Source organism: Stegodyphus dumicola, chromosome 7 (genome assembly GCF_044657685.1).
Source record: "Stegodyphus dumicola isolate Sdum_Otavi_A_Nest chromosome 7, ASM4465768v1".
Classification (NCBI taxonomy): Eukaryota; Metazoa; Arthropoda; class Arachnida; order Araneae; family Eresidae; genus Stegodyphus; species Stegodyphus dumicola.
Genome location: NC_140774.1, coordinates 52,166,997 through 52,302,930, shown reverse-complemented (window position 1 = coordinate 52,302,930; position 135,934 = coordinate 52,166,997). Strand labels below are relative to the sequence as shown.

The window sequence follows — 135,934 nt, the reverse complement described above, 5'->3', positions numbered from 1 at the left end:
GTTTTTGTTGGATAGTTTGAATTTGAAATGAAATTAAAGTGAATTGAAAAAACATTTAATGACAAACTGAGTTATTGTTTTTATTTATAGATTACATATACATTAATAAATTTTATTTTCTGTTTTATTGACATATTAATAAATAAATGTAAGGGAGGAGGATGGCTATTATATTTGCCGTTATTTATTGAACTGATTCATTTAGTTACTTCTTCAGCTCATTGATGGCATTATTGTAGCATAATTCACAACAAGAAAAAGGAGCCCATGGCTGCAAAATGCATGTTGATTCGTTGTGCAGTCCACACCTTTCAGCTTGCTATTAGAGATGGGTTGAGGGAATCTCATGCTATAAATCGCATTGGTAAATTTAAGCAAGCAGAATAGCAACAATAACTCTAAAAATTGATACCATTTTTAGGAGGCGAGCAGGAAAAGGAGCAACTATTGATCAAGTAAAGCGATGGGTACATATTTGATGATAACATAAGTCCGTATTTGATGATAAAGAGGTTGTCGGAATTAAGAATGTTTTTAGAAGTAGATAACCTTAAGCAGTTCACTAACAGAAAGACTGTGGAATGATCTTGCCAGAAATGGAAACTCTTCTTTTTGCGCCGTACGTAGCCACAAAAAAGTGACAAACTGAAGAATTAACAGAAGACTTGTTTCTGCGAGAATAGAAGAATGTGATCTTTATTCCTCCTAAAATGGGAGGGTTTAATGCAGAAGGAATTATTTTCTCAATGAAGAAGAGAGAAACTAGTATGATAGACAATGAGATCTTGCTGGGTTCAATAGATGTAGATCCAAAACACCGAATTTTGTTGGATGACGAGCAAACTAAAAAGGCAAAGAAAGCCATCTATGAACTTTCACTACAAATGAAATTGTTCTCATTATATATAAATTATAGTATTCAAATCAGGACAGTCAGATTGCAGACGTTGCAACTGAGTCTATATCATCAACTTCCAAAGATGAATTAGATTATATACCACTATAAATGTTGGTTCGCTTTTCAAATTGTTCCCACTAAACATTAGATTTAAAGAAATTAAATAATGAAGAATCTGCATAACTGTATGTATGTTTCTTGCATTGTGATAAAACAACGGTACCAAGAGCCATCAAATTTTGAATAACGTACGTTTTCACTCCGGTATGGGCATCTGGAAGCCCAGATTTGGAATTTGTTTTATTATCTATTTCATATTTTGTAAAACTTTAACGAATTTTTGATTAACAAACTCAACGATTTCAAAGCAGTGAATGGCAACACTGTACGGGGGGAAAAAATCTCCAGCGCGTGAGACTGTGTATCGGAAATTCTAAAGATATGCTCATTTTAAAATTATTTTGCGATACTGCAGTTGAACTGAATTTATGGTTTCAGTGCGAGCAACATGATTTTTAATAAATAAAGATAACATACAAAAAGTTAAAAGAGTCCCTTTGGGCGTAACGTAAAATATGAAAGCTTTCAAAAAAATTTTTATTTTAATCCCGATGCTAAAGGCTTTTCCAGATGGTGCAAGAAGTAAAATTTGAAATTTTTGGTTTGTTCGTTAAACAAAGATATGTGCAAAATTTTTTTTCACCCTTGAATTTAAAAATCTAAGTGAAATCGAATTTTTTATTCAATTTTAAACTGAATTTTTTAAAAAATCGATATCTTATCAGGAAGTAGTTTAAAAATTAGCTATTTGACCATAGCGACATATAGCATGGATAAGCTAAAAAGGCTTATCTATATATATAAAGAATGTCTGTTTGTGTTTGTTCGTTCGTGATTAACTCATTCACTACTATAGCTATCGTCATCAAACTTTCTACAACTCTTTTCTAGGTCCTAGATAAGGTCGACGTCCGCTATTTTCACACCCTCCACAAAAAAAAAAAAAAAAAAAAAAAAAAAGCTAAAATCAGAGATATTAGTTAAAAACTCTGAAACCCTAATTTTCGCACTCATTTTCCCGAGTGGGAACAAACAGCCTCGCGAGTTGTAAATAAAATTGCTTTATTTCGAAAAGTGTTGCTACTGCTTGCTTTGAGATCGTAGAGTTTGTTAATCAAAAGTTTTTAAGTTGCACAAAATCTTTCTCAATATATATGTATAAAGAAGAATATCTATTTGTGTGTTTGTTCGCATTATTGATTCCTGATCAATTCTGATAAATTTTTGCCATATTTAATCGACTAAAATTAGTAATCGACTAGTGGAAATTTCCTGAATGGAAGTTGAGCTTTTAAGACCATTTGATTAGAAAGACGAAAATCATTAAAAACTACGTGCCATTGTTGCTGATATAATGAGAGAGAATTATTTCTCTACCAAAATTTTTTATGTGTGTTCCATATCGCATTAGACTGAAAAATGTATGACTATGAATCGTATTTTTTGCATCGTTGTTAGAGGATTACAGCGGTATCGTTCTCTCTGTTGTTAGATACATTCGCTCTGAATCTAACTTAATTGGCGTCGGGTACTTCCGCTAGTAATAATAGAAACATCATATAAATATTTGGATTTTCTTCTTAAACGGTATCTTCTATCTCCAGTTTTTAAAACTAAATCTGTACTTTTGAAAAATATTATAACTTCAGTCAAGAAAGAACTTGAGTTTTTAAAAGCTCCGACTTTTGCTTCTGCATTTTGTTTTAGCATATAAAATTTTTATAAACAGACAAATATCAAAATATTAAAAAAAGGGATGCAGCTTTTTGTAATTTTCTTTAAAAAAAGCAGAGAAAACTGCTTACGATCTGTACCTTATCTTCACCACTTAGGTTTGTTCTGGATGTTAACAAAATTGTGCACAAAAAGTATAGTTAAAAAATTTTCAAGCAATCTGTACATATAACAGAATGCTAGAAGCTTATTATATTGATGATACTCATGGCATAAAATAGATTCGTTATAAAAATGTTGTAAAGAGGTGCAGGTAAAATGTATTTTTAAATGATCAATTTCGTTTCACTGATGGAAATAACACGCTATAATAATACTGGAAAAAAATAAAAATAAAATAAAATAAAAACCGGGAGAGAGATCATATGTACGATCGATTGTTTAAAACATCTCTTTAATAACGCAGAGTATTTTATGGCCGTTTGAAAACAATAACAAAAAAATCATCTGAACTCGATGGGGAGATAGATTCAAGTTCGAGGACGCATGCATAATTTTTCACTTCCGCTGTTACGCAAAGATGACGCAATATCCGAACCCGCTTGGCGAACGTTTGATATCCTTGACGGGGGAATTGTATAGAAGGGATTGTTTCACATTGTCGCAAGTTAAAATTAGCAGCTGTCGCTTGTAACTGCGAAATACCGAATAAGAAATCCAGTGTTTATGCTTTGGCTACGGAGAGAGTTTTAAAATAGCTACGTGTGCACACATTTTGCTGATGTGTGTGTGTGCGCGCTCCACAATCAGGCTCCTGCATGTATTAAACACATATTAACAAAAACATTTTGTTGACGCACAAGAAAAAATAATTAGAAACTTCTAATGCACTGCAAGTTTAAAATAAAAGTACATTCACCTTTGTAGTCACAGCGCTACCAAACATTAATCTGCACTAAAAACATTCTTAGCGTACTTTATCTAAAATATCTGGAGGACGCTATCGTTCTGTTACCCACCTACGAACTTTGGCATTTCGCTTTAGCACTAAACACTGCATTGTCTATGCAGGTATGTTTCAATCCATAGATCATTTGTAAATAGTGATCTGAGGGTCACTGGCGCTCTTAATTTTTTTTTTTAAATTTATTTTATTTTAGAAGTACGCTTAGCAGAGTCTTCCGAAAATTTTTCATAAATTCGGGCAATTTCGGCAACATTACGCTACACATTAAAATGCATATAATAATTCGCCTCGATTTCGCAACAGCTGTACTTTCGCGAAACTTAAGATTTTAAATTTAGTTTTCACGTGGCCTGGCAAATAGTCAGTTCCGAGTCTGTTGCCGTTTGGCAAAATGGAACAACTTTAATTTTTCTATTTTAATCAGTCTGTATTTGCTTAACAAACCGAACCATTTAAACGCAGTAAACTTACTTTACACTACACCGTTGACCTCTCCTGCCCATTAAAAATTTTTAGACTACATTACATTATACCACAGTGGTAGAAAGCGCACAGTTCCGTGGTAGGAGGCGTACAGAAAATTAGCCCTTAGAAACTCGCAGGTCCAATTATAGAGCCAGCTAGATAAGGGTAGGATACGGCAAGTAAGATAAGCGATTTGGACACTGAGATAAGAGACTCTAGAATGGCTGGTAGATAACGTCAGAGTTGATTTTTAGAGATTAGGTGTAAGGAAAACTTTTAGTCATTTTTGGACTTAATTTTCTTAAACACTATCTTAATTAATTTTAAATTCTTTACTATTACTTTACCCAGATTTTATTCAATAGCATTTAAAACTATTTATCACCCTTTTTTTTTAACCTATAATATGAATCAAATTCCTAGTTAGTTGTCTCGCTTCCTTATTTATAAGTAAAGTAAGTTAATTATAAGTTAATACGAATTTCGAAAGGGCGAATGTAACACTTGATGATTCGAATACGAAAGCTACCCTAATTTCGACGATTAGACATCGGAGATTATTTGATTTTGATTTGGTAAATAAAATTGACGAATACGTTGTTCTTTATGTATTTTAATGAAAAATACCAACAAGATACATCACAGTAACACAACTTCAAAGCAATGGTGCACCAAATGTTACATAACGTACGACTGAAATGCTCAAAGAGAGTAAAAATGGAAAGAAATTAAAATAAGTTGTTAGCTAAATTAAAACTAAATTGCTGCAAAGTTATGTTGTACGGATCCAAACTAATTCTTAGAATCATAGAAACTGTCAGACGATTTATCATCTCGACTTAAACTTCTAAGTAAAATCAATTCAGAAGAAAGTTTAACATAAATCTTTTCGCTGAATCGTCAATCTGATGGTTACACAATCTGTGTAATAACAGATAATCAATTTATACAGCTAGGGAGGAACTCAGAAATAAATGCTGAAATTAAGACTATTAAATTACAATGTAAAGCACGCTTAAGAGTGCTCTCAAACTTCCAGGAGCAATTGTAGCTAACAAATCTATAGTCGGTTTAAGTAATCCTCTTATAGGGAAAATATTAGCAGTTAGCGATAGCTTCCAAAAGCTGTCTCTCGAACTCAAGAACTCTGTACTCATTGTACTTATATATATTAACTAATTTGTAACCTGGTGGAAGTCGACGAAAAAAGAAACAAAAGTGTAGTCAAAATAATAAAATGACTTTTTTTATTAACATACAATTCTTCAAAGTGATAATATCCTTAACTACGAAACTAACGATGAAATAACTGCATTTCGCGACTTTAGCTGCTTAGGTTCATAAATATACAAGAAAACGTTAATTAACAAATATTATAAGTGTAAGATGCAATCTGAGAATTCGCTGAATTTTCTCTGCACTGTCGCCTTTGAGCCTATGATGTCGCGTGGCCCCAACTTGTCAGCAACAGTAGTAGTGACTGCTATGAACTGTAAAGTACACAAACCCGTAAGAAGGGTTTAAATCCCTTTTTATTCCACTTTCGAAATCACAGTTGCGTTCACTTGACGCTCACAAACTACGCCGACCCGGCGGTTAAACAAAATAGAAAAGTACAACTAAAAATAAATGAGAGGATGAATAAATAACGAAGTCACTATCTACAAGGCTCTATAATCGTAACTAACTTAACCGCGTTCTAAGATATAGCTGAGATTCAGCAAACTTACTGATTAAGAAGTTGAAAGATTCAACGAACTGCCGAGAAAGGCACACAGGCCGAAACGCGCGGTTCTTAAATTTCTACCAAGCAACCTTCACGCTCGCGATTCAACACTTACAATCTCGATTCCTTTCTATTTAAACTCAACTTACTTCTGCTAAAATTTGAATACTCTGCGCGTTCTACTAAAATTTACATACTCTGGAGTTAAAATAAATATAAACCCTACAAGCCTCAGGCTCTACAAAAGATTTAATAAGAAACATTTTTAATAAAGGAACATTACACATCCGATATTCTGAAATAAAGCGGCTTTTATTTTCAGCTTATAATTCTATCAAGCAAATCAAGAGAATCTTGTATTCTAATGCATACATTTTTTAAGAATGTTCTCTTTTAAAATAACAATAAAACTGAAATTATGTATTGCTGCCACTCACAAATTATATTAACAACATAGCGTTTATATTTATGTAAAGTTAATACGCGTATATTAAAAGAAATGAATATTTACCAGACAGAAGATAAGAATAAGTGATGATGTTTAAGATTTAAAGTCAGTATTCACAATGAATACATCATATTTACATCGAGCAAAATAATATCATCATTGAGCCACGTATATATATTTTTAAGATTAACCGTTTGTTGAAATCCATAATTTTTACTGAATAACTATCTGCTTAAAATATCTGCTTAATAGATATAATATATATGCTTAATATATATAATATAATAATTATATATGCTTAATATAATATAATATATATATATATATATATAATAACAATCTGCTTCTGGCTGAATAACTATCTGCTTAAAATGTACATATCTGACGATATTTAACTACAAAACTTAACTTATATTTAATAATATTTTTTTCCAAAATCCAGTTTGAACTGTTTTCAATAAGCTCTCAACAAATCGTTTTTATTTTTTCGGAAGCTTCATCAATCCTTTTATCTAAACTGTAGCCTATAAGTAACAGTTTCCATTATATTACTTTTTTCAATAAAACAGGGCTTCTTTTTTTACTAATATCTTTCATACTTTTCGTAGTTACCGCGCTTTTCATATTTACCGTGATACTAGACATAATAGGTATTAATTTTAGCCTATTGTCTCTAGTATCACGGTTCATTTTAGCACTTAAAACTGCATACCATTTCAGATACCGTAATGTAGCTATGTTACAAATCAACTTCGCTGCATGTTATTGTCACAAGTACCCAAAAGACACATATAAGTCTTCTTCATTCTTTGGGATTAAAGAAAATTGACTCAGCTGAGAACGAACGTATCCTTGAGATTTGCGATTTTCGGAGACTTTCACGTGGTGCCTGAGTCAGCATTTTTATTGTTTTTCAAAGCTTTGTGTCAATCCGTTGTGCAATTTGATACTGACGTAAAATATCACTTCTTGTTTTAAACGTTCGTGAACACTAGGTACAAATTCTAAGACGAAAAACTTCAGGTTCTTTTAAATGAAGCTATTTGAACTACTAGCTCATTTAAAAGCAATTTAACGCATTATCTCCAGTAAAATATAATTTGAAAATCATGAAAATATGTATTTTTATGTAACTTTAAATAGCTTTTAAATATTCAGTTCTCAGTTCAGAAGTTCTGAGTTCAAACACAGTTTTTTGTGCAAACACAAGTTCTGACTCGAGATAGTTGTTGACGTTTTAAATTATCAGGTTCATTACATTTCTTAGGACATGTAGTACACTTAAAAGTAATTTTGAGATTTCTTACATGTCTCTATGTCAATATGTGTTTACATTCTCTTTATTTGAAGAAAACTTCCAGACTTTCAGTGCAACTTTTGAGTTAGAAGCATCAGGTCGTTTTAAATCATCAGCTTCATTAAATTCATTTAGTATATGTGTAGAGACATTACGATATTTTGGAAGCAGGAGACATGAAATATGAGCAATGCCTTAGTCAGAACTCGAACCTCAGACATCTCGAATACGCTCTGAGTGTGCTAACTACTATATCACGAAGACATGTTATAAAGGTAGGAGAAATACCATATATACTCCCGCTTTTAAAGGGCAACTAGGGATTAGGGTACACAGTCGCCAAGTTCTGGTGGTGGAGAATCATCATCCACCACTTTTTCTTTAGTTCGGGTGCCACTCTAGAGACATTAGGCTGTTTCGAAGGAAAGAACATGAGAAATGTCGTCGTTCGGACATGAATTGTTACATCAGCTTTTAGATTACAAACTTGAGTGAGTCTCGTCGAACATGAAATGCTGTGGAAAGATGCATTTTCCTATGATTCTTATATCTCCGCTTAAGTTACGTTTTTGAATAAATTATTTCTTGCTGTACATCCAATGAAATCACATTCTCCAGAATATATCATCAGATTTAAAATTAGGCATAAAAATGCAGTCGTAATTTGGCATAGATTTTGAATAAATCTTTGTTGATTTCGTGGGCGATCGGGCTAGGTTCTTCTTCTTTAGAAGCTGAATAAAACTCGAAAGAGATTTTTCGAAAATACTGGTTGATAGCAAAAAATCAAAATGTAAGCCAATGTAAAAGTTAAAACTATGCAAAAAGATATCTTATTTTGGCACAGATTTGGAATATAACTCTTCTGATTTCGAAGGCGATCAGATAGAAGTCCCTTTTCTTCAGGAGGAGTAACTGTAAGAAGTTTATCGAAAATGTCGGTTAGTAACAAAAACTCAAATTGGAAAACCATGTCGAGTTAAGTTTTGTTTTAAGGTGAAGTTTCTACCGCTTGCGGGAAATGAAAAACGTAACTTACTAGTATGATTAAAAATATATTGTAAGGATCTTAAGTTTTACTAACGTTTATTTTATTTTAAATCTTTACTATCACTTCTTATTTTCTACTTCCGGCCAGAATTATAAGCGTTAATGTATTTATGCAAAGTTTGTCTGGCGAACGCCAAGTATTTAAGTTGTGGCTTTTTGCCAAGCGAGAGAGAGGAAGCAGTGAGTCGAAGCAGGCCGCTTACCTTAGAAGTTTTACTCAGTTGCTGGTTGCCGTCCAGGCCAGAGGTTTTAATCCTCTTGATAATTTTTAAACGTATTGTAGTGTTCACAGTTCTCTGTACTACATACGGCTTCCTGTTAATATAAGGCCAATCTTCCACGTTTATTATTTTAAAGTTAAATTAGAGTTTAGTTTTATTTTTATATTTTTACGTTTAGACCACAAGTGGTGGGTCATTGTATTCCGAAGTACGGAAATTATTGTAAATAGGGAAAAATAAAGGGTTTTGTATATCCTTCTTGTGTATCCTGTCTACTTCCCACAGTTTTGAACATAGCTTTAGTAAGCTCTCTGTTCCGAGTCAGGTCCTTGCATGTTCCCGAAGAAGGTTAGACGGAACATTGAACCTGATAATATGAACTTAACTTATGTGACTTATAACCACACGTTCACGTGCCGAAAATAGTGATTAGTAAAATATTGATAATACGTACACAGCTGTTACTTGTTTGCTGTAATATTTATGTAATTCGATATAAATTGTCTGCATTAATAATTTCGCATTTTCAAGTTAAACTGTTCTTCACAGATATATTTTACACTAGTATGCCTAAAGCAATAAGGCATAATGTAACAACAAAAACAACAACATAAACATTAATATGATACTAGAAAAAAGTACTTAAGAAAACATTTTGTGAAATAAAGTAAGACCTATTTTCTTAGGTACAAATACAGAAAAAAAACCGAAGTATTCGTTTTGAATATAAAATAACGAGAAAACATGCAGCGCAGAACTGTGAAATTAGTCTAGAAGATGTAATGAGTAGGTAAAAATGAATTTATATATGTTGCACTGTAGATCAAGAAATCACTTAAAAACGTATTAGATAATAAACATCTCCGATTAATTTACAAATACACTTTTTTATGACACGTCAATCATCAGATGACGTTAAGCCTGTAATCAGCGAGATGATACAAATATCGTCATGTGACCTTCACCCTTATTTGAATTAGATATGTGAATAGAGATTAAACAGACGTGGTACAATGACACCTTGGTTTACGAATTTAATTCACTTTCTAAAGGCTGTTGTATAAATTAGTGTAATATTCATTCATTCATTCTTGAATTAAATGTTTCAACAGTGCTTTGTGTACAAGTTCATAACAATAAGAAAAGGTGAAGAGGGAGAAATCAGTAAAGCCAAAAAAGATAAACGCAGTGCTAAACAGGTAAAACAGACGAAAGCTTTTATTTAATTTTACTACATCTGGACGATGAAGAATGAACAGAATAAGTGGAAAGTGATGAAGAAGAGCAATCGAAAAGATAGTATTGCTTGGCTAAAGAGTTCATTTCCACAAAACCGTTAGGTAATTGTCTTTTGTCTTTCTGAGGCATCGTCTTTCATCTTTCCTCTGTGTCTTAGGGTCACTCATTTCTGCTTGAGACTTACTGAGCCTCTGCTTAATTAAGAAATCTTTCATTAAAAATTTGTTGTTGTCTACGTTTTTAAAATGATTCTAAAGTGAGACATGGCATTATGATTGAAAATGCATAAGCTATAGCTTTCTACTGCTTTATTACGGCAATACGGATGCAGAAAAGCTTTGCGTCTTACCATTTTGTTCAAATTTCATCGGTTAGCGGACTAGCATATATTTTTTTTTCTTTAATATAGTAAAAGTAACGTAGAAAAGTAATGTAGGCATCTGTAACAATAAATGATGGAAAATTCACGAAAAGCTAAGTTATGTTTTCTTTCATAAAATTTTTTAATTCTTCTACATTTCACAGTTCTATTTTACTTTATCGTAGTTTTATTCTGGAACAAAGTTTGTATACCTATGTTAAATATTTTAAGGAGCATGAAAAACCAGAATTTGCAAGATTTTATAATTAAGGAAAGGATATTAAGCTTTAAATAATTTTACATGAAAGAAAATACTATTTATTAATTCAAAAGATATTTAAAAAGATTTGAGGTCAAGTAAAATGCCTCATCTACTATTTCAAATAAGAAAGAACTGACGAACAAACATTGAATGCATGAAAGAACTAAGAATTTTTTTTTCCTTTCTGTTATTTAGATAATACAATTTAGCATTTGGACACTGTGTTACGCGTATTTTTTCTATATATTTCATGATATGAGTATAATTTTCAGACATACTTTGTTTTAAAACTAAGCAAAGAAAAGAAATATAAATGCAAGAGAAGCACATTAATTTTCCCTTTTTTCATCCTAAGGTTGCATATTTTGAAAGAAAAGCCGCATGTATTTCAGAGTATCTGACAGAAGTTTCGCTTTTTACTGTAAAAAAATTCTGAAACAATATTTTTGAACTTTGAAGAATTTTGAGAAACAATATTTTAGTGCTTTGAAGAAGAGAGACTTATGCTGATTGCTCACAAAAAGTATAGAGGGTTTATTTCAAATTAACATCAAACTGTTTAAATTTTGATTGATTTAAAAATTCAAATAGTTACGTTTCGCTTCCATCTACATTCTTTTCGTTTACTAAAAACTATTGAATTCAGCACATTTTAATACAGTAAGTCGTATTAAAAATAAAGTATCTGCAACCTTTATTTGTATAACCTTTGACATTTCACATGCAATAGACAAATTTTACATGCATAATTGCTTGTGGTAATATTATAAGCAATTGTAATGCTTATATATGTATAATTTAATTTTTCATGTAGGAAAAATATGTTATTTACGCATAATTATTTTCAGGAAACTTAGAAACAAAGTATCTGTAGCATTTACAAATATACAGGGTGACTGCTAATTCATGGTACAGACTTTAAGGGCTTGTACAGGACACTGTAACAATCACATTTTATAAATTTATTTTAATTAATTTTTTTAATTTTAAATTAATTTACACTTGTAAACGAGGTTATGAGAAGAAAACACTTTCCCTGTCGTTTGTTCTTACCCGTGTTTGTGCTTTGACGCTTCACTTTTGACCGTACATTCCTATACGAAATGTGATTGCTACAGTGTCCTGTACCAGCCCTCAAAGTTTGTACCATGAATTAGCAGTCCCCCTGTATATTTTGAATTTTACATTCGAAAAGTATGTTCTGCTTACATAATTACTACTTAACACACAAATCATCCGTATCCTTTACATTCTTTGGTATTCCAATCGCCATGGTAATATTGCAGGCAAAATATATATAACCATTACAAGTGCAATTCCTACAAGGAAGAGCCTCTTACACCTCCAAGAATGCGCCTCTTACAGTTACTTTAAATAGTCCTTGGTATCACCAGTTGACATAAGTTTGTTTAGTAGTCTTAAATATTTTTTTTTATATAGCGTGAAATAATATCAGTTAGTATGGGATTAGGTGAATTTTTAAATACGACATAGATACTTTTTTCCCTCAACATTTTTGTTTCTCTCCTTGAATATTTCAAGCATTTCGTACGTCAGCAGATCAAGGAGAAGTATGCTGTAAACAGAAATCGTTTGATTATCTAACCTTATTCTAAAAAGATCGCGAGTTAAGAATTGCATATTAAATCGTTGTCTCGATAAAACAGAGCATAAAAAATGATCAAAATAGATGCAATTCAAAATAAAGAATTCCCTAATTAAACATGATTTTAAGAGATCTGAAATTAAAATTAATTTTTCATCTTATACATATAAGTAATGTTAATTTTGTGTGGTGTGAACATGTAATGTTGCGCGGCCCCAACCTGCACGCAACAATAGTGGTGACTGCTATGAACTGGAAAGTACACAAAGTCTTGAGAAGGGTTTAAATCCCTTTTTATTCAACTTTAGAAATTACAGATGCGTGCTCTTGACGCTCACAAACTACGCCGACCCGGCGGTAAAATAAAAATAAGAAACTAAAAATGAATAATAACAAGTTACTACCTACGAGGCTCTCTAAACGTAACTAACCTAACCGCGTTCTAAGATACCGCTGATATTTCAGCAAACTTCTGAATATTAAGTTGAAAGATTCAATTATCTGCCGAGGCAAGCACACAAGCCGAAACGCGTGGTTCTTCAATTCTACCTAGCCACCTCCACGCTCGTAAAGCAAGAAAGCACACTATCGAACTCGTTTCCCTTCTATTTAACTCAAATTACTTCCGCTGACAATTTGAATACTTTGCGCGTTCTACTAAAATTTACATACTCTGGCATTGGCAATTCCAGGGGAAAGTAAGGCTTGACAGGAAAGATAGTTTAAACTTAAAATAAATGTTAGTTAAAATAAATATAAACCCTACAAACATAATGGCGGAAATGGTTCGTAAAAATACAATGGCAGTCATGAGTGGCTATACACTTCTTTATCTTCAATAAAACATTCTTATATTAAAAATACGCGGATCGATTGACGCAAAAAGTTCGCTTATGTTTCAATGCGTGTTTTTTACGCATTGAAACGCATGTCACATGCGTTTTTTTTACGTATCTGGTAACAATATGTGAAATAAGAAACAGAAGCAGGAACTATGTTAGAAACTCAGATTACAATGGATGTTAGTGATGAATACTACTTTACTAATCCAGAAGTCAAACAACAAAAATCAGTGTTATATTTTCAAAATATTCGCAGGACTAGTTTCGATGGTTTTACCGAACCACCATCCTCAGCTGCAAAAACGCAAAAAGCAGCTGAGGATGGTGGTTTCGGTAAAACAATCGAAACTAGTCCTGCGAATATTTTGAAAATATAACGCTGATTTTTGTTGTTTGACTTCTGGATTAGTATTTATTCGGCGTGTTATTGTGTCTGAATACTACTTTATTTCTATTGGTTACTTGAGATTTTGGTTTACAAAATTCAACATTATTATTCGATAAAAGAACTTTTGCCGTTTTGTAGCATAAGCATTGCATGAGAATAGTGGTAAAGAGACTAATTTTGAAATCACGCACTAAATAAAGATTTATTCTAAGTATGTCGTTATTTTTTAGACAGAAAACGAAAATAACTAAATTAAAAAGGTAGTAACAAATTAAAGTTAGAACTATATTTTTTCCTACTCCTTATTTTACTATTATTTTCTATTCCTTGTTTACTTAAATGTTATCTCTTTATTTATTGTACTCTATTATTTAAAGTACAGCTTTCAGTCTTTTAGCAAATACGGTCAATTTTACTTCACACAGCCACAACAGAGTTTTTCACTTATTTCCTTTCTTTAAATTTTAAAATGCATTATTTTTGTTATTCCATTCTTGATATCTCTAACAATCCTTTATTATTTTATTTTGATATTATTTTTGTATAACTTATCTTTTTACTCATTATCTAGTCATCTCTCTTCTGCTATTTAAAAAAGACGATTTTTCTCTTGTTTTCCATCTCCAAATATCAACCGTCTGCCACGTTATCAGCTAAAATGACTAATACGACTGTTTCGCAATAACTGTGCACTATGTTATCAATGTTTACCCCTAATTCTTCAGAATCGTGTTTGAAAATCGCGAACATGAATAATAGCATGTAAAATATTCTAATCTTCTACATCTTCGTAAGATTTACAGATCTTATACACAGATTTTAGGTACCAGAATATAATTTTTATCTAGCTCTATTCGTATATTAATAGAAAACACTCTTAGAGAGGGTAAACAAAAGCTCTTACATCCTGTTCGATTAACCTCTCCAGAAGAATTTTGAAGCGACAAGATTCATTGCTCCTGCTTCGCATAGATGTTATAGATACAAATAACCACACCCACGAAAGTTTCAAAAATTTGCTTTTCGCCACGTAAGTAGAATTTTGTTTTCATATAATTCATAAAATTATTCATTGAATACGCCGAAGAAATAAAAAGGGTAATTATATATTGTATAGTGTTCCAACTACGGTTTCCTGACCTCAGTGATATTAAAACCCAGTTAATTTTTTTTGCCATTTTAATGTTTAACTGCTTTGAAATGCCCTAATAGACCCTGCATGATACTTTCTAGGTTCCTAACGGTAGTTCACAGTTTCAAAAAAATTATGGGGCATAGAACTCCACAAATAAACAGAAGTATTCTCTAGCTAATAATGTTTCCTGCTGCTTACTCTTAAGTTTTATCGTATTCGTTGGTGTAGAATTTATGTATTGTACAGCCTACATGTATCGTAGATCTGCTCAATAACATTGAGATTTCGAGTGTTAAAGAACCATGCAAGAGTTAGTTTAATTGATTAAGGCAAAGCAACTCGAGGGCTGGCTGCTTATGGGCAAGGATGTCTCAGTGGAGAAGCTTGTCTCGTTTACATGTTACACACGAGGAACTCCCATCCATCCAGCCCATTCACCAGGATTCGAACGTGGATGGAACCGCCCAATGTTCAGTTAAACGCTCTGCTGGTGGGTCAAGAGAGCCATGGGAAGACTCCAAATTTTGTTGTCGTTTCTCAAACCACGATTTGGCGCCTCTAGGCTTCTCGACCGCGAATTGTCCCGTTAGATAAGAGTTAAATTAGAGTACTGCTAAGTTTTCAAAACTTTGAAGTTACATTTTGAAAAGCTACTGCTTTTCAAAATGTAACTTCAAAGTTTAATTTAACTCTAATTTAACTTTACTGATATACACACTGAAAAATAAAAAAAATAAAAAAAAATTTAAAAAAAAATAAAAAGAAAAAAGGGGGTTTCAATTCTGTATCTCTCGTTCTACTGGGCCGATTGGCGAAGTTCAAATTGTATTTTTCATGTCTTGAAAGCGCGACTTAGGATATTTATTAAATTTATATATAGCATTGTTCTAGCATAAGTATTTTGACACAAAATCAGACTTTTCTGAAGTAACATATCAATTTTTTCCCACATTTCGATTCTACGACTCAAATTATGTCTAGATATTAAATTTTGTAAAATTTGGTGCGAAATTTAAGGAGAAATTAAAAAATTTATCTTCGCGCAATTTTTTCAGTTCAACCTATTTTCCTTTCCCTTCCATTGTGCAGGAGTGGAAAAAAATTCACTCGTTCCTACCTTTTTACATTGTGCATGGACGAAAAAAAAGTCACATCGTTCCTACTTCCAAATAATTTTAACAAAGTCCTAAACCACATTTGATACTATTATCGCTTTTAATAAATATGCCAAATTTCAAAACGCGCCAATATATGTGAATTAAAGTATATCTTCGGAAAATTTGAATAAAAAAGTGTAAATTTTACAGGTATGCTTAGAAATACATCTAGTTTAAGATTATGGTAAAACTTTTATAGATTATAACTAAAATCTTTTTTCAAAAAATTTATAAATATTATTTAAAAATACAAATTTTAAAAATAAATCATAAAAATGGGCAAATGTTATTTGGAATGAACCTAAATTTCGAAATGGGAAAAGAAGAATCAAATGCATTTAATTAAAAAAAGAGATATTTATAAATATATACCAAACTCAATTAACATTGAGGAGCTAAAATTTTGAGGGCTAATTTTTTAAAAATTACTCGTGCGATTTTTACAAAACTTTGCAATTTGGCGCAATTTGAGTCGTAGAATTGAAATGTGGAAAAAAATTAGCATGTCGTTTCAGAAAAAGTTCAATTTTGTGTCAAAATACCTATGTTAGAACAATGCCATATATAAATCTAATACATATCCTAAGTCACGTTTTCGAGACATGAAAAAAGCAAGTCGAATTTTGTCAAGTCAGCCCAGTAGAACGGGAGATATCGAACTGTCCACTTTTTTTTCGCAGTGTATATTGCTGTACGAAATGTTAATTTACATTGTTCATGAACTTAATACATTATTTTCACCTAACACTGCCAGCGGAAATTTCATTCGCAGTAAGAAAATATTGTCGAACACATGGGCGGTTAAAGCGGAGCCGGAAAAGGACTTTACAGCGTTTGGTGCAAAATGAGCATCTCATCTCTACAGTACCAATATTTCTTTTCTTCAAGCAAAAGAAAGAACTTTGAACAATGGAATTAAGATCATCACATTGTAACGAAATATCTTTATCGTCCCAACTGATCCGCTCGTGCTGAAAGTATTTCTTTCGAGTATATTCTTTGAATGTCAACAATGTCTGATTGCTGTTGCTGCCCTCTTTTCCGCTACCCACTATCAGATAATAGACGAGATACAGGAACAGGAAATGATAGTGAGTATAGCGCTTTAGTGTTTCAATTCATGGCAAGTTCCAGTAAATGTCAAAAAATGATAATTCTGTTTGGGAAACGAATTTTAGGACTAGCATTAAGATTAATATCTAAAATCAGAAATGCCGGGGCCCTACGGTCAGAAAGAAGGGGAAAATATAAATAAAATAACTGATAATCAAAATAACAATAATTAAATTAAAATTAAAATTCAATAAAATATAAAGATATAAATAAAAATATAATAAGTTCCTGATAAATAGTTAAATAAAATTAAATGTGTTAGTTAAATGCAGTCGTGGCTTTCTGTCTGTCTACAGGACATGATTGCCTTGCCACCCACCTGCGCCGCATAAGCATTTCAACCGATCCTATTTGCCCACTTTGTAATTCTGGAGAAGAAATGGACAGAGACCACCTCTGCTTCGATGTAGGGATCGTCGTGGTCTTGCAGAAGAGTCGAGATGCTGGGAGGCAAGAGCGCTCCTTAGACAATGACTTTGGTCTTTTTGTTGTAAGTTCTATTGTTTGTTCCTCTGTTTGTAAGATTTTAGTTCTTTGTAATTTTTTGACTAGATATTGGAAATAAAAAAAAGTTTAATAAAAGAAATAAAATATCGGACCTTGTCTTATTTGGGGCTCCGGCTGAACTTAAAATTTCACTTAAAAATTAAGAAAAGCTCGTTCACTCTTTTAAAGAATGAGAGAAACAAAAATCATTCTTTTTTCATCACACCAATGACATGCGAATTTTTTTCCAAATGGAAAACGGAAAAATGGAAAACGATTAGAGCGTTACCAATGAGAATAGAGAGAATGATAGAAACAATGAGAGTATGGAAAGAAATTTGAATGAAGAAGGTGTAGCTTCGGAAATAAAAAGAGAAGAATCCAACGATTTCTGACTGCGATGCCCTGCCGATATAATTCTAGCCTTCAAGCGGAATGAGACTGATTAAAGACATTTCCCACGAATTAACAACATGAGAACAATTCGATAACAACATGAGAACAATTCGATAACAACATGAGAACAACGGTAATGTCTGCACAAGTGACAATGCTTCTCCTCCGTATTTCGTTACATAGTTCAAGTCTGCAGGTGCTGCAGTGAGAGGTCACTAGCGTTCGACGTACATGGCTAAGGTAATTTTGTTTAGTAATTTCGGAACAAAACATTTTCACCGTTGTCATAAATCCATTGCACTGCCTGGAAGTAAGTCTTTGACATTTGACTGACGCTAATTGCAAACAAGAGTGCCTGTTTGAACTAATTAAAAACAAGAGTACCCATCAGCATTAAAATCCCAACAACTGGTATACAAAATAAATCAGGAAATAGTACAGCATAGATATTGAATACATATGAGCAACGTCAGTAGATAAAATAAGCTATTACTCTTCAGAGAAAAATTGTTTGTATTTTTAAAATACCGAATTTGGCACATACTTTGAACTATATTCCTTGCTACAGTTAACTTTGCTACCTTTTCCAAGTTAGAAATGTCTTTATTAGAGTGTTTCTAAACTTTTTGACTTTGCGTTATGTTACGCTACACAACTATATTTCTAAACATCGCATTTTACTAAATGGAGTCACTACGCGAAACGTAAGCTCTTTGCCTTCCACGCGCCCTCACACATAGCAAGTTTTCAGGGTACTGAGTTTTGTCAAAAGTACATAATGTTTAATTTATCTTTCATATTTAATTAAACTCTAACTGTTTAAAAATCTAGTCAGTATACTTCTTAAATCTTTGTTTTATTTTTTTAATTATATATCTAATTAATGTAAATTAAAATACATTTAATTTACAATGTATGCAATAGATCATTATAAATGTTTCCAACATTATTTATATTTGTAATTTATACAATATGTTTCTAATACCTAATATTATACACGGAGGCTCAGAATTCTCTTCATTTTTTAAACTTGTCTTTACAGAGTCCCATATGCGCAATGCATTATTTAAAAGATGAAAATTATCGATTTTATATAGTATGCACACACTTCAGAAATAGTTGGCTATTGTAGAAAGTTCATGAATGGCAAAAAATTCTGAAAATAATAAATGTTTTATATTTAAAGAAATACTCCGCAGATTGGAGAGTTCAATAGGAGTAAAAATACATTATGATTCTTTCTGCTATTTTTCTATTTTTCTAAACACTAAAATAGAGTATGTAGAAAAAACTCTTATAACAGCAGCCTCTGACTTGTGTGTTTGAGAATATAAATACGCATCGGTATTGAGACCACCGCTCTATAACAACTTGTTTCAGAAAAGCTCACAATTATCTGAAATACTATAATCATTTAGAGTTTTAATATATTGTCAAAATTTTCCTGCAAGTTACTGCATTTGGAGCAGGGATTGCACGTTATGTTGGTAGTCCTACCTGCTTCCTTTGCTGAAGCTGTGCAGTAATGAACGCTTGGGCATCTCGTCTGCTCAGTGCTCTCTAAGAACAGAAACCCAGTATAGGTTTTCCACATACTGGGGAGGCTAAAGACCTACTAAACAGATTGCAGACTTGATCTTGTTTTTACTTTTATATATAACTTTTATCCAATACATTTTTCTTTTTGTGTAATTCATTTTTGCACTTCACACTTCTTTGTGTAAATTATTGTATTGTGCATTCTATTGTATTATTATTGTATTTTTTGCAGTTTGGGGATCTCTGTATGGCATAAGGATATTTGTCTCCGTATTGCCAGCTGCATTAAAAGTAATAAAAAACCCTCATCTTTCAAGTTCATACTTACACCTGAGGCTACCATATGTAAACCGTTTCAAATCTTGAAAGTTATTTTTATATTATTACCACTGGCCAACAATACTGATGAACAGTGGCGCTCTTTATTTTAATTTTATTGTAAAAGTCTGCATAAATTTACACCACTACTTCTACAATCTTGTATTTTAAATTGACGGCTAGTGACCTTTGTCCTTGAAAAATCGGTCTTCACTACTAAATTGATCATTGATGGAACAATTCAGATTAATTTCATTTTAAAATCTATCTAAAGCCAGTAACTGTCAGTCTTAAGTTCTGTGGTCTGGTGACAATTATTAGTTTGGTGACCAACTGCTTCCATGGGCACCAGTGGCCTTCGATCAAATTTTATTTTAAATTGCCTAAAGTTAGTGCGCCATTTCACAGCAGTGAGCGTAAATCTGTGGATCACTGGCGGCCAATGACCTTTGACGGTCACGTTTCGCTTAGTTTTATTTTAATTATTATCTTATTTATGTAATTTTAAGTACATTGGTTTACTATATTATGTCATACAGATAACTGCTTTTCACACTCGCAGCATTATTGTAATCCATAAATAATGTTTCTAGAGCCCTATGTTGCGTACATAGAACAGAAACATTTCTTCCCCCGTGCTTCTAAACCCCCTTTAAAAACTTAAAAGTGAAATCATTTTAAACACAGTACAGTTTTTTTTTTTTTACTGTACCAATAAAGTAATTTCTTTCTTATTTGTATTATTAACGTTTGTCCGTTCCTGTAAGAAATTTCCAAAGGCCATAACCTTGAATGAGTTGTTCTTTTGCAGAATAAACCGTGCTAGTAAAGTTTTCCTGGCCAGAACGAGAAAAATAGTGGTAATTTACAGAAGGAGAGACGATTTGCAAACAATAGGTAGCAAATAACGTACATGATAAAATTACTGTGATAAAAATACCCCAGAGCTGAAAGAGGTTTACGCGTGAAATCAACTCGTTCCCCGTTACCCCTTCTTCATTCTCCATGACTGAAATAACTGTATCATGTGACATAGCAATGAGCAGTCCATGTTGCATCACCATATTTATGTAAGTGAGTGTGTTTGATAGAAAACGCCAAACAGCTTTTCGCATTTCGTAGGATTTACAGTCTTTCGTTTTTTTTTTAGGTTATTTTGGTCTGCAGTTCAGTTATCGCATTAACTGAGTCTTTTCCTTTTTGAAGCATTTTGTTACATACTTTTATATGCATTTAATTTATAACAGCTCAAATGAAAATTCTTATAAATATTTGCATTATCATAGTCCATTACTTTAGAATAGGCATTTCAGAGTCATTTTTCCTTCTGATTTGCTTCGTAGCCACGGTAAAGATAGATGCGGCAGACCGCTAATTGGTTATTTCCCACTTCATTTCCGTTCAGTGTGTTTCCATTTATGAAAAGCGCACGCATCAAGGCTGACTCGAACTAGAGTCTCATATTAAGCGGAGAAAATATGTGCTGTGCAGTGATTTTCAGAATTGGGCACTGTTACAATTGGGAAAAGATCGAAAAGGCATTGACGTGTCCATTTTAAATTAATATAGTAAGAAAGTTTGCAATGCCATGTATTACGACGCAGAATCTTCTTTCTTTAAAAAGAAGATTGAAGACGGTGTATTGTTTTAACAGTCTTGTTCTGGCAAAATGAAATCTGTAGCTAGGCTTATGCTTTACAAACTGACGAAAGAAAAAAAATGGAAAAATACAGAAGCAGTGCTTGACAAATATTGCCGCTAAGCTCAATATATCTATCATTTATCTTTGACGTGGTTTGCTCAGCAGCGGATTTTAAGTGTTGCCGTTTGGCAAAACATAAGTTACTTAATTTGTCTTTAAAACGTAACCACTCTGTTTTTCAGTAATAAACTAAGCGATTTAAAAGCAATAAATGCATTTTTATCAGCATAAAAAGTGATGTTATTTGTCAAACTTCTTTGTTCAGATTTGATAACTCAGTTATTTCTTAACAAGTTTGAAATTTCAAAGTAATGAATACACAATAATTTAAACCTCTATTTTACTTTTTTAATAATGCATTGATTCATTTAAATTAAAGTATGATTAATTTATTATTTATCCAATTGATCACTTTTATAAAGATTTGCTGCCTCATTGTCATTACTTTAAAGATGTTTCTAATACCATAAATTATCTAACGTACCAAATCTTTTACTTTTAAAATTTTTACGATATGTTTAATTTTTTTTTTTAAATTTTTAGAAATGTTTTAATGTAGCGGAATCTCTTACTATCGTTTTACAAGGAGAGGAAATGAGAAACAAAATCTGTGAATCCTTGAAAACGATTAATCTAAGAAATTGTTTTCACTGGAAATAAAATAATATATTGTAAATAAATAATATTTATTATTTCTAGTTTGAATAAACTATAATGACAAGCTATTTAAAAAAAAAAGGTTATATATTGTCTATTGTTCTTAGGTCAAATTTTGCCTCAAATAAAAAATGTGACTTTTGAAGACTGACCATGTTTTCATGTTCCCCGTTGCCTCTATTCTGTGCACTCAAAAACGCTTTTTTCCCCTAAAGCTTATTAAGTCTCACTGAAATTCGGCACTATCTTTAGTCAATTTTTATCTTCTTCCCCCATGTTACTTCAATACCCAACGAAAAATTACCTTTAAAACTCCCGAAAGTCAACATGAATAAACTAATTAACATTTAATGGAAATAAATTTGTTGTAACTTTAAACGAAATAACGTTTGGAAATGACACTGATAACGCAGACGCTGAAGATCATGTGCTCAAGCAATAGCTTGGAGAAGTACCTCAGGCCCATACACGCAGGTGTTTAAAGGCATTCTTGTGCAAGAGTTGTCCGCAAATGCTGCACTGCGAAGGTGGTTGGTTCACAAACGATTAAAGCAGCAGAATGAAAATTTGAGAAACGATAAATGGAAGAATAATTTTAATGTTATTTAATAATATGCAGCTTCATTCGGGGCCAAAAGTGGAGGGCAATATACGCGGGAAATGATTGTTGCGAGTCAAGTTCTACAATATTTCGAAATTTTTAAAACCCTTCCCCGAAGTATTAGATTGAAATCATAAGTCTTCATACTGCAATTTTCTTTTTTTTTTAATAGTTCTACTGTATCTTTTTAATAAAGTATGTATTTATAACATACTTAATTTACTAAATGTAAATTCATCGACTTGTGTAGCCACACATAACTGGCCATTATATAAAAGTGCTTAAGGAAGTTGTCTAATATTAATGTTCAATTGATATAGAGTTCTGATCAGGAAGTCCGGGCACCATGCCATTCTACTGCAATCAGTGCTTCTGAAAATTTTTCTTTTCCGTTAACTCCACTCTAATTACAACCACTGAAAGGTTAAGAAAGCGGAAAGTTCTGGCAGGTTTGCAGGATACACTTTTTTTTTATCAAGATCTGTAAATCTTCTGAACTGTTTAACTTAATCAATGTTTCACTTAATGATGTAAGCTCCTCAAAGTGCGTTCACCTCGTCGAGTTAAACCTGGCCGGGTATTTTTTGGCCAAGAAACAAAATGTCTTTTTAAACCAGGATGAGAAATTCATACGTGTGAATTAGAAGTTGCAATCTGAAAACTCCAATTATAGTCTTGCACCTGAAAGAAAAATTCTCAATTAAAACGTTTGAAAATGAAAAAGAATATAAAAAATATATAAATATGAATAACCCTCTAAATATTTGTTTCAATAAAATATAATATTTATTGCTGCATTACTGCTGCAAACTTGTGCTATTGAATAAAATTAAAACTCAAAAAGAATTTTGATTGCTTAAACTTCTTGCGTTTCTGCATTTCTTTTCTGAGCTTAAAATCACATAAATAAGAAATTATCAAAATGTTATAAAGTATATTATTTTACATATAGACGATTGCAATCCTACAGGTGACGGAGGACGGGAGCACCTGGCGTTTACCAGAGGTAAGCAGGTGGATGATCTTCGTCCTCCACTATCCAGCGCTTATTGAAGAATTTAAGAATTTAGGCAAGAATGGCCATGTATCTTATCTACAGCCAGGGCTAGGTGGCTGTACAATGGCTGTAGATTTAAGAGACATAGACGATTGCAATATACATTAGTACAAAATTTTATCATTAATATTCAGTTTTATTTTAAACACTTCCAGTACTTTGCCCTATTTTATAACGTTCTGGTAGCAATTGCATCAACAGGCGGGTTTCCCTGTGACAACTAAAAAGTTAATTTAGAAGTCAAAAATCAATGTTGATTTTTGTTGTTTGACTTCTAAATTAATATTTTTTTCGGCATGTTATTGTATCTTAACTATAAAGTTGTTATCAGACCTCTTAGGTAAAAATGCAACTCCCCCTAAAAACATGCTTTCTTAGAACCAGTTGGAAGCATACTCTCTGTAGAGATTTTTTAAAGTTTATAACAGTTATTTTAATTTTTCAACATGCTTTATTGTCTGTTCTTATTTCCCACCTACTATTCGCTATCAGAATATGTTTTCAGTATCGCGTTACATGTAAATGAGGTAGAAAGAGTATTTAAAGGAAGGTTTCTCTTACTTCAGCAAAAAAGCTTAGGCTTCCTTAGTGGCGCATGTTTGCCGCCAGGCTGCTTCGTTGTTTAAAGCTAACTACGCTCGGCCGTATCGTACGTGGTAGCTGATATTAGAGCCAGTTAATTTAATTAAGGGCCGACCACGTCAGACAGTTTTGTACAGCTTCGGCTCAGTTTCGTTTAGCATTAGATTAGTTTCTTATTTTCTTATCTTGAGTTGAAGCCCGAGTAGGCGTTTTTGTAAGCCCGAGAAAGGGCCCATCTGTATTCTTAGTTTGAGATGATAAAGGGTGAGTTTAATCCTTCACTGGACTTTTCATTCACAGACTTGAACTCAGCGATAAGTCGTAATCATCAACAAAGTAGTTAGAAACATTACAAGTCCAACATGTATGAGGACAAACTCAGGATATTAGATCGACATTTTCTCAGCTTTTTATCTCAGTTTCTCTTGCCAGTACTCAGGCCTGATTTCTTGAAATAAATCAGCCAGTCTATTCGGAAAATTTAAAACATTGAAAAAAAAATGAAAAATGAAAAAACAAACGATTCGGTGAAACATCTGTTAATACTTAAAATAAAGGTTCAAATGTTCATAAACTATGTGGAATGAGGAATACATTTCATCTTGTAATGCTGAAGTCACCAAAAAGTTCCTTCCTTCTATTTACCATAGACTGAATTCCGAGTCTTTCCTCTCGTTAAATTTTAAAGTGTCTCAGTTTTTATCTGGTCACGGTAAATTTGCAAGTTATCTGTTTCGTTTTAATCTACGATCAAACAATTTATGTGAATGTTCAAAAAGAGTTCCTCAGGATGTGGAACATTTGATTTTCTCGTGCCCTATATTTGATGGCCCTAGATTATGCTTACAGAACGATTTGAAAATGTTCGGAGTGACTTGGCCAGTGAACTTATCTGTTTTCGTGAAGTCCAGACTGCCGTTCTCTGCTTTTGTTCGCTTTATTTATGCATGTAATTTTTAATGTTTATTTATACATGTAACCTTTAATGTTCTAGTTAACTTAATTCTGTAAGCCCCGTGTTGTACATATGTGGTGTACGGGGAATCTGTATGTTCTCAAAGGAAAAAAAAAAAAAAAAAAAAAAAATTCATAAAAATTATCAGTTTGGTAAGGTGTTGCAATTTTTGTAAATATTTTTATTTTTATGTACATATTTTAGTTTCATTGTTTTTTTAAAATTGTTATTGTTTTTTAACATTGTTTAAATCACACATTTTCTTAATGCGTTTTTCTATGCTTATTTTATCATTTATTGCGCATTTAATTTGGTCTGTGGCTACTTGTCACGCTTGCATGTGCAATTAATGTACGATTTTGCAGAACTTTTAATTTTGAGCCAGTTGACGTTGAAATTATAAGAAACTAGATTATATGGGTAGAAGCATAACGTGAAGTTTTTCTCGATTAAAAATATTCCATGGGTGAATTAAATAATAGCACTGGAGCGACAGTAATCAGATAAGTTAGCGAAGATCCTATAACATCAAAGAAGCAATTAAACCCTGTGCAAATAAAATCTGAAAAAAAGGCTCAAATGGAAGACCTTGATTCGAAGCTATGAAGAGTTAATGGAATAAACGAACAACGACTCCAGTTGGCAAGAAATGACAGCGAAGACCAAATCTTCAATCTGACAGCGAAAAGGTACTGGTGTTCTGCTGGATTTATTTTCATCTGCGAGATGTGCTGTAATGCAGACAGGACGCCGAAGATGGAAAGCGTTTTAGATGGTAACTCTTATCAATAAGAGCTTAAGTCCTTAGTATTCTGTCAGGATTTCACACTAGCTGTACTGGAAAACAGTTTGGTATATAGGTTTCACAGTAGCTGTACAGGAAAACCATTTTGCTAAGGGACATTTCGTAAAAAGAGTTTTACTCAGGAATAGAGTCAGTGTAGGCGTGGAAAATGTACAAACTCTTAGACGTTTGTATGCCAACTTAAAAGCCCTCTACTACGAACTCGAGGTAGATTACACTACCACTATGTAAAAGTATCATTTTGAGGGGAATGCTTTGGAGTTTCGCTTATTTAAGATAACTGAAGGTAATATGAATAGTCATGGAAACCGGAACGTGGCCGGAAACTTATGCCATTCCATACCAATAACTTTTAACCGTCGCAAGATGGATTACTCTTCTAGTACTTGATTGATTCTTATTTGAGAGTACCTGTTCGTATTCGCTTATACTAAGAATTTAATCTCATTTCTGTTGTATTCAAAGGACTGTATAAGATTTTCTACATGAAAAGGACTCAGACGACTGCTTGACATCTAAGGTTGGACGACAAGTAGAAAGATTTGATAGAATAATATTAAATTTACTTTTCGAATCTAAGGTCTCTTACTTTTGGAATGTAAGGTCAGCAAGAATAAGACCAAAAAATGCCTTAATTTCTGTTAGTGTACAGGCATGGAACTCGTGAAAGCACAGAAGTTTTGTTATCATAAATGAAGAATGTTATTAAAATGTATAGCTTAAATAGTTTTTTTAATGACTCAGTTTGTTATGCTGATGAACAACGATTTTGAAGTATTTAAGATAAATGAGACATCTTAGGTCTCGTAGATTGACATAAATTTCCTTCTAGGTTTCTGATTTTTATTTATAACTGATCAACTATTATTTGATAAGTGAAACTCAAATGTCAATCAGAAATTTAATAAAAGAAAAATGAAGACTAGTTGGAGGAGAGATGATGTATTACGTTCTCGTGCTGAAGTTTTATGAATAAAAGAAGAAGGAAGCGAAGGTAGCTAATTTTCAGGTGTGCTCTTAATAACATTTTCAGTTTAATCAAAACAAAGGTTAAGTGAAGAAAGTGATTGGTCCATGGCCATTATGCATCAGAGAGTAAGGAAACCAATACCCTTGTCCCAAATCGGGAGGGCCATGACCACATCAAGGCCAGCTTCTCCATTTATAACTTTAAGTAATATTAATAAGAATGACCTAACTAACCTTAACCGATTTTGTTTGAAGTGTTGGCTGACGTGTCAACCGAGGCAAAGCTATTCATAAAGATTTTAAGATGTTGTCTGTGATGAGCACTACGATGTATAATTATTTCAATGGAGTTTGTGAATTTGTATTTTTTTATGAGGCGTTCAGAAATATTAAAACGTTTTTGGAAAATTCCCTTTGTAAATCTTAAAAGGAGTGTTATAAATTTTTGCGGATAAGTTTTAATATATTGTTGCGAAATTGTCAAGATTCACAGAAAGAAAATGAGGAATATACTTCAGGAAATGCCTGCATTACTTACTTTTTTATACAGACATACATGTGTACACACAAATATGTGTATTTTTATTAATTACATTACGCCCAGAAACTATTGAAACCTATATAAAGAAAATATAGTCAGAAATTTAATATTTAGTATAAAGAAGCTACAGACAGAAATTTAATATTACGCCCAAAGCAGCGTTTTTTTTTTTTTTTTTTTTTTTTTTTTTTTTTGTTTTGTTTTGTTACCTTTATTTATTAAATGTCATGTTCTTCGAACTTGAACCATAAAAATTCAATTCAACAGCAATATCACAAAATAATTTTAAAAGAGCATATCTTTAGAATTTCCGATACACAGTCTCGCGCGCTGGAGATAAAAATCTTTCTCTCGTACAGTGTTGCCATTGCTCGTTTTGAAATCGTCGAGTTTATTAATAAAAAATTCGTTAAAGTTTTACAAAATATGAAATAGATAATACAACAAATTTCAAATTTGGGCTACCAGATGCTCATATTCGAGTGAAGCACTACGGTATTCAGAATTGGATGTCTCTAGGTACCGTTGTTTTTTCATAGTAAGAGAAATATACTTACCTTCATGTATATTCTTCATTATTTAATTTATTTAAATGTAATGCAAGGCTCTAATATTTGGTGGCAACAGTTTGAAGAGTGAAACGCCGTTTGTAGTGAACCAACGCAAAATGCCAAAACGAAATTAATAGCCCTTCTGGGTCTGGGCAAATGACTCCAAATTAAAATTTGGATTAATAAAACAGAAAAGAATGCTCAGAGTAATATATAGACTGTAAATGAAATGCCAGTCAAAAGTGAAAATTGTGCTTGGTTGAAACAGAAAGTTTTTAATTAAAAAAAAAAAAAAAATTCTTCGCTAGCAAGCTCCAAACGAAGCTAAATTTTATATTCTCAACTATTTCTTAAAATTTCTACAGCTCAGTTTTATCGATTTCATTCTAGCAATCGGCGTACCTTATGTTATAAGCTTTGAAGTGTTTGTTTTGTCGAAAATCTAGTCGTTTTATCTTTTGTTTTCTTTGATATAGATAAACCCACTATCGACGAAATCATTTCGCAATTACCCTTTCGTTTACTCTGGATTTATTCAAATAACTATTTTTTATGTCATAAACCCCGCACACAAAATTAACATTATTTTGAGTCTAGCATGGCCAAAGACTGCTAATGAAGAAAATTTTTAAAAAATAAATAAAAAAAAAATAATTATTACCCTCAGGTTTTACTTTTGATACGTATAATTTATATTCTATACATTTTGAGCATATTTATTTCTCTCATTTTTGTTTAGATTCTTATCTGTATTTTCTTCATTTTTGTAGATTTTAGTAGCCTCTGTGAATAATGCAATTAATACATCAAGATTATTTTTTTGCTTTGCTGTTTCTAGCATAATTTTTGAAAATTATTTTTACCATTATATCCGTAACACTACAATATATTAATAAGACATTAATTTTGAATTGCTGCATTTAACTTGACAAAATGAGCCTTCCAAAACTTATATGAATAAAGAAAGAAGATGCTGTTGAAAAAACCAAAGAATGTTTTTGATTCTACTAGAGTTTTGCGCATGAATGAAAATTCACAACTATTGGAAGAAAAAAAGAAACTTTCCAATCTGAAAACTTTAGATTATAATTTACACAGTCGATATCGAAAAGGAAAGAATTTTTAATCAACAATTTAATTTCTAAGATCATATTACCAACACGGCTCTATCTGACCAATCCAGACATTTTTAATATCTGGAAGCAAGAACTGTTGTTTTTGTTATGCAAAGAAATTTCGTTGTTTAAAAAAGGGATGTGATGGTCGAATGACTAAAGGCATTGAACACTAAGTAACTTATTCCGGCAAAAGAGCTGATCACATCGAGTTTTCGTAATTCAACTTATTTGGAATTCTAATATGAAAGGAGCTTCTCTTAAAAATCTTTGACGGAAATGCCTCTTCTTCGGAAGTTACTGTTCCCATCATTTTCCCTTGCATAAATCAACAAACGCAGCTCTTGTCGGTATAGTAGTTAGCAATGCTAGCTGCCATAAGAATGGGCCCAGGCTCGAATCCCCCAAAAAGCTTAGATATTTATAAGCGTATAGTGTCTTTGCGGTCAGGGCACTCTAAACATTCCCGAGAGCCGAGAGTCCCGAGAGTCTACTGGCTTGGTAGGGAAGAGATGTGAAACACGATTGGGCTATCGCCTAAGTTTATCGCCCTAATTTCTCCTTCAAAACTAGGACGGAACCGTGTACAGTCGTACTAACACCTTTAAGGTGTCCCAGGTTCATGCTACAGCGCTTGACGTAATCTTACTCTCGCAACTACGATAAAATTCGTGGAATCGTACTAATATTTTTATCGGGCAAGTGAGATAAGCCGCAACGACAACAAATCAACCAACAACCAAAATAGGATGTGTTTTTAGAACTAATTAAATACTAAGAATAATACAACAGTTACATTAAAAATTTGAAAATACGTCAAATTCACCAGAAAAATTTTGATATTCATAAAGTTTAAGACTTATGTTTTATGTCGTTCTTATGTTCCGCTTAAGGTTTTATGTCTTTAGTTAATCTGATGCAATAGTTGTAGAGTTATCAACAATTTAAAAGTTATTTAAGTGGTACTAAGCCTAACGAACTCGCCGTTTGTTTACATTTGAAACTATTAGCAGAATAGTGAATTAAGTCTTCTCTACCAACTTCAGTGTCTTTTTGCCGGGTGAGACCAAAAGTAGATTTTCAGTTTTGTGCACCGAAAAATCTGTTTTCCTTTCCTTTGGCCGATTTGCTTGTTTTTGCGTAGAAACTCTAATTTTAATTGTAAAAATTGTTTTTTACAATTTTTTTACAATTAAAATTAGAGTTGATTTTGAACTATATTTGGCGTTTTATTTTTTACTATATTTTTCTAGATATGCTTTGAAAATTTGTGTATTTACCTTGCCGCGAAGTGAGAACTCAACTGATCGAATGGGAAATATATCACTAATGAAATTCGAGGATATAAGTTTAAATGAAGTGTAGTAAAAAATGTGCAAAATTTTATAGGCCGTACGAGGAAGTCATGTGGTGTACATAATCAGACACTTTTAACGAACCATTTGTTGAACATCAATAAAATTAATATTTTCAATTAAAACCTTTTACGGTTATTCACAGTAGGATTCGAAAGCTTCGAGTGACAAAAAATGCGCCTAGATTCGAGTTTTTGTATTTTCAGATATGTTTCAAAATTTGTGGGAATAGAGGATTCGTATATCTTATCCCTAATCACTAATAAAAACGTTTATCGCAGCAATTCTTAAACAGCTAACATGGAATGGAATTTAGTACGTTTCGTCACCTCGTGATTAAATGAAAAGAATAATGGCTAAAGGCGCTGAGTTTCATATTTTGTGTTAACGAACTGCGTATTCTTTTTGTGTACAGTTTTCGAAACGTGATAAGAAATCATGAAACACCACTCCTGCGCCACAACTGTATCAACATTTCATAACAATTTCTCGTACACATTTCCGTTATTAGTAAGAAATTCCTAATCCGTGCGTCTTCTGTGAACACAAGGTTACTGAGCTACGCAATGAGACTTTATACGCATATATATCTTATCTTACTTAAGTGCTAAGCTAAGACTCCTCAAGTTTAGCATGCTTAGCAAATACATTACAGGACATTCACTTTATTCAAGTTGGTAGTCGATATTTGTACTACCCCATTAGGAGAACTTGAGCGTTCGTTCGCCTACAAGCGCTGTCTTACTCAAATGTAAAGAAAAGCTAGATCGTTAAACATTTAATATTTTTTATTTATATTGTTTAATTTTTTTGCTAATGTTGTTTAATGTAGCATTAAGCAGTTATTACAATGAATTCTTTCATTTTGACACTTCTGAAAGTGACCAGTAATTCATCTTTCTGAGATGTCCGTCTCAGAAGACCAAAATCCTTTCGAATAGCGGATGATCGTCTTTAAGAGAGTTTCTGTATTTGAATGTTATAAAGAAATATTAAGTGAAGCTTCCCAAGCCGGGTACGACTGAAAGTGACCAGGATTTATGAGTTAAAATCAGAAATCCTTTAGTCATGTTTTCCAGTGTGAATTAGCTTCAGAAAGTCTAAAATCGTCTCGAGCCATTAATATTCATCTCAGATAGCTTCACTGCATAATACAAGTAATGTGTGAAAAGGATACCTAAATCTTTCTCTAGTGGTGTCAGATATTCCGGTATCGGCCCGGTTTGTATGCATACATATCCGAGCTTCCAGACGGTGCTACGTATGCCAGCGATTCTCCGCGGATCCCTTTTATTGTGACAATCAAAGGTCAGCGAGTGATTTTTCGAGCTAGAATTCGATTTTGTATTTATCTCATCAGGAACGACTTAATTGCCGAGAAATTCATGAAATCAAAACCTCGACATCTTCAGAACAGGACTGAAAATTATACGAGAATGTAAATGCAGTAGTTCAGGGAAACTTGATTTCAAGCCGAACAGCTTTCTTGAATTTCGATTGTGAAAGAGGAATCTAAAAGAAAAAGGCTAAGCAAATAAATTCTTCACTTCTGCGCAGTATATTTAAGCCTCGGTTACATATGAAGCAACTATTAAGTCGTTTGGATGTCGAACCAGATTTAACCATACACGAGTCAAATATTAATACTGCGCATTTAATACCCTCCTTCCCTTCAGGAACAAATTTAAATATCATTACATTCTAAGAATTCATCAAGATTCTATTAAATCTCTAAGCCAGAAGAAAAAAGAAGATTCTTTTTTCTTCTGGCTTAGAGAAGTTTTACAAATGATCGATTCTTAAACAGCTCAACGAGAAAGAGATATATCGACACATATCGTAAAATATGAATAAAGTATAAAATCTCTAACAGAGAAAACCTAAAATTACGTTCAAGTAATAAACTCAACTGCACATCAGTCGAAGCAGATTCTCAACTGGCAGATCTTCTTCTTATTATACCGATACGAAAAAGGGGATAACACTACGAAAACGTTCAGAAAAATTGTCCTGAAACTTCCAAAACATGTTTTCTGGAAACTTCAAAATATTACTATACTGCCAGCAGAATACAAAATTTATTCCGTAAATTTGGTAAAAGAGCAGCTCCAATTCTCCTACGGCTATTTTCTCGATTCCTGTATCAGTTGGCACAGTATTAAAAGTTCTGCGGAGTAATAAAAGAATGTAGAATAAGTGGCCATAAATTTAAAATTGAAAGCATAACGCAATACGCATCCCAATAAATAAACATATAACTGCTATAAAATATACTAAATAGCTAAGCAAATAAAAATATATGAATATATGATATTCATATATTCATATATTATATTCATATATCCGTAAAATATATGAATATATTAAGTAAAAAATAAATTAATATACAAACAAACATCACTAATACTTGCATAAAAATTTGCAATATATTTTATTTTTGTTAAGAAATGTCACATATTCAGTTTTTTTTTTTTTTTTTTTTTTTTTTTTTTTTAAATTTTTAAGGCAAGTAATGTTGAGAATCTGTGGGATGAACATATAATAATTTTGCATAGAAGACGCAGCTCGATTTATCCCAAAACCAAGAAGTTGCTTCAGATTTAAAAATATTCTCAAAAAAGCTTCTTTTGCTGATTGGCGTGATACCAGAGATATGTTTGTTAATTGTATTTTATATCGTGCAACTTTTATATTCTCTTTCTAACTACCGTAATTATAGTACATTTTTTTTTCGTAACCCGAACAAATATGTTCTAATAAATGAACTTAAGTTAACAAATCAAGATTTGGTAAACTATAAGAAGAATTTTTATTGATTTTGTGGAATAAACTAAGGAAACCTTATAATGAAATTGTGATAGTGTCATGCACTCAGGATTTTAGATCTCGAAATGTGTATTTTCAAACTTTCAGAAATTTAATTATAAATAGTTTTATTACATGATTATAAGATGTGATGTAGATTATAAGATTTTTTTTCTTTCTCTAGACGCATGTTTTAAGAATTTAATTTAACTGGAGGTTTAGGAAAGGTTTACAGAATGCTAAATCATGTATAAAGAGAATTGCATAATCCATGCTCAGTCAAAATTGTAAATAAAATTACAAGAAGTCTATGAAAAAATAGAATTGTATATAAATTAAAATATTTCAAACCAGACTTCGAGAATTCTATTCCTTAGATACAGAAAGTGAGGAATAACCTATTTTGTTAAACTTTACTAAATTAGACACATTTTAAAAAAAAAATAATTACTCTTGCCAAATAGAAGCATTAAGTATGAGAAATCATCTCTGTCCCATTTCTTTTCGGTATTTACGTTCAATATTTCAAGACCAAATTTTTTATGGATGCTACCAATTTTTTTTTTCGTTTGGTGTTCGCTGTACTGATGAATCATACCTTCCCATTTTCTGATTGTGGAGAAGCTGTTTCAACAAATTATCAATTATGATCAGTGTTCTAGTCATTCAGGTCACTTCTGAGTCTCTAATTTGTGCATTCTGTGAAATTCTTATGAAATGAAATAAGTTTAACTTCCACCCTATTTTAATATATATATATGTATCAGCTTTTGTCCGGAATAAATAGATTGGTGAAGAATCATAGATGCAGTCGTAGGTTAAATTATCAGACGATAAGTTTAAAAAACAGGATCCATTTATTATTGGTCAGGAGAAATAGCAGTTACAAAAAATAATATTTCCGGAGTAAATAAAAAAGAATTACTAATAACTTTTTGTATGAAGTTTACTGCATCGTTACATTAAAGAAAAGACCCCCTATATTCCTTTGCAAGTCCTTTTATAGCCTCTGGAAAGGCGGAGCTTCCAAGAAATGACGTCAGCCTCGTCAGCCATTCCAGTTCGCTTTAAATATCTCTAGAACATTCTATAACTGTACGCGTAGAAAAGGTGGGAAAAACAACTTGACTACGGGGCTGTGGATTTAATTCCACGTACTTTCAAATAAGAGACCGTCGTTATTAAAAATGAAAAGAACATACAGTTAGAATTTTAACTAATTCCATAGCCATTTTTGACTATGGAATTTTATTATTACAAAATATTATATATATATATATATATATATAGTATTTTATCTATTTGTCTTACTTCGTCTGATAAAACTTGACGAAACAGCAAAGCAACGATTTTCTTCTGCTGACATGTTCCCTTAAACATGTTATGCTTATTCATCGCAAAATGTTTTTAATCGAACTTACTTGTCAGGAGTTGCTCTTGACATAAGATGTTTTGCCTACTATTGTCAAAGTCTTCGGAAAATTTTCCTATCATTCTAAATAACGTTATGCTCTTAAAAACAGTTCAAATAATTTTACTGTCCTTACTTTCGTATTACTTTTAGTTATTTCACATTACTTTAGTTAAAAAAAGTGCTCCAAACCTCTACAGATTCAACTTTAAAAAGAAGCAGCAAAGCGGTAAGACTGGTAGTTCAATCAACGTTCAGATCCTGTCGGATTGGAATTTTTGAGGTTTTCTCTATTTGAAATGCGAATATAATCCAGCTGTTTTTAAAAAATCCTTCACGAAGGCATTTCCCCCTTAAACCAGTGGTTCTCAACCTTATCTTTCCATGCACTACTTTTACAATTGCCAGACGATCAATTCCCCCTCCTTTCCAAAACTCAAAAAATACATATGCATTTAATAAGATTATTTTTTAATATTTTTCGTAAATAAAGAAAAAATATAGAGAATATGGATAAATACCAAAACTTAAATAAATATAGTTTTTATTTTCATAAACTAAAACTAAAACGGGTAAATAAAAGGCTGACAGCAATCCCCCCAGGGGGGATTCATGGTTTAGATAAATAGCCATAATTAGTTGCTTTACCGTACGCTTTTCTGAATTATGAAGAACTTTAAAATGCAAATTTTAGGTACATATTTTTGTGAGAAATTTTGGTTTCATTTTATATGAACTGAAAACAAATAATATTCTTATGAAATGCCCAGCCGCGGTGCGATAGCTTCCCTGCAAAGCAGTTTGCCAGAAAATGACAAGGAGAGGCAGGATTGCCAGATTTGTCACGAAATCGCCCGTTTGGCGACAAAATTGGCGATATGCCATAAACGGAGCGAGAACGAATTCTTACCGCTTTACCCCAGAAACCCTGTTTGCACGCAGGGTTAACGGTGTATCGACGAGTGTAGCTTGAGTTTTATCGGGAAGAGTGTTTTGAGTGCGTCGAGCTCCGAGAGCTATCAACCGAGTCGAAAGCTGTACTTTAGTGCTTTGCCGAGAAGCTGTCTTTACCGTTATAGCCTGATAGCCTGAAGAGTGTGTTGCTGATTATTTGAGCGTGTTGTTGCTGATTGTTTGAACGTGTTTATCGTAGTTTTTCGAATGCTGTAAACGTGTTTTTGGAACTCTTCTGTGTAATACTGACGAATAAATTGTGTTTTGATTTTTCATCAAGTGTTGTCATCAATCACTCCAAATCCACGAACTCGTAGAAAGCACCAATATAAAATTTGATTATCTATTGCAGCAAAATGCAGAATATTGCACAAAAAATTATCTCAGTCAGAATAATACTAACTATACAATTGTATGTAATGTGAAAATAAAACTATTGTAATTTATAGGTCAGTTATTGCTTGCTATGGTAGTTCTAGGTTGAAAAACGCGGTAATTCTAGTGTTAATCTACAATAGTTTAAAATTTCACATTAAAGAACTTCTTTTAAAAAGGGAGATATAAATAATTTTCTCAAGTCTAATAACTGTTAATATTTTAGTCATTTCTTTTAACTTTTGTACCAAGGATGTAATCTAATAAACTTCTTCAGCTGGTAAATTAGACCGCTTGATGTTTTTCGCACTCTTTCAAAATCTGCCACCATTAATAATAATTTTAATTCTAATTTCAAAAATATTCCTTGCTAAAAATATTTAAAATCTTTGTTTCATTGTCGTTTTATTGATTTTCTCAGTAACTGTATAAGGTATTTATCCCGCCTTCTTGGCATGCCTTCGTAGGGTGGTGGTCTGCACGCTGGACACGTATTCCAGAGGTCCGTGGTTAGATTCCCGGAGAAGGCCTTGCTAATTTTTCATTCTTCTTGTTTTAAAAAGAAATACCTAATATCTCTGCAGTGGAGCCCGAACTAATAGGATGATGGATGATGATTCTCCACACCCAGGATTCGGCGTTTGAGTCCCCTAAAACCCCAGTCTCCCTTTAAAAAGGGGGAGTATATAAGGTATTTCTCCCGCCTTCTTGGCATGCCTTCGTAGTGTGGTGATCTGCACGCCCATTTTTCAAGTCTCCTGCTTTCCCCCCCCCCGAAAAAAAACTAATGTCTCTACAACTGGCCTCATGTATGCTGCTTATTGTATTATTAATTCTTCTTTTTTATTTCACTTATTTAACTCATAAGATTTCCAAAAATCGGGATAGAATTATTTGCTGTTTAAAAAAGACAGTATGCGACATTCTGCATGTGACGTTGCCAGGAAATACATCAATAAAACTAAACTAAAGCAATAGAGTTTAGTCTTTGATCTGCTATAGATCAGCCTGTATTTGGAAATGTTTTTTTCATGTTGTAAGGCAATACTTTCGCTAAAGTCATTTAAAAACTCATCAAAATAAATAAAAAATAACTGCTTAAATTTTTATTTAATATCTAAAGAACATTTCTGAGAGTTATATATATAAGCATAAAATAAAGTTGACTATTTTCAAGCTTGAGATTGGATAAGGATATCTGTGAGAACGAAAATGGTGGAAGTTTTTTTCTTGTAATGAGAAGGCACTCTGCATTTTTAACGCAATAATTATTGTATTACTTCCTTTTTTCTTTCTCTTCATCTTAAATAATGCAGGAAAGATAATTTTATAATTAATTTAAATTTGACGAGGTATTTAATAGATATCTTACATAATACATCAATTACAAAAAACTAAACCGTCTTTCAAAAGCAACATTGTCGTAATATTTTATCGAAAGTTTTCATCTGTCGAAAAATGTCGATAAAAAGAGGGTAATCTTATTTTAATAATACAGCCAAAGTTAAAACAATTTTATTGTTCTAGGTTGGTACAAAAAGTACAAAAAGTCAGCAACGCTAACAAAATTTCGTTATCCTTTGCCCAAAGTGGGAAATAGTAGAATAATCGCTTAGTCGCACTAACTCGTTATCGTGCACATCGAATTTGCGCTAAGCGAAATTAATTTTATCGTGAAAGAATCTTATTTTTTTTCTGCTGAATTAGACTGAAATATTACGGTTGTTACGTTGCCTGAGACTAGCAGAAATTCTTTTATTTCTGCAATGTTTTCTCACGTTTATTGCTGAAAACGTTTTCTTTTAACGTGTTCTGTAATTCATACGAGTATTTTGTGATTAGTAGCCGCTGTAATTTTGTTTGCTTACTTATCCTTTACACATAAGCGCCTATTCTAGTCAGTTTCATTATGTACATGAGATGTTTGTCAAATTATCAAAAGTGAAATTTTCCTTCCAAACCTTTCACTCCAAGGATAGCTCAAAATTTTAATTGAATTTATTCTACATATGTAGAGCTATAGCATTTACGTGAAAGTAATTTTTGATAAACTTAACATTAAACCATTTAACTAAACAACACTTAGACTTGCACTAATAAATTTGTGATATGAACTAAAACACTTATATTGATTAATTTAGAGAAAGAAAGTATGGATTTGTAATAATAAGTTTTATGATGAACTGGCATACGCTTATTAGCTAGTTTAGAAAAAGAACGTGTGAATTTGCGCTAATGAGCTCTCAATACATTTAGGAAAAACAGTACGTAGATCAAATTAATAAAGCGTTTTCCGTATTATTTGCGTAATAAACTCTTAATAAACAAATATATCTGACTTGCGTCGATTTATTTAATAATAAAATACCTAAACATCCATCCTTTCTTTTAGAGCAAACAAAACAATTCATAATAATGCATTTGCTGCGTCAATAAACTTGCATTTCTTGTACATGATAAATTAATATACTTCTATTGGTTCATTCGAAAAAAAAACGCATAGATTTCCACGAGTCAGGTAGAGGAGGGAATCTGGATAAACTCGTAATTTTTTTTTTCTGTGTGTGTGTGTGTGTAATAAACACATATAATTGCATTAGTTCATTTAAAAATTGTTATATTATTTTAATGTGATAAATATAGATATTTTTATACATTTTGTGCGCGAAATATGATAAAAATGTCTTGAATATTTAATTAACTTATTTTACGTTTACAAGGTTGTTAGAGTGGCCCAACAGAGGCCGAGCGGTAAAGTCGCTGAACACTGGTAGTTCGGTCCGAGGTTCGAATCCTGCCAACGGGCTGGCTGCATGGGCGTTTTCGTGGTTTTCCCCATGTGTAACGTTTATACGAGCCAGTTTCCCTTAGAAAAAGTCCTCCACGAAGGCATCCCTTCCCTTAGGCAGATAGCCCTCGAGGCTTTGCCATAATCACACACACACGAGGTTGTTAGATTAGAACATAATATAATTATGAAATTTAAGACTATAGAATAACGTATTATGTTATTAACGTTTATTGATGTATGTGTAATGTGCGTTTAATATGTGTAAAATATGTGCATTTGCACTGATAAATAATCATCATTTGCTCCTACTTCCAAAATAAAAAAGTAATAATAATAATATGACCTATTTAGAGAGAAAACAAGAATAACTGCATTGTTTGTATCATAAACTTATTCCATTTCATTTAAAGAAAGAATACATGGACAATAATTCACACTACGCGTTTTGCTTAACTATTATGGCTTTCCTGCCTTTTTTTTTTTTCCAACTTGGAATTTTCTTAGAATGCGTAGTCATTTTTTAAACGATTTTGCTATAAACATTTTAAGCCAAGTAACCGTCATAAAATTACCTCGCTTACTACCAAGGCTAAATGTAGGCTAATCCACGAATTATTTCGAAGATTAAACTAAACATTATGTGGTTATCATGAGCAAATTAATTATGCATGATGTAATAGCATATAACTGAAGAAATTCAATGTAATATTTAGTGAACGTAAGCTAAAATTTCATTCCTGACTGCAGGTTTATCGGAACTTAGTTCATCTTTGGTGTAATTCACGCCCACTGAAGCAGGAATAATATTATTGTGATGAAAATAACTTTATTCAGCTTAATAAGAAACAAATGTAAATTCTCAATGTAGAAATTAGCTCAGATACATATGCCTTTTATTTTTGATTGCAGTTTCCTAGGAACTTAAATCTAACAACTCAGTCTATAATTACTTACAAACTAACCTTCAAAGTGTATCCAGTTTTTCAGATACTATAGCATAATAGCTTCTAATCTGTAATATAGTACCCGCCGCTTATTAAACCCATTGGCTAATAAATCGCAGCTTATTACGTTCAAATTTCCAGGAACCAAACCAAATGCTTATCAATCAATAGAAAAACCAATCTACCGAACTCGTTTCCTTCGCTTATTAAACCCAGATTGGCAAAAGATTGATTTATCAATGCCAGAACATCCGATTTGTATGTATCAAACAGTTTGTAATTCATCAGTTAAACTTATTGTGGGCTTTGTTCAGGTATGTAGCACTTCAAAAGTTTTCACCGAAATTTTTCTACTTTCCGGTTCCTAATGCCTGTACCTACGATACATTGTTTTTCGAGCCCTTAGTGAGTACTGAAGATCGGAGAGGCAGAATTTCCTGACTGGTTAACAGAAGCAATCCTCTAGAATCTCCTATCATGAAGCGGTGTTCAACCTTTTGACTAAGGCGTACCACCTGAGCAAAAACTGAAAAACCTTAGTACCACCACTATATTTTACGAGTACAATGATTATTTTTCATTTTCTCAAAAACAAAAATATATTCTGCCATATGCACAACGTATGGCTATTTGTATTAAAGGTGCACACATAAAACGTACTAGATTAAAAATTGGTTATTATTTTAATTATCAAAATTTAAGTTATAATACTTTAATTCTAAAATTTAGTGTGAAATTTGGGCCTGTTTAACCGAGATCACTTTCATATGTTATTTCACTTAGTTTTAATCGTTAATTAGGACCCATTTTTAACTTTTTCTGTTTTTATTTTTAAAGTATAACATGGAAGGAAAACCTTGTTCGCACAAATAGGTTGTGCAAAAAGGCAATAAAAATTTAATAGCTTTATTTGAAATGCCTTTAAATGCTTTTTCTCGATTCAGCCAAATTTTTAACAAGTGTGTTATTTTTGAAATCTTCCGTTAGAGTTCGATACCAGGAAAGTTCTATCAATTGTTCTTTTTCTTCACGAGACAAAATTTCAGGTACATTTGAACAAAATGGATTTCTAATCCAAATTTCCTTTTCATAATCCTTGGACAATACATGCTAAAATTATTTACCAATTAAAAACAATGATTTTTAATGTTGGATGCTAATACTTTTATTTTCAAATTATTTTCGTTTATGAAACTTTCTAAAAGTGGTAAAAAGCTTAAAATGTTATTTTCCAATTCCTTGATTATTAGCTCGAGTTTTTTTATTATTGCATTTATTTTATCTCTAATGCTAAACAAATTAACATTTTGTCCTTGTAATCCTAAATTTAATTCATTTAACTTTCCAAAAATATCAACTAAATATGCTAAATGTGCCAACCTTAATTAACTAATTAAACATTTTTCGCAATTCAAACTTTGAATAACAGTGAAAAATTTCAATTTCTCATTAAATTGAAAGTTTAAAAGGACTTTGATTGAAAGTTTAAATGAAGTTTAAAATGTCGATTTAAAACTTTGCCTCCGGATACCCACGTTACTTCGGAATATAACAAAAGCGTTTCATATTCGCTGCCCATCTCTTGGCATAAAATCATAACTAATCTTGAATTTAAAGCTCGGCGTTTAATAAAATTAACATTTCTCACAACTTGATTCAAAACGATTTTCAGGTTTTCGGGGAGTGTTTTGGCTACTAAAGCTTCACGATAAATGAAGCAGTGAGTAACTATAGTTTCAGGTGAGACTTTCTTTATTTCAGAAATAACACCGGAATGTTTTCCTGTTAAAGCACTAGCTCTGTCACTTCATACGGTAATGCACTTATTCCAAAGACCATCATTCGCAGACATAAAATTGTCAATTACTTTGAAAATTTCATTTGCAAATGCTGTCTCATGAAGAGGTTTACAAAATAAATACTCTTCAATTCGTTTGTCTTCTTTGAAACGTATGTAAACTAGTAATTGAAGAAAGTTCATCATCAAAACTTTCATCTAACAGCAATGTGAAATACTCAGTGTGTTTTATTTTTTGAATGTCTCTTTTATGGAATTTATCATTTCATGAATTCGTCGACTTACTGCATCATTTGATAACGAAATATGTTAAGTTCATTAGCTGCTTTTACGTTGAATAATGTTAAAACGATCTATTTAGCGTCTGGTAATACAAGGTTTTCTTCAACAGTGTGAGCCTTCTCAGATAGATGATAGTTGCCCTTAAGTTGGAAAGAGATGAATGAACATTGTTCATCGAAAACTACAGGGTGAGAGAGATCATTATACGGCTGATATCTGGATAAAAGACATTTTTTCCTAGCTGGCTAAATGACTACAAACTACACAAAATTTATTATAATACAAAAAAAGTGGATTGTATTATAAAATATTACCAACATACACATAAATATTTAAAAGTAAAATAGCAAGTGGTTTAAGAAAGTAACGAGTTGTTGCATTACTAGCGTGCAGTAGGGACCTAAAAATTAAGATAAGAGCAATGATTTTTGTTAACAACAGAAAACCTCGATGTTTGAAAGAAGTCTATTTATTTCTAACTTACCATAACAACAAGAACACATGGATGAAAATTAGTATATTTACCGATTTTCTTTTGAAATGAAAAATGAAAAAAAAAAAAAAAAAAAGGCTTTACTAATTAGATAACTATGAAGTGCACATACCTCTGATCTCCTTCTGAAAAACGTTAATGCCTCTTTCTGTAAATACAAATTCTCACATTCAGGCTTTAAACTAAAGTATTTCTAAAAGTTTTAAGATGTTAGTATTAGAAAAAAAAATTTCAGGAAGCAATAAGCAGAACTGAATTTTATGAAAATGTAAGAACTTTGAAGGAAATAAGTAAGTCGATATCTCTCCTGGTATCTCTGAATATTCAATTTATAATTAGTAAACGATAATTAAAAACTGTTTTCCGAAGATAGTTAAAAGAACAGTTTCGAAGACAATTGGATATTGTTTTTAAAAATGTCGATTTTACATAGAAGAAGTCTCAGAGGAACTACATGTTGCAGCTCATGTTTCAAACATCAGTGAGGGAAGTTATGAAGATTCATTTTTGTAATATGTGTGAAACGATACTATTGAGATAAAGTGAATAAAATTTTACTGCAATATTCTGAAAAATATTAGAATTGCACAAACGGACAGTGAAAGATAGTGACAAAAAAAGGTGATAATATGCTATCACTAATCGAATCTAAAAGACGCTGATCAGTAAAGCTACCAGAGTTTTATGATATTGAGAGCACAGCTGAAAAACTGTTAATGAATAGAAAAAAATACGGAAAAACAGTATTGTTTCTAAAATTTCATTAAGTACATAATTATAAAAATACTTTTATAAAAAATTAAAAAATAAATTTCAAGTTACGTAAAACATTTAATTTTAATTATTATCTTAGAATACATTTTTTAATTAGTTGTTTCTTATTATTTTACTAGATAAGTTTAAAACTGATATCATAATTTGCAATACACAAAGTTTCCGTTTATTAAACTCAGCCACTTGATAAACTCAAATACCTTTGGAACAGAAGTGATTTCAATAAGTGGCGGACATTGTATTAACTTAGTAAATGGGTTTTTATGATGAATAATGTCTAGTCGTTAATTTAAAAAACACGAATTACATATTTTTATTATTTTCCAGAAAAGATTATTATCATCTCCCTCATCTATATCAGATTATTATCATTTATATCTTATTCTACATCAGTTTTGTTGAAACTTACTTAGATTAAGTTTCAATGTCATTCTTATTCGCACTGATTTTTACACTGATTTTTTTTTTTTTTTTTTTTTTTTGTTTGGTAACAATCTTATATGTTTATACATTCAATCAAACCTTCAGGCTCCTTTCTAGCTTTCTCCGTTTTCGATTGCCTTTTGTTGCAATGTTGAATAAATTTGAATGTAAGGTTAAAATATAACACATTGTTGTTTTGACATTGGTGATCTCATTTCTCAATCTTATTTACTAAAACAAGTTTTCATTACTGAATATTTCGAAACTCCATCATAATCGCGATCAAGAAAACAACTCATTAAAACATGACAACCAAACAGAACCTGTCATCAATGCCCCAGTTTTGCGCCAAGTCATCATAGAAAATTATATTCATCTTCCCACTTCTGTGGTATTTCATCATCCGTTTTTGCGTAAGATCTCGATTCTTCCTTGCAAATGAAATGCTACACGATTAATATTCATTTTCTTAACCCTGGGTGGGAATGGAGAAGTATAATCGACCAGGGTCAGAATTCAGGGGCACCATATTCTGGAAGGTAAAGTGAAGAAACAACAGATTGAACAACTTATTTTGACCTTCTAGCGACTATAGTTGGGTCTGTATTTCAGCGGTGGTTATATGTGAGCAAGAAAGGACTTATTGCAAAAGTCATGTTACCTAAGATAAGTAACAAGGATAGATGTTTCCGTGTTTTGATACGGTAACCTTAAGTTGATGACCTTCGTGAATTAATCCAGAGGTGAGGAGGCTGAACTTTGTATCACGAGTTATTTAGCATAAAGAAGTTCAAGTAAATAATGTGCCCACTCTCGCTCAACATGAGCTTAAGAATGCAAGTACTTGATATTTGTGACTAGAGTAGTAACCGGATGTGCTGGATTTCAGTGCGATGTCCCGCTTTAGGATTTGTCCTAAAAATGCCCCAGTTTCACTAAAATTCCCTTTATTTTTGCAGTTATCCCACATACAGCTTTCCTAGGGGTCATTTTAACGTAGTCATAAATATACTGCTTGGAATCAGAATATGAATATATTCATCAGCAACATCCTCACAATTCTTAGATATACGTTTCAAGAAAATTCGTGTGGTATTTGAAAAGAAGGGTTTCTGAAAGAATTTTAAATTTTTTCCCAGTCTATCGTACTTTCATAAATAAACAGCAGAATTTTAAGTGGGTCACTTTAAAAAAATATTGTAGAATAAAGTGTACAGAAAAGCTTAATTTCAGAAAATATAGTTAACCGAGGTAGAGTTATCTGATAATATAAACTATTGAATGAAATATTGCATTGATAACAGCAATAGCGAAACTACAAAAAAAAAAAAAAAAAAAAAAAAAATGAAAGCAGCATAGCAGTATACTTTTAGAATTCCCGATGTATCGTTAAGTGTTGGTGCACTTTTTTCTCTTTTGTTTCAGTCTTTTTCTCAGTTCATCATATCAATGTTCACTTTTGTTACTTAATGGCTTTACAAAATTTTGTTTTTTGTCTTTTTATTATTAACGTTTTGTGTGTTTACTTCATTTATTAAATTAATAAATTTATTCACTTTATTTATTAAATAAAGTAACGTTCTTGGCGCTTACGCCGCATAAAATATGATTAAACACCAAAATCCCAAAATATGTAAGAAGAGGCATGTCTTTGTAATTTCCAGTTGACAGACTCGGTGTGCTGTTTGCTTTGAAATCCTTGAGTTTGTTAATCAAAATTTCGTTAAAGTTTTACAAAATATGACATAGATAATAAAACAAATTCGAAATTCAAAATTTGGGCTTCTTCTTCCATTATCTGGTAGAGGACTAGGTTATTCAAAATTGGATGTCTCTAGGTACCGTTGCTTTTTCACAATGCCAGAAACATACATACATTCTTGCAGATTCTTCATTATTTAATTTCTCTAAATATAACACAGGAAGATAATATTTGGTGACAACAATTTGAAAAATGATACAACGTATTTAAAGTGTTTCGAAGGAAAATGCCGCTTCGAGACTAGTATCCCATTCGGGAGTACCATCCCTTGTGGGGTAAAAACTGGCTTTTTTAAAAAAGGAGCATGTCTGTCTTAATTTACATTTTTATCTTAATTTACAAGCGTCTAGTACTTAAAAACTAAACATGTTATATATTTTTGGAATCAGAAAAGTTAATTCTGTCTTTTAAAATTAAATTCAAAAAATATATTTTTTTAAGCCAAAAAGGAGGTTTTATTTTCCTTAACCAAAAATGATCCAAAATGAAATCCCCAATAAGGAAATAAATTCATTTATAGGAAGCGCATTGATTGCTTTTAAATCGCCCAGTTCGACAAGCAACTTACAGACTGATTGAAACACAAGTTAAAGATTAATTCTGAGAACTGGCTATTCGCGAGAAAGATAATTTAAAGGTATCATGTTTCATGCTTTGGCAATACCTACCAGCTTGCATGGGAAAGAAATACATGGTAACATAATTAACCGTAACATAACGACTTAAAAGATATAAGCCATGTCTTTCATGCAAAGCCTTGTAAATGTACTTTAATGTAAAGCCAAACGAGGGATAGCGGTGATATTCAAAATCGGTGGTCATCTGTGTAACACAAAGAAGTAAATCATACAAATAATAATAATAAAAACAAAAATTTTAAAAAAGTCTGAAAGCTTTCAGATTTTATATTACGCCCAAAGGTTTTTTTTTTTTTAAACGTTTTGTGTGTTACCTTTATTTATTAAATATCATATTCTTCGGTCTTAAACCATAGAATTCAGTTCAACAGCAATATCCCAAAATAGTTTTAAAATGAGCATATCTTTAGAATTTCCGACACAGTCTCACGCGCTGGAAATAAAAATGTTTTTTTTTTTTTTTTTTTTTTTTTTTTCTGTACAACGTTGCCATTCTCGCTTTGAAATCCTTGAGCTTGTTAATCAGAAATTCGTTAAAGTTTTACAAAATATGAAATTAATAGTAAAACAAATTCCAAATTTCAAATTTGGGCTTCCACATGCCATATTCGGTGGAGGATTGCGTTATTCAAAATTGGATGACTCTAGGTACCGTTGTTTTATCACAATGCGAGAAACATACATACATTTATACTGATTCTTCAATATTAATTTCTTTAAACAGGGTTCTAATATTTCGTGGCAACAATTTAAAAAGTGAACTGACATTTATAGTGAATCAACGCAAAATACCAAAACGAAATTAATAGTTCTTCTGAGCAAATTGCCCCTTTGGACGAATAAAGATTTTATGCTTTGCTAAATGACAACGCTTTGAGTACTAGCATTTGCGAAGCCGCATGAAAAATGAACCAAAGTTCTTGTTTCACGTAATTGCAACAGATGTCAAGTCGTGCGAATGATCAGTAAATATTAATTAATGCAGTATTATGATAACGTAATAATAAAGAAATTACAAAATTCTGCCTTGGTACCTATTTTACGTTCAAAAAGGAAGAAGAACGAAAAAAAGGGGGAGAATATGTAAAAGAATAATCTGTGCAAATACCTCCTCCACATGTCAGCCAGAAGTTAGTCAGTTAGAAAAAACGATTTCATTTATGTTACCCGCGTAATATATTGTTTGTGATTGTTTACCAAATGTGGAAAGAAATCTTGTGTTTGTAAACATCTACAAAGATTTAAAAAAAAAAAAGTCGTAACAGAAGCATTCCCCCCCCCCTCCAGTACGGCAACCGTTGAACTAGAAATGCAGGCCTTTTTGCTAAATGTAGACACAACAAAAGACAATAATTTACTCTTAAAATAAAATAGAAAATGTGCCTTAGAGCGAAGAAATAAAACAGATAAAACACAAAAATGGTTTAGCTCACCAGTACGTATTCGACAGGTTAATTTGGTGGTTCCTTCAGGTCAGCCTATTCCCGGCGTTCGGTAGAAGGGGAAAAAGAAAAGAATTCGGAACTTTTTTTCGTCAGCAAACCGTTTAGTTTTTTATTTTTAGGTGATTCTTTTTTGATTTTTTATATTTACGATCTGAGGAAATGTAGAAAGGAACCAAGCTGACCTTGAAGAAACGGGTTTTAAGAATATGTTTCCAACTTGTTGGCTGATTATTGTTATTATTATTTCTCATAAAGTTGTGAAAATTTTTAGATTTTAGACGATTTTTAAAAATTTGTTTGAACCATGTAGCTTAGATACGAGATTATGAATCAATACAATGTATAGCATAACTCCGAAATCAAACGATTGTGCCTTGAAGCATGTGATTACACGACTGTAGATGCATAGAAGATAATGAAAATGAAACCCTACATGGATACAAACCGAATTTCAAATCAGCATATGCTTTTCTAGTTGGAAACTCTAAATGATTGCAGATTTATCAAGTAAAGTTTGGATACGAGAGGTACTGGCTTCAGACATTGGCTGCATAAGATATAAATGATATGTCGGAATTTTAAAAAGGGCAAATTGTTGGTATTCGTTTCGCTGATGTATCTGTTATCAAGACAGCAAGTTTTAGGGGACATGGTATTCAGGATCACGTTTTGTGCATCTAATACCTGCCTCAAGAGTTCTTGTCAAAGTTTTGACATGCTCAGTAAAGTGGTTTTATCAGTTGCCTTTGTTTGGATTTACTCCTGATGTATTTACGCGATTAGAATCAATAAATGCATCATAACTGCACGTGCGAAAGAATTTAAAAACACTGCAACTTCAATTCCTTCAATGTGATAAGGAATATCCATAATAATAATAAAGTAAGAGCCAATAATTTAATTTGTCAAAATTTTTCGAGTAATGAAATCAGTACCCTCTTCCAGGTATTAAATTTCAAATCGAGAAAAAATTGGGAAAATATCATGAATGTGAGAAATATATAGTTTGAATAATCCCTAATCATCATAAAACATTTACAAATCCAACCTTAATTTATAAAATTTTGAAATGGTGCGAAGGTCACCTTTTGCATGAAACTGTGGGCAACATAAAATGATTAGGACTTTGTTTCTGGAATTTTTATGCTGGAACACAGGACTCATTTAGCTGACGAATCAGTAGATCGTTTGTGTGTCACGAAAAGCTACTGGCTGTAATAAAACAAATACTATTATAAATTTAAAAGCTTAAATAATAAATAAAAAAACAAATATAATAGTCGCGTTTTTGTTAAAAGGCACCTTTTTTTTAACTAAACTTCTTCTTTCTCCCGTATTACGGGCATTTTAAAGCACAGTCTCGGATTTTAAGTAATAAATAATTATTAATTCCAACATTCCCGAAGCTCAAAAAAGCGAAAAATTTGAGGAAATGGAGTCACTGTTTTGCATGCGCATCGTATAAGCGAAAATTGAAAGAAAAGGTGAGATTATGTGACGTCGTACAGTTTGAAAATGAGAACTAATTGTATGATTTATAATGGAAATGACTGCTTATTTAAATACATTGAGAATACTTTTGAAAGCGAAAAGTAACTCATAAATGCAATTGGAAACATTTGAAATCAAACTGAAATTATGGTATTATGATAATAAGAACAAGAACTCAATTCTCTGTGGAACTCTATCTGACCAAAGTCAAGGAGACAGAAAAATAAATAAATAAAAATACGGCATTTGTTGCCATTTTATCAGAAATTTTAGAGAATCGATTTAATATATCAACTATGTATTTAACAATAAAGTTACCTGCCAACTTACAGATGGAAAGTGCAATCGGTGCTACAGTATAAAAGAAACTGATTTTTAAGTAAGCTTTACGTAATTTGCAGAATGCTTTCCAGCATTTAGTGAACATTTCCTGTACATAATATCTTTTATGGCAAGTATCTATACTTGCAAACAATTTCTTTCCCTTACACGAAGCATGTAGACTTCAGACAATAGTCTAACACTTAAAAGGAGAGTTCACTGCTAAAAATTTCAAAAATAATTAAATAAATAAAATAAAATATATTAAAAGCCTTAAAATATCCTAAAAAATTAAAAATCAAATAATCTATACTAGTTATATAGCGTATAGTGTGTGTTAGAAACATCTTTTATGACTTACCCAAAACCTGCAAATGTTCATAAAAATCATCAATCGGCTGTATTATAAATTAAATGTATATTAATTATTGCCGATTGGATATATGAATAACAACTTATTAAAAATTACTGTGATTACTTTTAAACTACTCGATTTATTAATCCTAAAAGACTAAATAAATTCGAGAATACAGGTGGAGATCTTATGCTTCGACGAATGGCAGGATTTTGAGAATCTTCTATGCGCGAGGGCGACTGAATTAGGTTTTATAACACCCCCCTACTTCTAGATTCTTTCAGTTTTCTTCGTCCGTCATTTTCTCAGGCATGATCACGCCTACAGGTTTTATTTTAGAAGGATAGGGTTTTATAAAGTGAATGAAAATAATACGTTTCCTTCCAAGTGCAAAAAGGCCCACCAGCGGCCGAGCGGTAAAGTCACTGAACACTGGTAGTTCGGTCCGAGGTTCGAATCCCGCGAACGGGCTGGCTGCATTGGCGTTTTCGTGGTTTTCCCCATGTGTAACGTGTATACGAGCCAGTTTCCCTTAGAAAGTCCTCCACGAAGGCATCCCTCCCTTTAGGCAGATAGCCCTCGTGTGCTTTGCCATAATTAAATACACCACACCAAGTGCAAAAATGTCAGTAAAATTTCTTAAATTTCTCATTCGCTTTGATGTCTATGAAAATAAGCAACAATTCAATAGTATTAAGAAAACTGGATCAATGTTCAATTAAAAACGCCATGTTTAAATATATTTCTTAATAAATATAATTTGGTTTGCAAATCAAATGTAATTTCACCCAAAGCCATAACAATATGTTGGTTATATTGTGGCCGTTAATAGCTATTTTCTATATGTTGCCCTTGGTATATTTTTGTTGAGTAGCGGGCATTTCGGCAAAATTTTATGGGGTCAACACGGCCCAAGAAGTTCATAAAGTGGGGCACCCACAGTCTGTACCAAATTAGCAATCAATAGTTCTTTTAACAATTTTATATTATCTTCACTGACGGCCGTTCAAAATGCAAAATTTTGATTATTGTCAAAGAAGGCGAATTTCAAGTTGGCAACGGAGGCGGATTGGCATTTTTTTTTTTTTTTTTTTTTTTATGAAATGAGACCTCGGGGTGTACTCCAACTGCGCGAATGAAATACCCCCGGGTCCTGCTATAGTCTAACTGCGCGAATCAAAATTTCTTTCCCTTGTTACCTATAGGGTTACAATTTAACTTTTCGAAGGCAATTGTAGCCAAGAGGAAAATAAAAATAAAGAAATAAAATTACATATCACAAGAACAAGTAAAAAATATCTAACAAGCAGGCTAATTACTTGAATAACAGTAATAAATGCGAGAGCTAACAAAGAAAATGAAAGGTATTAAACGTCAAACAACAAATATCAGCGTTATATTTTCAAATTTGCTGTGAAATTTGAAAATGTAACGCTGATTTCTGTTGTTCGACTTCTAAATTAATATTTGTTCGGCATGTTATTGTACCTTAAAATAAAAGGTATTGGTAAACATACATATTAGCATTACAAACATCTCTCATTCATTATAATAATATCATAAATTAAATAATTGTAAAGCATACCAATTATATTTTTATAAATTACATCAATAATAGTCAAGATGTCTGAACTAGACTGGAAAATTTAATAGAGTTCACTAGCGTTCAAAAGATTATTCCATATCAAAGTGTGATAAAGTGTGCTAAAAATATTTTTTGTTAGTTAAAGTAATCATGTAAATGTTTACAGAAATTAATAGTTAAATTTAAAAAAAGCTTAGCATGAAATCTATTATAACAACATTACTATGCGTTTGGAACACTGACGTATAAATTGTAAATAAATTAAAATTATTATGCTAAGAAGTTTCTTTTCTAAAATTTATCTAGAAGAAAAGAATTAGATAAACAGTACTGCAAATTAATATAATCAATAACGCCTCTCAAAGTTTATTTTTTTAAACAAAAATTAAAAATTGGGATGCAAAAGTTTGTGTAGTATACTTGGAAATATCTGAACATATAATTAATTAGAAACGTATAATTAAATTAATAACAAGCTAATTAACAGTAACATTAAGCTTAATTTCATTCAATCTAAAACAAGCAATCGGTCAGGAGCTCCGCATAACTGAAGTTTTACTTCTATTTTACGTAGGTTTGCGTATAAAATAAATATTTGCACTTGTGAAACAAGTGAACAATGCACTGATAATCAACAGGAATTAAAATACAGTTGTTTAAAATATAACTGCTTGTCAGAAGGTATGCAAAGTTGACGTGGCTACAGAAATTGAATGATTATAGAAAACTCATAAAGTTAAGCGCTACAGTGTGAAAAGAAAATTCCGGAATAAACATGTTAAGAAAATTAGATGGAGAAATAATCTTTAATTTATTGATATCCATATAAACTCTACGCTTTTGGAAAAGGTTACATATAATTTGAACCGAGATATCAATTATCAAATCCGAGTTAATTTCTTTCTTTATTTTTCTTATTAGAGGGATTTGTAAAAAAATATGCTAAGGTAATGGTGAAAATTTTTGCAATATTTTTAAAGAATAAATTTAAAAAATACTTTTACTTCATGAACTGAAATTTTTACGATGCATTTTTAGACAGTAAATAAGTACAAAAAAAAAAAAAAAAAAAAAGCTGGGAGATTTCTGGAATTAGAAACTCGGGTCGAACTACTAATGTTTAGTGACTTTTCCGCTTGATCATAAGACCTTTTGAAATTATATATTAAGGAAAATAGAAGAAACAGCACAGATAAGAACAAAAGTGGGCTGAAACTAGAAATTTACATGTTTGGTGAATGAGTTAAACTTATCTGTATGCCATTATGAAATATTAGGAATGTAGCATAAAAGCATCAGTGAAGAAGGCAATGGCAATCTAAATCATTGTAATCTAAATGTATAACATTATCAGTTTCTGCTATTAATTTCAATACTGCTGAAAAAATTATGAATGAATTATATTATAAATGAATTATATTATAAATGAATTATATTATAAATCACATGAACTCATTACATTATAAATTACAACAGTTAGAAATATAGCATGATTTAGTGACCATCTTTGTTAACAAATAATTTCAAATAATTAATTCTACAAATAATTGAGCCTTAAACTAGGTTAGAAAATAAGCTGCATGCTGAAGATCAAGCTTTACCAAGGTGTTAGAAATATCTTCTCTTAACTAGAGTTATGATCCAAGAATTTGTAAAAATTATCATTTAAATATAAAATGGTATAAATACAATACAAAATATATAAATTCTACATACATAAAAACTTGAATACAGTGCAACAATATGTAAAAAAGGAATAGATAAAAAGGGAACTCAAAATCCCAAGATATGAATATAAGGGAGTTCGAATTATTTTTGTTAAATATGAAAATTCTGCAGATGCTCATAATTATCAGTTTATTAGTTAAATGTGTATTGTAACTTAACTGTATGCCAAAGTACATCAGGTAGAGTAACTGGTGAACAGAATAAATATTTGAACGTTTCTAGTATTAAAATATGGAATTTGTAATAAAATAACCCTAAAACAACTTCAATGACTAAAAATGGAAATCTTAATACGGCATATATTGCAATAATATTAGTGTGAATTTAGAAACACTTAAGAAATCCAATTTTTAGGTTTAATAAAGAGAATTTTTTTTAATTAAATTAGAACTGTTTACCTAAAATGATAAATTTGAAAGTTAAAACCATTCTGCTATCTAAGAAGATTTTTTAATATTTATCTATACAAAAAAGAACTTATTTAAGTTGCTGTACAAATCCGATATTTGTCAGATTGATTATGAATCCGTTTTATGTATGTCATTAATCTATCAATTTTATTATTCAGAACTGATATATATATATATAACAGCAGCTAAAATCTACAGAATTCTTACAGAGAATAAAAAAAAAGATCTGGCTCATTATTCTTTTAAGCATCATAAAACTTTAAGGCCCACCAGCGCCCGAGCGGTAAAGTCGCTGAACACTGGTAGTTCGGTCCGAGGTTCGAATCCCGCGAACGGGCTGGCTGCATGGGCGTTTTTATGGTTTTCCCAATGTGTAACGTGTATACGAGCCAGTTTCCCTTAGAAAGTCCTCCACGAAGGCATCCCTCCCTTTAGGCAGATAGCCCTCGTGTGCTTTGCCATAATTAAATAAACCACACCACACCACATAAAACTTTAAAATGCGTGTAAAAGAAATTCATTTTTGCTTTAGCACACGCCAGATTTTAAATTAGTACAGTACAAAGTCCGTAATTTGGATGTCCATTATCAGGAATGATCTATAATCCAGACCTCAAAGCCACAAACTTACGCATGCGCGTTTGGTGCGCGCGTCCGCTGAGCATGCGCGTAAAGCGTTTACACATGCTCGCTTTCGATAGTGAAGAAAGTGACATATATGTTATTGAAAACGAAAAAATTTCGATTGGCAAGTTAGTCGGTATTCTCGATACAGCAATTACAGGATTTGAACAGTGGAACTTTGTAACTGAACAAGAAATTAGGTCTGTTTATAGAAGAGAGAATTAAAGAGAAAGGATTAGCATAAAAAACGAAGCAACTTAAACAACTTACATTGAAAGAAATGTTTAATAAAGTAAGCAAATAAATATTAAGCTTTTTTTTTTTTTTTTCTTTTTTGTAAATTTTGATACCCTTTAGATCATAACTGCTCTTTATTTCATAAATTACGGTTTTATATTTTTAATTGTATAATTTCTGCAGGCCATCTTACCAGATTTAAATTGATGATCTATAATCCGGAAAAAACCCTAATTCGGAATAGCCGAAGTCCTGACGAGTCCGGATTACGGACTTTGTATTGTATTTGTTTTGTATACACAATTTTTACAATATTGATAAACGAAAATAGAGGCTTGCAGTCTCAATAAAATGTCCCATTAATGTCGATAAATGACGTTTTGTAGCACCCATCTTCTTGGGAATTCTAGTTCTTAGAAAGAGGGGAGAAGAAAAAGTCGCGCAGTTCGTACCCTACCGGACCTCGAGTAACAAAACAAAGAAACTTATTTCAAAGTATGTTAAATTTTGAATACTTTCCTTTGTTTCACTGTCTCAGACCGATGATAAATGGATAAAATAAATTATCAAAGTATGTCGATTTTAGTTTTAGTAAGATGTCGTACGCGTAATGTTTCAAAGATTAATGTGAAATGCTCTTGTGAAACTTTTGTTTAATTAAACTTTTACGAAGAGAACTAATTTTCTTCATAGAGGATAAATTAACAATCATAAATAAAGAGTTAATTAAATTAATTAATCATAAATAAAGATTAAATTAATTAATCATATATAAAGATTAATTAATTAACTCTTTATTTAAATTTAAAGGATTTTCTATGATTTATGACAAAATTTTTGATTAACAAACTCAGCGATTTTAAAGCGAACAGTGGCAACATTGTACAGAATAAAACGTTTTAATCTCCAACATACGAGACTCTGAGTCAGAAATTCTAAAGATATACATTGCAATGAAAGTTACTTTGCTTTGTAGACTGAAGGGACTTTTCAGGCGGAGTAGTGTGGCATTATTTGTAATATTTTTCCCTTTTTCATATGTCTAATTATTTTTTTTCCCAAAGCCTCTGAATGAGAGATGTAACAACGATTAAATATTCAGGACAGAGCGAAAATTGCAGCATGATATGAGGTGTGGCAATTTGTAACCCTGGTTCAACGGTGGTGGAGGGGTGAACATGGGAAACATGCTGTTTTCGGATGCAAAGACAATTATGTAAAATAGACAATCTCTGAAATAAAAGGAAAGAAAAGAAAAAAATATTAGATATATGAAAAAGGAAAAAATATTACAAATAATGCCCCACTAGAGTGTACAAAACAAGTTAAATTTCATTGCAATCTACACATAACCTAATAGCTATTCTAAATTCAAACTAAGGAGTTACTTTCCGCTCACCCTGTAGAAATACTGAAGAAAATCAACGTACGTATAATTTAATTCTTAAAACCATCGTCCTCTTAAATGGAAATCTTGACCGCAATAACAGCAGTGATAATATTGCCAGAACATGACTAGTTTATAAAAACAAATTCTAATTAGAAAAATATATGATGCTATGTTTTAATTAGTTACGTAGTAGTTGATTTGTGTAACTGCTTCGTCTCTTATACCTTTTTTTTTTTTTTTTTTTTTTTTTTTTTTTGTGTGTGTGTGAAGGGAATGTTAGAGCAAATTTTAAGCCACGAAAGTTTTTATAAAGTTGTTAATGTAAATTCTAGGCAGCAAAAATTTCATAAAATTTCTTTTATTTATTCTGTAACCTCCTCTTAAATTTTGCTTCTTTTCTGCATTAAAATTCCTACTCTAGTCTTAAGTAACTGACCTTGTTTATTTGGAACCAGTTTGCCAAATACCGAAAGCTGTTGAAGACATTATCCTCGAATGATCAGGATCTGGGATTTCTTGGGATTTATCTGAACCTCTTATTCATTGCATGATTCTTTAAAATGAATTCTTTGTCTCAACAACTTAGAAAAGAATTTATGTTAGTTCAACGGTGTAAAGTATTATGAAGTAGATTTCCTGTATCTATACAGGAAATTAATTTATCAGCTCTAACCAATCCCATATCCTCGAACCCAAAAAACTATATCAGGAAACCTTTGGTTGTGCTCTAAATTTGTTTTTCGTATTCTGACGTCGAAAGCTTATGATAACAATGCGATTTCTGAGAACAACTGGAAATCTCAAAATATGGGTTGGAACATTCTTCGGATGTACTCCAGAAAAACAAAAGCATCCATTGCACCGTTAATATATAATCGAACTTCGTACCAACCATTCCTTACAAAAAGCTAGTTTATCTCTTGAAGCTTCCAAGAGTTACGAATCGAAGAACGCTGTGAATTCGTGACGTTGTTCCTTTTGTTTTTATTTCCGTATAAATTTACAGTATGTTTTCGAAATGCATTTTCCGTGAATTTTTAGTATCTCCAGAATCACTGCGATCGCGGAGGAAAAATTGCTTTTGCGCTGTCTTTATTATTAGTCGATGGCAAAATGTCAACACTGATATCCGAAAAACAAAGCATTTTGAGTTGCTTGCGTCATTTGTTTGTCACTCTTAATGTATTTCTGGAGCCGTACCCTTTTTTGTCTTGGGGAAAGATAAAGAGGCAGTGACTGATTTTATCATCATTCGAAGCTGTTTATGAATCTTTAAAAAAGCAAATCTTAGCAGTAGAGTTCTGAAGATAAAATTTAACAATCGTATGGTCGCCTCCCCCTTTTTTGTGTTTATTTTTCGAAATAGTAACACAAAGTTTCCTAATCAAAACATTTGTACTTAAATGCTTGTTAAGAACCGTCTGAAACAGAAATTTTTTCTAAAATTTTAACCGTGGCTTTGATTAAGATTCGATGCTTACAAACCGAAAGCCAACAAATTCCCTTTATTTTTTTTTCCATTTGAAATTCATTTCCCATTCACTTACAGTTAGAATTCTGCTTTTTTAACATTATGAAGAAAGTGGTGTTATTATTTTACTTTCGAAACATCTCGTCCAACATAGACAGATGCTGTTGCCAGTCAAAGATGTATAAGATCTTTCATCAGTTTTTTTACTATGAAAGTACATTCTTCAGTACAGCTTTAAGTCAATCATTTAAAAAGTCATTTACCATACATTTCTGAACATGATCTTGCAACAGCTTTTATTTTACTATACGAATATCATAAATAAAATCGGTTTCTAACATCCCATGGTAAATTCAGTACAAAATTTCCAACTCGTTGTGTACTCTATCATCTACATTAAAAAAAAAATCAAACCGTTATGAAGTCTTGTAATAAAAATGGACTAGAAGCTGCTTAATACTTCCCCCCCCCTTGGACGCTAGAAACGCCTTAATGGAGTCCATTTCAGAGTCAAATTATGCCAAAAAAGCACTTGTCATGTACTGTTTCGGGATCTGTTACCACTGCAACAATATTATACTGCTATATACTAGTGATTAAAAACCTAACAGATCACCAATAACCTATGGCTTTAATAGTCATTGGTTTAATAATCACCAGTGATCTTGAGCTAGCTTTAACTGTATTCTTTGGTTTCATTGTCTACCAATAACTGAGCAGTAAAATCGTTGAATATTGGCGGTTCAATCCGGATTCAACCTCTTTAGCTGCATTGAAAACTTTTATGGTATTCTATGCATAACATAAATACGAGTCAGTTTCCTTTAAATAACGTTCCTCGTAGAATCGCTGAACTGTTCGTTCGTTTCGTTCCACAGCCCTGTATTCCAGATGCATCTCGGTGATCAATTTCATGTTTATGTAATTACCTATCGTACTAACTCTGTATCCGTGTGCGAAATGAGAATTTCGTATGAGAGTCCTCCTAAAAAATGAGAATACGGACCAATGCCATCTAACGCGTCAGAAAAGCATCTCCGACCTTCTATTGCACTGTAGATCCGAATCTTCTGCGGACTACAACAATGGCCGAGTGGTTAAGACCGCTGAATACTGGTAGTTCAATCTGCTTTGGGTTCGAACCCAGGCAAACGTGCTGATTGATTTTTATAGTTTCCTAATGCGGAGCGTGAATACGAGCCAGATTTCCCCAGAAAGTGCTTCATGTAGGCATTCTTCTTCTTAGATAGATATCACTCGTGGCTTTGCCATAATGGAGTAAATCAAACCTATTAAACAGTTATCCATGAAGGCATATTTTCTTGCGGCAAAATACACAAGCGCTTATTTGTCTAAGATAATTCTTATGTATTCTGTTGTAATTAAAGCAATCCAATTCCAATCCACCGGTTTCATTTTATTTTTAACATTTTATTTCAATTAATTACGTCGCCCCGCTCCACTAATATTATGGGTTGGCCACCAGTAAGTATAAGTCACAGGTTATAAATCCGTACGCTACTGGCGACCAACTGCGTTGGCGGGATTTGCGTCCTTCAGTTGTACCGAAGGCTTCCAGGAAAAGTAAACAGAAGCTACTCACAGAATTTGTGCCCAGGCTTCGTAATGTGGAATCCAGCTCTGCTTCCCAAATCATCACCGATAACGCTGATGAAAGTATGCGGAAGAATTTTTCATTTATTAGTTTATTTATTTTTATGATTTAGGCCAAATTCCTGAAACGAGTTTGAAGAACTGGCCAAAGCTAGACCTAGGAGACTTATGAACAATACACAAAGTCTAAAAAAAATTACTACATAGTAGATCCAAAATTTTCCTGCCTCATTTATATATAAATAATATATATATATAAAATCACTAGCAATATATTCCTCTTGCAGACATGCAGTGACAATACGAAATGAATAAATTCGAAATTTTTTTAAGAGAAATCATAACTTTTCCTTTTTTTATTGTTTACTGAATGAAGTAATTTTATAATTTGTTTTGAAATGTCTAAAATTGAATATCGTTTTCCGATTAAATTTTTAACAAGACGATCTTAACCTCAAAGAAGTAAAACAACGTTTGGATCACGTATACCGTGATTAGTTTTTTTCCCTATTCTACAGTCAAAAAAGTTGTAAACAGTTTCGCATGGATCGAGAACTCGTACAAGAAGGTTATCGTGAAAACTGGAGGGATCGATATCATAAAATATTACCCGCCTTCGAGAGGATATATTGAATGATAATAGATTAAGTCAAGAAGACAGCAAACAGACTGGATTTGACTAAAGCAATTGCTTTGCGCATTCTACATAAACATTGCGATGTGAGATGGAGTACATCTTCAAAATGGAGTATCCAGATTTCTTTCAGCAAGTCAAAAACAGAAACGTATCAGTGCGCTTTAAAAACAGGCTAGGTTAGGTTAGGTTAATTGATCAAGGCATAGCAACTCGAGGGCTATCTGTGCACGGAAAGGGATACCCTTGTGGAGGACTTTTTACAGGAAACTGGCTAGTATACACGTCATGCTTAAGTAAAACCACAAAAGCCAAACACACAGCCAGCCCGTTTGCCGGGATTCGATGCCAAGTCCAACCTCCAATGTTCAGCGACGTTACCGCTCCGTTGCTGGTGGGTTCACTCTAAAAATATATATATATATGGATTTAAATAACTCAGTTCCCTCTTTTAGCCCAGGTTTAGCTTAAAGTGATTTTTAAAGGTTCTTCAAACTGAAATCTGACCTTCGTGGAAAGACATTTAATAATGGCAACGGCGTGAAAAGAGCAGTTATGGAACATTTGAGGATAAACTTTCAGATTACTTTTTAAGAGGCATAGAGCTCCTTATTAAACGATATGAAAAGTGTATTGAGGTATAAGGAGATCATATGGAAAAATAAACTATAATCCTTTTTCTCTGTTTAATTTTAGAAAATAGTATATTTGGCCATATACTTTTGGATTTACCTGTGAATATCGGATAACAAAATCCTAGGTTATGTTTATCAGATACAACTAGGGTTGCCACTTCTCCCGGATCCCGGAATTGAGCCCTGAAAATTAAAATCTCCCGGCTCGCGGAAGGAATTTAAAATAAATATTACTCTCCCGGAATATTAAGTTTCCTGAAAATAACGATACAATGCGCACGGACGAAATGGTTGACAGCATCGAAAATCACACGACCGTGCACAATAGCCAAAGAATGTCTATACATATTTTCTTTGCAGGAGCGATCTACGATGAGCGGTAAGCGCCTTGCTGATGAGTGTGGAGCCGGCGTGTCGTGTGCACGCCCCCTCCACTCTCTCATTTTTAATCCATTCTTTCATTTAGTCTGCAGTTAGCTCGCTATCTACGAACAAGTGCGTATTTTTGAATTATTTAAATGTTTTCGTAATAATGTCTAGTGACAAAAACGATTCTGATTCATGAAGTGAACAAGTGCCACAAAAAAAGACAAAGTATTCGACGTCGTTTTAAGACAAGTGGTTAACTCAATTTAATTGACTTATGAAGAAAGACAACTTTAATGGAGAATGTCAAGTACGTCGTGAAACGGTTAATATTAAGTACGAGGGTGTTAGAGCAATAACTGTACATTCCCAAAGCAAGAAACACCAATCGTTAATATTGAATAGGGATTCTTCGCAATCGGTTTCGAACTTTTCGTGAAGAAATCTTCAAAAGAAGAAGACAATATATCAGCAGTTGAAATTATTTCAGTCTATCATGGGATTAAGCACTATCATAGTTTTAATAGCCAGGATTGCACAAGCAAATTTTTATAGCACTCTATTTCCAGATTCTTCTTTGGCAAAAAAAGATTTCTTGCGGTAGAACAAAATGTACAAGTATTTGCGAGAGTGTGCTTGCTCCTGCAGCTGAAGAAATACTTTTAAACGAGATTAAAGAAGCAGAGTTTTTTCAGTCGCAACAGATGCGTCGAGCAACGTTAAAATGTTTCCAGTAGTCGTGCAATATTTTCATAAGGTGGTGGTGTGGTGTATTTTAATTATGGCAAAGCACACGAGGGCTATCTGCCTAAGGGGAGGGATGCCTTCGTGGAGGACTTTCTAAGGGAAACTGGCTCGTATGCACGTTACACATGGGGAAAACCACGAAAACACCCATGCAGCCAGCCCGTTCGCGGGATTCGAACCTCGGACCGAACTACCAGTGTTCAGCGACTTTACCGCTCGACCGCTGGTGGGCTATTTTCATAAGGAAAGTGGGATAAAACACGGACTGCTTGATTTTTACCGCGATCCCCAAGAAAAAAGTGGTGAGATTAAAAACCAGATTTGTCGAGTTCTCGTCGAAAATAATTTAGATATAATGAATGTAACTTCGTTTGCTGCTGATAACGCTGCTGTCAATTATGGCATAAATAATTTTTTGTATCAAAAACTTAAGATTGACAGTGAAAACATTTTAAAAGCAAACTGTAAATGCCACATATTACAGAACTGCACAAAATTTGCATTAAAAGGCACAAAATTCGACGTTGAAACCTTAGTCTTGAAAGTTTATAGTAAATTTTCAGCATATGCTAAACGAATAGAGACTTTGAAAGATTTTCGCGCATTTTTAAATATTGAGTATCGCGACATTTTGCGCCATGTGCCAACCAGATGGCTATCTTTATTGCCAGCGATAGAGCGTTTGCTTTGTAATTGGCCAGCTTTACGGGCGTATTTTATTGAACAAGGAGAAGAAGAATGTAGTACAATTATTTTGCAAGAATTTAAAGACGAAAACTCGCTGCCTTTCTGCTACTGTTACTTTTTGCGCAATGTTATGCAAATTTTCGATAATTAAATTAAAATAATCGAAAATGATTTTTTTACTTGCACAGAATTGCACGATGTTATGCTTGAAATCCGCCGAAAAATAACAAATTGAAAAAATGACAAATTTTTTGGTAGTTCAGTAAGAGATTTTTTAAACAAATTAAATGAAACGGATAAAGTTACGTTTTATAAAGATGCAGACATTTTCTTTGAGAGATGTTTAGATTACCTGAAAAATGGTATGATTTCGAAAACTCAGAGTATAGTAAATTGAGCATACTTTCAATGAAAAAACCGATTATGTGGGATGCTTTGAGAGACTTGGCCATTGATCTAAAGATTACTTTGGATGAAAATAAATATGAAGATTTCTGCATTTTGAGGGAGGTTCAAGACAGCATTGTTAAATCAAATGCAAGAGTTGATCTGATGTGGACAAAATTTTTCTCAATGGTCGAAAATAGAGTAGGAGATATGTTGAAGAAAGTAGTTTCATTCGTTTTGTCTATACCTGTATCAAACGCTGCCTGCGAGCGTGTTTTCAGTATAGCATTCGATATATGGACTAAGGAAAGAAACCGTTTAAATGAAGAACATGTCAAGGCAGAAATCCTAACGTTCTTTAATTTTAAAATAGACTGCAAAGAGCTTTTTAAATTTGTTAGCTCCAGACCAGATATTTTGAAATCTGTACGATCAAATGCAAAATATAAGTTCAAAATAAAATAAAAAGTTATGAAAATGGATATTTTTTTTCCTCTGCCGGATTTTGACAGCCAAGAGGTGGCAACCCTAGACACAACCACAGAATCTGTCATACTTTATGCTGCCATTTCACCAGAACTCTAAAGATAGCGTCTCAATTTAAAGATCAATGTTTCATTGCTCAATCTTCGTTTCTTCGCTGTTCTAAGTACAAGAAATCAAGGCTAAAAATTTTGGCCAATTTTATGTTGAAAAGAACTAATCTCACACGCAGTGTCTTCTGCAACATACTGCATGTATTGTGTACAGTAGTTGCCAAGCTCATTATTCTATATGTTGCTTCTGCTTGGTACAATCTAATTGGTAAACTGGAATAAACTTCTGTTGAGAATGTGGAAAGCATTTAGAAGCTCACTGACTGCTACATTCTAAGTGTTCTCTGGTCTCTGCTCGGAGCTTTAGCTTTTAGGATCATAAGACTTGCCTGTTATATCATGTTATTTAGTAATATATAATTTTACTGATTACAACATTACGCTGCTCACTTCCTCCATGTTATCGTGCCAATAATGAAATACATGTAACAACAAAAAGTACTCAGTTTGACACCAAGAAAATGGCAGTGTATATTGAGGGTCCTAAAGGACAATAATGTGACAATGCGTTCTTGATACTGTAGACTGGACAGTGACAATTCCATCTTTCAGACAGGTTTGATTTCAATCAGCATCTGCCATAGGAAAACTGTCACCCATATAAAAACACTTTCATCGCCTGAATTCATCTTCTCCAAATTAGGTTCTTCCAGACAGCTATTTCAGACAGCCGAAGCAAAATCAAATTTGTTTGGTACATGCAAAAACAACATCTTGTTTTTCTAATCTCATTAGAGTGTTCTTCTTATGGGTTCCCTTTCCCATAGGAATAGCTAGAAGAGAAACCACGAATGAGACAGATGACAGATGGTAGAAGATGGGGATACCTGATATCTAACTGGTAGTTATTCCACGTCTTCCACTGTATGGAGATAACAGTACCTCTCGTAAGGTTCCTAAGGAAGCGCTTTCGGGGTTATATTAACGATAAATTCATATATAAGAATGGAGCTGGCAGATATTTTGCTGTATGCAATAATTGTTTCTTTCTTCAGAGTAATATTTAACAGTAAACGTATGGCAATAAGATATATGTATATGGTGTATAGTTCATAAAATAAATATATATGAAAATACAATACATTTCAAACAAAAGTTAATAAACATAATAATATGACTAAATAAAACACTTAAACCATAATGAAGTTTAAACACAGAAGGTTTTTGTATCACTAAAAAGAAACAGAGGCAGATCGACACTTAGTAGCCTTCGAAATATGATGTATGATGAAATCTGGTTATGAAAAAAAATGAAAAAAATTAAAAGAACAGTAAAATAGGAATAAAAAAGCCCTTTAATGACAGATATCTTCTGTCATGCACATTCTAATTGGAGGAGGGAGAGGTTAGTCACGATAAAATCAACCATTATCAGTCATATTCTGAGTCTTCAGTGTCAACCTTGCGTAATTTAAGAAAAAAACTTTTTTTTCTATTTTACATTGATTTTATTTCTTACATTTTTCAGTTCCCTAAATATTATCATTTGTTTCATATTCTGACGATTATTTTACTGCAATCTACAAATGTTTGTTTCCGACTACATAAAAATCTCATATAGTGTTGTAGAGACATTAGGTATTTTATTTTGGGAAGCAGGCAAGATGAAAAATGAGCAAACGCCTTCGCCGGAAATCGAACCACGGACCTCTGGAAATACCGGCCCAGCGTGCAGAACCATTACACCACAAAGTCACGCTAGGAAGGCGGGAGAAATACTTTATATACTCCCCCTTTTAAAGGGCAAATGGAGTTTTTAGGGGATCCAATCTCCAAATCCTGGGTGTGGAGTAGCCTCATTCAACACCCTTTTAGTTCGGGCGCTACTGTAGAGACATTAGTATTTTTTGGAAGCAAGAGAGATTGAAAATTTAGCAACGCTTTCGCCGGGAATCGAACCACGGCCCTCTGAAATACCAGCTCAGCATGCAGAACCACTACACCACGAAGGCAAGCTAGGAAGGCGGGAGAAATACCTTATATAGTGTAAACATTTTACAATCTTTTACGTAACATTTAAGTCATTTTTGCTCTACGTTGAAGTATTCTAACGCAACAGTCAATTCCTAGATGCTATTTACAACATTGTTCAAAACTATATTACTTTAACATGCCAGGATCAAGTTTAAATATCATGAAATTGTCTTTGGTCTGCGGGGAGAATCAAATGATTCAAGCGGCGGGAATCAAAAGATTTCTTCGGCTTGAATGACTCTCAAATTAGTATTCGCAGACCAGAGAGCATTCGATAATATTTAAACTTGATACTCTTCTCCGCTTAAATGAATTTTTCGATTTAACCTTATTTTCTTAAACTAACTAAAATTTACGCTTTTACTGGTTTACGCCGGTGCCAACAGCTTTTACTACTTGAGCCCTCGCGTGCTTTATCTTTTCATTTTAATGTAAATTTAATAGAAATTTTTCCACTGCAACCATATTCTCTAATAGTCACTCTCGAATGTCTTGCTATATTCGACTTGCTGTATTCGATAAGGGAAAAAAACTGATATGGACGCATTGTTAGCTGCATTTGATTTAAACTTATTTCCTCGAGTTATTCTAACTTAATTAACCGATTCCTCAAGGCAAGTTGATATTGACATAAAAAATTGCAAATTTTGAAGTTGACTATCCCAGACAATTTTGGTCGTACTGGAATGAAACTTCTTCTAATTTTATTTTTTTATAACGACTATACATATTGTGCATAACATAACGACTATACATATATACATATTGTGCATAACGACTGTAAAACTTTCCTAAATATTAGTACAGAAACCGGAAGACCACATTAAAAGATAGATTTCGTTATTTATCGAAAATTAAATTTTTAAAAAATTTGACATAGCCAAACATGAATATTTTCGTCATTTAAAGTACTTATGTAATTGGAAGTATATAATTACGAATACAAAAATACGATTACAAAAATAAAGGCCGAGCAAGGACGTATAAGCCGGACGTATAAGAGGGGTTGGTGTACATATACGTTCGGTACTTCCGATTGCAGTAAAAAAGCGAGGTGCACTAGATGTTATAGCAGTCCTATATGCAAAATTTCAACGTTCTATAAATAATCATTTTTTAGCTATGCGACATACATACATACATAAGTATGTTCGTATAGACGTCACTATAAAAATCCCTTTTGATTCCATTTTAAATCCCTTTTACAGTCTGTTTAGGAAAAAGAATCCTTTATTTTGTTCGTATGTACGATGCACTAGAAGGTTGTAAAGATTATGTTAAATTTATTAACAGTTAAATTTCGAGTTAAACTTCCTTTCCTATCGCTTCTTAATTTCAACTTACCACTTCCGGCCAGAACGTAGTTTTAGAATCACGTCTGAATGCTAATGAGGAAGAGCGGTATTTAACCGTGAAGTTCTACTTTCTTTCTTTCTTTCCACCGACAGCGAGGCAGCCGGTCCACTGGGTAGTTAGCATATCGGCCAGAAAGCCCCGGCTGACGGAAATAACTTGATCAAAATAACACACTTATATATACATATTGTGCTCAAGAAAACTGCTGGGGGCAGTACAAACAAATGCTGGACGAAGACTATAGTGCAGTGATGGAAGAAGGGTGCATTGCGGGTGAGAAGAACAATTTCAGTTACATATTTACAGAGCTATGGATAGGTGGTTACAAAAGACATCCAGAACGTGAGCAATAAATGCGTATAGTGCAATATATGAGCAATTAACAAAGTGACTGATAAAACAGTAAGAATAATATCTAAAATAGGGCTAAATACTAAATAGCAATACTAAAAGTAATAAGAAGTAAAATACTAAAAAGTGAAATAATACATAAACTAAAAAAAGGCAAAACAGTGAAAACAATATATAAAATAAGGCAAAATACATAATTCAAGGTTTACAGTTCAAGGAGATAAATATATACAGGGAATAAGAAAAGCCGAATAAGCTAACTTAAGATAAAATTAGTTCATTACAGGTACAGAGCATACATGGGCTGTGCTGGTGACGAGGATAGTAGCTGAGAATTACTCCAGCCTGTCTGAGATTTTGCGTGCAATATTTATGCAATCGCATATGCGTTTCAATTTGGCGGTCTCTCTGCAAGCGAACAGATAGTGGTCCGGATCTCCTACCATCCCGCATGAGCAATGCTCGTTTTCCCGTCGTCTGAAGCGATGCAGGTAAGTCATGAAAGGAGCATGTCCTGTTAGATACTGAGTGAAGTGAGACGAGTCACTTTTTAGAAGCCGGCAGACTTTTGGAAAAAATCTGTAAACTCTTCTGCTGGTGGTCTCTGTCTCCCACAGATGTTGCCAACGTTTGAGTAATTCTCTCTCGAGCTCAGCTTTTACGAACGGACCCGAGAGAGGCCCGTCAAGTGTGCGAACATGGGGGTCAGTTGCTGCTCTTTTGGCTATTGCATCTGCAATTTCATTACCGTTGTGGGCAGGTACCCACTGGAGCTCAGGCCTATAGTATTTAGGTGTTCTTAGTAAGAGTTTTGTATGGCCCTGACGAGTGGATTTTTACTACATATGCCTTGGATTGCCTGGAGGCTAGAGGCTGAGTCTGAATATATACTGGAATAGTTATTTTCCAGTGCGTAGACAAGTGCAGCTTTTAATGCAATCAGTTCAGCCTGAAAAACTGAGTTGTGGTGCTTAAGCTTTCTTTCCCAGGTCTTTAAGATCTGGTTCCCATGTAGAACACAGTATCCGCTACCGGTGCCACATTCTCCTTTGGAACCATCGGTGTAGATTGCAGTGGCATTGAACCACGCTGGTGACCTGCAGTTAATCGAGATGTTGAATTCGGCCGGGTGGCAAGGTGGCTCGGGAATGCTTTGCTCAGAGTCAGTATAAACATAAATCCTGTCCCATAAACTTATTGTCTCTTTGAATCGGAGCACTCGAACTATTGCACTCTCGGGCTGAGCTAAGAGATGCAGAGGCGGTAGTTCTGAAATCACGTTTAGAGCATTAGTAGGCGAGGTTTTATATCCTCGGGTAAGTTCTACTGTTTTAAAGAGAAAGATACCAGATATTCTGGCTGAACGCGTAATAATTTTTCATCGTGAAAGTCTAGGTACAACTATTATGCGGGGAAATTTACTACACAGTATTGTACAGTTTCGACAAATTTTTCTGTTTTGACTAGGGCGCGACTATTATGCGGGGGCGAACTCAGTAACACCTCTTTAAATCGCTATAATTTTCATGTTCAATAAAAAATGGCTTCGATCGTTAATAGATACTGTCGTCCAACACCATTTTAACGAGCTGTCGATGGGTGACATCTTTCATTCATGTCATAAAAGTGCATTGCCGAATACAGTGTTGAGTTAATTCTTTAAAATATAACTTCGTTTGGATTTCTTTGAAACATTCTGGAATAAGTGTTATTTTATACCCTGAATATCATCAATAAATTGGATTTCGAACAATTTGTAATTAATCGATTGCAAAATTTGTAATTTTACTTCTTTTATACGTTATATTTTGTATTTAAAAAATAAATCTAATAGTTATGACGGAGTTTTATTGTAACACACAGACTACAAGTTTGTTTTTTTATCTCTTCTAAATTTATTATTATTATTATTATTATTATTTTCATTTTATATTTTCTACATTTAAATAAAACCTAATAATTCTAAACGCTTCAATTCGATATTTGCAATTCTCGTAAAGAAATTAAATAGGGTCACAATAAATAAAATTTCGCAATTTTGCATCCTAATGAGAAAGAACACTCCGCATAAAACTCAAATAACTCTAATACGTGCACTGTGAAGTTCGCTGTTTCACTAAGAGCATTTGTCATGGAAATGGAACTGTTTGTGATCTGATGTTAGCAGTGACTTGGTGAGTTCTGTGTTATCGGCTAGGAAATATGTCAAAGTAGTGTTTTGATGATATTAAAATCCATCCGTCGATTTGAGTCGATCAATAAGGTACAGAAGCAGTTTGCTAGCTGTCTCAAATAGCTGGACTTGTTTTGTCCATTAAAATGAAGTACAAGATGCAGTACTGGCAAATATTTAATAATTCGATAATTAGTTGCTTTGTAAATTCTTACTTCCTATGATGAGGATAACTTGCTGTGCCACTATATGAAACTAACAATTTCCATTTTGTGAAGTTCACCAGCCTAGAGAGAAAGAGAAATTATTTTACAGAGAAAGAGAAATTATTTAAGAATACAAATTTTTCACAGAAGATTTGAATTTCAGAAGCACTTAAAGGACTACTCTCAGGAAAAAGAACAACACAAGGTTCTTCTTGAAAACAGAGCCTTCTTTCGTCCTTCATGTAGACAATGCGTGTAAACGTGGCATGTAAACAAAACCCTTCGTTGTAAGCTGAAATTAAACATCTTTATAAATCATTTCGACCTTTTGTTTCGCTGAATTAAGTACGTAAGTGTAATCTGGGATAAAATGTTGTGTGGGATTCTCCATGATCGCTTAAACAAAGGAGTAAAACATACAAGGTGTGACAGTTTAATTGTCGGAATACTCCTTTGGAAAACACGCGAATGGAACTGTACGCTAAAAAAATATGTCGGCTTAAAAATATACCCTTTGTGTGCCTAGATTCTGATTTAGGTGGTACACCCATTTGAAGAAATTTATTTAGGCAAATAAACAGGATAATGTACTTGGTAATTAGATATTTGGCTATAATGAGTCTCATTGTTACTTTATGCGTGTGACGCAAACTTCGTTGAAATCTTTCTCATGTTTAATGTCATTTCAGTTAAAATTAGCGTTCAACTATTTATCTCAAACTTAATAACATGCTTTTTTTAATAACAATATCAGTGACTGATATTTTTGAATACCTGGTTCATAAGTCATCCGTCAAAATCTTCTCACTCATCTTTGAATTTCTGATATATGTACTCGACATCTTTCAAGATATCTTCAACGCAAGCCCTTTTCAACAGTTCAGTATTGCGTTTTCCGACTTTTGCTCCAAATTTGTTAATGTGGTGCTCTTATAACTATGCCTGGTTTTAAGTACATCTGCAGAAATCTGATTCTTTTTTACTAGCTGCTCCTATCAGATTAAAATTTTCGCACATATTAGTTCAGATATGTTCAGACACAAATACTCCTGTTATTTTAGTACATTTAATCTCACGGCCGATATTATGAAACCATTTCGAAAACTAAATTGTCACGAAATGTGTGTAACTAAATTTCGTGCTGCCGTTTTTATTTTTGGATAAAATATTTATTAAGGATATCTACGCTAATTTTGCACAAGAAAGTTTGCACCACAAACTTTCTTGTTTTTAACTAATGAAAACAAAATGAATACTCATTAGAACACTTACAGATGTCACATTTTAGAATGTCATCTGTAAAGTCCCTCTGATTTTTTGAGCAGTTTTATCACGTTACGTGACAATGACATTGAATCTCCAAATTACCTTCCAAGTACTGCCATTCCTCAGGTTAATCTTCCGAATTGTAGAATGTATGTATGCACGTGAGTAGTAACCCGGGGTACTCAGGAGCTCAAAGGATGCCACCATGGCGTAATAGAACAATAGATTACGTAAGAAAACAATAGATTACGGTACAGGGGGTGTGTCTCTGATGTGCCGCCCCCGCCATCTTGGATCACGTGACAACCGAAAGTGACGATATCAGCGCCATCTTGGATTTCTCCGAAAGGGACACATTGGAATGACGTCATAATAGTCCCGTTGTTAATGGAATACATGCAGGTTATGCAGACATAAGGTAAAAATCTGGAAGTAAAAGAAATTCTTCAGATCTAGGCAATTCAGTAGAATGTGCAAATAGTCATCCTATTCGAAGCTTATTTTTGGAATTACATAGCATATAAAGTGTAAATTTAATAAAAAGAGATATAATTAAAATCAAGTACACTGCAAAATCTGAACGATAATTATACAAAACTAGTTATATGGCGGTTTTCCACAAAAAGCGGTTCCAGCGAAAGAAATATGCAGACAATCTCCTGAAACTCTAAGTGAGCACCTGATCTTTGCTCTTACAAAAGTTAAGTAGAATTGTAAATTCTACGTAAGAGCGAAGATCAAACGCCCACTTAGAGTTTCAGGAGATTGCTGGCATGTTTACTTCGTTGAAACCACTTTTTATGGAAAACTGCCTTATAACTAATTTCGTATAATTATCGTTCAGATTTTGCGGTGTACTTGATTTTCATTATATCTCTTTTTATTAAATTTACACTTTATATGCTATGTAATTCCAAAAATAAGCTTCGAATAGGATGACTACTTGCACATTCTACTGAATTGCCTAGATATGAAGAATTTCTTTTACTTCCAGATTTTTACCTTATGTCTGCATAACCTGCATGTATTCCATTCGTCTTCCTACTACCGATAGGAAAAATTACAGTTACGTGAGAGATTTGGAATACTGAAGTTCATATGAATGTTGAATACTGGGAACAAATCCGGCATTCTGTCATAATTGAGTAATACTCTGAATAATAAAATTTTAAGAAAACATCAGTTTCATTCACGTGAATAAAATAAGTACATTTTCCATAAACACATCCAGGAAATCTATCACAAATATATTTTTAAGTATTTAAATAACTCATAAGTTGAAGATAAACCAAGAGAAAAAGTATATTCATTGGCATATATCAACAGCAAAGATAAAATAGTTTCCAATAGCAAATAGAAAACAGTTTCAAAATGTCTAAAAGACTACCGAGAGCGCACTCTCAAAACTTTTGCGAAAAAAAGATGACATCACAAATACAAAAATTTTACGGAACATAACATTAGTTAAAAATTTTCGTTCGAAATTTTAGTTCTGATATAGGAAAATACACATTAAATAAATAAATGTGGGTATTCGTGTAAATGTTTGTAAAAAAACAAATATATAAATTTTTAGGAAAATTTTGCATGTTTTCTATTTTGGTAATGATACTGGTAAGTTAGGAAAATTTTATGTACTGAACATATGTGTATACGAAATTCTTTGGAAAAAGCGGAAAGTAAATAATCATTTCGATACTTCACTAGAAATCAAGTGTTATAGTTGAACAACGGTTTAAAAATTAACCAAGAGCACAACGAAGTACATATATAAATTACTTTGCTAATCGGTTATGAACTTTTAAGTAGGATATATCCAGAATCTTCAAAATTAGTAATGAAACGTTCAATTTAACACGTGAGATTTTACTAAAGAAGTCTCTGTAATAGTAAAATGTTGGTTAAAATTGTGCCAACAGAAGGAAAAAATATGCTTTTTTTAAAATATTCGCATGATATGTAATAAAAATGAAAGCATGGCCCCGGTTCAGCAATGCAATAATACAAGGTTTTAAGTAAAAGAGTTTCTAAACTGAATTTTGTTTTGTCACGTACGAAAATTAGCAATATATTAGCAGTGTACTAGGAAAAACTTTTTCAGAGATAATACTGTGGTATGAAAATTAATCAAAAAGTATAACATTTTTCTTCGCAATAAGTTATGAATGTTTTCGTTTCAGTAGAATGAAGTCAGAAAGTACAAATTTGGTAAAGAAACAAGCGCTGATTTTCTTATGAATGTGAGATATTTTCTTAGATATGTTTCTAATGAAATTAGTATATAAACTTCTTTTAAGAAAGAAATAGACTTTATGAGAAAAATCTATGACAATGCAATTTTTGGTGACTTAGAGAAAATATTCAAAGTCTGTACGATCTGTGTTAAAAGTCTCCATTATCTACTACATTCGAATACATCAGTGCTGGAGAAAATTAATCTATTCCTGTAGTATACTAAGATAAAAAATTCCATTTCTTTTCTTAATTTCTGATTCGGTGTGGTAGTGTTGTTGAAGTTAAATCCTCCAAACGTGTAAAAAGTTATTAAATCATACCATATAACTATTTAATAAAAATTTGTTTCCAAATCTTTACAAGGACTTGTAAAAGATAAATAAGAAAAATATCTGAAAAATTAAATGATTTGCAGTGGCCGTAATATTCAAAGTTTCAAAAGGTACTTCACAAAAAACGGTTTATGAAAACACGAACACATCACAACCACCCACAAATAACTTCCGTCACAACTGAAAATTTTATACTCAAAATTTACATTGAATGCAGGAAAAGAAACATTAGGGGTTTCAAAATGAAAATTTTCATGTAAACTTTTCGGAATGAAATGTACAGTATTTCAGGAAATATTCATTTAACTTCCAACTTGTTTGCAATTTTGTTAAATCATATGTAATGAGCGTATGCGAGACACGAAATGCATTCGTATGTGAAAAAATAACAAGCATTTAACTATCTGACAATGAATCAAATTTCATCGGAAATGTAATGGCATGAAAAGTGGTACAATATATCTGTATGGAAAATCTTGATGATAATTTCTTGTGTGTTTTCTTCGAATAAAAATCGGTAAAGGCTCCTAGGTTAGTAATGAACTACTAAATTCGGTCAATTTTCATCAAAAACGCCGTAAGAAGTTTTCCGTACTGGTAAAATATTACTTAAATTCTCTAGCTTTGAGACTTCCCTCAGACATTGGCAAGACCAACGGCTGTCTGTTCAATACAGAATAACTGTGTTTAATATGTTACTTCAAAGCTATGAAAGAAATAACAGTTGGGTAAAAAATATGGACATTTTCAATAAACAAATGTTCTCTTATGTCCTTTTGGTATTATATTTATAAGCAAAATGCAAAAATTTAGTAAATACGTAGATAAATCTCAGGAAAAAGGGTAAATTAACACGAAATGTTTACTTAAAGTCTATGTAAAGTTGGAAAACAGTAATCGTAATACATTTGAAAAATATTCATATACAGTGCATTAAAAGTTTGCACCCGATCTATGAATTCATGAAAATCAGCCCAAAAGGTCATTGATCACGTTCGCTTGCTTGCAGTATATTCTCTTGCCGTTTTAATCTTTTTGATTTTGAGTTGTATTATTTCTGAAATTGTAATATTTCTGAATCTGAAGCTTTAAAGCACAAAATAACTCTGATTTATCAACTTAGGTCTAAATGTAAAGTACAGTCAACCAAATGGAAGATTTTAGCATAAGTAAATGTACTGCAGACAAAATAAAATTAAAAAATTCATCATTATTTTTCATGCTCTGTTCATGAAACTATTCCTGACTTAAACCATTCGGAATATTTTCAGAAAAAATATCCGTTTCTTGTTCATGTTTTTGCATACTCAGATACTAATTTTGTTGGAAATAGGACATTTTCTTACCTTAATCTGAAATGCAAAATGTAACCCATGTACAAAAATAGAGCAAGTTTATCTTAAAAAGTTCTCCACGAATACATCTTTTTCTCGGTCCTTACATGCTTTTCTGTATTTATCACTCAAGTTCATTGTGTACCTCAATTTTATCTAATTTGTGAAGTATTCCTGTTTGAATACTAACATTTGAATTTGTTTAGCTGATTTTAAAGTACATGTATATTTTGGTCAATGCGTGGGGAAATGAGGAACTGTGGCACTGAGTGTTCTAAGCATTCCATACTGCATTTTTCTTAAGAGTACAGTCAGTTAAAAGAGAAATGTATTTCGTACTTTGTGAAAATTTTATTTACTTATTATGTGTCATGCTCATGATAAATAAAAATTTTATACATGTGCGCAGGACTGTGTGGTTCCAATGTTTAATTAAAATAATGCTTTTCAAAAAAAGGGTGGTCTTTCTTATGACATATTAAAAAATGCGTTAAAATTTTTTAAGTTGGTGACTATAGTAGATCATTATATGGACTTTCTGATCATTATATGGACAGAAAGCACCTCATTCTCTTCAGAAGTTAACCTTCTTGTGCTTTGCTTTATTCAGTTAAAAAATATTAATAAACAATGATATTGAACATCAGCATTAATCACGTTTTTTAAGGTGGCACCACTTCATTAGGAGACAAACATCGTTTTGAACCGTGGCGTTCATTTTTGACAGATTTTTCACTGTAATATGGGGGCTTCTCCAGCTGAACGTTTTAATTGTTCAAAATGTTAAGTTAGGCTTGAATTTCTTCCCCTCCCCTAACTTGCCAAAATAATCTTGTCTCCGATTGCTTTTGGAGAAATTTGAATATTTTAGTCTTAGGATAATATTTCGGTAATCGTTTGCTGAAATTTTAATTGTTATTGACTTTATTAAAAAATAATAAGAAAAACTGCGCATGTAATTTATTGCAGAAAAACAACACTAGATACGTGCGCTGAAGTTTATTTTTAAAATGATTAAAACTTCAGCTGCCGCTATAAAACTTATCTGATAATTGACAGATGTTTTGGAGATGAAGAAAGGCGGATTCTGCATAAACAGTTTCTTGTTATTGCTTGTTGCTTCTAGTTACGTAGTTCCCTTATTTACAACATAAGGAATCCTGAATGCTGGTTGTAAAACAAAGACCAACAACTCTGGTGATGCAGGTAAGCAGTTCATCCACCCGATTTGAGTATGCGCACCCACCCTCTGTGTAAAGGCGATAAACGTGACCGAAGACTCCGACGACCGACCAAGACATAAACATCACCTGCTTTGGGTGACTTTGTCAGCCTTCATGGAAAGTTGCATCACCTGCTATTATTATTAATGTAAACTTCACATTACAAAATATAGCTCAAAATTCTTTTCATATGCAACAAATAGGTTCTGTAAGTGATTCATTCTCGTTCAGTTTTGTCTTTTTAGGTAATTTACTGTTCTAACTTTCTCCTATTCTTACTGTTTACCATAGAGAACAAATACAAATAAGCAGACATGTGCCAATCAATAATACGTAAAGTTCTTAATGGCCATTCTTTCTGTCGTGCTTATATCCCACATTTGCGTACTTTCGCTTTCGCAAATGATAAATTGATAGGGTGCCCACCAGCGGTTGAGCGGTAAAGTAGTCGCTGAACACTGGTAGTTCTGTCCAAGGTTCGAAGCCCGTGAACGGGCTGGCTACAGGGGTGTTTTCCTGGTTTTCCCCCATGTGTAAACGTTTATACGAGCCAATTTGTCATAGAAAGTCCTCCACGAAGGCATTCCTCCTTTTAAGCAGAGGGCCCACCAGCGGCCGAGCGGTAAAGTCGCTGAACACTGGTAGTTCGGTCCGAGGTTCGAATCCCGCGAACGGGCTGGCTGCACGGGTGTTTTCGTGGTTTTCCCCATATGTAACGTGTACACGAGCCAGTTTTCCTTAGAAAGACCTCCACGAAGGCATTCCTCCCCTTAGGCAGATAGCCCTAGTGTGCTTTGCCATAATTAAATACACTAACATCAACACCTTTTAAGCAGATAGCCTTCGAGGCTTTGCGGTAATCACACAAACCAACTAAATCGATAGGGCAATCAGTGGAGGCTGTTCTACGCCAAAGCTCCTAAGTTCGAATCTCGCGTAAAGCACTCTCCCATATAAGGATTTTGTTCATGTAAAAAGAAGGTTTGGTTTGGTTTATTAGATTACGGCAAAGCGCTCGAGGGCTTTCTGCCTTAAGGGAGGGATGCCTTCGTGGAGGACTTTTTAAGGAAAACTGGCTCGTATATACGTTACACACGGGGAAAACCACGAAAACACCCATGCATCCAGCCCGTTCGCGGGATTCGAACCACGGACCGAACTACCAGTGTTCAGCGACGTTACCGCTCGGCCGCTGGTGGGCCGTCGTATGTAAAAAGAAGTTTCTGCCAAATACGAAGCTTAAGATCATTCATTTATCTCCTGTGTTATATAAATGAAGAGTATATTAAAACTTTGCTTCCAATGGCGAACTCTAGTCGTTTATAGACGACTGCTGAGGCCAGAAGCGGTGATCTCTTTATTATAGATGCACTTAAATAGGTGGGCCACTGTTGCCTCCTATGAGGAAACACAAATTACGTCCATGCTTTCTTCGGGATTCTAACCTGGGGCCTTCAGTATGTGAATCTAGTCAGTAACCACTTTGCCGTCTGGGCGTCGTTATATTGGAATATTCAAGAGTATCATTTACAGTGTTATTTACCTGTGCTTCTTGATAATATTGGCCCACGAGCGGCCGAGCGGAAATGTCGCGAAACACTGGTAGTTCAGTTGAAGGTTCAAATCCCGCAAACGGCTTGCTGCATAGGCGCTTCCGTGATTTTCTCTGTGTGCAAAGTGTATACGAACCATTTTCCCATTCCCAGTCCCCAGTCCTCCAAGAAGAATTTCTACCCTTACACAGATAGCCTTTAAGTGCTTTGCCGTAATAAAAAAAACCCGAACAATCTTAATGATATTTTTCAAGGTGTTATTTTATGCCATAAAGATGATAAATTCAATGCATTTCTAAGATCTTATAATAGATTCACGAAATAAATTCTGTTTCTACTTCTTCAACCACTTTCGTTTGTATTTGGAATGAAACTTAATAGTAAAGATTAAATTTTGTAAGAATAATCCTTTCTGTGTATGTTTATTTTCTTTCTTTTTGTAAAATTTTATTTAAACCGTCGTTTTTGCAAATGGACATAAATATACCAATTCTTTAATAGTTTCCTTTTCGGTTTTACATTTTGAAATGTAATGCAGAAACACACGCCAGGGCTTTCAAATTTGTTATCTTGTTTTGTTTTGTTTTTCAATTAGAATTTTAAATTAAATTAAATTAAAGGGTAACGTATTTTTTAAATACTTTGATAGTTTTCCTTTTGTATTACTCTTATTTTATACTTCAAAAATTAAATGAAAATAAACTCAGAAAATTTTCAAGATTGAAATAATTTAGCACTGAATTTTTAACATTGAATATTTATTTAATATTAAAGATTTAGTTTTATGCGTTGCCAACAGCAGATATATTTATATTTAAAAACAGATTCGCAGTAGGTACTTACATATTATCGTAACCGCATTAGTAAAATATCGTCAAACTCTGGCAACCATGTGCATGACAATTCTTCAGTTTTTAACAAATAACACTGCTATTTCTTAAGTGTTCTTTTTGCTCTATTTCAAGTTCTGACGGCTTTTAGGCAGTGGTGATATTTTTTCTCTTGAACTCAGTTTTAAACTCATTAAAATACGAGGGCTATCCAGAAAGTAGATTACGTTTTGGAATAAAAAAATAAACAAAGTATAGGAAACAAATTTTATTATATACAGATGAAAGCCACACTCAAATACTACTTTTCTACATAGTCACCATACAAATTAAGGCATTTATCGTAGCGATGTACGAGCTTGGAAATTCCTTCGTCGAAAAATTCGGCCGCCTGCGCCTTCAACCACTTCGTTACCTCTTCTTGCAGCTGTGCGTCGTCATCAAAACGCTGCATAGCCAGCCACTTCTTCATTGCTGGGAATAGGTGGAAGTCGCTCGGTGCCAGGTCGGGACTGTACGGCGGATGAGGAAACAACTCCCACTTAAAAGATTCAAGAACTTTACGAGTGACATTTGCCGTGTGGGGCCGGGCGTTGTCGTGAATCAACAAGATCTTAGAGCTCAACATTCCTCTGCGCTTGTTTTGAATTGCTCTTCTGAGTTTTTGGAGAGTTTGGCAATACCTTTGAGAGTTTATTGTAGTGCCTCTTTCCAGGAAGTCCACCAAAATTACACCTTTTCTGTCCCAAAAAACAGTCGCCATCATCTTCCTTGCCGACATTGTTTGCATGCATTTCTTGGGTTTTTGGGGAGAACTTGTGTGCCCCCACTGCATTGATTGCAATTTCGTTTCACAGTTCACATGTTTCACCCATGTTTCGTCACCAGTAACGATGCGATCGAGTAAAGAGTCACCATCCTTATGGTAAGCGTCCAAAAAGTTCAACGCTGCAGCCATTCGCTGATTTTTGTGGTCCTCTGTCAAGATTTTTGGAATCCATCTTGCACAAAACTTGTGGTAACCAAGCTTTTCGCTGATGATTTCGTGCAACAAACTTCGCGAAATTTCTGGAAAACTCAAAGAAAGTTCCGTTATTGTGAAATTTCGATTTTCACGGACTTTAGCATCGACTTTTTCGAGAAGTTCGGCGGTCACTATGCTGGGTCTCCCACTTCGATCTTCGTCGTGAACATTGGTTCGGCCATTTTGAAATCTTATGACCCACTGACGCACTCCACCTTCAGTGATAATGTTGTCCCCATACACTTCACGAAGCTGCCGATAGATTTCTATCGGTTTACAGTTTTTTGCAGTCAGAAACCTTATTACTGAGCGCACCTCGCAGGATTTTCAATTAACGCAGACATTTCAAACCGTCACAGTATCTGAACGGAGCACAGCACGAACCTCTCACTAGCACGGCTAGATGCAGACTGAGCTGCGCAACGCTCTGACCCCAAGATGGCCGCGCTAGCCCCGCCCCTAGCGGATACAGACGGAAACGTAATCTACTTCCTGGATGGCCCTCGTATGAACTTGTGAGATTTTCTTGCAGAGTGGAAGGAACTACAGTGAAACTTCTACAGGATCGCAGTAATTCGCAGCAAAATCAATTAAAAGGAAAATGTAATTGAATCTATAATAGGATCGCCGACAAACTTCCATAAGAGCAAAAGAAACAAAAACTCGCTAGGAAGTTGGTTTATTGATTGATTTCTCAAGATAAATACATAATTAAAGCTTAAAAATATATGCTATAGCACGTATGTATGAATAAAATAAATACTATTTCGCAATAGTACATTCTTTTTTCCGTGAAAGCTCACCAAACGGCGCCATGGAGGTTGCTCTAAAACATAAGTCCCGAGCAATATTTGTATGATTTTTTTATAGTTTTAAATTTTTTTATCCTTTTTTTCAAATTTATAATTGTGAACTTTTCTTCAAGGTTTCATACCATAACCAAAAATTTTCATTTTGCAAATTTTTTTAACTTTTCGAGCTTTAAAACATACTTCTGCAGATCTTGTCGTACACATTAAAATGAACATAATGATTGATTTTACACTTAATTAATTGACGTGAATAGCCTATTATTGTATAGGCTGTATCGGTTATCAGTGGTTCTCAACCATTGCCATGGTTGCCAACAAATGGTTGTTAACCTATTTTACCCCATCCCATGTATCCCTTTCACCGTTGCTAGACGATTATTCTCTCCTTTTTTTACAAAACTCAAAAACATTTATTTAAATTTAGATTATTTTTCAATGTGTTTTATAAATTAAACAAGAAAAAGTATAGGAAATATTGATAAATACCAAAACGTGAATAAAAGCAGTTCTTTATATTCAAAAACTAAGACTAAATACTTTTTTTTTCAATGACAGATTGTGAACAATTTCAAATGTAACTCAGTCCATTAATCTGTACAAGGCCGGATGTGGTGGTCTCTTTGTTACGGAGGCACCTAATAGGTGGGCCACCATAGTCTTTCCTATGAAGGGACGGACTGTTACAACCATGCCTTCTCCGGGATTCGAACCCAGGCCCTTCGGCATCGCAGTCAGCTTTCCTGACCACTATACCGACTGAACGGCAAACTAAATTCTTATCAAGCAAATAAAAGGCTGACCGCATTCCTCCTCCCTGAAACTATGTTATTCCCCCCCCCTTAAGGAGGAAATTCCTGGTTGAGAATGTCTGATCTTGACTCTTGACATTTATCACATTATGATTTAGTTCAAGAAAAGGAAAAACTATGTGGAGCTGTGGAGCATCTTAAATTATCAAAACTTTAACATTCGTATTTATTGAATTAAATACTACTACCGTTTTCAAAACAGTTATTACCTTACCAGAGTAGTTTGACAAACGACAAAACGAGACGCATTAATTACAAATAACCGATTAAATAGTCTGTAACAAAGATCGTTCCGAAGAAAAGCACTACAAACGACAGCTGCAGACGCTAGCCTTGAACCTTTGTCCTCATTTCGCGCGCACTTTTTCCCGCCAAAAGTTGTGGTTGGATAATTTCGTAGGCGACTAACTGGAAAGAAAAATAATTTCGCAGCCAATCGTAATAATAATAAAAATGTAGCAGCATTGCGCAAAGTTTACTTTTTTTGCAGGAGAGTTGATAACTTCTCAGCACCAGGCAAAATGGAACGAATAATAAGAAAAAGATTTTTGAAAACAAAGGTGAAGCAGAAGGATTGCAAAATACTGAATGAGTCAGTGGATAGTGATTAAAGACTGGCGTGGGTTTTGCTGGAATATTCTTTTTACGTTTCCTTCATTTTTGGTCTTATTACGAAAACTATCTCTCAGTGTAAGGTATGAATTACGCAGCGTTCTGAATTTGGACAAATTAATGAAATTTTTAAAAGGGTGTGCAATTTATTTGCAAATATACTCAACAACACTTTAAAAAAATTTCGGCATATAAGTATGGGAGAATTCGAAATTTTCGAACTATTCGGATCACACCCTTATCCGGATAGTCGAACAATTGAGTTAAATGAATATCATCTTTCTTCCTCTCTCTATCACCCCCCGTGCTGACCAGATGCTTATTTATTGTAGCGCAACTAAGGAAACTTTATTTATTTTGAACAAATATTGTATAATCGTACCGCCGTACCCGCTGATTCGGTGTCCGCGGTTTTACTTAGTCGCATTTACGCAAAAATTTTTTTCCCACTTTCCTTAGGAGAAAGAAACAAAGACACTTGCGGATTCAAAACTTTAATCTAAAGTTTAATCAATTTGGCGAAAATTTTACCATAAAAAATTTTAACATTTAAAATATATAAAAAGTTAAAAAGGTACAAATATTTCGTTTCTGTTATTAAATAGAACGTTGCCAACGCTATTGCTGCCAACTCTTGAAATTAAATCTTTACGTGCTGTTGAATAAAATTACAGCTAAACTCAAAACAAGTTTAAATTTTAAATATCCTTTTTTGTTTTTACATTATTTCTGGAACTTAAAACATATCAAGATATTATAAATGTTTATCGACGTTTGAACAAAATTAAAAAAACATAAATATATAAAGAGATTTTAGGAAAAAATGTCATCATCAATATTTTAGTTAATTGTCGATGCAAACGAAGCAGAAAAACTACAATTAGAAAGCAAAGAAGTATAAATTTTGCAACCCATAAAAATTTAGATTTAGAAATTTGTAAAATAGTATAAATTGCCGCTTATTGTAAAATATTCATAAGGAGTTCAAAATTATTTTTAAGTGATAATCACTTAAAAATGTAATGCTGTAATGGTTCACATCCTCACATAACATTGAAGACAAATATCTTACACATTATCTTTTGGAAATAGCGTTAATTAATCGCAGAGACTATGTCAGATTGCAAAAACGAGTATGGTGAAAGTAAATTTGAGAATTCATCCCTATCTAACACTTTTAAGAACAGTTTGCTGAAAAAGTTCCCAAAAATAAAAAAAATAAAAAAATAAAAAAAATTTAATATATTTAAAAATGTAAAACACCATTAAAAAAGATTTTGAACCAGTATACAACGTATGATACTACAAACATCTTTCAATAATTTTTACAACAAAGCCGCAAATGTTCGTTAAAATTCTCAGTTAACTAAATATTAATTAAATGAACATTCATTTAATGTACTTTCATTGCTACATTATTAAACTGTGTGTACACCACATGACTTCCTTGTACGGAATATTAAATTATACGCATTTTTCCTGCATTTCATTTAAACTTAATTGGATTGAATTAAATCTACTTCGTCGATAGCGCATTAACCACAATAAAATAAATGCACTCTTTAAAGTTCACTACATTTATTTCCCATAGCGACACTCTCGCGCTAGGTTCACTTAACAGTGTTACATCTCATTCATTTTATAACTTAGAATACACAAAAATTATAGCATCTGAAGAACTATCTAGTCGTTACCGCATGATCTATTCAAATACTAAAATAAATCTAAAGTATGTATAAAAGAAATTAAACATAAAAAAGAAACAGTTTTTTCGAGACGATTTAGCACCGCTTATCTAATGCGCATGCGGTACTCGTAAACATTTTATTCTGTCCGAGACAAACTGGCAACAATATTTTCTGCTAATACGAAACATTTATTTCCTCGAATTCTATTAGAGATATATTTCTCATTCAATTAATTCAGTTCTCACTTCGTGCGAAGGCAAAAATACATAAAACCTCAAAATATCTTCATTAAATATAGAAAAATATAGAAAAAATAAAGCACCAAATACAGTTAAAACAATAAAAAAGTCAATTTTTTACAATTAAAATTAGAGTTTCTACGCAAAAACAAGCAATTCGCCCAGCAGGCAACAAGGCAAATTTTTCGATGCACAAAAATGGAAGTTTAATTTTGGTCCCACTCGGCAAAAAGACACTGAAGGTGCAGAAACTGAATTCACTATTCTGCTAAGTTTCAAATGTAAACAAATATGGCTGCTATAGTAAGCATAAATTAGGCTTAGCCTCAGTTAAACAACTTTTAAATTGTTAATAATTCTACAAGTATTGCGTGCAGATTAACTACAGGTATAAAACCTTAACCGGAAGATAAGAACAACATAATTCAATCATTTTCAAAGCAAAACTGTGCAATTTACAAACATAAAAGAATAGAAGATAATGAGCTCAGAGAGCCGGATAACAGAGTGGGTGTATATATATATATATATATATATTGCGTAAGTATTAGAATAACTTGTTTTCGAACTAAATGAATTTAAGATCATACAACATTATAGTATATATATATATATAAACTTAAAGTATCTTAATTTATTATTAAATTGAAATGAAAATAAGGCAATACATAATATCAAAACAAATCCAATTTAAAGAAATAATTCATAGTAACAAACTTGAAAAATAAAAATGCAAAAGGGAAAAATAACAAAGGTATACAAATAAAAATTAATCTCTTTTTATTGAAACTCCACTTCAGAACTCACAAGGAAAAAATGAATTAAAACTTCATAAAAGTCGATTAATATGTTTCGTTCTCCTGGATCATTTAAGATAAAAAAACTATAAAAAGATTTCATAAAATTTTTATTTAAGACTTTAAAATCTATATAAAACCCAAAACTCGAATCTCAAATGTACCAGAATTTCCCCTGCAGTTTTCGAAACACTTGGAAAAATAGAATATAACATAACATTGTGCCAAATTGACAATTAAAAAAACCATAGATACATTGATTTAAAAAAAAATTGGTCTAAAACCAATATATGCTAATCGGAAATTCAAAAGCAAGTATAAATAAAGAGCAAAACTAATTACCATTCAAACAAAACTTAAAAATTGGAAGGTCCCCAATTAAGATAAACTAATAATACCAAGGAAACGAAAATCTTTACATAAAGATTTCTATAAATAAATAAATAAAATAAATTATAAATAAATAAATAAATAAATTTAAAAAAAATAAAAATAATAATTTAAAAAAAAAAAAAAAAAAAAAAAAAACAACCACTGAAACAGCTAAAAACTGAAAATTTATTTGAAACAATATATATATATATATACTTTTGGTGTTGCCGATTGCAGCCTAAAAGAACTACATATTATAGCAGTCCTATATACAAAATTCCAACGTTCTGAGGCTACTTGTTTTTGAGTTATGCGAGATAAATACATGCATACGTACGTATGTGCGTACGTACAGACGCCACGAAAAAAACCTCTCCTGAATCCATTTTAAATATGTTTTATAATTCGTTAGGGGAAAAAGAGACCTTTATTCTGTCCTTACGTTCATATGTCACGCCAAAACATCGTTAAATTGCATTCGATAGCGGTCAAAATGGATATTTTCTTTGAAATATGATACCGAGAATTTTTCGTGATTACAATAGTTCCTTTACTTCGTACAAAGAAGTAAAAAGTAACTCAAAATTGTAAGGTATTGAGAAGTGTGTTTGCTACTTTTTAATTACTCAGTCTGTTGATTAGTTTAGTTTGTTTCTACAGAACTGATTAAATTTGAAAAATGAATTAAAAATTATATTTTTTTCAGAATGGCAACACACGAAGATCCAGGTATGTGTTAAGAGCAAACAATACTTCTCCCTGGAGGTATAAAAAATATCCCTTTTTTAAAATTCCCTTCCCGTTCGTGTGACAATGAGCCGTAACATAATAAAGTACTGAAACACAGCAGCCTTCTTCTTCTCATAGTAATCAGACTATAAGCACCTGTATACTCCTTTCTCAACAGTTAACCAAATGAGGCATGAAAATGATCTTTTCAGAACTTTACACATGTCCGAGCTTATGTACAATGCTTCATGTTTAGATATTTTGTAGATGATCTCCCTGCTAGATGATTATAAATACATTAGCAATTATTGCGATTCTGAGTGGTTAGAGAGTATATGACGCGTCCTTTTTTTTTAACACTTCTAAGATTTACTTCCACTCTGCTTCTAGCGTTCTCCCGATCCTGACTTCTGGCGCGTTAACTGCATTAAAATTGCATTTTGGGGAAAAGAAACGATATTTATTTTTTTTTCACACTTTGAAACAGTGTTGTTCACTAGAGAAACTACATTTCTTCATTTCTCGGTTTTTGTAGATTAGAGTGAAATATAAAAATTCCTTATTTTTATACGTACAGTTACAGTTACACTGCAAAAGAGGACTGCTATAATTAGCCTTACAGTATCCTCTCTGCAGTTGCCATCTATTACTGTTGCGCCGCCACCGCAGGAGGCTCCATAGAAAAAACAGCACTGAGGCTATGAAAAAGAAGAAAAAAAGAGCAAGGACATAAAAGTAACGTCATTACTAATGTAATCACCGTCTTGTGCACACTACAAATTCTAAATGTGAAATCGAAGTTAAAAAGGTAATTAAAAACAAAGGAAGAGAAATGTACAAATGGCTTAAAACAAAAAGAAAGAAAAAAAAGAGAGAGAGGCGAGATTGCTGACAGTCGCTGGATACTAAGTCAATTTTGCACAATGTGGCCTGGCTATAGCTACATGCCCTATGGTGTAATGAGCCATGCAGATATTATTCCATAAGACTAAGTGCCCAGTACACAATGGTAGATATACATTTCAAATAGATACAGATAGCTTACATTTCAAAATATTTGACATATTAAGTACATAAAATTATCCTACCCACATGCAAAACTTTTTTGCGTAGAACAGAGAGATAGAACATAACATAGTGCTGTTTATAGGACAGATTCGTTATTTACTTAGTTGTATAGTATGCAACGTATCCACTAACTGTGGTCGTATTCATGCATGTTACATGAATATTTTGTTACGCGCTACACATAATAGCGTTATTGGATAGAAGTATTAGGCTCGCTACGTATACACAATGAAACAAATATCAATCAACTTATTCATTGGATGAAATAGAAGGTTTTCATTCCAAATCGAAAGCAATTATCCATGACATTTTCCTGCGGTTTTCAGCTTAAATTTTTAGAATGACATAAATTAAATTATGACTATTTTCATTGATTAACTAATAGCAGTTTTTTTTGGTAATCCGAGGACAACTAGTGCATGGTATAAAAAGAATGCATTGTGGTACAGAACACCAAAGCCTCATTTACAAAGTACGAACTTTTTTGAAATATGGATGTAACTTAAATAAACAGCTTAAAAATATTTATAGCTTTAAACAAATAGGCTGTACAAGTATTTAGTTTATTGGCTGTGTCTTTTTCAGCTGGTTGGCAAATATAACTCTTCTCCCAAACGAGTACACATAAAATGGTGCAAACAGGAAGTGATGCATTAAAAGAGCGGTAGCAGAAGATGTGAGAAATCCCGTTCTTTTAAGCATCCTTTAAAAGATCTCGAAGCCTCGAGTCAAGGAGCAAGAGTTAACATCGCGCTAAAGAGAAATGAATTGCAAAGAGGACGTAATTTTAAAACGTCGATGTTTCACATATGTTCAATGAAAACCGTTTGCCTTTTTATGTACTTAATGAGTTAAAATTTAAATTTAAAACTCCTTTTATCCCAATAACTGTACATCAAATATTTTTTTTGCCACATGTGATTAATGGCGATAGTACTGGGCAACACAAACAATGGGTTTATATAATATTTGCTATTATTATACGAATTCACATATCGTTTTTCAAGTATTTTAAGTCTTGTAAGTACTTTTAAGTCATTACGTTTTTCAATGCAGGAAACATGAAACATCTGCGGTGCAAGCATCGGGACCTTCCGACCTTCCGACTGCCAACCGGACGTGCTTACCAATTACACCAAAGACAAGAGGTAAGAAAAGAAAGAATTCCTTACACATGTTGTATTTTAATCCCTTGATTCCCAGTTTAATAATAGAAAGGCGTTTTTTATATTTAATTGAATGACAGTTCGACTAAGATAAAAACACACTTGTAATTTGCGTAGGAGAAAAAAAAGTATGTATATAAAACTCGCGTTTGTGCACTTTGTTTATGTAAGCCAATGCAGCTATTGGCTTTTCTCCAGCGATTACATTTTCCTTTTCTGCAAACATCGCATCGTCCTCCACAGAACCGTAGAAAACGCACGCAAAGCTGTTTTTCCTACTTCTGTAAAGAAATAGGTCACAAAAATGTGTGTCTAAATATACGAGGAAACGAGAAGCACCCAAACAAATCTCTTTTTAGTCATTTCGTTGCACCGATTGAAGGAGTTGCGGAGAACATTTGCACTTAAATTTGTCCTCGTTTCTATCGCAGCATAGCAACTTTTTTTAATTTTCTTTTTCTTCTTTCCTCCTCTCTTGCTGGGGCAACGATTATTTTGTGTTAATTTCGAACATCAGATATGTGAAATCGTAATAGAAGTTTCATTTTCCAAACGATACTAAAATGTCCTTTTAAAGCAGTAGTTAACTTTTTTAATTAACGTGGAATGACCGGTGGTGGGATTCGAGTAGTTTCCCAACCAGCCAGTGTAACGTAAACTATCGGTGCACAAAAAGGATGACTGCAGTTTTTAAGAATCTCGAAGAAAGATACTCTGATAATTTTTTTTTTTGTATGTGGTTACTAAAATAACTTTTAACATTTTATCTCCATTACTGATACATAAAGATGCGAAAATTTACAAATGGAACAGTCTGAGAGACGGAATCACCGCTCTTAAAACATGACAAAAGCAATTATTTACAAATTTATTTATTTGCATGTTTTTAAAACTCCTTTTTACACCAATGCATCCTGCTCATTAAAAACACAAACAATATGCAAATAATAGAGAATAAAATAAAAACGTAAGGAATATTGCAGCATCTTAAAACAAATATAGAAAATTCGCGCATCTCAATATGATGCGTAAGAAATAAGGTTGTCAATTGTTCCGATGTAATGTGAATATGAGTAAATTTTCCTCAGGAAGTCCTCCACGAAAGCATTCGTCCTAAAGTAATTAACCTCGTATGCTTAGCCATGCTAAAAAAACCAAATCTTTTTCTTTCTATCCACTTCAGTTTCAATTTATTTGTATTTAAGTTGGAAAACTCAGGTTTGGGGGATAAAATTTTAGCAGCGCAGACTTTTTGCGAAAAATTGCCTAGATAAATATCACAGTTTTAGCAACGAGCTCTCGCAGCTAAATGTGTTTCTGGTTCTTCCAAGCCGGCTGAAATCTGCTTCTGAAGATAACGCTCCGTTATAATTCGAATCACTCGTACAACACTTTATCCTGAATAAAAATCATTTGCCAGACTCTAGCAAATGGATGAAACAGCTGAACTGTGGTATTCGAACCGGGTTTGAATCCTGGTCTTGTTAAGCGAGGCTTTCGTGAATTTGCTCGTATGAAACAAAAGATATAAGCCATCTTACATTAAAATAATCCTCTATGAAAAAATCCCTCCTTTCAATTTTATTGCTTTGCTATAACTAGGTAATCTAGCCAATTATCAGATCAGTCGGCTGTGTTACAGATTAAAAGCATTGTTACGTGCTTGAAGGTTCATAATGAATTGAAGTCGCACAGAAACGATGATTGCTTGATTAAATATATCTTTCCAAAAGAAACACTTTGAAATTTTCCATAAAAGTAATCGTACAGCATTTCTCAATCTAACAGAGTAAAACCAGAAGTTATTATTTAAAATTGCTGATAACGGTAAACACAACACAATGCACAGCGCATCCAAAGAGCGAAGCTTGCATGATCTCTCAACACCCCGACGACAGCTCTAAACTAAAAACTGAGGAACTGATGCTATCTCTGGTCTTATATACACTGGTGTGCAAAAATTAAGGACGAGACGGTTTTTTTCAATATAACTTTGTACAAAAGCTTTCCAAATCAACACATTTAATACCGTAAGATCCCCAATACGTAAGGACATGAGTAATGTAAGCAACACTTACTAAAAGAGAAATCAGAGGGATAAAAAGAAGCTTTGTTGAAAAAGTAGCATGGAGCGCAATGCGACGTCCAGCAAGAAACATCCGGTCTTTAATAGGGAATATGATCTCCCCTGGCTGCTAGGCAGGTTTCACAGCGTCTGCCCATGCTGAGAATGAGGGTGTCAATGAGTTGTTGAGGCATTGCTGCCCATTCGTCTTGCAGCGCCAATCGAAGCTCCGGAATCGTTACTGGTGGTAAGGTACGAGCTGCCAAGCGTCTGCCTAGAAAATCCCATACATGCTCGATGGGATTGAGATCCGGAGATCGTGCCGGCCAATCCATACGTTCAATATCCTCACTCTCTAAGAGCTGTTCGGCAGCTACTGTGCGATGACATGGTGCATTGTCGTCCATGAAAAGGAACTGCGGACCCATAGCGCCTCTAAAAAGACGCACATATGGAAGAAGAATCTCGTTACAATAACGGGTCTCGTTGACTGAACCTGCGTCGAAGATGTGAAGGTCTGTACGACTACCAAACATGATGCCTCCCCAAACGAGAACACCGCCACCTCCATACCTGTACCTTTCAATGATGTTCGAGGGACGATTGCGGTTTCCCCGCTCTCTCCAGATGAGTATGCGATGAGAATCGCTACTCAGACTGAATCTGCTCTCATCTGTAAAGAGTACTTGTCCCCATTCATTGTCTCTCCAATTCCGGTGTTCCCGGCACCACAGAGAACGCCTTCTCCGATGGGCAGGCGTTAGAGATGCACACCGTACAGGGCGTCGTGCAAACAGACCACCACCGTGCAGTCTTCTGGCCACGGTAAAACGCGATATCGGTCGTCCAGTCGCCTGTGTCGTGTGTCTAGCGATTTCTCCCGTTGTCTGCCGCCTGTTTCTTCTGGCCTGTAAGGCAATGTACCGGTCATCTGCGGATGTGGTTCCTCGTGGACGACCACTACTAAACCCCCGGATAGCTGTTCCTGTAGTTTGAAATTGTCTCCAAAGTCGTAAAACGATGCTGTGAGCAATTCCGGACTCTGCAGCCACACTTGTCACACTGCGGCCTTCCTCCAACTTCCCAATGATTCGACCTCGGGTAAAAGCATCCAGATGTCGTCTAACAGATTGATTATTCGCCATTTCTCGCTGAGGCAGGAACTCGGTGTGATTTTAACTGCTATACGGCGTGCAATCTCTTTGCCAGAAATACTGATCTTACACCGACAACATGCTTTATACTACTCAGACACTCCCCCATTACGTCTACCTGCATATCTGCGCATGTGCTACCGTACATCACCTTACTTAATCTCCTGATTGTGGTCTTTCTGTCCGCTCTGCCTCTTCGTTCAGCTGATATGCTAATTTTTCGACTTCGTCCTTAATTTTTGCACACCAGTGTAGTTTTCACTCCGCAGCTAAAAAATCTCTAATACCTTCCATTTCTCGGAATTACTGGAAGTACAGGACTTTAACCGTCAATTTCTCAAATTTAAAGTTTCATCTAAGGGCCAAATACGGTTATGGTTACATATAAGGATCAATTACAGTTATACAGGAACCGGACCAAAATCTCCCCAAACAGTCGCCAAGTTTGGTTATTTTTGCCGATTTCTCACCGAATTTGGTAACAAAAATTAGTCGTCAAAACCATCGCTAGCTTGGCGATATCTCGCCAATTTAGCGGGACAAGCATTTACTTCAATGTTAAATAGATTTGCTTCTGTAATTTTATTTTTCTTTGCTTTTTCAAGCTGTTCGTGTTACAATTTGCAAAAGATACTAAATTTTCACATATAATTTCACTAAAATTATTTACGTATGTACAAAATCCGTAAAAGTATTGCAAACTAAATCAAATATATTATTAAAATATAAAATAAGTTTTTTTAGAAGTGCGTATATTGGTTTTAAGTAATTTAGTTTATTAAATAGTTACGTTTTGAAAGATAAATCGGTAAATCGGATATCTTGTCTAAAACCATTTACTGTATCACATATATAAGAAATGCGTAGTGGACAGCGAGACATAACATACGCTGAAAAAATTTGGAAAATTTCCTTCGGAAACATTTCTATCATCAAACGTGTCATAATACGCAGCTAATTTATTCCTTTGTTCTACCTTTCTTCCTTTATTTGAAAGTAAAGAAATGTGAAAAATGAAATTGATATTTGTTGAGAAAATTCATTATAAAAGGTCTTAGACCACTTTACGACGGACAGCCAGCAACACCTCCAGTAACTTTTAAAAGCTTTCAATATTATTTAAAGACATTTTAATTTAAGTACTTTAAAATTAAAAGAAATCACTAAGTAAAATAAAAAAAAAAGAAAGAGAAGTGAAAAAAGGGCTTAGATACATCGAACTGTCAACTGCGTAATAAATGAGACTGATTACAATACCGCCAATAAAGAAAATGAACTGCCTTGGCCCCACTTGCATATTGATCCATTAAACTTTACCAGCTGGCCAAACAGGAAATGAAAAATTAGTTTAGAAACGAGTTAAGCTTTTATGTGAATATAAATTTATGCTTTATAATAAATTCAAGCTAAGCTTATATGATATTTGATTAACGTTAAGCTATATTAATGACTAACGACTGTTTTGTAAAAAAATATATTTGTAGAAAGCAATTGAAAGTAATTTTTGGCCTTATATTAATTCACAGAAATATCTCCTTAGTTCAATTAATACACAAAATATTTTTATTTGGTAGCCAAATTGGACATTTTGGTGGTAGCGTAAATGCATTTTTAATGATCTCAGTCAGGTGGAGGAGGGATCATCTTAGAGAATATTGCTGCATTTGTCGATACCGATGCTCATTTATTGTATTTTCCTTATACTGGCCACTTTCAGAGGTCCTTATTTGAGGAAATCAGTCTAAAAAAAAAGTTTATTTTATTTATAAAGAAGCTAGTTAAATATTTATTTATTATTTATAGCTCTTTAGCTAGTTAAGTATTTATTTTTCAGTCTTATTTATTTATTTACATAATTCGAAGCAAAGTCATGATACGTTTTTGTAAAAGTAATATCAGTTTGCGGTCTGAAAACAATTCACTTGCAGTTCAAAAGATTCGCACCCACATATGTTTACACAACGTGTTCGACCTTTATTTGCGAAACATTTGTCGTAGACATCTATTTTCAATTACAAAAATGTCAAAAATATTCATCCAGTGGCAATTTTTAATTTTAAGAACTCAATTTTATTAAAATTACGAAATACACGTTCTTTATACGTTTATCCGGTGCTTACATTTAGAAATATTTTCCATTCATTCTAAGAAATAAGGCACAAAAATGTTGCCCGTCTGACAAAATTGACCAAGATGTTTGATATTCAGTTACCCTACACAAACCGAAAAGTGTTAGGTTTTTATTTAAACAGGTTATTATTTTTAATTAACAAGTTATCAAGATTTACATATTCACTTTAACTTCACTTTTCCGTATTCCTCAACAGAGTGCTAATGAGGTATCCAGTATTTAAAAGATTTTTGGATTTTAAGACAGCATGTTTCGGGCTTTGCGTGCACGTTCATGTTAGTTCCTTTCTGCGCGGATAGTTGTATAATTATTCGGATTTGCTTTATATCGCTGCCGACATTTCATTCTGAGACTCCGGTAGAATTGAGCCAGCTTAGAGTAATATTTAATTTTGTACTCCTTGAGTACTGTTACTCGCTTGATTTAAATCTGAATGCTCTGTTTATTTACATCGCCACCAAATGTGGCTGATATTGCAATACCAGAGAAGTGTATTTGTGTTCTAAAGTCTGTTTAAATAGAAAGTCTGTTTAAACATTCTCTCGATTTTATAGTTTTTAAGACATATCGATAATTATCTTTACGTCTGTTGGGGTTATTGGACTAATTGCCAGTTCCATGTCAACTAAAACTTCACAAGTGGAACTCTTGTTATTGTACTAACTAAAAATAAAATATCGGTTTACAAAAAGGCTTCTGATGTTAGGAGATTAAGTGACGAACATTTCTAGGCTGATTATTGTGAAAAATATTGATCAATATAATTTTTTTCTCAGAATGGAAACCTTGTTCACAGAATCTTATAAAATTCATGTTCTAGAAAATAAAAGTAGGCTTCAGTGTCGGCCCGTAGGCAGTTCGTAATGTTATTAGCATTAATTACAAAATTAAAACATTTGTACTTTAATGAATTTTTATACGCTTAACAGATTATGCTTCTAAAGTATAAAACTTCAATTCATGAGAATATTAATAACGTATTTTTAGACTTTAAAATTTTTAAATTACTTGTGTGAAAGTTCTTTCGGCATACCAAATGTAACAAAGTTTTAAATTTACTAGTAAATCACGAAAGAATATCATCGAATGCAATTTAAGAGGAGAAAAAACAATCTCGAATTATTCTAATTTATTTATTAACCGACCTTTCAATGCAGATTGAAAATAACATAAAATATTTCACATTTTGAAATTAAATATCTTGGCCAATTTTTGTCGCACGGAAATCAAATTTTCTGTATTTTACTTTTCATAATAAGTGGAAAAAGTTACTTAGTATAGGGGCTAGAGAAGTGTACAAAAAGAATTAGTTCGTAATATTAAATAATTGATTACTTTAAATTTGAAAATCTCAAAATATGAATATTTACCTCATTTAAAATGTATGTCTGCGATCAATGGTAGCGAAAGTGAAAGATAATTCATGGTGAAATATTGCAAAACAGTTCACGATATCTTACCTTAGAAAAGGCGACTGTGTGTGCCTTTCACTGTTAAATGCTGCATTAATTTCATTCATTTATTTATTTATATTGTGTATTCGCTATACTATTTATATTTGGTATGTAAACTGATGAAAATATCTGAATGATTTTCTCTGAGTTAACAACTGAAACTGTAAAAAGAGTTCCAAATTTTCTTTTCTTTCTTTATTTATTTGTTTTTGTTTTCTGGCATGTTTATTCACAAAGTTTAAACGAACTGTTACTACACAAGAATACTAATTCAGTATCTGAAAACATTGGAAAACATCGAAATGATTAATTTAATTATTCTATGTTTTGAAGCTGTGGATGGCAATGATTTGTAAAGCAATTTAAAATGGAATTCTAAGTTTTAAAAGTGTTCCACCTGTTTTCTACTATTTCAGTTTTTTTATTCCTGAAGTTAAACCTGTGCATTCATCATATGAGCAGTGAAAAGATGAAGCAGTCTTGTCGGGTCTTTAATACTACCCCAGGTTGAATATTATTGACTAATCTAGTCTGTTTTAGATGTGTGTCAGGAATCTACTTTTCTAGAAAGCTATGTTGATCAGGAAAAAATATACTGCTTTATGTAAAATTACGATCACAATATGAATTAAATATGCAGAATACTCGCAAAGAAGAGAAAATAACAGTTACAATTAAAATGTTTCATTTATTAAGTGCTTTTCTGTGCTTCTTATGCGACATCGCTTTTAAAAAAATAAATGCAAGCTACACAACTCCTTCAGATTATTTTGGAAACAGGTAAGATTTATTTTTACTACTTAAAATTTTGAATTTTAGGTTTGTAATAATATAATCCATAGGATATTATAAACATTATTATAGTCTGATTTTATGATTTGCATTCTGTGAATTGCTTGATGTTAGTTTTAAGATATTATTAGGTGAATGAGTTTTAAGGTATGAGTTACCGAAATCTGTTATTGTTTACTTTAGTTATTATTTATTGTTATATTAGTTATCATTCCTAACATTATCAGTGACATCAGCATCTTGGTTAATATGATTCACAAAGGCGAAGAGGAAAAAAATGGCGAAGAAGAACGAAGAGGAAAAAAAAATATTTCTGGCGTGGACGTGTATCTGCAGCTGATAGTATTCCAAAAAAAAAAATAAATAAATAAATAAATAATAAATATGTATTTTCTTATTTAGTAAAAATAAACACTCGAAACAAGAACTTCAATATACATTTTATTTTAAAAGCTTTTTTTTTAATTATAATTATTATTATCATTCGGAAATAGTGCTAAAAAGTGATTGTAATCTCAACAAAAGATGAGATTTCAAAAAATATTACAAATAAAAAAAAAAGATTACATTTAAAAATATGCATATGTACCTAAGGAAATGAAAATAACTTCGACATCTCAATTTTAAACCATTACAGTCGCACTCAGTTTATCGTTGTTTACATTTAGAAGTAATGTTTTCCAAAAGGAGAGTAATTAAAAACAATTTGAGAGAGATCATTGAGAGTTAAAAAATATTAGTTCTCTCCGGGCTCTCGACCACAGTTAACATTAACATACCAAACAATAATCGAGTCAAATGACGGGGGGGGGGGATTGAAAATAAGGACTGAGCGTTGCACTGGGCACAGGTACGTTGGTTAAGCATTTGAATTTAAACCATTATTCAAATCTTTAGAGTAGATTTCTTATTGTATCCATAATTCATTATCAACATCTTTAGGCGTTTTTTACAGCAAATATTCTTGAGAATAGCTTTTAAATCTGTAGTTAAAAAAATTTTAAAAAGGAATTGTGGTCTCACCCGGCAGTCAATCGGCCAATCAATTTTTAAATCAATCGGCAGCATGCACTTTTTCTCGAATTCGGTTTATTATAGGTCTCGCTCTCTTATTTTCTATTACCAGTACATTTCTATGCTTTTAGTTTCCTTTCAGTAGTTAAAACTTTCTCTTTCAATAGTAGTTTGTCGATCACATTAATGTGTGCTCCTAATTAATTGCATACTACTATATAGGCCGTATCGACTACATCAACCGAAAAACGCCTGAGATCTTTCACAACTTTTTGCTTCCGATCATGTATGTAATGGTTGCTTCGAGACATAGCTCGATAACTCGACAAACAGGCGGCAAAAGATCAACGAGTCAAAGGTTTCGAATAAAATATAAAATAAATTATTTAAATAAATTTTTTATAGGTAGGTATACTTGAAAATTCATTAAGCGACTAAAATACGATAATAATATATCTATAGCCTTTTAACTATTCCAGTAAGTAAAAAATATAATGCCACTTTTTTTTTTTTACATTAAGTTGAAAATTAAAACAGCTTAGAAAATAAAGAATATTTGTTTGATAATTATCGTGTTGTAACTAAAGAATGTTTGAGTTTATTCTAAGTATCATATTTTTCCTATACTTAATACTACGCAAACGGAGGAGTTACAATGCAATCAATTTTCATTTCTAATCTTGATTTTTATACAGTACTAGAAATACTGACTTTTATTCTGTACTATTAGTACTACATAGTACTATGCATCATGTTGCACTAAGAACGAATCATCGTCATAGACATCCGGCATCTGGTGGTGGTAATGTGCAGTTTCTTTTATCAGCCCTTTATTTTAACCGTAACGACAACAGTTCTAGACTAACGGTATACTGATATAGCTTCAACTTAATAAATGATAACTAATAAGTCATAAACAAGTAATAACGTATTTATCTGAATTGAGCAGGATACTTGAAAAATTGCATCGAGTCCTACAAATTATGTTTGGTAAATCTTGGAGGAAACTTCAGAAAACATTTTCACAATATCATTTGTCCATGGAAGTCACCGTTACGAAAGTACAGCTAATTTTTCCTCTTTCCATCTTCGCAAGCATAGGATTGAATTTTCAAATCTGCATAACACTTGACCCAAGGATTTTGCAAAAACCTGCAAAGATCACCTCAGAACAACAACTTCCTGTCAGTCAGTCTTTTACTCTCAACGCCCTTTTTGAACTCCGAACCAGTCTCGACAAACTTTAGGCGGGACTTTACTGGTGCGATAATAACAGCAACTGATGAGAAAACGCAAAGGCCAATTTTCGAAATCTTCCAGAAATCCATGGCACAATTTCCTTAACATTGACCCACATTTGGAATGTCTTGCGTTGCTTTTATGAGTGAGCCATTTAAAAAAAAAGTACCCGATCAATTTTTGTATTGTTTGTTTACACTTGTGTATTGCTTATTCCTCAAGAACTAACTGTCACTCACGCGTGACCGTCACCCTTTGCCCCAACCTGTCTTAATTGTATTTTTCCTTTTTTTTTTTTTTTTTCTTAAAATCTTCGAGTGTTGTTTCTTCTTTGAGTTCTTTATTCGTGGTTAAAGCACTGAACCGTTCTTTCGGAGTACGTGTGTAATAGCTGTGGTTAAAACAGTTGGTTGGTTGATTGCTTCGTTTTGCATCGTTGTCATCAATGCGTAAACTTTGCTGTCACTGTTTACCGTGGGAAAGTGATACCTTTTATACTACTTTTCTTTATCTCGGATTCTATCGAATTCCAGACACTACCCGTGTCACTGATTCCTCTGAAGTTAGAAAGGAATTAGAGGAAAAAGAAAATATAAACGATTTGGCAAAACTAAAAATTAAGTCTTTGAAGATTTACTATACCGTGGGCTATGCAGCTAAGGATATACAGGAATATACTCGGGATGTTTCTTTTTTTCCCCTCCTAGTTAAATAAAGCATTTATTAATTGAAGTACATTTACTAGCCTGAAAGAAACTGAGAGTTTCATATTTTTAGTTGGATCTTTTTTTTTAATTTTTGGAGCAAAGCGTAAAGTTTTCAGGCCGAGAAAGGCATCCACGACACTACAATTACTATAGTTTCGTTCAAGCAGTATGATGACTGTGGATATTGAAATACCTCAGTTTAACTTAAAGATTAACATAAAAGTGATGCATGTGCACACACATATACATATATATTTATAATGAAAAAAGTTACTAAAAGGTACTTGCGATAAAAACATGAATTTTATTTTCAATATAAAACTTTCTGGCGAATAAAATCAGCGCAATTCATGCCAGAGGGCAAAAGATACAGGAAAAATATAGCAAGCATGAAGCAGGTGCCACTTTAAAAATTTGGAGCTTATAAAATTTTCATGTCTTTTAAGAAGTCAGAAAAGCGGAGGGAGAGGAAAGGACTATGTTACTGGGATAGATTTAAAGTGGTGAAGTTTTTTTATTTCTCGACAGAGAGAGAATGACTTCATCAAAAGCTTTGGCACAGGCAAATGATTTCACTTCGCTTTCTGCTAGAAGAGCATCATCCAGTAGCGTTACATAAAAATTATAGGATTTGTATTAAATTTGGAATAGTCCACGTCAAACAGGTGATTATAAGCATGCTACTATTTTTAGGGCAGTAGGGGAAATTACAGTGTTAAAAGAGAGACTTCTTTGGAGCTAATGCAAACTGAAGTTACGGCTAATTAATTCATTAAAGAGCTCTCTTTCAGGAGCAAAAATTTTACTTTTTTCTCCTGAATTTCCCTGAAGAAGAGCGATCTATGTTAATTGCCTTCCAAATCGATATTTTTATTAAACCTCTATTATAATTAAGACTTTTAGACACTTTGAAGGCTTTTAGTGTTTCCAGTAAGCGAGTTCGTGCTCTGGCAAAATAAAAATGCTATCTCCATGAAGGAAGTATTAGTTTTAAACTTCGTGCATAAGCATTCTAGTGAAATAAATTCTTATATATATTTTGAATAATTAAATAATTTTCTGAAATAAGTGAAATAACTCTTTACATATCGTTCATTTGCATAACGTTCAGAATGGTGAACGGAGACATTTGTGTCGAAATAGGATAAAATACCTTAATCCTTAGTGATGATTATTATTTGTTCATAATTATCAAATGGGGGAAGAATCCTAAATTTTATCGTATCTGAATCCTAAAAGGGTTCTCTAATCCTTCATACGTGGAATAATATTAAAAAAAAAGGAAAGCAAGAAAGAAGAACTTTACAGCTATAAACTATGAAAGAATTCAGATTTTAACTTCGCACAGAGATTTAATAAGGTTTTTAACTCTGTCGCTGAACTCTTGCTTTGCTCTTAGACTCACTCCTAATACAAAGTTTTCTGTCTTTATTAACATTATTGTCTTAACTTTATTATTAAACATCGCTTTCTTTGCAGTCACGTCACGTAAAATTGAACTTGTAAAGTCAAAAAATTTGTAAAGCAGTGTATTTTTAGATTCCCGATGCAAAATTAAACGTTGTCGTACATTTTTCTATTGTTTTCAGTGTTCAGTTTTTTATAGCAAGTTGACTTACGCAGCTTTTGTCTTTTTTATTATTAACGTTTTACCTTTTTAATTTTACATATAATATTTCTTCAAAAATTATACCTGGCGATAACATTTGGTAGTAACATATTGAAAAGTGACGCGGATCGAAAAGTGGATCGAGGCTAATAGCACCTCAGGTGCTAAACATTTTGATTAAAACAAAATTTAAATCTGCGTTTCTTGAAAAGCAAGTTTAAGGACACATTTTTTAAAAAATGCACCGATATTGATCAAATATATAAATTTTTAATAATTTTTTTAAAATACATATGTATTTATTAAATATATAAGATTTTAACATAATTTAAAAATATATCTCTGTTACCGTGAAAGACCGAAATTGGAGAATGTCGACTTTCACCGGAGAATATCAACATTCACCAAATACGTCGGTGAAAAACCGAATATTTCACTACATTCTTGTATATTCGGACCGTCACCGGTGTATGACGACAATCACAGATATGCTCTGGTGAAAGTCGAAAAGAGAGATTATAAAGTGCCATAATATTTTAAGTTGTTGCAATAAATAAGATTTGATCACATAATTTAGTAAGTTTTTTATTACTGTTATTTTATTTTCTCATTTAGAACGTACTGTATAATTAAGTGAGCTTTTAACTTCTATTATTTTCCTTTCTTATTTTGAATGTATTGTGTGTTTTAGATTGTTTAGGTTCTCATGTTCTTAAGTTCTTATTTCAAGTGTCAAGTGCGTTTATTCGCGACTGAATTACGGAGAAGAAAATATAATATTGTTATATGTTCAACATTCACCATTAGTACATGGTGAATGTCGACATTGACCGGTGTAAGTCAGAAATAAGAATATTTGGAAAATATTTCGGACATACACCAAGAGACAATGTGAATGTTGACATTCACCGGTGAAAGTCGACATTCTCCAGATTTCGGTGTTTCACCGTAACATCTGCATTTAATAAAAGTACACAAATGAAATTTAGCAAGTGAAGTACATAATTAAAACTGTTGAATCATTTCTCATTTTGTTAACACAGGTTGTCAAAAGATATTTTAATAACAGTTCAATTGTTATCGCAGTTTTTTAGAATCCATCTGCAGATGTAACGTATAAAGATAAAAGGATTACTTCGAAAGTTATTAAACACGTAGAATTATGTATAGAAAATTAAGAGTAAGGCATACAGAGCATACGAACTGTTATTGGTTATCCAGGGTACCAATTCCACTTTCTAAATTTTGATTTAAACCGCGTAACTACTTTTAGATTAGTATGCGAACGACGAAAAGCTGAAGATTCGAATCTTTTCAAGATTTGAGGGAATCGAGGAGTTAGGTCCTTCATTCTAAATAATTACTGAATATTACGCGCATATATGTACAATATTTCAGAGTGCAGTTATAATCTCTGCAATACTACTGAATGGCAAGGAGTAAAAACTGCAGGAATTTACAGAATTATTACAGCAAGTGGAAGTTACATCTGATCAAATAAAAGCTTTTCCGATAGACAATCAGTTTAATCAAAAATAAATGTTCAGCGACAACTCGATAAGATGTTTATATCAAGTTTCGCTAATGTAAGATATTGTTGCTCCGAAGATTTTCACCACATTCTAAATTCTTTTGAGGGTCAAAAGTAAACAAAGACTACAGATAACTAAAGCATACGTAAACACGTCTAATGATAATTATCAGGGTCATTTAAAATTCAAGCTCATGACGCAAAACTTTCAATGAAACGAGATTGCGCAACTTTTCGAGAAAAGTTAAATCACTGATTGATACAGTCCCTAAATTTCATTTTTTTTTCTTTTTTAATATGTTGTTTACTTTCATATAATAAGCTTTAAGAACAATAAACCCTGTTCATGTATGTTCATGAACTACTTCAATCAGACTTTTACTAAAGAAAAAAAAAATATTATCAATTTGAAAACTTGCTATAGTAATGTAACACGTCAAAGAAGAGTCAAAGCTTTTTGAACTTCAAACATTTAAACAAAATATTAAGGTAATTAAAAAGATTAAAAATTATGAACATAAAAAAACTGTATTCTGTTGTTGCTATTCGTTTTCTGTTTTAACTCTTGAAAGAGTTTTAAGTAAAAAATTATGATTGAGTTACGAGATTAAGAAGCAATTTTCAAAAAATTTCAAATTTTGAAAACAAAACAACAATATATTTTTTAAATAGTTTTGCATCTTTCTTTGTTGGTTGTGGCTGTTAACTTTCAGCCTGTAAAGATGCAGAGTAACATCCATATATCTGTATTGCAAGGTAGGAAAACTTGCATACAGTATAAGTATGAAAACTTGTTCATCTCGCATATTAATATTTTAAATTTATACCATTCAACCTGTCCGATGTAACCAGTTTCGATATGTCGGGCTTTATCTTCGCTAATTTCGCGCACAAGTGAAGTTCAAGCTGTGACTGTGTCCTACATTTATTTTTATATAATTAGATGGCTGAATTACAGTTTTTCGAAGATATGATATGTTAGAGACTATTAAAAGTTTTATAGTTTTCCCGAAAATGTAATTATCTCCTCTTTTTAACCCAAAACTGCGTAACCTATCTTTTTTTTTAATTCATTCATGAAATTTCTGTCGTACAAAATATCTAAATGATGATATCGTTCTTGAATTGAAACATTATCTAGCACAGATAACGCATAATAGAAATAATAACAGCTTAACAGGAAACAGATATCTTATCCAACTTTCATTTTCTAAATTTTCAGAAAAGTAGGGATGAAAATCAATTGTTATTTTCTTTACATTTACTTAGTTGCTAATGTCTTAATGAACCAAGTTTCTTGCCTTTCATATCATTAATTATGAGTTCTGGTTTTTTTCACAGGTACATTTATGAACTGTAGAATTTATTTCGTTCACTTTCCAAAAATATCGAACCAATGCGCTAAACTGGATGTCCAAAATTTATTAGTCCAAAACAACTACAAGGTTTATTTATGTTAATTAATCAATTGTTTTCTGTTTTGAATCTATACTGTCACTTCTCTCTTTCCGTTTACTTGCCAGAATTCAAAATTAGCTCACGAGTATTTAAGTGAGGGTTTGAGATTGTTTAGTCAGAGCGTGTTTTGCCTGCTGAAGGCCACGTTACTAGTTGTTATTCTCAGATAATCATTCCTGTCTACGCTGCTGCTTTATTCTTGCGAAGAGTACTGTTACGCCAGTGTAGGCTTGAGAGCCAACTTTCACGTTTAAACTTCTCTGCGTAGCCTTTGGCTAATAAATGCTTATATTTAGTTTTAATTTAAAATTCTACTTTTAAGTCCCGCCATAAATGCTGGTTGATCGGTAAACACCAGGTGTGCCTTCTGTTCAGCTTACTTAGTTTTAAATAAAAGGGTCTTTCACACCATTCTTAAGTTCTGTTTCATATCAGACATAGCGATAAGTCGTTTACACGTCTATTGGAAAATTTTCCACCAGTTACATTTAGTTACAGGCACAGCGGCTACATAGTGATAGAATTAAAATTTGGATTTTATCAAGAATACTTCGGCTTTTAAACGTACTTCAAAGATTCTAGTTAAAATTTTCCTCTTGATCATCATCGCACTTTAGCGTGTAAAATGAGCTTAATATGTACAATGAGCCATTTCATTGTCCAAAACTGTAAACAGTCATGAATTAAGGACCCGAAATTAATTAAATTCTAAATGTTTCACGATATATTGTACAAATGTGGGAACTATGCATCCGGTGCAACTTCTTTAATTTTGGCGAAATCTCCACCGCGATATTATTATTGAATGTACATCACCAGCACATAATCTTACACATTTTTCCACTTTATTTCATGGACGGTGAAACTCATTTTATTAAAAATCTCATTCGCTGTGGTATAATTTGGAAGAGGCTTACAAAATAAGAATTATTCATATATGACTTGATCTCTTTCAAACTGAACATGAGCCATCAACTGAGCAAAATTTGTTGTAATGTCTGTCCATTCATCGAACTGAACAGCAAAATATTTATTTTTTGCTCTATATTTTTTGATTGGTGTAGATTAACTTAAGATACGAATCCGTTTATTCGCCCTGAAATAGAGTCATTTGACAAAGAAACAACAGTCAACTTGACTGCTCTATGAACGTCACAATATCATTGGTTGAAGACAATATTAAAAGTCTGCAATAGTATGCGGTTTTGCAGTTTGAGCAAACTAACCCAATATCATGCTTCCACTACTTGTTCGTTGATTACGGTGAACGAAATAAGTGAGCATATACATTGCTGGACATCTAAAATGCAGCACGAAGAAGAACAAGAGATAGCAAAGCTAAATTTATTTCAGAGATTACAAATACTATGTTAATTCATTTGAAATACTGTCTTCTTTGGAGTGAGGAAGACAAGGAAATCAGTAATGATTGTTGTCTCCACGTTTGTCAATAACCGCTGCTACACGCCGCGTCATTGAGTGAAAGAGGTTTAGATATATTGTTGGGGAATGGCAGCTCACGCTGCCTCCACGTCTATCCAGAGTTCATCTGGATACACGTCTATCCAGAGTTCATCTGGTGTACCGCGGGTGCGGCATGGCAAGCTAGGCGATCTCCAGTCATTAACCATACATGTTCGATGGGCGATAGATCTGGAGAAAGAGCAATCGAGGGTAACAGTGCAATATGGTTGGGCTAAAGAAAACGACGGATCACGGCGTGTAATGGGTGGCCGCCCACTCTCCTTTTCAAATGTGGCCGCATGCATATCCCGAAGTTTACGGAAGAAGAGATTTCAAAACCTCAGAAATATGGCGTTAGTTGGTAAGTGTACCGATAATGCGTACGACGAGGGGTGCGAGAAAGAAATCCATTACTATGTCACACCATAACACCGGTGCAGGACCAATATGACGATGCATAACGCAACAGTCAAGCAGCCTCTCATCACGGTTATCTAAACTCTAATCCGACCATCATGGTACTGCAGACAGTGGTGTGATTCGTCCGGAAACACAGTGTCATGCTATTCTGATGTAGGTCTCTGTCGTTCAATGTACCATTGCAAATGCAAAAACTTGTGGTTTGAAGTTAAAAGTACGAGAGGCAATAGACGCCTATCGAATACCCCATTGTACTCGAATTGTTAGCGCAGACATCGATTGTTGTGCGACAGACTGCATTTGTTGTAATACGGTTGCGGATGTGGCAGTGAGCTGTACTAATGCGCAAAATAAGACTGTCTTCTGGTAGAGTGGTGCGACGCGGCAGTTGCATTTGCTTCTGTCCGTCAGTTACCCCGTTCTGCAACCATCGATTCCATATTCATACTATTGTTGTTTGGCTATGTCCGACATGATGACCGATTTCCCGGTAAGATAATCTGCAATCGCCGTATACAGCTTTCTGTCGAACTCAGAAACATGCTTGAATGATGCTCGTGTTTTTCTGTGGGGCATACTGAAGTTACACGAGAAAAATGACTCACGAGAGAATAATTCATGTTATTCAAAACGGCAGTCTTTCCTTCCTTTATACTGAAAAGACTGCAAAGAGCGCTGCAGTCGCCAATGATGTGCACGTGCGCTGAAATCGTAATCATTTGCATTTTCTATCGCAGTATACCCATGAGGCAAGTTTCATGCTGTTTGGATGCTTGCTTCATGATGGTGCATTTCGTATGACCAACAGTTTGTTAGTTTTTATTTCAGCTCATTTTGTTTAGTGTCTTTTGTCAGCCATTTTCATATTCATATTTATTTCTAACCAATTAATTGTCCATTATTAACAGGAATATGGCATAAAAATTAAATAAATAAAATAATAAAATGTATAAAAATAAGTAGCGGCTGGTTGTACTTTAACTGATCGTTTCTCGCAACCCGAGCGTGAACTGCTATTTTCAAGCCTAAATATGTGTACAGCTATAGGTGTCCGTTTAAAGGGGTCCCCAAAAGTGGAATATAGCACGTAGTGATTGTGTGTATCTAAATAATAAAGATTAAAGGGAAATGTTAAAAGGGACTCCGTTTGAGATTAATTTTGAACATCAATTTAAATCTTTTAGGTAAAAATTGTACCACTAAAAACAGTGTTATGTACCATTAGGGGTATATGTACTATAGTTTGAGAATACTGTAGTTTGAGAATCTTTAGGCTAGATAAAATACTTGAACTTAAGAGAGATTTACAGCTTCAAACCTGACTGAATATGCCCATTCAAGTAAGTACCTGGAAAAAACCTTTTATACATAATCACAGGATAGACGAATACATGTGTCTCATATATTTGCAGACCACCAATATACGGCCTTACGGAGAGCTGTGACCGAGCAGCCTATTGGTGTGAAAGCACATAGCCAACAGTAGAATCTAATCTTGGGATAGCAAGATGCCAAACTTCAGCTGAAAGGAGAGGATGGGAATTCTAACAAGCAATTATGAACAGCTAAAATTAGTTACCTTCTCAAGTCATAACATTAAGTGGGATTTGTAAGAGGTGTCAGTTTCATTCGCAACTAGTTGCATGGACATGACATAAATACGAGACTGGTTTACATATTAAGCTCAAAGTAACACATTTGCTAACGAGACAGATTAATTAAAGTAACTGCATTATATAAATGGATATTAACGTTATAAGGTATTTCTTCCGCCTTCTTGGCATGACTCCGTGGTGTGGTGGTATGCACGCTGAGCGCGTATTCCAGAGGCCCGTGGTTCGATTCTTGGCGAAGGCGTTGCATATTTTTTCCTCTCTCCTGCTTCCGAAATAAACCTATTGGCTCTACAACGTATTCATAATGTATTAAAAATAAAGCATTTTTTAAAAGAAAATGTTAGGTAAATACAGAAGAAATACACTAAATCGATACAACGGCAAGAATTAGAGAGGTATGTATGCTTATAAAATCGACTAAACAAATATATTTAAAGTGACATTCAGCAATTATTTTTACAGTTCTTTAATAACTTAAGTGACCGAAACGATGCTTTCATGTACACATAATATTGGAGTGGATGACGCAACTATATAAATATTTCTGAACAGATTTTCAAATATTGGACAATAATATCAGATAAAGTGTTCATCATCCACGCAACTGTATGTATTCTGTAGGCTTGATGAGATGCCATAGTTCTATGATGTAGTCGAAAATGAAGTAACTAGGGTCTATAGCATTGGCCACATCAATGTAATTCACAATTACATTATTCTGAATGGTACGCTAGGAATGGTCCATGCTTCTGTTTGTACAAAAGTCAGTGGTCTCAAACCGAAATTACATACGAGCGGAATGCCCGAAAACCAGCTGAAGGGCCAGAATTTTTTTATTTAGCAAAATACAATTTTTTTTATGAATAAAAATAAAAAAAAACTAAATTTTAGAAATAAAAAAAGAAAAACAGAACAAAGAAAAAAATCATAGAAAGGAATACAGAATAAAACTAAAATTGGATCCTAATTTACGATTAAAGTTAAGTGAAATAAGACCAGACATAAAGAAATTGATCTCTCTCTTAAACGGTCCCAAATTTCACGCTATATTTTAGTGTTAAAGTATTACAACTTAAATTTTGATAATTATAATGATAGCCAATTTTTAATCAAATCTTTTTTATGGATGCGGATTTAATACAAATAGCTAATAGAACGTGCAAATGGCAAACTATATTTTATTTCACATTTCTGTTGCGAAATTGAAAAATAATCAATGAAAAATGTACTAAAAGTTTTCAATTTTTGTTTAGATGGTACGCGTTAGTCAAAAGGTTGAAAACCGCTGCTCGGTGTGAAAAAATATCTGTTTCCAGTGATAAACTGTCTAATTTTGAAGTGACTGTTGTAACTAATTTAGATAAGTGAATTAATTTAGATAAGTGAACTAATTTAGATAAGTGACTGTTGTAAATCCAAGACACACAAAGAGACTTAACAGTGATCAGTGTACTTTGCACTATAAATGTATTATCATAATTTGAAACGGGGTAACATTAAATCCCGTACTGTACATAAAAATATAAAAAATATATATTATTATATGAATAAAATTAGAAAAAGCAAAAGGTATCTCAACTTACACGTTACTAAAACATTTTATCACCATCATTCGATTTTATTTTGGAGATAGACGGTGGCGTACAGATGAAATAAAATTAAAAAAAAAATACAATTTCTATATTGTCGGATATTAGAAGTGAGTTTCAATTATTACGCTTGTGATATATAACAAAATTTTTTCCCCAAAATATTATTAAGAAATACAAATAAAATAACTTTTTAAATTATTCCTTTTCCTACGCTGATGAAGAATGCTCTTATATTACCAGTGAAAAATGAAAGATCTTATACTTTAAATATAGGAATGCTTTCGCATTTCTGATCTTCATATGGAAGTGGTAAATTTCTGTCGCTAACTGAAAAAATAACAATTGATAATTTACACGTAAAAGTTACGATACTGCTATTTAAAATTCAGAAATCCGTTAAATAGTTTTATGTTAATCATTATGTTAAAAATATATCCGTTATTCTTTCCAGACTGCCACAAGCACTCAAAAACATTCAGACTCAGTCTAGTAAACAGAAACGTAATCAACAAGTTTACCGTTTAAAAAACAATCAGAATCAACAACTTTAACCGTTTTTTAGTCTCACGCGAGTTGTAGTAAATTCTGATGACGCAAGGCTGTAAACAATGATCATTCGCGTGCGACACCAAAACGCAGGACGTGCAAACGTGATTTCAGCCACGATAAACAAAACTCGCGATTTCGAAGAAAACACTTTTTGAAAATGCGCCAGAATTCTAAATTATTCTGTTGACAGTGGATGGGGGGAGAGACGTAAAACAAAACCAGTAAAAGTACAGTTCAGATTCTCTGCCAACTCCAAAACAGCTATTTGGAAATAAAAGAATCAAAATCTTTTGTGCTTTTAGAAATTAGTTGTAAACAAGTCACCGTTATCAGGGGTATCGTTTCCTTGTAGAGCGTAAAATCTTTACGTCCTTAATTTCATGCTTCGTTGCTTAAACTTGACTGATTTTTTTATTTATTTATTATTTATTTATTATTTTATAATACCTGTTTAAATTTTTAATAGCCATTTTTCTGTACATACGTGTAAAAAATTGTTTTCAAAAGACTTCAGATTACAATCTAACTTTCTGGAGAGAAAGGTTATTTTACTATGGTAAAACACATCAGGATTATAAGCTTAACACTTTAGACGAGAGTTTACCCATTGCAAAAAGGAAGTATTTTTTTTTTGGAGGGTCTAGATTTTGAACAGAAAAAAATCTTTTCTTTACTTTTTCTTTTTTTTTCTGTCTACGCTGTAGCCCGACGTAATGGGGTTACGACGAAACGTCGTAACGTAAATTGACGACTCGTTACACCTCTGAGTGCTGATTTTTCCTGGCTTGTCACAATGCTATAAAACTGATTAAGTTAATGTGTCTTCTCGCATTTTTTTATCTTTATTTTTACCACTTTTCATTTCATCTACTTTTTCATTCTTCTCAGCAACATTTTTCAGTCTTTTGAATTTTTATTTGACAGCATAGTTGTTCAATTTTCAGACGAGTTTCATACGTTCACGTTTAACTGCAAACCGTTTACAAATTTCTTTATGACTCTTCTGTTTTAGAATCTCACATATTACTGGACATTCCATGCAATCTGTGATGAAGGGCTATCTCTGTTAACTGACAAAGGGGTTGGGTCCTTTTCTCCAAATGCCGAAATTGTTTCAATTTGTACATTTCCTTCCTGCAAAACAAACCTACACCATATGGTAATTTATTATCATAGGGTAATTTGATATGGTTAGTATATGGTAATAAATTTATCATAGTGCCTGTTTATCATATTACGTATTATCATACTTGGTATATTGCGTATTTGGCCTTCCTATTTCCTGCAGTTTGCCATTATTGCTTCTGTCTTTTATTTCCTTGCACGAAGTAAAGGAAGTATTGTGATTATACATGTTTCAACAAAAATATCTATTTTGACTGCTCTCGAAGTCCATTTGAATTTTGGGGGGGGGGATGATATCTGTACGTACGAATAGAATTCTTTTTTTCAAATGGATTTAAAATGCATTCAGGAGGGACTTTTTTCGTAACGTTTGTCTCTGTCCGTACATACGTATGTATGTATCTCGCATAACTCAAAAACGATTAGCCGTAGAATATGAGGATTTTGTATATGGTGCTGTTATAACAATCTAGTTGTGAACCTTCTTTTTTTGTTGCAATAGGCCTTACCAAACGTATATGTATATACTCACCCTCTTATCCAGCTCGGTGAGCTCTGTTTTTTTACCCTTATATGTTAGTAAACTGTGCATTTTTTGCTTTAGTAGTGATTGAATTATGTTGGTCTTAACTTCCGGTTAAGGTTTTTATGCTTTTAAATTAATCTACATGCAATTGTTGTAGAATTACCAGCAGTTTAAAAGTGTAAGTCGCGCTAGGCATAACAGGGCCGCTATTTGTTTGTCTCTTAGTAGTATGCGAATTTAGTCACTTAGTGCACCAACTGTAGCGTCTTTCGCACAGTAGAATAGAAAGTTTACTTTAAATTTTTGTACGCCGAAAATTTTGCCTTTCTCCTCGTGGGCTAAATTGCCTGTTCTCCAGTAAAAATTTTAATTTTAATTGAAAAAAAAAGTAACTGTATTTGATGTATACAAGGTTTTTTTTTTTTTTTTCGGTATTTTACAATTTTTAATGACAATGTTTTGAGTTGTTATGCATTTCTGCCTTGCCGCAAAGTGAGAACTGAATTGACTGAATGATAAATATATCTCTAATGAAATTCGAAGAAATAAGTTTAAAGGAAATGCAGCAAAAAATGTGCGTAATTAAATAGGACGTACAAGGAAATCACGTGGTGTCCATATCAGATTTTTGCTTTTTGTATGCGGTTTATTCCGAATTGAAAGAGGGATGAATTTTAAGCCTGTAACTTGAATTTATGAATTCATCACTTCCTCACCAGAGCATTTTCTATACACTTGATCGGTATGATTTTGATAGTATAATCGAATCTCGCTATAACCAACTTCAAGGATAGAGCCGGCGGTTCGCTATGTTGGATCCGAAAAGAAAAAGAGATTGTTATATAAATAAGTAAAACTAAACAGTGAACCGAAAACATCAATTAGAAACTGATAAACAGTGTCACATCTGCCAAAGGAAATTAATAATAAATCTAATATTAAGATTTAATTACAATTATTATTATTCACATTTATTAAATTTGTTGGCAGTTCTATTTCAGTTTAAATGCATGTTAATAATTTTTCACGGTGAATGACTAAGCATAAATATCATGATTCTGATGTTCCCATTGAACTACGCTTTTATAACTATGAATAACTATATTTTCCATAAAAACATAAAAACTCTATACATGGAAAGCAAAAGAATAGTGATGGATTTAACTTTTGAGAAAAAGAAATATTTTTTAATTTTTTGCTTCCGTGATGCAGTTTGCCGAAATATTTTATCTATATTTTCGTCTAAAAATTGAAATGGTTTTGGAGCTTTCGGTTTCACAATTTGTATAAACACTTATTAATGAAACTCTTCGCAGTCTTGGTATTTGCTGTGGGCGTTAACTCTCCATGTGTTGCATTTTCTCACCATTTTCATTAGCACCAGTTTTTCTCATTTTTATTTATGTCACAAACAATATTATTTCATGACTGAAAAACTCTGTATAACATTCTTAAATAGGAAAACATTGAAACTTCATTTTTTTCCTAGCCACCTGGCGATAGCCCTCGCTTTCATCTTCCTCTTCAACATCTTTTGGTAGACATGCGTACTGAAAACAGTTTTGGATGGTTAATTCTATTTTAATGTAGCATTCCATCAACAACTGAAATTATATAACTGATGTGATTGCGCTATTTCTAAAAATGTTTAAAACGAGCTGCTGCCTGTAATGACACCCCAAGCTCCCGATAGCACTTTAATCCATAGCCTGCTCTGTATAAGTTGTATCCGGAATGAAGAAAATAATCCGTTCTAAGTTTCTGACAACGACTTTAGAAAACAAAAGGAGTTATTACATTTAAGCATCTTTTTTTTTTTTTTTTTTTTTTTTTTTTAATCCAAAGGGGCAATTTGCCCTGAAGGACTTTATTTTCTTTTTGGCATTTTGCGTTGTTTCACTATAAATGTCCAAATGTCCGATTCACTTTTTAAATTGTTGCCACCAAATATTATCTCCGTGTATTATATTTAAAGAAATTAAATAATGAAGCATCTGCATACATATAGTATGTATGTTTCTCGCATTGTGATAAAACAACGGTACCTTGAACCATCGATTTTAAATAACGTACGTTTCCACCTGAATATGGGCATCTGGAAGCTTAAATTTGGAATTTGGAATTCGTTTTATTATCTATTTCATATTTTGTAAATCTTTAACGAATTTTTGATTAACAAACTCAACGTTTTAAAAGCGAGCAATGGCAATACTCTACGGGGTGAAAAGTGAAAGAACGGGGGGCGGGGGGAAAGAAACCTTTTTATCTCCAGGGCGCGGAACTGAGTATCGGAAATTATAAAGATATGCTTATTTAAAAATGATTTTGCGATATTGTTGTTAGACTGAATTTTATGGTTTAAGGGGACTCGTACACCTTAAACCCCTCATGATCTTCGAATATGTGACTGTTGCAAGAATTGGGATATTTTATTTATTTTAAAAGCAATTACTTCCAACTTTTTACAGCTGGCTACATCATACAGCTGCTTTGGAAACTAGTAACCAGAAAGTTTGCGTTGCCACAAATATTTTTGTAATTCAATCCTCTTTGTGACAAAATATTTCGCCGTGTTTCCACCTTGCGATTTCGCCGTGTTGATATTTTAAAATGGTACATACTTGAAATTTGATGGAATTCTTTATATGGGCACTCTTTTCTAACTGAACCAACAATCTGATGAATATTTTAATATTGAAAAATTTTATGTGCGAAAACATTAAAAAAATTTTTAATAAAATACATTTTATAAACTCAACTCCAAATAAAATAAAAATTTAACATGAAATTTTAAAAATTTTAGGTTCACAGTAGTTTCCAAATATTATAAAAGTTCACAGTAGTTTCCAAATTTTATATTAAATATGGAATTAAATTATGAAACAGAATGTTTTAAACTGTGCGCGCAAGTTGGAAACATGACAAAAAATGTTGTCACAAAGCGGATTAAATTATAAAAATATTTGTGGTAACACAAACTTTCTGATTACTATTTCAGAAAGCTGCTATATTATGTAGTCAGCTGTAAAATGTTGGTCATAATTGCTTTTAAAATAAATAAGTTATCCCAATTCTTGCAACAATCACCTATTCGAACATCTTATGGGTTTTAAGGTGTATGAGTCCCCTTAAGTGCGAAGAACATGATATTATTTAATAAATAAAGGTAACACACAAAACGATAAAAAAACGCCCTTTTGGACGTAATTTAAAATCTGAAACCTTTCAGATTTTTCTTTTTCTCTTCCCCCCTCCCCTCCTCTCTTTTCTTTCTCTCTCTCTCTCTATCTCTCTCTCTCTCTCTTTTTTTTTTTTTTTTTTCTTTAAGATTTTTTTTTAATTTACCAAAAGCTAGGATGCTTAGGACATTAACATTGGATTACATGCGAGCTGTGATTCCAAGTTTTCCAAATTTTCCTTTCACTTTTAAAATTTGATTTGGCATCATCTTGTCGAATAGCCCACCTTTCATGGCGCTGAAACTGTCTTTTTCTTGGAAATTGGTGATAGTTATTATCTCAAAGATTTGTTCCCGCTTCTCGACAGCCAAATTCTGGAATCTTACCTAATTTTCCGTCAATTTTTTTTTTCTGAAGAAATGTTGTTCCACTTTGATTTCGAATTCTTAAATTTCTTTCTTTTCCTCCACTTGTGATACCATTGGAACTTCTATTTTGTTACTTCATTTCTATGTTTCGGAGTTTTCGCATTATTGCTGTAAGCAGTTTGACTCATATTTATTTTCTGACTGCTTCTAACATGACAGAATCAAAAACTATATCATTTCGTGCTACATAACTAACAGGCTACTTTTTAATCTGTCTAGGTTTTCCGAAATTCGATGGTATCTAATACTGTTCGAAATTTTTTATTCTGAAATGTTATTAATGTCCTGATGGGATCTTCGGCTGGAAGGAAGCGAAGCCACCATTCATCCTTCTGCTTCTGTTTTCAAGCGTCTTATGTGTGCTACTGCCTCAGTAAAACTTTCAACACTTCAGTTCAATAACGTTTTCGTTAAGTAGAACAGGGTACAGCTTGGGATCTTTTCTTCTTAGCTAGGTGTCTTGGACAGGTTCCATACCTGATGAATTTGATCATTATCTTCTCTTCTTGGTCTTCTCAGTGAGCTTAATTTCAGAAATTCTTTCAGAGGTCACGGATGTAGTCTCTCTGCTGAGTAGTAAAAAAGGGAAGATTCCAAGAATAACAGGCTGTTTCGAGTTTTATGTTTAATTAAAATGATACCTTTGTGCCAATTACGATTTTAAAAGAATCTACTAAATACCACAATCATTTTTGGAAGTCTGTAATGTATTTTGCTGATAATCTTACACATATGAAGCACACTGACTGCTGGGGTCGATTTTCGTTAAAGAAACTCAATTGTTGGTTATAAGAAAGCAAACAAATTCCTGCAAAACTTAAACTGTAAAATTTCATATTACAGTCTAATATTTTTTTTAAATGTTTACCATTAAAAAAATTAAATATGGAAAAACATTGCGGTTTGAAAACTTTAGTAGGTTACTTTTTAACAGCCCGTGGAAAATGTTTACAGTCAAAAATTTCAAAAAATATTTAAATAAATCATTAAAAATATTAATTTTACTGGACAGATAAACAAACAAAATCTGAAAGCTTTCAGATTTTATACTACACCCAAAGGGGCGTTTTTTAACGTTTTGTATGTTACCTTTATTTAGTAAATATCATGTTCTTTGCACTTAAAATTTATTTCAACAGCAATATCACAAAATATTTAAAAAAGAGCATATCTTTAGAATTTCCTATACACAGTCTCGGGCAATCGAGATAAAAATGTTTTTTTTTTTCCGTACAGTGTTGCTATTGTTGGCTTTGAAATTGGCGAATTTTTTAATAAAATATTCGTCAAAGTTTTACAAAAATTAAATAGATAAAACAAATGTGAAGTTCCAAATTTGGGCTTCCAGATGCCCATATAAGGGTGGACACGTACGTTATTCAAAATTTGATGGTTTGGAACCGTTGTTTTAGCACAATGCCAGAAACGTACATACGTTTATGCAGATTGTTCATTATTTAATTTCTTTAAATATTGTACAGGGCGATAATATTTGGTGGTAGCAATTTGAAAGGTGATTCAGACTTTCAAAGTTTAATGCAAAATTCCAAAACAAAATTAATAGCTCTTTTGGGCTAACGCCTTTGGTCTAAAAATAAAAAAAAAAATGTAAAACATAATTTTTAAAAATAATTCTTTATCAGTTATGTAACATATAGTGTTAGAAACATTTTCCAGATAACAAAACAGTTACGATAAAACCGTCAATATCCATAAAAACTGTCAAGTGGCTATAATCGTAATTAAGTGTATTTTAAAATATATTAATTAGATACATTATTAAAAGAAATAAAATAAAGTTTTAAGTATTAAGAACTGTGTTTATTGTTTTTAATCACTGAGTTGGTCAATCAGTAACAAACTTATTACGTTCAAAAAATAAACCTTGCTAATGACAACTTTCTAAGAATCCGCAATGTGCGAAGCATGCAAAAAGGAGAAAGAAAATACCTTTACGTTTAAAAATTCTTTAAATTTTGCCTGTTTAAATGAAAGTGACCACATAAGATATTTTGTCCGTCCTTTCTAGATGCCTTCGTGGTGTAACGGTCACCAAATTCGGCGCGTATTCGAAGGGTCTGAGGTTCAAGTCCCGACGATGGCACTGCACGTTTTTATGTGTTCTACTTCAAAATAACCTAAGGTCTCTACAACCAGAAGAGTCTTGTAAGGAGTATTTCTGCCATACATGCATAATATATGCTAGTATAGTCAGGTCATCCATTTACCAATTGCAAAGGCTAGGATCCCATTCCCTACGAATGTAATATTAGTTAATATTTCAAGATTATTAGTTAATATTTCAAGATTTTATGTTCCAAAAATCTAACGATAGTCTAAATGAGTGAGTAATTAAACTACTGCTATTTATGCGATATGTAAACTTGAATCATTTATAGAATACTTCATAACATTTATTTAAGCATTCCACACTAAAGTGAGATTTATGATTTTAAAAAATGCGAAAAGACTAGTATTCCTTGCATTCTGGATGAATATTTCCGAGAATTTCCTCAAAAGATAAACTTCGAGAGAATGCCTTATCTTTCATAGTTGAACTTCAGAATTTATTATTATCAGATAACAAGATACATAGTTTACAATATTACAGTTCCCACAGACGTTTCTGAAATTTTCTTATCTAAGCTGACTTTTTAAGATGATGATAATAATTGTTACCGATAAAATCGACCAATGTTTAAAACTTTCTGATGGTAGTTCCATAACGTACTCATTTATAAAATAAACAACCCAAATTTATCGATGAATCATCGTAAATATTTTGACACAAACTGCTAAATATGAAATAAAAGAAAACATAATGTTAAACAAAATTAACAAGGGCTTGGGCTGAGCACATTATTATAGAAAGCGATTGAAAAAGGATACTGTCTTTATTCTTTTTAAGAATTCATGCTAGACGTGTATTTCTCTAAATAAGGCAGAGAATTTAATTGCACTTATTTTTTAACAGACTAAAAAATTCTGAAAATTTTTTAGTATGTTAAAGAATAGACAATGTTAAAAAATGACAAACTCTCCTTAGATTGCAGAAATGTAATTTTCAGACTGAATTTTTTAATTTAATTTAAATGCTCAATAGTCGGAGAAGCAACCAGCAGTCGGAGAAATTTTGAACTATTAAAAACTAAGTAAACATGCTTTTTTTCTTCCCTTTGGAATAAAATTTCGATCTCTCTTGTTAAAAGTCACTTATATAAATCAATTCTTGATCAAATCTATTTGCTTTCCAGTGAATCATTTTGATAGAAAGTTCTTCCAGCAAGTTCACATTCATGCCTGGCAAACGGCCTCATAATTACGGTCTTTACTTTTCAATTATTTAAAACTAAACAACATTAATTAGTTAAACTTATTATTAGCTTTATTATACTTGTTGATACGTAGATATTTAAAGATACTAAGATTACTTTTTTTTAATTCGTGGATTTTCTGACCAGATCATAAACTTCATTTCTAAAACAGTTTAAAACAAGTTCTTCGTTCGGATATTCATTTATTACTTATTTCTGTTTTTAACGTAAAGGAAATACTTAGCAGTTTTTATCTTTAGCGTGAATGGCATTATTTATTCTCCAATTAAATATGGTAAGTCTGTGATTTTCCGTAACAATTTTCACATAAAGAGTACGCATATTTCTATTTTGAAAGAACAAACGTATAACTTTCGTTCTAAAGCTTAGTTTCATACGCCATTTTAAAAAGTTTAAAGAAGATGCTATTTAATAATATAAAACGATATTTAAAAAATGATGTGTTACTTCAAAATACCCTTATTTACTCCCTTATTTTTCCCTCTACCTTAATTTTCCCCATATTGTTTTTCAGCATATGATTTAGAAACTTCTGATTTATGGTAATAACGTAAAATGTAAGTAAGAATAAGAAGGTAACGTGTAAGTAAAAAGAATATAATTGAAACTGATAAGTCCTTTGAAATGCATAGTATAATACTATTAATGTGCCTTTTTAGAGTAGCATGTTTAAGTCCTTTCTTCAGAAATAGAATACACTACGTAGTTTTCCCTCCAGATTTTCAAGCGGTAAAACTGGTAGGAAAAAAGTGGTGAATACGCTTGTAAATACGGTGATACTTTTGTAGAGTATCAAAGCTCTGCCAGTAACTTTGGATTTTACATCATGATAAGCTACTATGCATTTATCATCAAAGCGACTTGCCAAACATTGCTATTCCACAAAACATCGGTTTTTTAGTTTATCTTCCACGTGGCTTTGCATATCGTTTTTTTTTCTCAAAATATTAGTGTTTTGCAAAGAACACTGTTCATTTTTCAACTCTCCTGCTTCGAAATAACCTAATAACTCTACAGTGGCACCTAAACTAAAAAAGGTGGTGGATAATGATTCTCCACCACCAGGACTTGGCGACTGGGTCCCTTAGTTCCCAGTCGCCCTTTAAAAGGGGGAGTATATAAGTTATTTCTCCCGCCATCTTAGCATGCCTTCGTGGTGTAATGGGTTGCACACTTGGCGGGTATTCGAGAGGTCCGTGGTTCGAGTCTCGGGGACGGCATTCCTCATTTTTCATCTCTCCTGATTGGAAATAACTTAATAACTCTACAGCGGCGCCCGAACTAAAAAGGGTGGTGGATGATGATTCTCCACCCACAAGCATTTGGCGATTGGGTCCCCTAAAGGGGAAGTATATAATGTATTTCTCCTGCCTTCTTAACATGCCTTCGTGGTGTAATCAGCACGCTCGGCGCGTATTCAAGAGGTCCGTGGTTCGAATCTTCTCGAGGGCATTGCTCATTTTTTATCTCTCCTGCTTCGAAATAACATAATAGCTCTACAAGTTTTTTCCTCTCATTTTATTTTTTAGCATTCTTCCTTCGCTCAAAATTGCGATAAGCTAGTTAGGTTCTTTCAGTTCTTTCACTCGTGATGATCATGACATAAGATAATTTCTTCTACCTTTATTTCGTTCATTGCTTTAAAACCTTTTCCCTCTGCATTTCACGGTGTAGCTACTGCATCAGTCAACTGTTCATATCTAGAACTCTACCATAAATTACAATTCACGACCATAATGCATTATTTTTATAAAATCCTCTGTTTTGCAAATGCAAAATTTATCTTGCAATTTTCTTTACCTATGCCCAGAAGCAAACCAGGGTTCCGCTACAAACGCTGAATAGAAAAGACACACGAACTTTGCAAGTCAGATGTTAAATAAATACATGTATAGCCTAAAATAAAACTATGTGTCCGAAGAACAATAAATTTCTCAAAGTTTTATTACTGGAGAAGAAATGCCCAAGATTTTAGCATTAAACTTGTTAGTTTATTAAAATTTTTCTTCACTGAATATAACGAGGGATTATCGAATCATGAGTACAGCTAATAGATACATTAATTTGAAGTACGATGAATTTTTAATAAATCTAATTGATAATTTTTATGAAACTCTGAAGCATTAATCAGAGTTAATAAATGAGGCTTGTAATGTTATGTTATTGTTGCTATGTCGTTATAACATTATTATTTACTAAAGTGTACCCCAAAACTCCATCAGATTCATTTTAACAGTGCATAAACAATCGTTCAGGTTATTGAACTAAAAAACCCGCTGTCTCTCGGCATCTCTACTCCATTAAAAGAGTTCAGGGCGTTGACGCACTACTGTAACAAAATGTTAAGAAAGAAAAAACGTAAACAAATAAATGAACAAAAAGTATAGAAGGCTCAGAAGGATTCAGAATCAGCCCATTTTTGTCCCGGAGCTGCACAACTACGATTGTAACTTCCACCCCAATCGCAGTGCTGACCTCAATGAAATCGTTACGTGATACGCTGCACGACTGTGATAGCATCCACAACAAGTTCTCCATGACGTAAACAGTGACGTCATTTGCCTCTCGAGGAAACCTTTTGCTGGCATCTTTACCTGCCATTTCCGAGAATGAAGTCAGGGGTGGAGGAATCGGGACGTTTTAAAAAAAGGTTGCTCACGACAGCAACAAATTTTGCGATGGCTAAACTTTACAGCTACTTTTGTAGCTCTAGCCAACTCTTTGGGTTCTCTAAATGCTTCCTACTTCATACCTTCGACCGTAATTAGACATATAAACGTTTTTTGAATACGTAAATAATAGCATGAGTGTTTAAACTTTGGGTAATATTTATTTTGTATGATCGGCAACTGCATTTATGAATTGTTACCATTATGGTCCCATCAATTGTTTTTACAATTGCTTCAAATTAAAAAAGGAGCACTGCGGAAGATATTCTTTCACTCAGAGCGACCATAGTAATTTAAATGGGATTAATTAACGTTAAATTATAAACGCGGAATTAAATTAACATTAACCTTAATTACTTGACCAGGGGATGGAGGAAACTTGATATCTCGAGTTTTGAAGCCAGAATTCTACTGAACTTGATAATCTGAAAGAAACGTTCATAGAAAAAATTTATTGGGAACATAGGTACATAAAAAGAATTAAACTCAGTGGTGCAAACAGCCCTAATGGGCCAGGGCCTGCAGTTCCCCGAAATCTGCTTTCTTGACCGTGGGCCCCAGGGTGAGTAAGGATATGCCCTGACCAAGTGGTCAGCTTGTCGCAGGACCCCCAGTGTTTAGTCCTCAAGCGAACTCGGTACACATTTTATCGACCCAAGGGGTGTAAAATGCAAGGGATGAAAGGCTGAGTCGACCTTGCCCAGCCCGGGGTTCGAACCCTGGGCCTGTGGTGCTGCTGTGGGATGCGCTAGCCACTGCGCCACCGGGCCTTGGGAACATAGGTACATATGGAAAAATACTTTACAAAAACGCTTTTTCTTCTCCCAAACAACACATAAAATTCAAACAAGATAAATCTACTGTGAATAAGATCGCTGGATTCTAGTGGTTCACCCAGGATCCAGTTCTCAGCTAATGAAGTGACTTCACTAGGTTTTAACTAAACCATCCAACTGTACATGTGTACGGATCGGCCACTCAAGTATTACATGCATGCTGAAAACTTAAGGAAAAGCGGTATTTTTGCGAGCGTTGTGAAAATCATACATTAATAGTAACAAATATTTCAAGCTATTTATTTCCAGAGATCGAACACAAGCAAATAAGAAGCACCTTGGTTGTAAATAACAGCTAAAAGCTATGGTAGCAAACCTTTTGAAGAAAAGTTAAACGTAGGAGTTGAGCATAGGGAAAGGCTGTATTAAAAGTACTTTCCGATGACCAGAAAAATATATACATCTCGGGCTAATGTAGCAATCACGACGTCGTGGCACGTCCACGACGTCGGAATTCCTGTACCAGACCTTGCAGGGCCATTCCTAGGCCATTGGCTGCCCGTGTACTTTCCTAGGATCCCCCCTCCCAAATGTAAGAAAAATGCGCAATGATTAATAAAATGTTTATTTCATATTCAAGTACTTACATATAACAAATTTTATAAAATGTACTTACATATGACAAGTACTTAAATGAATTTAAAATATTTAGTCGTAGTATCGCGAGAGTCCTGCCACCCCTGATTTTCACCGTCCGCGTACTTTTACGCGCTGCACCCCTGCTAGGAATGGCCCTGAGACCTTCTTTACAGCATGGATTAGGCTTTGCATGTTTTCGGCAAAAGCTTTAGATCGGCAGTTGGTATCCGCTGCAAAAATCGCGACAAAAATATTGAGGACTAAAATGTCATTGAGAAAACGAACAAAGGAAAACACTGCGGACGAAAACATGGCAGGAGAAAATGGAAGCAAAGAGAAAACATCGCAGTCTAAAATATTGTGGTAAAAAATGGGAAGGATGCAAAACCTCTGCAGTTTATAATATCGTTGTACAAAACATCGCATGATTATAACATCGCAGACTTGCGATTTCTGACTAAAAAAGATTTAAGTGAATTTTTCGTGTAATTGTGAGCATTAGAACCGAGTAATAGGTTTACCTCTATATTTAATATTTTTGTATTGACTAATAGTTGTTTACTTAAAAAGCAAGAAGAAAACTTAAGCATTCAGAATTTGGAAATTGGTAAAATATTAATGCTACGCATAAGAGTTAAAATAGCTTTAAACTTACGCATCTTACTCATTCTAATCTTTTGTATATTCTATTTTTTTACGAAAATCTACTAATACGTCTTTATAAAAAAGGTTACTTAAATAATGATTTTTAAAAATTGGAAGTTTAAAATTCAATTAACTGCTACTTAAAAATTCTATTTTAAATTTTTTCTATAAAAAAAGAAATTACTTAGAATCTCTTTTATTTTATTTTTTAAATTATTACATATTCGACTTTGAAAACTTAAGTTACATCTAGAAGTTTCGAAAAATTGGAACGTTCTGGAAATTTGCTTCCATAAATTATCAGAGTAGTGATGTTCCAATTCATCGAAAATTTAACGTGCACGTTATCCTTCTCTTTCCCTTTTCTTCATAATTTAAAAACTTGTCTATAGTACCAAGAATAACGTTTAAAGAGATCTTTAGCCTAATCAACTTCTGCAGAAGAGGGTTTTCTACAACTTTTATTATCTCAAATTCTTCTTTGATTTCCAAGTTGTTATATTTTTCTTACACAAATTTAATTGCAAAAAAATTCTGTACGAAACTAGATAAGGAAGTAAAAGCTCAAAAAATAGAACTGAATCATTTTCCTTATTAGACTGAAGGAACAATTACAACCAAAAAGAAAAAATACAATCTGAAAATGTCAGATTACGTCTAACAACTCAAAGAGAGTTTGAGATGAAATATAAAAAATAGGGTATAGTAGAAATTTTTAAAAGTATTGTAAGGATTTTAAGTTTTACTAACGTTTATTTTTATTTTAAATCTTTACTATCACTTCTTATTTTCTACTTCCGGCCAGAATTATAAGCGTTAAGGTTTTTATGCAAAGTTGTCTGGCGAACGCCAAGTATTTAAGTTGTGGCTTTTTGCCAAGCGAGAGAGAGGAAGCAGTGAGTCGACGCAGGCCGCTTACCTTAGAAGTTACGCAGTTGCTGTTTGCCTTCCAGGCCAGAGGTTTTAATCCTCTTGATAAATTTAAACGTATTGTAGTGTTCACAGTCTCTGTACTACATACGCTTCCTGTTAATATAAGGCCAATCTTCCACGTTTATTATTCTAAAGTTAAATTAGAGTTTAGTTTTATTTTTATACTTTTACGTTAGACCCCAAGTAGCGGGTCAGTGTATTCCGAAGTACGGAAGTTATTGTATATAGAGAAAAATAAAGGGTTTTGTATACCCTTCGTCTGTATCCTGTTTACTTACCACAATTAGTGAACATAGCTTTAGTAAGCTCTCTGTTCCGAGTCAGGTCCTTGTATGTTCCCGAAGAAGGTTAGAAGGAACATTGACCCTGATAGTGGCGCCCAACAAAGAAGAATAACCATGGCCGAGTTTCAAGAAGAACCTGTGCTGCCTGCAGAAACGGCTCAGAGTCCAGAAATGCCAGTTGCCGCCCTGGAAGGATTTGGTTACATCGTCCAGACCATGCGCGCTTCGATGAAACCAGAAGCAACATTTAATGGAAACTCACCGGTAACCAGTTTTTGGAAAAAATTGGATGACCACTTCATGCTCTACCCCGTGCACGAGTTTCAAAAAGTTACATTAGCTACCAGCGCTTTGAGGGGCCAAGCGCTTAACTGGTTCAAATGTATAGGCAGAAGTCTCTTGGGTCAAGCAGGAAGTCCCACCTATACTTACGAGAATTTCAAGACTGCCCTACTAAAAGCCTTCCCTGTTGTAAGGGATCGTGCGAAATTAGAAACGGAACTTTTCAGTATATATCAACAAAGAATCGAAAACCTCTCAAGCTTTATTTTAAGAAAACTTCACGTCTTCAAACTCTTGTATGGAAACCGTCCGGATCCTGAAATAATTCAAGTGATTTTGCCGAGGTTACTGCTCCAAGTGCAAGACTTTATTGAATTAAGAAATCCGACTACACTGGAAAAGTTATTTGAGCTAGCAATCCAGTTTGAAAGTAGAAGAACGGCGGACGTCGAAAGAAGACGCCAATATCAACAGCGAAACCAATTTGGTACGCCAAGACTACAGCAAACTCAAGCACACGGCTACGGAGAAAAAGCGAATCAGTGGGCAAGGAAACCCGAGCATTCAAAAACAGCCGGCGAACGTCGACAGTTCAATAGCAACCCAGGAAAAAAGTCTCAAGGCCAGTGGAAAAAGAAGGAAAGCACGGAAAGGAAAAATAATTTAAACTAAAACGGATTTCTGCTGACGGGAGGGTGCGGAAATCCGAAGACCAAGAAAACCCCTCTTCCTACAAGTTAAATACAGTAATGGTGAAAAATCTGACTCTTCCGAAGATTGAAGTCTTGGTGAATAATATCGCAGCCACCGCACTCCTGGATACAGGCGCGCAGTGTTCCTGTGTGGCAGAAGATTTTTTAGGAAGTATTTTCGCAAATACCGCATATATAATTCGGATAATACGACAGTGTTAACGGCGCAAGGAGAAAAATGTAAGTGCGTAGGTAAAGTACCTTTGTATATACGTATCAAGGACGAACAAGTAAAGGTGATGTTTTTTATAGTAAAGAATCTGCAAGTACATTTAATCTTAGGAATAGATTTTCTTTCAGACGCACAAGCAACACTGGATTTTAATGAAGCGTCCCTTAAGCTGACAATGAAACCAGTTCTTGCAGAAAAGGCTGAACCGCCGATGTTAAAACTTGACCACCTCCCTAATGACGAGCAAGGAAGAATCCGACAAGTGGTAAGTGAATTTGCTTCGTTATTTAGTGATATTCCAGGATTTACTCAGGTTACTAACCATAGTATTGACACCGGAGATGCAATGCCAGTTCGCCAAAAACCATGCCGGTATGATAAGAATAAGGAAAAAATTATAGAATGGCATATTACCGATATGCTAGGTAAAAAGATCATAACGCCCATCTCAAGTAGTTATGCTAGCCCGGTGGTTTTATGTAAGAAAAATAAAAAAGATGGAGATTCGCTATTGATTACCGTAAATTAAACTCCATAACTAAATATCCGGTATATCCGTTACCGATCATAGATGAAATTTTAAGGAAGATAAAATCAACCAAATTTATGACGACTTTAGACTTAACGACTGGTTATTTTCAAATAGGGCTTAGGCCTGAGGACGTGCCTAAGACTGCTTTTATAACCAAGTCTGGCACTTATGCATTTTTGCGTATGCCGTTTGGCCTTTCAGGGGCCCCGGCAACATTTCAGCTATGCATGGACATTGTGTTAAGACCTGTTCTTGGTCTTAACACATTTATCTATTTAGACGATATCATTATTACTAGTGATAATCTCGACCAACATGTACAGGATTTAAGACAGATGTTTTCTTTATTAAATGAGGCCGGTCTAAAAGTTAATGTCGAAAAGTGCAAATTTGCAGCCCCTGAATTAAAATATTTAGGTTACAAAATATCTCAAAAAGGGATCGAGACAGATGAATCAAAAATAATCGCTGTACAAAAGTATCCGACTCCAAACACGGCAAAGAAGCTCTCTTCTTTTCTAGGACTTTGTTCATATTATAGGTCCTTTATAAAAGATTTTGCGGCTATCGCTGAGCCATTGTTAAAATTAAAAAGGAAAAAGGCAAGATTCTCGTGGACGGCCGAAGCCAATAGTGCTTTCGAAAAATTAAAACAAGCATTAACGCAAGCCCCTGTGTTGAAATTTCCTGAAAAGGATGAGAATTTAGAAATTTCAGCGGATGCTTCGGATTATGCGGTAGGAGCGGTACTTTCGCAAAATCAGCAGCCCGTGGCATTTTTTAGCCGAACTTTAAATCAAACACAAAGAAACTATTCCGCGACCGAGAGAGAGGCACTTGCAGTTTTGTTAGCAGTGCAAAAGTTCCGAGTCTATTTTGGAAAGGCGCCGATAACAGTGTACTCTGATCATGCGGCGGTAACTAGATTGTACTCAGGGAAAAATTTATCCCCAAGGTTAATAAGATGGGCACTCAAGCTGCAAGAATATAATCTGGTAATCAAGCATACCCCCGGAAAGGAAAATATCGTAGCAGATGCCCTATCAAGAATTAAAATAGACGAACAAGGTAATACCATAAAAGTGGCAATGCTTACAGCATGTACAATAAATTCCCGAGAAACTGTAATAACCGAACTGGGTAAGGATCCTGAGTTTGGAAGCATTTATGAGTATTTGAAGGATCCTGAAAATTTTAGCCACCAAGATATTGTGGCGATAAGAAATAGGGCGGCCCATTACGAACTAATAGATGGTCTATTATTCTATACAAAAACTACGAATTCCAACAACGAATTTCGACCTGTTATCCCAGCTAGTCTTAGATTAAATATCCTGCAGGAGCTCCATGACAGCCCTTTAGCTTCTCATGCTGGTATTCGAAAAACTATCCAACGCGTACGCGAGGCAGTCTACTTTCCTGAACTGCAAAAGTTAACAAGGGCGTATGTCCAGTCCTGCCCAACATGTCAAGCAGTTAATTATATTAATTTCCGCCCGGCCGGGTTTCTAAATAGTATTAAATCCGAATTTCCAAATGAAATAATTGGCATCGATTTATTGGGCCCTTTCCCAAAAAGTCAGTTAAATAAAAGTCGCTATCTCCTTGTTATGGTTGATCATTTTAGTAAATGGACCGAAATTGTTCCCTTAAAACGAGCCTCCGCGAAATTAGTTACTGATTCTATTTTAAATAAATATATTTTAAAATACGGGGCGCCCCTAAAAGTTATATCGGATAATGGTCCTCAATTTGTAAGTAATATATTTGAAGACATGTGCCAAAAACTGGGCATACGTCATTTAAAAATGGTCCCGTATCGGCCGCAATCAAATATATCGGAACGGGTCAATAGAAATATAGTGAAAATTATCCGTAGTTATGTTAAAAATTTTCATAAAAGCTGGGATAACTATGTCAATGAATTTACTTTCGCCCTTAGTACCGCAAAACATGATACAACGGGCAAAACTCCTGCTGAGTTATTTCTAGGCAGAAAGATTATAACGCCGTTAGATAAGTTATTTTATGTGCAACAAAGAGCCCCAGAATTTAAAATGGGTGATATAGAAAAACTAATAAAAGAAGCAAAAAAGAATACGGAAGTAGCACAAAGAAAACAGAAGCTCTATTATGATTTGAAACGACGGGGAGTAACTTATAAAGTAGGGGATGAAGTTTTAAAAATTAAGCATTCACTTTCTTCAGCACCAGAAGATAAAACTGCCAAATTTTTTCCACGAGTTGAAGGACCATATGTTATAGAAAAAATAACTCACGCTGTAGTAGTGTTAAAAGCCAGAAATGGTGAAACCTGTTCCGCAAACATTGATCAAATCAAGCCCTACTTCGATCGTAATAAAATGCAAATATTTTCAGATCTTTTGCAGGATCCGGCACGGCAGACACCGCAGGCACAAGCTCCAGAGGTGGAAAAACGACAAGTACAAGGGCAAGCCAATAAGAGGCAGGAGCAAGTGAAAAGAAAATTGCCCCGCGGAAAAATTGAAGGTAGCAAGAAAAAGAAGCCGTTCCACCGTCCAGAAAAGAGAGTTCACGAACACCCCCAGAATGAAGAAGGGAGAAGGACGACGTATGTGAAGAGAACCAGGAGAAATGACGGCAACTATAACCCGGCTCTAAAACGGAAGATCTACTCATCCGACAGGACTCTCCGCAGCAAAAGTCGCCGAACTGCGGAAGGGCCATCAGCGGCGGAGGAAAAAGTACAAGGAAAATTTGAACGGCCAGCAACGAGGTCCAAGCAAGAACACGAAAGAAGTTTCCCGGTTCCGCCAAGACCAGCTGCCATCAAACGGCCAAGACCACAAGCAGAGGAGAAAAAGAAGGTATTCAAGGGTGGCCGAACTGGTGAAAAAAGGAAGCTTCCAGAGGAAAGCACTGAAGGGCGAGCCCGTACAAGAAGGAGGATAAATCAAACTACTATCTGCAATACCTTTAAAGACTGGGCCCAGAAAAGGATGTCCGAATATCACAAAGATAAGTAAAATTTTATGTTACTTTGCAAAGTTATATTAATCTTTCATTCTTACTGCAAGTGGCAGATTTCAAGAAGTTTTACCTCATGCGAGGTCTACCTTTATCGCCAAAAGGGCGAGAAATGAGTTGTTACCGATTTTCGTATTATGTTTTTAAATTACTCGCGCGTAAAACTAAAGTTGATGTATAATAGCGTTGTGTAAAGACTTAAATATTGTAAAAAGTTATTGTATAAATTTTATTTAAAACATTCTAGCAAGAGAGAAGTTTTAGTCTGAAAGACTTTTTGAAATGTAGTATTTCAATGTAGAAAGAATTGGCACTTGCTTTGAAAAGAATAGAAGTTAACAATGTACTACTAATGTATGTTTTCAAATGTGTAAAATTAACGGCATGTTGATATGTTCTTATATACAATGTGAACTGTTATTTTAAATGTTAAGAAATACCGTGATATGGTAAAAGTGAATGTTAAATTTTTTTTTATTCGTGTGACTGTAAAAAGACTAAAGCATGGCGAATATGTGTTAAAGGTTGAATGATGTAGTTAGGCTCTCTGACGCTACACTTTAGAGTTAGCCACTTTTAGAATAGTACCTCAGGGTTTAGAGTTGAAATTAGGGTGTGTTAAGAGGTCTCGTTATGTTGAATTTTAACACGTTAGTGTTTTGATTGTAGGAGGAAGTGTGGCACACGTAGACAGAAACACATTCGTGTTTGGTGTTTTTTTACAACACATGTCAGAGAGCACGGGGAGAGATAATTAAAATAGTCATGAATGAAATAAGAATGTTAAGAGAAGTATAATTGTATATGTTACTTGCCATTTCATTGTGTAACATTTCATTAAACTAGTTTTCCTTCCAGATCTCTGGAAGGAACCAGAATTGAATAAAAGCTCCTGTTTAGATGCAGTACAGATGAAAAAAAATTGTTGTATATCCTGGGAGCTGCTATTGTAAAAAAAAAAAAAAACAAATTTCTTTCTTTTAAATTTCTAGTTTCTAGCGAAGTATGTTTGTAAAAGATTGGCCTCGCGTTAGATTCTAGAGCTAAAAGTTTTCAACAAGGTCGTTTTAGACCTCAGTTTCAAACTAATTAACTCTGGCGGGAAGTATGTAAGGATCTTAAGTTTTACTAACGTTTATTTTTATTTTAAATCTTTACTATCACTTCTTATTTTCTACTTCCGGCCAGAATTACAAGCGTTAAGGTTTTTATGCAAAGTTGTCTGGCGAACGCCAAGTATTTAAGTTGTGGCTTTTTGCCAAGCGAGAGAGAGGAAGCAGTGAGTCGACGCAAGCCGCTTACCTTAGAAGTTACGCAGTTTCTGTTTGCCTTCCAGGCCAGAGGTTTTAATCCTCTTGATAAATTTAAACGTATTGTAGTGTTCACAGTCTCTGTACTACATACGCTTCCTGTTAATATAAGGCCAATCTTCCACGTTTATTATTCTAAAGTTAAATTAGAGTTTAGTTTTATTTTTATACTTTTACGTTAGACCCCAAGTGGCGGGTCAGTGTATTCCGAAGTACGGAAGTTATTGTATATAGAGAAAAATAAAGGGTTTTGTATACCCTTCGTCTGTATCCTGTCTACTTACCACAATTAGTGAACATAGCTTTAGTAAGCTCTCTGTTCCGAGTCAGGTCCTTGTATGTTCCCGAAGAAGGTTAGAAGGAACATTGACCCTGATAGTATGTGTACTAATTATGTAACATGCGAAAATATACTTTATTGGTGGCAACAAATTTGAAAACTTTAATAAAAATTAATTGCTGGATATATCACAAACTAAATTTATTTTAGATTAAATATATACATCATTAAAGAATGAAATTCGGATGTAAATGATTGAAAAATTAGTTTTAAATCGTCAAGTTTTATAATTAATAACTGATTGATTTAATTTGAAGCTTAAAATAAAACTCTTACTCTTGCCCGAATAGCAATACTGACAAATTACTGTGCGTGAGATGCCTGAAAGGCAATTTAAAGGTTTTATGTTTCGTGCAGCCGCAAAACTTGCCAAAAGTTATATTTAGGTTCTCTCCGTTCTTCTGTTCTAGCAGTTTTCGAGATATGATCGTATCTATGCATTTTATTTTAACAAGATGGAATCTGACATGTTAACCTGACAGCTATGACTGCTGTGAAAGCCCCTTCAAAACCTTTTTTTTTAATTCTGCATGTTTATAAGAATACGAGTTACGGTAAATATGTTTTTAATACTATCTGGTTTGTACCATTTCAAGTAAAACAGCAAAACGTCAACTAACTCGAAAAAGTGTCGATTCAAGGCGAAGCTTCAAAAACCATAATTAGATTCCATTCTTTCAAATAAAATTCTCAGCATTTTCATAGGATAGTAAAGGGTGATTAAAAATATATTTCTAGACAGACCAAGACAAATTTGAGTGACAAGGAGGACTCCAGGGGAGCGGCAAGTTAGTTATGAAAAATTAGAAACTCATTTTAAAAAAGAAACTACACTAACTCAAAAATAAATCCAAAAGCGTCGTCCTAAAGCGTATTAATAACTTTAAAATACATCCAGAAGCGTAGTCTTTAAAAGTCTTACTTAAAATAATAAAATGTTATTAAATGTTATTAACATTATTTAAAATAATTTTGCTGCATTCACAGCATTACATTTAATGCTTGCGGTTATATTATTTTCATTATTCATCTTCCCATCTTTAACAATTTACTCAGTCACGCTGCTAACACGCACTTTCACTTGGCACAATGCCAACTTAGTAAAGAGATTATTTAAGTATGAATTAAAAGATTATATTATCATCTTCCTTCGTAAATATCTTTTGCAACTACCATCAAGTTATTTTGAATACATCATTTTGTCTCATAATTTGCACTGATTCCATTACATGGATGTGACGAGGTCACTTTAATTTAAATCTGGAATTCCATATATATCTACCAGATATTATACATGCAATTAAGCGATTACATCTGATTTCTTTGGAGACAGGTTTCGGCATCAACTTACTACGCAACCTGAGCAAATGATATCGTCAGACAGGAACACATTTCAATTCACTTTTTCTAGTATGGTAGATGAATTTCCGATTTGGTTATCCTCTTGCTACTACTACTACCACTTGTCGCTGAAAAGGCTCCAGTGCAGGGTATTCACTATAGGGGATTATCATCTACACATCAGCATAAATCTTCTTCCGGGCAACCACAGCCAAAGGCTGAGACGACAGTTTTCCAGTCAGTGTTATGTTTCTTTCTATAACGAAGCCCTTGAGGACAGAACATGTTTTTCAGCGTCGAAAAGCATTATTATGGTGTTATTTTACAACTGGAAGGAGTATTGTATTACAAAAGGTGAAGATAAATTAAGTTCAACGTAATATGAATGCGCATTTCAGTAGCAAATTTATGACACAGGGGAAGTTATAATATGTTTGTTACATTTGAATGATACTTTTAGGTAAGGTGAACAGGTTGGTATGAGAGTCATAGGCAGGTGGAAATATTATTAAACTATGCCATTTGCCTTGATACAGGATACAGAAGTAGAGATACAATGTATTCATATGCAGTACGCAGCTTACACGATACAGGAAGATGCGAAAATAAGTGAGATACGTAATACCTATTAAAAAATTATTGTTTAGTTGTGAGCTTAATATGTTGCAATTAAATATTAAGAAGGATTTTAGTTTACTTATAACCACGTAGTTAGTACTCACTAAATTTGTTGTTATAAAGTTTTGTGATTAACCTATAAACACAACATATCGACTTAGAGATATATTTAACAACATTCGTATTGGTAAATATTGATGCATTGCATTCATTTACAATGTGTGCCTTACAAGATACAATTTCAGAAAACTTTAATTCGGAGTTCCATCCTATAATAAATGCAAACAAATACAAAGAGAAGATTAGTAACTAAGCCAAGTTACACTCTATACACAATACACATAGGGTGGAAACGATACTAGAGTACATATACAACATATGGACAAAGAAATAACGCATGGAAAGGTCTACATACACAAATGTGCTCGCTTGAAACCGTGTATAGCACATTATGCGAATTCCATACCTTTATACAAAGATGAATGCAACACAAAATGCTTATTCAGAAGATTTATATTCATTTGTTTGACTCATGCTGTTTACAATTTGACTCATGCTTCTATGTCTAGCATTATTCAGTGCTCTTAAGAGGGAACATCAATCTCTCCTTGCAAGGCAAAAAAGTGTTGTATACAGTAATATTCATGTAGAATGTAGCGCCTCCACAGAGATCCTATCCAGCATCTGCTGAGATCGAAATGTAATGATGACTGTCTTCAGTCATAATTTTCTGCACGAATGGCCATCAATGCATTCAGACCTTGTGACTTTTGGTTATAGGGCTACTTGAAATCAGAGGTATGCAGAAACCAGTCAAAGTATAAGGTATTTCCTCCCTCTTTACCACGTGTCTTCGAGGGATAACTGCATAGCACATCCCGCTAGTAATCGGGGAGTCTAGTGTTCGAATCCCGGTAAGGCCATTTCACATTTTTCCCTTCGTCTGCTTCAAAAAAATTCTAATGACTCTATAAATGTTTTTGAACATACTGAAAGAAATGACCTTATGGACAGGAATGACAGCTGAAGCCTCTTCAAAGCTATGCAGAGTGTTGTCGTGATATGCATGACGTTTATTCTCATGAATGACGGACGTCATCCTTAAAATTTGTAATCCTAGCTGTGCTGTGAACTGTAATACATCAAAAATAACGTAGCTCATTGTTGGAAATTGCAGTTTTTCTGACTGTAAAATATTTAATAAAATATAATATCGTGTCTTTCTGTTTATTTCTGTGAAAACAAGATTGCCTATACTTACTGATTTTTTTTCCTGTTGATCGTGGAACACCCAGTCAGGAGTCAGGGGCGTATTCTGAACGTCCACAAACAGCATTCTCTTTAACACCGAATTAAAACAATTATTTTGATGCATAAAAGTTAATATTATATATATTGTAAAGATGGTTGCATTATTTGCATAGTAACTTAGTTGAATATTGCACAGCATGTATAGTAATGAAAGGCACATAATGAAAGTTTAAAATTTGCCATTTCTGAAGATGGAAATGAGAAATATTTATAAAATTTTAAAATTGGTTAAAATTACTAGAATTTAGAGTGTATTTTCTGTAAATTTTATAAAATTAATAATTTTAGAAGTCATTATAAATTCAAGTCATAATTTTATAAGTCATTTCAAAAGTCAAATTTCTCTAAATTTTAGAGAATGATACTTTGGAAAAATTAGACCTTGAAGAAGAAACATTTTATTTATTTAGTAAGCTTGTAGTGTTCTTCTCACTCAGTAAACCTCCTAACCTGAGACTATAAATCTATAAAACTGGTAATTTATAAAAATAACTGCCGTCTATGAAAACAAATGCAGACACAGAAGATGGTTTAAACAAACCTTTTATTTAAAATTTGACAGATTACAAATATTATCCCAGCAGCTTTCGGTTGACGCCCGAAAGCTGTTGCCGAATATTATCCCAGCAGCTTCTTATTATATTTATGATTACAAATATTATCCCAGCAGCTTTCGGTATATTAATAAATGGTGAACTAAACTAGAAGCAAATTAAATTAATTCTGGAGATTAACAAGGTAAAAGCCAAACAAGCTAGCTTTGGCTCAGTTTGAAACTAATTACGCGAATGACTCGGCTTGCAGAAGCTGACACCGGATAAAATAATTCTCAGAGCTGAGCGAAGAATTGTCACAAAGATCAGCGTGGCTGACAAAGAATTTTCTCTAACTTTCAAGAACATTGTCCTTACATGCACATATATCAATCACATCATGGCGATAGCTGAGGAAAAATGCAAGTGAGATTAATATAGTTAATGTAATGGATTAGTTAGCCCAAATCTCAAGAGCTGACGAATTTAAATTTTATTATAAGACCCAGCCTTTCACATTTCTTCTTTAATATCTTATTTGAATATTAGATTTTACAATACATTTACTTGATTTTATATTTTTCAATGCACATTTCATTCTTTTAAAAAGAAAATTCTACTGTTTTATCTAGTTAATAACGTTTTTTGACTGAAACAAACTGAGAAATTGCCATTTCATTTCTATGGTATTCATGGAAACATTTAAACTGCAGGTTATGTCACTTTGAATGGCAGGAAATATCAATGGACAACTCTACTAATATTTTCCTCCCTTATTTAGGTATAGCAATTTTAGGTACTTCTACCTGAGTTGTGGTATCAGCAGACTGATCGATATCTGTAAGTATCAGTTTTTTTTTATTACTGCAAAAATGAGCAACGCCTTCGCCGGGAATCGAACCACGGACCTCTGGAATAAGCGTCCAGCGTGCAGACCTCCACACCACGAAGGCATGCCAAGAAGGCGGGAGAAATACCTTATAATTTAATGAGACAACACATTTCAAAAAAATATATATATATATATTTAGCACAGAAGCCTTTTTTGACTTTAAATATTTCATAAATATTTTAAAATGATAAAGTTAGAAAGAAAGGGGAATAAAAAATTGTGTTATTAAATTCTAACTAAGAAAACAGATTAAAATTTCCTTCGCGTTTGTTAAGATCATTTGTACGAACAGTGCTTAAAGAAATTGAAAACGACCTCAGCGTAAAACCTGTTAAAGTGTTTTCTTTACATAACATATACAACTGCAGAAAAACCCGTTGCACAGGAATGCGTAGGAGAATGTTTCCCTACGAACTGCGCAGTAGAGAGTTCGTTATTCGAACCAAATTGGACTAGCTAGCACGATCAATATTCATATTTTTAAAGTATCAGAAAATAACTGCATCCTAAAGCTTCAGATTATAGTAAAATGCTTTAAAGAATAATTTCATACAATTTGGTTTAAAAAAATTTAATAATAAACAATCCTGAAATTTAAAATGTACAGAAAGATTTCACATTTTCTTAAATAAAATATCGTTATATATTTGAAAATAAAACCCCTTCGATCATCCTTACATTTTATGATAAATTTTAACTAATAAAAATCCTATGTATCATTTGTTATGTAAGTGAATATTTATTTTATCTTACAATAGTTCTGAGAAATAGAATCCCTAGTTTTTTCCCTCCCTTCAGAATTTTTATTAGTCCAAAGGGTCTTTGCCTCTTAAAAAACTATTGTTTTTGTTTTGCGATTTTGCGTTGAATCACAATAAACGGCGAATCACTTTTCAAACTGTTGCCACCAAATGTTGGAGTCCTGCATTATATTTGAAGAAATTAAATAATGAAAAATCTGCATAAATTTATGTATATTTCTCGCATTGTGATAAAACAACGGTACACAGAGCCATCGAATGTTGAATGACGTAACCCTACAGCGAATATGGTCATGTGGAAGCCCAAATTTGAAATTTGGAATTTGTTTTATTATCGATTTTTAATATCGATTATATTTTGTAAAACTTTAAAGAATTTTTGATTAACAAACTCAAGGATTTCAAAGCGAGCAATGGCAACGTTGTACAGAAAAAACATTTTTATCTCCAGCGCTCGAGTCTCTATATCGGAAATTCTAAAGATATGCTCATTTTAAAACTATTTTGCGATACTTACTGTTGAACTGAATTTTATGGTTTAAATGCTAAGAACGTAATATTTAATAAATAAATGTAACACACGAAATGTTAAAAAAACACCTCTTTGGACGTAATTTAAAATTTAAAACTTTTCAGAATTTTTATTTTATTTTATTTTATTTTATTTTTGTTTAAGTAAGAGCAGTGTTAGCTATGACCCAAAACAAAGGTAAGCCGAGGAAAACTTAATTATTCATTGTTACTTGTTTTCTGGCATACTAGTATAGCAGATGCAGCCGTCAATTAAAATCTTTCCGCTTTTATAATTCGTGGTAATTATGCATTGATATATATTGTATCTATGTAGTTTATTTACTATTTAAACAATGTGAATGTTCTGTTTAGTATGGTAATTCAACTCCTTCTTTGTCATTCTACAAATTCATTCACTTGCGCACAAAAAAGGGAGTAGTCTTATTTTCAAGTAAATATGGTATCTAATGTTGCCAGATCATGCAATAAAAATTAACATGCAACTTAAACGATTTTGCTTTAAAAACTCCTGCGTTTGTTTCTGGATTTCTTTGTAAAATGTAAAATAGTAGCAAAAGGAAATTATTAAAAAATTATAAAAGTAAATTGTTATTAATTACCCTTTGAACAAAATACAAAGAGACTTGAAATTTGTGATCTCCGTTTTTTTCAGCTGGATCTTCATCATAGTAGGGATGCACATTTTCATACAGAGACAGGTAGGCATACAATTAGCTTCACATTTATATGAATAGACTGAAGAATAAATAAATAGATAAAGAGGTACATAGCTCAAGAGATAGGCATGTAGATATGTTCCCGACGCTGCTGAATAAAAGAGACTAACATTAATTAATTTATTATTTACAACATATTATCTCTCTCATACTAATAGAAGTATCTCATTACATTTATGAAATACCACGTTACCAATGAATTCATTTTCCTTTTAAGAATTATTAAACTGGTAAATAACTTGAGTTTATATCGTGAATATAAATAATATTTAAATGATAAGAATGATTTGACAACACATTTTATAAAATATAAGTAGACTTGTCCTCCGGTATTTTTCCTACAAATACCTCTCTCACGAAGAAAAAGTTCTCAAAAGAGTTTTCACGTAGAGAGAACTTTACAAAATCTATGCAGCATTTCACAAAATGAATACACAACAGTTCTTTTTCCCGAATGTCAAAACTTTTATATGCATAAAACTATTAAGCGTGCTTTGTATTTACATAGTCGTCTTTTGATACTCAATATTTTTAAAGCCCCTCCTCCCAGCGGCGGAGCAGTAAAAGCCGTTGAACAATGATAGTTTGGTCCGGATTCGAACATCGGAGAGCGGGCAGGCTTCATGGGCGGTTTCGT

At 33.1% G+C, this 135,934-nt stretch overlaps 1 long non-coding RNA gene across 2 annotated transcripts; it reads left to right on the top strand.

Moving 5' to 3' along the window:
- The first annotated feature begins 14,252 nt into the window (after positions 1-14,252).
- On the top strand, positions 14,253-95,410 carry LOC146996184 (uncharacterized). Of its 2 annotated transcripts, XR_015041868.1 has the most exons (3): positions 14,253-14,534; positions 86,751-86,842; positions 94,684-95,410. It is a non-coding gene; the product is annotated as an uncharacterized LOC146996184 (long non-coding RNA). The 2 variants fall into 2 exon arrangements; XR_015041869.1 differs by lacking the exons at positions 86,751-86,842; positions 94,684-95,410 and adding an exon at positions 17,206-17,504.
- Positions 95,411-135,934: the final 40,524 nt, after the last annotated feature.